The 144,179-nt window shown below is 44.1% G+C and overlaps 7 protein-coding genes, 1 long non-coding RNA gene and 2 pseudogenes across 9 annotated transcripts; 7 read left to right on the top strand and 3 right to left on the bottom strand.

Annotated features, from left to right (window-relative positions):
• Window positions 1-6,687: 6,687 nt before the first annotated feature.
• On the top strand, window positions 6,688-8,469 carry LOC130380318 (zinc finger protein RFP-like). The gene has a single exon (XM_056587489.1). The coding sequence runs from the start codon at window positions 6,688-6,690 to the stop codon at window positions 8,299-8,301; it is 1,614 nt and encodes a 537-aa protein (XP_056443464.1). The 3' UTR covers window positions 8,302-8,469.
• Window positions 8,470-9,873: 1,404 nt separating this feature from the next.
• On the top strand, window positions 9,874-24,334 carry LOC130380978 (leucine-rich repeat flightless-interacting protein 2-like). Its single transcript, XM_056588400.1, has 12 exons — window positions 9,874-10,008; window positions 11,406-11,486; window positions 14,382-14,417; window positions 14,534-14,659; window positions 15,307-15,477; window positions 16,317-16,409; window positions 17,632-17,746; window positions 22,944-22,993; window positions 23,136-23,256; window positions 23,497-23,576; window positions 23,821-23,925; window positions 24,159-24,334. The coding sequence occupies exons 1-12, from the start codon at window positions 9,874-9,876 to the stop codon at window positions 24,267-24,269; spliced, it is 1,224 nt and encodes a 407-aa protein (XP_056444375.1). The 3' UTR covers window positions 24,270-24,334.
• An 8,277-nt stretch (window positions 24,335-32,611) lies between these two features.
• On the bottom strand, window positions 32,612-34,876 carry LOC130380331 (uncharacterized). Its single transcript, XR_008895268.1, has 3 exons — window positions 34,829-34,876; window positions 34,690-34,747; window positions 32,612-34,622 (listed from the first exon to the last, which is right to left on the bottom strand). It is a non-coding gene; the product is annotated as an uncharacterized LOC130380331 (long non-coding RNA).
• Window positions 34,877-36,694: 1,818 nt separating this feature from the next.
• On the top strand, window positions 36,695-46,244 carry LOC130380309 (zinc finger protein 431-like). Of its 2 annotated transcripts, none has more exons than XM_056587481.1 (4): window positions 36,695-37,115; window positions 38,057-40,111; window positions 41,153-41,216; window positions 41,725-46,244. In XM_056587481.1, the coding sequence occupies exons 2-4, from the start codon at window positions 39,746-39,748 to the stop codon at window positions 43,977-43,979; spliced, it is 2,685 nt and encodes an 894-aa protein (XP_056443456.1). In that variant the 5' UTR covers window positions 36,695-37,115; window positions 38,057-39,745; the 3' UTR covers window positions 43,980-46,244. The 2 variants fall into 2 exon arrangements, with proteins under 2 accessions (XP_056443456.1, XP_056443455.1); XM_056587480.1 differs by having other exon boundaries at window positions 41,150-41,216.
• Window positions 46,245-53,681: 7,437 nt separating this feature from the next.
• Window positions 53,682-55,643, top strand: LOC130380317 (zinc finger protein RFP-like; annotated as a pseudogene).
• Window positions 55,644-58,533: 2,890 nt separating this feature from the next.
• LOC130380315 (probable E3 ubiquitin-protein ligase TRIML1) lies at window positions 58,534-64,393 on the top strand. The gene is made up of 2 exons (XM_056587488.1): window positions 58,534-58,863; window positions 58,964-64,393. The coding sequence occupies exon 2, from the start codon at window positions 58,966-58,968 to the stop codon at window positions 60,586-60,588; it is 1,623 nt and encodes a 540-aa protein (XP_056443463.1). The 5' UTR covers window positions 58,534-58,863; window positions 58,964-58,965; the 3' UTR covers window positions 60,589-64,393.
• Window positions 64,394-75,105: 10,712 nt separating this feature from the next.
• LOC130380314 (zinc finger protein RFP-like) lies at window positions 75,106-77,584 on the top strand. Its single transcript, XM_056587487.1, has 2 exons — window positions 75,106-75,274; window positions 75,382-77,584. Exon 2 carries the CDS (start codon window positions 75,384-75,386, stop codon window positions 77,013-77,015), a length of 1,632 nt encoding a protein of 543 aa, XP_056443462.1. The 5' UTR covers window positions 75,106-75,274; window positions 75,382-75,383; the 3' UTR covers window positions 77,016-77,584.
• Window positions 77,585-85,648: 8,064 nt separating this feature from the next.
• On the top strand, window positions 85,649-87,456 carry LOC130380316 (zinc finger protein RFP-like; annotated as a pseudogene).
• Window positions 87,457-90,753: 3,297 nt separating this feature from the next.
• Window positions 90,754-129,765, bottom strand: LOC130380327 (zinc finger protein 585A-like). The gene is made up of 12 exons (XM_056587499.1): window positions 128,743-129,765; window positions 122,331-123,051; window positions 121,662-121,945; window positions 121,115-121,178; window positions 100,676-100,947; window positions 100,432-100,495; window positions 96,187-96,470; window positions 93,534-93,600; window positions 91,732-93,268; window positions 91,459-91,629; window positions 91,309-91,358; window positions 90,754-91,215 (listed from the first exon to the last, which is right to left on the bottom strand). Exons 1-9 carry the CDS (start codon window positions 129,685-129,687, stop codon window positions 92,553-92,555), a joined length of 3,417 nt encoding a protein of 1,138 aa, XP_056443474.1. The 5' UTR covers window positions 129,688-129,765; the 3' UTR covers window positions 90,754-91,215; window positions 91,309-91,358; window positions 91,459-91,629; window positions 91,732-92,552.
• Window positions 129,766-129,831: 66 nt separating this feature from the next.
• LOC130380323 (uncharacterized) lies at window positions 129,832-138,270 on the bottom strand. The gene is made up of 9 exons (XM_056587494.1): window positions 137,358-138,270; window positions 136,630-136,745; window positions 136,282-136,345; window positions 135,393-135,676; window positions 135,103-135,166; window positions 134,215-134,498; window positions 133,923-133,986; window positions 131,338-131,615; window positions 129,832-130,349 (listed from the first exon to the last, which is right to left on the bottom strand). Exons 4-9 carry the CDS (start codon window positions 135,588-135,590, stop codon window positions 130,278-130,280), a joined length of 960 nt encoding a protein of 319 aa, XP_056443469.1. The 5' UTR covers window positions 135,591-135,676; window positions 136,282-136,345; window positions 136,630-136,745; window positions 137,358-138,270; the 3' UTR covers window positions 129,832-130,277.
• Between the last annotated feature and the right edge of the window lie 5,909 nt (window positions 138,271-144,179).

Genomic DNA, 144,179 nt, shown 5'->3' with positions numbered 1-144,179 from the left:
GAATTACAGTCCAAGCGGGTTAGGCAAGGCAAGGCAATTTTATTTTTATAGCCCGTTTTTACAAACAGTTTGTCTCAAAGGGCTTTACATAGCATGAGCATCATAACAACATCCTCTTCCCTTAAACCCTCACATCGACTGAGTAAAAACTCCCAGGAAAACCAAGGGGAAAAATTGCAGTTCGTTCAGACTGGGGATGGAGCTGTGGAGAATATGTGGAAACACAGAGAGAATGCGAGACGCCAAGGCCAAACTACAAGGTGCGAAAGGTGAGGGGGGGGGGGGGGTCTGCCTCTCTGACCCATGGGGAGAGCTGGTTCCACAGTAAAGGAGCCCAGTAACTGAAGGCTCGACTTCCCAGTCTGTTTTTAGAGATAATGGGAGTCACTAACAGACCTGCATTCTGGGAGCCAATAAAAATCTTGGATAAGTCATAATAAAGGTAATGATTCATTATTGTGCATTTAAAGATGTATATTATTACATTGCAGCATTATTTGGGGATGACAATACAAGACTTTCAAAACACGTTCCAAGTAGGCAGGACAAAGCATTATACATCCTTGAATGAGTGAAGCTTGCCTGCTGACATGTTAAAATGACTGCCACAACTGCCATGAGCAAAGAGCAAAACCATCTGTACATAGTGTAGGCTACAGTAGCCTATTCAATATTGAATGAAGTAGGTTACTGTACACTCTTTGTCACTGTATAGTAGTCAATATGATTTGCTTGTACAGCACCTTAAAAAACTCACTGTAGCCTATATTCATAGGCACACCCAGCCTCGCTTTCAATATAACACACACTCGCATTCTGTAATCACTGTCAGTAAATAATAATATGAAAACAATATAAAATATCTTCCAGCAAGAAAAAATTATCTGTTTACTGTAAATGGATAAAGGTCAACAGATGCGCAATGCAGGGCTCTCCATTTTTGAACTGAGTTCAGAGTGAGATTTTGTCGTGGGGGGGGGGGGATATATTAATATGTAACTGCATACACATTTTTTCACAGACATGGTGACTAATGTATGATAGTAGGCCTTATTGGCCCTTAACACTAATATTCAGACACAACACTGCCTCAAAAGGATATTGGTCTAAGCAACACCAGTAGAGGCATATACTTTCCCTGAACTTTTAAACGTTGCAAACGTGCAAAACATATATTATATTTACGCGGCATTCAGTCCAATGCTTAAAAATATATCTGTGCCATTCAGTAGGCCAATGCTGTGGTAAAGTGTGCAAAGTATGAGTATGAATATTTGATGGAGTATGACGGCCAACATAATAAAACAATTCAAATACTTTAATAATTAGCCTTTTTTCTTATTCTTATTGCATGCTTATTAAATGTATGCTCTGTTTAAGTTCATCTCCCTCGAAAAGTAGTTCCCTTTAGAACTACGGTGAATAACGTTAGCTCAACTGTAGGTAACGCGTTTCTATAGCAACCACACAAGGTTGCAACTGATCACTAGTTTAAACAACGTAGTTGTTACATTCGTATCAAGTCAGCTTTAATGACGATCGATCAATCATGCACTCCTTGGTTTATTTTTACAACGGACCTCATGTTTGAAATGTATGTGATAGAAAACGATACAAGAGGCATATTGATCTTCTGTGCTCAGTCAGCAGCAAGTAGAACCGACAAATCAGCGGGCAATATGCCGGATTAATGCACCCCTCCCAGCCAATCAGAATCGAGCATTCTTAAATGAATTAGAATAATCAAATATAATACACCGCCGGAAGTTGTGAAGAGCCCATACAAGTAAACTGAGCATTCCATTGCATTGAGAAGACCAGTGTAATAAGTAAGGAATAATCACAGAGAGGCCGGGCAATAAACAGTTTGATATGCCCGGCTCGTGGACGGCTTACCGGCCGAGACGAAGTCGAGGGCGGTAACCTGTGTTGATTACGCGTCCCCGGCGTAATCAACGCCTATGTCCAGTCCTCTATTCCAGCAACTTCAATGTATTTTCGTTGTCATAATAACCATTTGCCAAAAGCTTTCATTGTCAGTAAATTATATCTAATCATATGCATTTTATCATGGTCATGCACTCCTTGGTTTATTTTTACAACGGACCTCATGTTTGAAATGTATGTGATACAAAACGATACAAGCGGCGTATTGATCTACTGTGCTCAGTCAGCAGCAAGTAGAACCGACAAGTCAGCGGGCAATATGCCGGATTAATGCACCCCTCCCAGCCAATCAGAATCGAGCATTCTTAAATGAAGTAGAATAATCCATAATAATTGTGGTGGGTACAAAATGAATCCTGACGAAATCTGGTGGGGGACGCGTCCCCAGCGTCCCCGGCGTAATCAACGCCTATGTCCAGTCCTCTATTCCAGCAACTTCAATGTATTTTCGTTGTCATAATAACCATTTGCCAAAAGGTTCATTGTCAGTAAATTATATCTAATCATATGCATTTTATCATGGTCATCATATACTGTGTTATATAAAGCTGATAACATATCAATCATATTAAATCATCATGTCAATCTGTCATACAGCATACAATCAGAACACCACTTCCGTCATATCAATGTTAGTTGCGTTGAACAGCGCTCATCAACGGGTAGACAGTGCATTCGTGTGGCGACAAGCAGTGCATAATGTATAATGCAACAATGACTATATTTGCCATTCCGCCCACTTACAAAATAAACTGCAATTCCCACTGGATTAGATGCTTCATGAACCACCTCCAGAACGGATGCTTGTTGACATTGTGTCTCTGTTAGGGATATTGTTCCGAATACCCCTATGCATTTGTGTGATTTATTAGCCAGACAATAATGTGCCCTTAACACTAGGTGGGCACACATTCCATTTTTTTTACATTGACGCATACTCGCATATCGCTCTAGGTCATTCCACCATCTGTCGTTATTACCGCTTACCGAGACGGTCGCCATTTAGCCAACCGGCCGATTACGTCCGCCAGGCAGAATTAGCTTATCGAGTCCCATTATGCTTGGCACCCACATTGCCGCATGCAGCTATATTTTATCATTATTATTATTATAATTATATTTTTATTGTTATTACTTTTTCAAATTGAATTGAGGATTTCATTGTTACTTTGCATACTAAAATACACTTTGAATAACACATTAAATGCATAATGAATTGTCAATAGTAGATACGTGCAGTCACGTGGTCGTTCACCGGTAGAAGGCGGTGAATATCTGCGGTTGTGTAGACTCTACGGTAAAGGGGGGTTGGCGTGTGGTGCTCATGGGTCAGATATGACCGTCTCTCTGTCTCTCACCTCAGGGTTCCCCGGCACTGCCGAAGCAAACCACACGGCTCCACGTGGCGCTATAGTTGGTCCCACCACCGCACCGAGAGGGGAGGGAGGAGGAGAAGCTTTCTGTCTTCTGTTTCTCTGTTCTGTTCTGTTCGTTGCTTTAAGAAAAACACGAGCCAAGAAAGAACAGAGGAGGAACAACCCAAAAAACAAACCTGCTGGACCTGAGTGAAGGAGTGTGTGTGTGTGTGTGTGTGTGTGTGTGTGTGTGTGTGTGTGTGTGTGTGTGTGTGTGTGTGTGTGTGTGTGTGTGTGTGTGTGTGTGTGTGTGTGTGTGTGTGTCGTCTGCGGACACATACTTTATACATTTATGGGTTTAAGTCCAGGAGATAAGCCTCATAAAACGTCCATCGTTGCCTCAATATCAAATCATGAACCATAAAAGCACATATAACCTGGACACAAAGAGATAGGGTCGGTTTTATAAAGACTGTGGTGAAAGAAACTCGCATCAGTTGTTGGAGAATCCCTCTTCTGGGCTCTGTCTCTGGGTTCCTTCCCACTGGCTTTTTAGTGGAGAGTTTCCTTGTCCTATAGAGCGCTTAGGGCTCTCCCCCTCTTTCTACCTACCTGCCTCTCTGTCTGTCTGGCTACCCATCTATTCTGCAGATATAACAGTGTATTTGTTTCTGGAGGCTAAGATTGAGTATTCAAGTTGTGTAATGTATCAAACACAAGGTGTGTGTGTGTGTGTGTGTGTGTGTGTGTGTGTGTGTGTGTGTGTGTGTGTGTGTGTGTGTGTGTGTGTGTGTGTGTGTGTGTGTGTGTGTGTGTGTGTGTGTGTGTGTGTGTGTGCGTCAGAGATGTTCACAAGACATTCGTTGGACGACGACTCTCAAGTCTTTGAGCTCGATTCCAAGTCAAGTCTCAAGTCTTTGAGGGGCAAGTTCAAGTCAATTCTCAAGTCTTTTGCCAGAAGTCCAAGTCAAGTCTCAAGTCTCTGGCCATCTGGTCTGGTAAGGGATAATGTATAGAACACCGGTCATTATCGGGAGAATAAGGCTTATTTACAATAATGATCGCGGACGTTCTATGCATTATTCTGCTTATTATACGGCTACTTGCCAAAACAAGAAAAGTAACTTCACACTCTGTGTCTTTTTACAATTGATTTGTTACCAGCATTCGTAGTGTTGATCAGCAGAGATATAGTCAGCCAAAGACGTTGACGTTGCTTAGCAACCAAGGATGCTGGGGTTGATAAGTTACCGGACTACTTGCGGAGTAATACGACTGACGGCAAAAAATCCACTTTCCTTAACAGCGGTCATTGTATGCTTAGCAATATGCTTCCAAAAAAAATTCACTGCTGGAAGTTTTGAAGGCCCATGCAAGTGAACGGAGTGTTCCGCAGCATTGAGAAGAGCCGTTTAATAAATAACGATAGTCACATACATTATTCGATATTCTACGTGACTCAGACTATTCAACTATTCGGCGATCGTTGCCCATCCCTAATACAAATACACCAATGAACTTAGATTTAAAGCTATAATTGCATGACTTGACGAGTCTCGAAGCTCGAGTCCGAGTCAAGTCTGAAGTCTTTTGGGTGGAGTCACAAGTCAAGCCTGAAGTCGCCGTTTGTGCGACTTTAGTGCGACTCGAGTCCGAGTCTCAGACTCGAATCCCCATCTCTATTGTGTGTGTTTGTGCTTTAGTATTACGTTCTTAACTACCCCCCAGAACGGAAGTCTCCTGATGAGTGGGTCTCAATTTCCCATCAGGCAGAAATGTTGCCCGGATAGCCAGATAACAAGGACCTTAACAGCTTCATTAAGGCGTCAGCATTGTAGAGCAGTGGCGATTTCTCTAAGACTGCAAGGGAAGCTCAGCTTCCCCTAAAATTTCGAACATTAAATTGTCAAATATGTATTGTTGTGTTAACATTTCATTGACTACAAATTCGTTAAAATACGTTCATGTCGAAGACGAGTTCGATAAGAATCTTATCCAAGACTGACTCGATTTTGTTAACTTCTCATACATTCCCGTAATGTCAATGCATTAGACCGTAGAAGCCGAGCGTCCATTCACTTCAATGAGACTGCATGGAACAGTTTTTTTCATTGCCTCGAAACTCGACGGTCATTGGATAAATGCCCAGATTTGTCCCGCCCCCGGACGCTCAGCGTCTCTGGGGGTGGATGGAGCAGTGGGCTGGCCTGTGCTAGCCTGGACGCTGGGCTTCCGCGTTATGATTGGAGGATCAGTCGAAAGTCTGAATCACTTTTTGATTGACAGCTATTTTGAGATATACACAGTCACTTCACTATCTGAGTTCAGTCCCATCGCGGATTTTGCAAGTAAAGTCTCATGACAAACTGCAACACATTTCTTGGTATTTGCTTGGCGAAATTGCTTCCATTATTAATTTCTTACACTGTGAATAAAACACATTTATTGTATTTCCTTGTTTCAGTTTAACATACTTTCCGCATTTCCTTGTTCCGAGATTAATATCGTTTCGTTAGTTCGTTCATTTATACTGTTGGCTAGGTCGGAGTGAACTAGCCAGCTAGCATTTTCTTGAAAAGGAACGGAGGGCCGAATTGAGGTATAAATAAATTGACAACTATTTTGATGTAGGCCAAAAATGAGCTTCCCCTCTTTAAAAGACCAGCAGCCGCCACTGTTGTAGAGGTACTGTCTGAAAGAACCGCTCCCAAAAGTTTGTACTTCCTCAAATTCCGAACTCCGTAGCCCCCTAGCCAGGAGGGACACAGACTCCTCCACCCACTATTTTCTCATTTTCTGAGGCTCAATGCACACCTTGATAACAACTAGAACTAAATTACAGATACCAGTTGTGCGTCTCTGAATAGTGAATTTGTTGGTCTGGTTCGTCTGCCCTACCCTGAGCCACGTGATGCAGCTGTTTCATGAGGTTGAAGTCTGGGAGATAAGCCTTATATAACTACCAGCGTTAACTCAATATTAAAACACAAACCATAATAGCACATATAACCTGGACCCACAGGGAGAGTGTTGCTTTTATTTCTTATTTTTTTCTTTAAAGACTGTGTAGAAAATTACCAGCATCAGGACAAGTCAAGAGTGTGGAACTTGAACCGTTATTGAACTGTGTCCGTAGGGGCAGTGCCAGCTGCCAGGGGAGGAGCCAGGTGTTGGGGAAGGAGAGGAGAGGACATCTTGTTAAGGAAATACAACTTACGGTAATAATAAGGGAATCATTTTGGAAAAAAATGTCTAAGAAACAGAAACCACAAAAAGGTGAGTAAAAAAGCACAACTTTGAGAGAAGTCAAATCCTGTTTACAGTTATGGAATAACAAAAGTAATGGTATTGCTCAATACATATAGCTTCTTGTCTGCGTCCAGGAATGGCCTCTGAAAACACTTCCTGGTCTGCGGAGAACTTTTCATGTTCCATCTGCCTGGATGTGTTCAGCAGTCCAGTTACCACGCCATGTGGACACAACTTCTGCAGAACCTGTATTACTACGTTTTGGGATGAACAAGTCCAGCACAAATGTCCTGTTTGCAATGACCTTTTCAACGCAAGACCTGATTTACGGGTCAATATCCTCTTATCAGAGATGATTGATCGGTTTGGAACTTCTGTACGAGTAAAAGAGCAGCCTTGTGTTGGACCAGCAGAAGTTCCCTGTGACGTCTGTACTGGGACCCAGCTGAAGGCTTTGAAGTCCTGCCTAGAGTGTTTCATGTCTTTCTGTCGAACCCACCTGGAGCCACATCAGAGAGTCGCAGTCCTGAAGAAACATCGGCTGGTCGAGCCTATGGACCGTCTGGATGACAGGATGTGTAAGAAACACGACCGACTTCTGGAGCTCTTCTGCCAGACTGAACAGGTGTGTGTGTGTCAGTTCTGCACAGAGAAAGACCACTGGTCCCATCCTGTTGTACCTTTAAAGGAGGAATATGAAGTGAAGATGGCCCAGCTGGGAAAGATGGAGGCTGAAGTTCAGCAGATGATCCAGGAGAGACAAAAAAATATTCAGGAGATTAAAGACACAGCTAAACGCAACCAAGCCAATGCAGACAGAGAGATTGCCGATGGTCTGCAGGTCCTCACCGCTCTGATGCGCTCCATTGAAAAGTGCCAGGAGGACCTTAACCAAATGGTTAATGAGAGACTGAAATCCACAACGAAACAAGCTGTAGGCCACATCAGAGAGCTGGAGCAGGAGGTAGAAGCTCTGACCAATAGAAGCTCAGAGATGAAGCAGCTCTCACACACTAAAGACCACCTCCACTTCCTCCAGGCCTTCAGATCCCTGAAGAATCCTCCACCCGCCAGGGACTGGACAACGGTGGAGGTCCGTCCTCCGTCATACGTAGGGACCTTGAGGAGATCCCTGGATCAGCTGGAGGAGACACTGAACATGGAAATGAAGAAGCTGTGTGATGCTGAACTGAAGAGGGCCCAGCAGTATGAAGTAGATGTGACTCTGGATCCCGATACAGCTCATCCCAGTCTCATCCTGTCTAATGATGGGAAACAAGTACATGATGGAGGTGTAGGGAAGAAACTCCAAGACAACCCGAAGAGATTTACAAAGTATGTATATGTTCTCACGAGGCAGAACTTCTCTTCATGGATATTTTACTTTGAGGTCCAGGTCAAAGACAAGACTGCATGGCGTTTGGGAGTGGCCAGAGAGTCCATCGACAGAAAAGGTCTGATCATAGTGAGCCCTGAGAAGGGTTACTGGACACTTTACTACGACGAGGATGGGATGGTGTTTAATGGTAACACTGCTTTCCGTCTTCCTCTGAGAGCTGAGCTCCAGAAGGTGGGGGTGTTTGTTGATTATGATGAGGGTCTGGTCTCCTTCTATGATGTGGAAGCCAGGGTTCATATCTACTCTGCTACTGGCTGTAACTTTAGAGAGCCTCTCTATCCATTCCTCTGTCCATGTGATCATGAGGGTGGTACAAACTCTGCCCCCCTGATCATCTCACCTGTCCAGTAAAACAGACCTAAGAGCTTTGTTTGATAATAAAATAATCAAACAACCAAAACAACTAATGTTGTTCCCTGAATTAGAATCTCTACTATCTGAGATCTGAGTGAACTGCATTATTGTTGTAAGAAAATAACTCTGACTATTATAAAATATAACCCATTGTAAATTATTACATTACAGTATATACCTACTTCGTAGTTTTTTTCTCATGTTTTTTTTAATGGTTAACTGCTATACAATTGTTTATGGTTGCTATATGTAGAACTAGTTTCTGGGATTAATTTGCATTATAATAATCAAATCATTGCTTTACCTCTGAATCATGAATGAAGACACAATAAAATGTATGATAGGGATTTAAATACAAATGGAAAAAAAGCTAATGAGTCAATGACTTTTAATGTCCACCATATACAACATCCCAACATGTGTTCCACACTTGCACAAAGGTCACAGTGACCACATGTAAAGATGCCCCTCATGTGTGTGAGTACCGTGACTTTCTCTTGTCAGCTCTCCTCTCCTCTCCATCCTCTCCTCTTAGTTTCTCCTCTCTCCTTCCTCTCTCTTCTCTTCCTCCTCTCCCCTATCTCTGCTCTCCTCTCTAGCTCATCCAGGATTGTGTTAATTATTGTTTTGCATACACATTACACGTGTTTACAAATAACCATAGGCAATATGAGGATTTATTGGGGCAAATATTTGAAGTGCTTTACCGCTAATGTAGCCTTTTTTAAGACGGCAAACAATTATTTTGCTCCAATGATCCATGGTTCAGCTCTACCCTCAAAGGACAGTGAATATAGACTACTTTACTTTCCGCACTAAATGCTATTTTCTTCCAGGTATTTCTCACTACAATAAACGTAACTTGATTCAAACATATACGGCGATCAAAACAACGTAACACTCGGGGGGCTTGCAGCGGGGGAACTAGATGCTTTATAGGGTGGTCAGGGGGAGGCCCAGGTATCTTCAGTGGGTCCATAGACCGTGATAGAAGAGTGAGTGTGGAACCCTAACCTGTCATCTAAGGAGCATGAATTAATCCTCTGATGGCTGATTATAGAGGTAGAAGGGATAATTCACTGAGACTAGAGTTCTTCAATGTGGCAGCTAGTGTGGTCCACTAGGGTCACTACACTGTAATTATTCAACATACTCTGAATAGCCAGTGTCTCTGCCCCCACCTCATTTCTTTCTTACACAGCGTCTCACTCACACACACACACCCACACACACACACACACAAACACACACACACACACACACACACACACACACACACACACACACACACACCACACACACACGCACGCCACTGGTTAATGTGCACTGCTCAATGGTTTAGTGATCGCTTCAGGATGAAAGCATCGTGTAGTGGGGCCCTAGCTTTAGACGGGGCCCCACACTGAGGTAACTGGACAGAAGAGACAGATTCAAACTCTAAAACCTGCTTCATTCTGTGTTGCTTTTATTCATTTGTTTGTTTGTTTGGGCGTCCCCACGGTGATCGCCGTGACAACGCTGAGCATCGGCGCCAGGAACTCGCTGCCCAAGGTGGCGTCCGGCGTCGCCATGGGCCGGTTCATCAGCGCGTGCCACGCCGGCCTTCGTCTTCTCCGCCCTCATCGAGCTCACCGCCGTCGACCAGCGACCAAGCGGAGCTGGGCCCGGGGCGACAGGGAAGCACCGGAGCCCGAGCAACCAAAGGTGACAATACTACCATCATCCGTCACCATGGAGACCGGCTGTTGAGTCATTTAGCAGACGCTTTGATTGAAAAATAACTTTGTTGATTCATTTAAAAACAAAAAAAATAAGGTTTACACTGACATGTGATTACATATTCATTAGAGTGTCTGTGGATAGCTGACGTAATTCTAGGGTTTAGGTATTATTTCTTCCTCCCTCTTATCTCCTCCTTCCTTCTCCTGTTTCCTTCCTCCTCCCTCCCTCACCGCCTCCTCCCTCCCCCTACCGATCCTTTAATTTTTTCCTCACCCTTCCTTCCACCTTCAAATCCACCCTTACTCCTCCCCTTCCTCATCCTACCACTCTTGTCCCTCAACATCTCCACTCACACCCTTCATTCTCTTCTTCCTCTCCTCCTCCTCTTCCCCCTCCCCCTCCTCCTCTACCCCCTCCTCCTCCTTCATCCTCCTCCTCCACCTCCTCCCCCTCCCCCTCCATCCTCCTCCTCCTCCTCCTCCTCCTCCTCCCCCTCCTCCTCTACCCCCTCCTCCTCCTTCATCCTCCTCCTCCACCTCCTCCCCCTCCCCCTCCATCCTCCTCCTCCTCCTCCCCCTCCCCCTCCCCCTCCATCCTCCTCCTCCTCCTCCACCTCCTCCTCCTCCTCCTCCTCATCAGAAACGGGCCCCCATGGTGCTCGCCAAGTAGGCCAACAACGTGGGCTCGGCCGGAACTAATTTCATAATTAATTTATTCATATTTTTTGCCAATAATGTCTGGATAGTGTCCGTCTGTTTATTTGTGTGTGTGTGTGTGTGTGTGTGTGTGTGTGTGTGTGTGTGTGTGTGTGTGTGTGTGTGTGTGTGTGTGTGTGTGTGTGTGTGTGTGTGTGTGTGTCAACCGTAGTCTTTGGGGAACACAAATCTAGAGACAGAGGACAGACGGACGCAGTGTGCTGCTCGCCCTGCACTAGAGAGAGTATATTCTCTCACAATGTTTCAACCTCCTTTAGCTTTGTTTCATGTTCTCTCTCTCTCTCTCTCTCTCTCTCTCTCTCTCTCTCTCTCTCTCCATCTCTCTCCATCTCTCTCCATCCCTTTCCCTCCATCTCTCTCTGTCTCTCTCTGTCCCCCTCTCTCTCTCCCTCTCTCTCTCTCTCTCTCTCTCTCTCTCTCTCTCTCTCTCTCTCTCTGTCCCCCTCTCTCTCTCTCTGTCTCTCTCTCACTCTCTCTCTCTCTCTCTGTCCCCCCTCTCTCTCTCTCTCTCTCTCTCTCTCTCTCTCTCTCTCTCTCTCTCTCTCTCTCTCTCTCTGTCCCCCTCTCTCTCTCCCTCTCCCTCTCCCTCTCTCTGTCTCTCGCTCTCTCTCACCCGTGCGACCGTGCCTCTGTCACTCACGTGATGCGTGTTTCCGTCCCCAGGGGGCGCCGGCCTCGGAGCTCCACTGCAGCAGCAGTAGCTTGCCCTCTCTCAGACCCCAAAGCTCGGCTCACAACGGACGGGTGTGTCCCCCATTCCAGCTCACACCCCCAGCCCCCTTTATATATTCATCAGCCCCCTCTACAGTCCCTTCTGCCCCTTCAGCTGCGCTGCCTTTTAAAAAAGCATGCCAACACACACACACACAAACACACACATATGCACACACTCACCCTGTCACACGCACACTCACTCAATCGGTCAGTCAGTCTCAGCCTCACGGATGGAAGCACACACACACACACACACACACACACACACACACACACACACACACACACACACACACACACACACACACACACACACACACACACACACACACACACACACACACACACCTAAGTGTAGTAAATGTACTTCTCAGATATTGCCGGCTGGATCCTTCCATTTAAAAATCAATTTGCATTGACATTTATTAATGGACCAATATAACTAATTTAGACACAGAGTCTCTCAAATTGGTCTTCATATTAGACTTCATATTCAACTCATATTCAGATCTATAACTAACAACATGAGTCTCCCTCAGCCAATGAAATGAAAGGGACATTGCTTGGCGTCAGTCAGAAAGAACACGTGCAGTTATACAGTTTCACCAGTGGAGGCACTGTCCCTTCAGTGTGCCTCTAATGCTCAGTTGTTCTTCAGGTTCTATTCTAGGAGGCATCTATTCACAATTATAACTTTTAACCCTCTATCCCTGGGTCTTTTCTTTTTTTGTTCATTTGTTTTTGTCTCTCTTGCACTCCGTAGCCTTCCATGCTATTTAGCGAAGGCCCTCGTTCTCAAGGTCAAAGGGTTGGTCTCTCTCTCTCCCTCTCTCTTGTTTGTTGTCTCTCTCCCAGTGTCCTCCATCACCTCTGCATGTCTTGTCCTCCCTCGTGGTCGTGACGTTGTCGTCTATAGAGAGTAGTTGTGGAACTCATCACACTGGTATGTGAGCTGGTTGGAGGCTAAAGTCTCAGGTTGAATGATGAAGTCCGTGGAGTGTTGGACTGTATGGACCGTCGTGGTATTGATGGATATTGGCTGATTGATTGGTCGGTAAAGTACATCTTATCGTGTGTTTGCTAGCAGGCATATGAGCGGCTCCTATTGGATATCAACAGCTTGTTGCCAAGAGGTCAGCGGTTGTCATGGAGATGTGTGGAGAATGTTGTCTGGGGAACGTTCAGAAGCAACAATGTTTCACAACTCCATCGTGATCTTTTGGATTACACTATCGGCTGAATGATCATGCGACACACAATGATCAACAAAATACACATTTTGGACTTCAACGCAGAGTCCTTTTGATTATTCACAATCAGAGTACTTCAGTAATCCTGAAAGAAATTCTAGCAATTCTAGAAATGTTACTTTTGATTTCTATAATGAACTCCAATTGGTAATGTGTGTGTATATATATACTGGCTACAGTACGTATATAAACAGTAGATGCTAGTTATATTACGAGGATGTGGTTATGCCAATAGGTTGGTACAAAGAGTTTGTGAGTAAAAGACAGCCGGACATAGTTGTAGTTGGTGTATTCTGTACAACTTGGGTGTTGGGGGTTGGGGGACAATGACAGAACCCCTTTATTCAATTTATTTCCTCAACAAAAGTGATTTTAGCCCACTTTTTGTGCTTAAACAGAAACAGAGAGGCTATGTGAAGAAGATACTATGTTTGTCGCACTATGGGTGTGAAAACACGTAGGAGTGTGCTTGAACAACTGAACACCGCGTGGAAGCGCACCAGTTACAGCCTGTGAGTGCGTGTGTGTGTGTGTGTGTGTGTGTGTGTGTGTGTGTGTGTGTGTGTGTGTGTGTGTGTGTGTGTGTGTGCGTGCTGCTCCCTTCATAGTACTCCTTACCTCTGTTTCTCTGTTCTGCTTGCTCAGAATTGTACCTGCAATTAGACCTATATGTTATATGTTGTATTTTTGTGTCCTTACATTATCCAGATTGTTGTTTGAACTATTTTTATTTGAACAATGTTCAAACCCATGAAAATTCCCGGTAAAAGTCTGTTGGTCACATGTCCATGGCGTCATATGCCCTTTACCCCTAACTTCCACAGCATCTCCCTCAGTATGCCGTGCTAGTGGCTCATGCCAGCCACCAAGCTAATGCAGTGTCTTCACACATTACACCTTACTTTACTTTTTGACGCCATCCAGGATAGATGGTGTTATAATACGTCACAATTTATTTGAATAGGGAAAAATCTTTCTTCATGGTTAGAGTCTCTCTCTCTCTCTCTCTCTCTCTCTCTCTCTCTCTCTCTCTCTCTCTCTCTCTCTCTCTCTCTCTCTCTCTCTCTCTCTCTCTCTCTCTCTCTCTCTCTCTCTCTCTCTCTCTCTCTCTCTCTCTCTCTCTCTCTTTTGATTGAGCGGCCCCTAGTGGTAGAAATTACACGTGCCTTTAATAAAAATAAAGAACCTTTCTTTGCACCTCCCTTTCTTTGTTTCCTTCTCTAATTTTTTCCTTTTTCCTTCCTTCTATTTCCTTCTTTCTTCCTGGCTCTCTCTCTCGCCAGCCTTCAGACTACAGTGGCTTTCTCGGCTCCAGCTCTCGGGCCTCTTCCAGGGCCAGCTCAGCGCGTGCCAGCCCAGTGGTGAGGCCCCCTCATCGGTCACACCCTTTCACCCGCTGCCCCTGCTTTTTGGCCTTCTGCCCGCTTTTCTCTTGCTGTTTCATTTTAACCAAATAAACTAAAACTGAGAAAAAGGGTTGCAAAATGAGGCTCTCGTCTTGCTTGTTGCTACATCACACAGGCCGTTTATGCCCCCTGGTGGCCAATCATGTCGCTGCAGCTTTGCAGTCCTTAGGTCCATCCTCTAAAGTCCTCAAAGGAGTTTCAGGTTCTGAGCGACCTGAACAACACCATTACCTAATCAACAACTAATTCATGTTTTTTACTATTTGCAGGTGGAAGAGAGACCTGAGAGGGATTTTCTGGATAAAGTAAGCATTTACATAGAGACACCAACAGAAATGATGGACTTAATCAAGAGAGAGAAGATTGACATATCCACACTCCTGCCATTACAAGGTTGTGACCGGGCCTGTGTTTCTCTCAGGGCTCCAGAACAGCTTCCACCCTATCAGCAGCCACGCTGGCCTCGCTGGGCGGGCCTTCGTCCCGCAGGGGCAGCTGTGATACGTCGTTCTCTGTGGAGACGGAGGCGTCCATCAGGGACATAAAGGTACTCAAAGGCAATCAGTGTGCTTTCATTTAATATGAACCTATAATATATCTATATTCTGTTCCATTTTAAAGATGGCCCTTGTATATCTGTATAATATGTATCAATAAAGATGGCCCCTGTATATCTCTGTAATATATATATGATGGACCATGGATATCTTTATGATATATATATATATAATATATATATTATGTATATACTGTATATATATATATATATTAATAATGGCCCCTGTGTATCTGCATGATATGTATATATATATATATTAAAGATGACCCCTGTACATCTCTATCATATATAGATATAAATGACACCTGTATATCTCTATAATATACATAGATTAAGATGGCCCCTGTATACCTCTATAATATATATAAATTAAAGATAACCCCTCTGTATATCTCTATAATATATATAAATTAAAGGTGACCCCTCTGTATACCTCTATAATATATCTATTAAAAGAGGGCCCATGTATATCTGTATAATTAATATACAGATATATTAATTACCCCTCTGTATCCCTATAATATAACTATATTAACGATGGTAATCGTCTACCTGTATAATATATTTATATTAAAAGATGGCCCCTCTATATATCGCCCATTAAACACTCTGGACCCGGTTGGTTGTGGCTCCAGGACTCTCTGGCGGAGTCGGAGGAGAAGTACCGCAGAGCCATGGTGTCCAACGCCCAGCTGCACAACGAGAAGTCCTACCTCATGTACCAGGTGGACACGCTGAAGGAGGAGCTGGCCGACATGGAGGAGCGGCTGTGGGAGAAGCACCGCGAGCACGGCGACAAGACCAAGGTCAGCGGGTCGGGGGTCAGCGGGTCGGAGGTCAGCGGGCGGAGGTCACGGGCGGAGGTCACGGGCCTCCCGTCGCGTTTCTGACACCTGGGTTGACCCTGCGTAGGCAGTGTGTTCTGCTCTCTGGCATACCATGAGTGTGCAAGAAACGGCAGTAAATGATGCTTTAAAGGTGATATATCATACCACCAGGTGTGACTTCTGACATCCCAAGTGGGCGTGTCCACCTAGATGTGTGCTGGATAGATCAGTCTGCCAGCCTACCAAGTGGACTGTAGCAAACTCATCTATCCGTCATCGATCTAGGTGGACACGCCCACTTGTGATGTCACAAGAGGCCGATTTTCCAAACGGCTTGTAACGGCTAATCACACTCACACCTGGTGGGATAATATGTCACCTTTATACTCACCAAGCTACATTTAGTTACACTTATCCATATTTCTCCTTGAAACAGTGCGATATTTTTTGTGTCTATACATGATAAAGCTATGTACGATAAAAGGGATACACACGTTGTGGAGTGTGTTTCGCTGATGGCTGGTTGAGGCAGCCTCACGAGGCCCAGAGTCAGACTGATTGGACTCTGGGGCTGGGTGGGGCTGGGTGAGGCTGCACCACTGTGCTGCACCCCTGTGGTCCACCACAGGTTAAACCAGCCATCCATGTCACCACACACCCTCCCTGACATGGATGCATGGAATACCTGCTCTAAGCTTCAGCGCTGCAATGAACCGGTTTCGACAGCCTGTGTCCTGGAGCCCAGTAAGGCCACTGAGGTGGCGTGTGGGAGGGGAAGATGTGCTGCACACGTCATGTGGCGTCTGTTTCTCTTCCAGGAGTTGGACAGGGAGAGACACGCCCACGGCATCCTGCAGTTCAAGTTCAAGAACGTGGAGCAGACCCTGAGACAGAGCGAAGAACTGCTAAACGTGAGCACACACAGACACACACACACACACACACACACACACACACACGCATGCACACACACACACACACACACTCACAACACACACACACACACACACACACACACACACACACACACACACACACACACACCACACACACACACACACACACACGCATGCACGCACGCAGACACTTACACACAGACACACACACACGCAGACACACACGTACAAACTCAGAAAGACACGCACGCACGCATGCACACATACGCACACACACATTTGTGCGTCTTCGTGCATCTCTGGTTGGGGTGAGACTAAACAACTTATTCCTGCTCTTGCTATGTAACGTTTCTGCTCCAGGCTATCCCTATCTCTCATATACTCACCTACCTTTCCTCCTTTTCTGTCCTCTGTCGCTTCCCTTACTTCCTAACGTACTTCGTGCGGGACACTTCCTGTGGTCAGGAGGTGGCTCAGATGCGTCTCGCGAGAGACGGCAGTGCCAGAGAGATCACTGACCTCCAGGAAACCTTGGAGTGGAAGGAGAAAAAGATAGCGGTACGCCATCACTGTAAAGGCTAGTACTGTACTAGCTGAACCAACTGACATTGGCTAGCATGATTGCTAACCACGCCACTGAGAAAAACACTTTATTTTCTACACTATTGCTTTCTAACAAAAATCAAGCCACTAACTTTCCTAGACAAGGTACTTATTGAATCTTCTAACTTCTCTTTGCTTTTCTCTTTTTTTTCTTTCTCGTATTTCTTTATTCTTGACTAACCACCGCTCACGTCTCTGGCACCAACCCCTCACGGCCACTTCCTACTTCTCGGCCAATCGTCAGGCCCTCGAAAGGCACGTGGAGTTTTCAGACTCTGTGCGGGGAGAGCGAGACCAGCTTAGGGGGGAGGTGGTTCTACATAGAGATTTGCTCAAGGTAACGGTTGATTTGAAGGTTTATATGTATTAATGAACAGAGCATGAGACTTCAAGTCAAAGCTAAATTTGACACAGTTAATTGAAACACTGGGATAAAAATGATGTCATTAACTGTGAGAAACATGATATGTGTACAGTATATACATACAAAAGGTTATTTATATATATAGATATATACCAGTATCTATATATAGTCCACAAGTAGGTCAACTAGTCAAACATTTTTGACTTGATTTCTTTCTACTCACACGTTAAATATTTGTTCAACATGTGCTATTTTATGGTTTCCCAATAGAAACATGGAATAGAGTTGTCACCAGAGATTACCACCAATGGTGATGCAGGCCAGATGGGGACCGATGGCACGGACTCACAGGAACTCCTCGCTGGGGGTGGAGAGAGCATGCTTGGTGAGTTGGATGCTTGACTTATGAATTGACGTACTGCCTCCTCTGCTCCTCTGAGCTGGAGGTATGGTTTTATAATAACCATTGAACAACGGCACCTTAAAGGTATAGTATGTACAGCCTGCCGCTAGGGGCCCCTCAATCAAAAAAATAACAAAAAACGTAGTTTGATGACGTTGTGAAGGAGCGTGGGATCATGGGAGTTGTTGTCTTCACCACCATTGCTGGTGAAAATATCTGTCGTGACTCATGTTGTGAATTCAGTTTCAAGTACGAGTTTTATTGAAGTTACGTTTAGTCAGGTTCATTCACGTAATTTAATTTAATTTAAATGAAATAGTTGCAAGTAAAATAAGGTTTACTTACCATTTGTTGAGTCAACTACCCAAATAGTTGTAGATAATGTTATGTGGGTATTTCTGGCATCTCTAATTCTGAGACCTGAACCCGTGATTTATTCTATGAATGGTGGTGCCCCGCGACGGTGGTGCCTCTCGGTGGTGGTGCCTCGTGGCAACCGGGCAGCGGGGCTCCGGTGGGAAACAATTGCGGGCAACAATCCCTTTCTCCTCCATGTCGCGGTTCATGTACTTCAGGGAGTCAAAGCCAAAGTTCCTTTCCCCCAATTCCTTCTCAACCATGGCTGAGATAACCCCACTACGAGTCCAGTTGTGGAAATACCAGAGACGTCAAAGAACCGACGTGTTATGAACCATAACACCAACAGCAGAACGGTTATCCAAATAACAAAGAAGTGTACAACACTTGCGTTACAGAGTGTGTATTCACACACACACACACACACACACACAGAGGCAGAGCAGGGTAGCTCTGCCTTTTACATCTAACGCCATTACTAGCTACTGGGGGACCATCGGCAGTCTAGGGCAACTCATATTAACGATAGACAACCTCATAAAGTGACATTTTCATGCCATGGGAACTTTAAGGGTGGGTTTGCAACATCAGTCTTTAGAGAAGTGTGCTTGATAATGTACTTGAACCTGAACTATGTTGTACTACACTATAATTGTATTTTCTCCTCAGATCCCTTCGTGATCAATTAATAATTCTGATAAATCTTTGTGTTCAATCTTCATCCTCTTTCAACACCTGTCTTTTTCTCAGCACCTTCGCTCTGTTTTTGTTTGTCCTTCTCTCCAATTACCCCATAATTGTCCATCTTAATCTATTCTCCAACCAATCAGAATGGATGAGGCTTGTCCTCTGATCCGGTCTGACTCTGAACTGACGAAACTCTGCTTGCTCCTCTAATTTTCTCCTTCTCAAAACAATCTTGCAGGCAGCATACAAGAGCAGCAGACAGATTTCAACTCGGGCCGAGCACCAACAGGCAGTAGTGACCATCTGACGGAAAACGTAACCGATAATATCTCCCCTAAAGTACATGACGCTTCCCCGTCACCTCCCTGTTCCCTAGTCGGGGAATACACCGGAACAGACGCGAGATCAAAGATAGGGATGGAAAGCCATTCGAGCAGAAGAGTGAGCAAGGAAAAGTACCCCGTAGGACCGGACAGACGCGGTGGATATCCAATCAAAACCGAGGGAAGAGCAAAGCAGTCAATCAGAAATGAACCCGCCCCTTACCATCTGACTGAGGGAGGTAAAGAGTACACGATCCAAACGGACAGGGCCAAAGGACTGAGTACTTGCAACAGGACAGACTCAAATGTGCAGCCTCACAATGACAAATATACAAAGTTCACCTGGAATCATCTCGTCGAGAGGGCAAACAAGGAGTCACTTAGCCCCGAGAGGCTCTCTAGAAACAAAGCAGCTGAATTCTGTTTTGGAGGAACCAATTTGCATGCAGCGTCAAACTCAAACAAAATGGATCCGTATTACTACGAGCATCCAATGAAGGCCCATAAATCAGGGCTTGTTTCTCCTCTGTCTGCGGAGGCTGGCTTCCTCCAGAGCAAAGCAGTGGCGTTGAATGGGTCTTCTGGCAAACAACATTTACTAAGTGGGGAGAATGAAAAGAATCGGCTTGTAGTCACAACTGTACCCTTGACTTATAAAGCCATTTTGCATCCCTGTTTTCATTTAAAAGTAAACGGCGTGCGCAAAGATAAACAGGAAACAAGAAATGAGGTAGAAAACAATGCTGGAAATATTCAGCATGACAAAACAAGTGATTTTGATTGTTTTACATACACACAAGGCACAGAAGGTGGAGAGAAGGATGTCAATCGGGAAAAGGCCGTTCTTTGTACTTGTATCCCTGTTGAAAATCAAGAACAAAATAATGGACCAACGGTTGAAGATTATAACGCTCCCATACCTTACAGAGAGTGCTGCTCTTCTGAGGAGGAAGCAAACCTGGATCAGAAAACCACGGGGGAACCAAAGACTCAAATAGAACGAGCAGCGCCTCTCCTCATTGGACTGGAACCCTTTGGAGAATCAGGCCAGAGGAGGGGAAGGCATTGCGATTTTGGATCAACTCTTGAAATAACCTTAGAGGAAGAGTGCCCAATTGTGAAGAATGAGAGTCTTTGGGACATGGGTGGGATTTGGTCCAGACCAAGAAGTCAAACACACACAAATAGCACCGTAACTGATGATGTCGTGTTTGTGCAACATCCTGATCCAACCGGTGTAGACGGTTCCGCGCTTGGAGGGGAAAACCGTCGGGCAAAGCTGAGTGAGATACAGTTAACCACTCCATGGGATCTCCCGCATCAGCCTGACGCTTCTAAGTTGTACCACGCAGACTATAGTCCACAAACATTCAAGGGTGAAAAGAGGTCTGATGGAGGTTTATCACAACGGGAGGAGCATGCTAGCAAAGAGGGTAAAGTGGAGTTCCTTATACATGGATCTGGACCACAAGACCAAGAATTTCCTAGAAGTGGAGACTTGCACTCAGGGAATAGCAGGGATGCTCCCACAGAGGATCTGTGGCTGTCACGGGGCGCAAGCGCTGACGCACGTTCGCAATGTCCAAGGAACAGGGTTGAGGTAGGCTCTTCCAAGCCAATGGTCTTGTCCTCCTCTCCTACAGAGATGTGTTACGCTGCCGCTCTCGGGGAGGCTGTTCAGGGCATGATGAAAGGGTTCATGGATGATCGCCACATGGCTGCAAAGATCTCCAAAATCCTCCCTCAGGTACCACTCTTATTCCAGCAGTGGCTATTGACTCTAGAGGATATACAGGAGAACCACACAGAGAATTTGGAGGATATACGGGAGAACAAAGCAGAGAATGTGAAGGACATACAGCAGAACCACATGGAGGATGTAGAGGATATACAGGGGAATAACATGGAGAATTTAGAGGACATACAAGGGAACCACACGGAGAATGTAGAGGAGACCACCGTCGGTCAGGGTCCTTTGGGTGACTTGAAGGGGCCCTTGTGTGATGCAAGTCATACCCTGGATGGCTTTCAAATGGCAGCACATGCACTTCTATTAAAGGACTTACCTTATATGAGGGGAGCCCCTTCCTGTCCGTTTCAGCAGGGATCTCCAATCACCGACACCATGGAACATAGTGCTACTCGTGTGAAGAGGATTAACTCCACAGAGAACCAAGAACCTCCGGTCCCCGTTTTGCACAACAGTGAATTGTTGTCCCATGTTGCCACAGTGGAGATGAGATCCACAACGAAATACACCCGTAACTTATTTGGAGTCATCGGTGGAGTCCGGCAGAAGAGTTCGAGGGTTATGAGAAATGGCAACCAAGAGGTTGAAAGAACCCCCTTGAGTGGCGGACCCAGAGTAGAGCTAGAGCTTTTAGGAGCGGAAGACCCCGGGAATCAGAAACCCCAGGGGGAGTTAAAGACGGCGACCGATTGTGACGAGATGGTCCCCACAGACTCTTCATCAAAGACCGACGTTTGGTCCAAAGGTCAGGAAACCAAACCCAAACGGCACCGATTCCGACTGATAACGTCCAAACATGTTGGACAAAGGCCACAAAGGGCAAAGAGTGGTATAGAAATGCTCGTCTATGAATTTCAGGAAATGGTCATTCCGGAAATTCAGGAAATGGTCATTCCGGAATTGGCCATGATAAACCGTCCCCTTTGTGAGAAACACTTGAAAGAGTGTCAAAAGGCAGCTGGGATAACCGCACACCCGTCAAGGCTAAGTAACTGGCATCGCAAAGAAGATTCCATTGGATTACTGGACAGTTGTGTGGAAGCGAACTTGCTAGCTGGAACAGAGGCGACAGCAAAACACAGATCGACAGCACAGCTGGAGCTAACCATATTACAGCCGATAGTAGAGGTCTTTGTTCAAGAAGGAGAAACCTCTCTGCTGCCAGTGTGTGTTAAACAACAGCAAGGAAGGAAGGGCCTTTCTTATAACGAGAGAAGAAACAAAAAGGGCTGCAGCATATCCTAGACGTACAAATCTGTCAATATGTGTCATCGATACAATATACGATACGATACAACTTTATTAATTTATTGTTTAATTAATTGTATGGATTTGTATGTGTGTGTGTGTTTTGCTAATTTAATTTTAAAAACCTTTCATCAATCATTAGTTTGATGTCTAAGTGTTGTATCACTCTCAGTGAGACTATCATAATATGTTTGTTTTGTTTGTATCATGTGTTTATTTTGATTTTCAATAAATAAAAAAATAAGAACAAATGTGAATGTCTGTGTGCATTTGTGCAACAAATTCTTCAAATTCCTAGTTTGCTGTTTTATGTGGATATTTGTTCATTTGATATTAATTAATGTTATTAAATGCAATGAACACAAATGAAATTATGACCACTTAGAGAAGGATTAATGAGGGACGTAAATTAAGACAGCAGCTGTCTGAACCTAGCTGAAGGATTGGTCACCCAAATTGTACTTTGATTATAACATTTAACAAAGTTTATTGTAAAAACTAGTGGTCCAGCTCTCTCACATCACATGAACGTGGTAAGGTCAACCGGTCTCTCATTCTAATCAAAATCAGAACAAATCAATCTCATGATTCATGGCGTTACACTCATGCATGGCTCATAATAAACACTTATGAATGTGTTTGATGATTTCTGGTTCCTTTTAATTAATTGATTCTATCCATTTATATTGTGATCTTTAATACCAATTGCAGGATTTTCTAAATTTGCATGGTGTGTTTCATAATGTACTGTAATGCATCTACATGTAAATTGTTGAATCACACACCTGATGTCTTCTTATCATCATGCCTTCAGAGCTGCGACTGAAGAAGCTTGTTGACGAACGGGAGAGTCTACAAGATCAGGTGAGTGTTAAAATGATCTATGTTCTACGGTAATGCTTGCAGTTCTACATAAGTGTTTGTCTGTCTGTGTTGTTAGGGTGTAAATATGAAATGGTAATTGAGTATAAGTGTGTGTGTGTGTGTGTGTCCGTCTGTCTAACAGGTCAGGCGTCTGAAGTCTCAGTTGGACCAGAGGCAGAAAAACGGATCAGAGATTCCGGTTGCCGAAGGCGATGATGACCTCCTCGAGAACGGCCTAGACCCCCACATCCTGGACCTGCAGAGTGAGCCCCCATTCCCCCGAAACTTAAAAAAACAAAGTTTTCTAATAATCTTGTAATAATTTAGTAATCTAATAATTTAGTAATAGAGATTCTGTTTTGCACAGAATCTGATTAGATCCTTGAATTGACTTTTGAATCATTCACTCAACCCTATTCTCTTTTCCATGTTTCTATCCATAGCCAAATGTTTTATGCTGGAGCTGGTCGGCGTTGACGTGTGCTCTTTGCTCTTTGACACAGGGGACGCCAACCGACAAATCAGCGATCTCAAATTCAAACTGGTGAAATCAGAACAGGAAGTGACCGCTCAGGAGCAGAACGTACGAAACACCTTGTCCTACATCTTACTCATTTGTATCATTTGTCATTTGTACATAAATGAACCGCATGAGTTCTAGTCCACTAGTCTTCCTGGGGTCCACACACAACACAGCATTGGTAGTTTCTCCAAGTATTTAGCAGGCTGAAATAAAGTTCACTTTGCAAAGCATGAATCATGAAATGCATGAAACTCCAGAAAATAAAGACAATACGCTTCTGTTAACCTTTGACCTTTCCCTGCAGATCATACGGCTGGAGGGCCAGGTGTCGCGCTACAAGACGGCGTCGGAAAGTGCCGAAAAGGTGGAGGACGAACTTAAGGTGGAGAAACGCAAACTACAGCGAGAGGTAAGATGTCCTCTCGCTCTCTCTCTATACCAGGTTTACTGTCTTCTGTCTCTCTACCTATCATCCATACACTCCCCTAGGTATCTGTAGTACGTTTCACAATTGTTGTCTTTTTTGGTGTGTGGTTTAGAAGAATAAAGATACATATGGCCCTACTTACCTCTCTGTGTCTCTCTGTCTCTCCATCTGTCTGTCTGTGTCTCCGTCTGTCTGTCTTTCTGTCTCCCTCTCAGCTGAGGGCAGCCCTGGACCGTGTGGAGGAGGTGGAGGTGAGCAACAGCCACCTCTCCAAGCGCCTGGAGAAGATAAAGGCTAACCGCAACGCACTGCTCGCCCAGCACTGACTCTCTCTCTCTCCCTCTCTACCTTTCTCTCTCTCTCTACCTACCTTTCTCTCTCTCTCTCTCTTCTCTCTCTACCTACCTTTCTCTCTCTCTCTCTCTCTCTACCTACCTTTCTCTCTCTCTCTCTCTCTTCTCTCTCTACCTACCTTTCTCTCCCTCTCTCTCTCTTCTCTCTCTCTACCTACCTTTCTCTCTCTCTCTCTCTCTTCTCTCTCTCTACCTACCTTTCTCTCTCTCTCTCTTCTCTCTCTCTACCTACCTTTCTCTCTCTCTCTTCTCTCTCTCTACCTACCTTTCTCTCTCTCTCTCTTCTCTCTCTCTACCTACCTTTCTCTCTCTCTCTCTTCTCTCTACCTACCTTTCTCTCTCTCTCTCTTCTCTCTCTACCTACCTTTCTCTCCCTCTCTCTCTCTTCTCTCTCTCTACCTACCTTTCTCTCTCTCTCTCTCTCTCTTCTCTCTCTCTACCTACCTTTCTCTCTCTCGCTCAACCTCTCTCTCTCTCTCTTCCTGGAGCTCTCTGCGACCCGTCGAAGGCAAAGTGCAATACGGACGAGTTTGGAGTCTCGCCTCGCCTGCCAGGCGTATCCACGGCCCGTCACTCGTTGACCTACAGACAAGACAATCAAGGTCGCTGGACGTTTCCAGACAGACTGGTGGACTGATACACAGTGCACCATACACAGAGGGTACAAACCTGGCCTGTTTGGCTTGGGAAACCAGCACAAAGCTTTCCCAAGGAACTGCAGGTTGGGGTAAAAGCCGAATTTGATAGTCCCGGTTGAGTTGTGGATACCCAACCTCGCCAACGCTACGTTGAATGTGAAATCCATTCCCTGTGATTGGTGGAACTCTTTGCCCTGTTGGCAACCGACCTCCCCACCCCGGCAATGGTGATCCTGGATACAAACATCGGCAACAAAAAAGACCTAGGGGAACATTTATATACATATACATGTATCAATTATATACATATACATGTATCTTACACAACTGTGTGTAATATATATACCGTGTACCCTCATGGGTTTCAATGTGATGTAGCTTCACAACCCCTTCAGACCACGCCTCCCTCCCCCCAAGACTCAAGCAACATTTTGTTCATCTTTTGTTTCAAATCTCATTATTTCTGACTTGGAATTATCTAACCTGAATACGTGTATCCAATGCACTACACTTAGTTCTCCGAAAATACCGGTAAGAGTAGGAAAAACACAGGACATTATTTGTATTTTTTTTCATGTTTTATATCCTCTGGATGTGAACGCGTATCTCTGGGATTAAATAGAGGGTAGCAGTGTCATTTCTAAGGTCTTTGTTATGAGTGGCACTACCTCTTCTTGGACACTGGGATCACCATATCTTCCTACAAGCTAGAAGGAGAAGAGATTGCCTGGATTCTGCTGGATTTGGCATGGTCTTGCCTTGGTTTTCATGTAATTTCTTTATATATATATTTGGTTCCGCAGACTGGTGTTTCGTTTTATATCTTGCTTTTTATTGTTTGTAGATCTCAATGTTGGGGGTGGGGGGAAGGATTTATTTATTGTGACAACAAGGATTTACTCCTTTAAGGGAACTTAAACAGCTCAGCTCAGACTCACTCGATCGAGGTAGGCCGAACGCAGATTTTTTATTCTGGAACAATGTGTGAATGGTTAAATATAGTTAGAAAGGTTGACACGATTTGTAAACATAACTGCTTAGATGACATAATATAACAACAGCGACGTGAGGCTTCTTTACAATAGAAACAGTCCACATGGTTCTTGGGATGAATTATCACCAGCTAATAAATGGCAAAATAGGTTCTCCGTGGCAACCTTTCATTTTGAAATGCTTTGCCCAATGAATGACTGAACTATGTACCGAAGTATCTTTGCTTGTATGAACACAGAAAACTCCTACATTTTACTTCCATATTGACGCTACTGTAACCTGTCACAAGCTAGCCTGTACTTTGGAATCCCCAGAAGATTGCAGGGTTCCCTGTGCTGAGCACTTCAAATAAACTACTATCATACAAATCCACTGATGTTCTGCCTGGTAGCTCACACGGTAGCAGCCATTAGTAACTGATGTTCTTGGTGGTAGCTCACATTGTAGCAGCCTTGCCATTAGTAACTGATGTTCTGGGTGGTAGCTCACACTGTAGCAGCCATTGTTAACCGATGTTCTGGGTGGTAGCTCACATGGTAGCAGCCCGTAGTAACCAACCTTCTGCCATTACACTGGTAATCTGGGGGTCCGAGGTTGAAGTCCCTGTTCAGGTGACTCCTTATTGTCATTTAGCTTTTAATTAAGCTAGTTATGTGCTAATATATTGTTATACCTATTTGGAATGTGTGTATATGTTCACAACACACAAGTGAATTACTATGTTAGATGATTAGGCAAGAGACCTATATAGGCCCATTCTAAAGATGGATAGGGGTCAAATTGCAGTATTCAAAATTCACAATTTGAATACTATTTATTGTAGGTAATGCATTCTTCTGTTTCTTTGTACTGTTTCCAAGCGTGTCTGGTTGCACAACTGTGGCCCGCCTGATAAAATCCATATTTTTTTTACATTACAATTTACATTATTAAACTCTTATTAACACTGTATGTAACTTTGTTCCCTAGAATCTTCAATCTTGTTTAAAATCGGACCATATTGACACTACAACAGCAAGTAAATACTGCAGTGAAAAGGTAGCATTTTAAAGGGGGACCGCCTTCCATTCAGACTTAACGCCACTCCGACATTGACGTCTAATTGTCGTAGTGGCGGTGTAAGTACCATATTGGCTCGGCTACCAGATCGGCTCGGGGCAGTGTTGCCAGATTTGGATGAGCTAAATCCGCCCAATCACGTTCCAAAACCCGCCCACTTCAGCAAAAAACCGCCCAATAACGTTTTTCACAGGAAAACGTTGAATAAACATTAAATGCATGTTGTGGTTCTAGTGTTATATGCGCCAAGAGTTACTTCTAATGGCTGCAATGTTTTATGCTCCGTCCGGTTGAGGAGTAATAATAAACATCCCTGGGGATTTTACCATATCGACTCGTCCTTCTGATTACGCGGTAACGCTACGGTATTAAACAATTAAGCCCAAATGGCAAGTTCTATTTTATTATCACAGACCGTGCATGTCACAGAAAATGTGGAAAAATGCACTGCCTGTATCCCAGTGCCAGGCCCAAGAATTAACAGCAGTAACATCAACCACCTGCCTTTGCGTTAGTCCTAATAGCGTATGTGTGTGCGCGAGAAAGGTGTGTGTGTGAGTGACGTCAGCGAGTGAGTGGACGGGCGAGGAGAGTGAGCGGTAGCGTGTGCGTCTAGTGAAGAAGCGAACGAGTCCGGTAGAATAAAGTATCCATCCTGTCAATGATCGGTGGCCGCTTCATTCCGACCTATAAGCAGACACACTGCCGGTGAGGTGGGCTCTTAATTCAACGTTACAATAGCCTACCTGCAACGAGCTTTGCTGTCATCTGCTGGGGCAGGCGCGATCCACGATTTTAATTCAGGGTCGGTCTCCCATTCCTTTCTATAAAGTTTTTTATATTTCCCCCACTTCGGCATGATGCTTATTTCGCTAACAGAGTTGAGAGAGAGCGGGCTTTTGCCTCAGACTTCTGCGTCGGCGCACAACGGTTTGTTGATGTGACATCACGACGTGAAGTATATTGAAGTATAGGCCTACTGAGTTTTGTATTTGTACCGTTTTTAAACCATAAAATAACAGTTTGGTGTGCTGTTTTCACATTAGTAAAAAACCGCCAGATATTGGCAAAAGCAGCCCAAAATGTATATACCCGCCCAATGCATTTTTTCCCCGCGAGATGAAATCTAAAGTAGCCCAATTGGGCGGGAACCCGCCCAATCTGGCAACACTGGCTCGGGGTCCGTCGTCTGCTGATTACGTTACATACAATAAGGCTGAAAATGTGCCCAATCTGGCAACACGGACGGCTTATCTTAACAGCCAAGATGATTCCGAGGGATGTTTTGTTTTTAGAAGAAAACTATCCATACAAATAGGTTGGGAATGGTCTATGTTCAAAATGAAAGATCATTACAGGCTCTTTAATTTAAGCCATAAAATACCTTATTGCTGTAGATAGCGTATTGTGTGACGTAATCAGCAGACGACGGACCCCGAGCCGATCTGGTAGCCGAGCCAATATGGAACTTACAGCGGCGCTTACATTGTTTTCAATTTATTTGTTACCAGCATTCGTAGTGTTGATCAGCAGAGAAATAGGGTGTGTTCGAAACCGCATACTTGCTTACTACGCTTACTAACTATGACGTCAAATTGAGTAAGCGAGAACTTAGTAAGCGAGTTTAGGTAAGCGAGTAGTATCCGAATGTCTTCTACTTCCGGAAAGATTTTGAGTAAGCATCGCTAGCTTACTAGACGTACTAAACCGCCCCAGAATGCACTGCGTCTATTCAAAAGAACAGTGGAAGCAATGGCGCTAAACGGGGAGCCGCAGCAGCAGTGCTTTTAATAATTGTTTAATAATTGTTTTAACATATCACCGCAAATCCTTAGGTTGAAGGTGTACTGTGACGTTAAATGTGACGTTTATATATTTATTTATAATATTTATTAACGGCGCCCGGCCGGTAGGTTATTGACACGTACACCAAAGACGTTGACGTCGCCTAGCAACTGAAGACGCTGGGGTTGAAAAGTTACCGGACTACTTGAGGAGTGATGCCAAAGACGTCATTAGAGGCAAAAAGTCCTTTGTTTTCCTTGACAGCAGTCAATTATACCTAACAACGGTGAATTACTAAGGAATAATCACCGAGAGGCCGGGCAATAAACAGTTTGATATGCCCGGCTCGTGGACGGCTTACCGCCCGAGACGAAGTCGAGGGCGGTAACCTTCCGCGAGACGGGCATATCAAACTGTTTATTGCCCTGCCTTGAGGTGATTATTCCGTTTATACTACTTATGAGTAAGTGTTCCCTTCTGTTACATGGATAGAAATTTATCAATCCCCTGCAGGATAAATGTGTTAATGTTTGTCCCTATAAAACAATAATGGTAAAAAAAAATATAATACAAAACATGACGGTAACTCTAAAGTCAAACCGTCCAATCTGAAGGCTTTACTTAACCACTCCCCCTACTCACTTCCACCAATGCAACTAGTTTGTGACAGACCCAGAGGAACGCAACGCAAATTAAATGTGAACATGTATTGAGGCTTTATTAAAATCCCGGACGATTTGGAAATTTCACCCGGACGCATTTGATTCCTACCCTTCCACTGTCAAATAGCGGCGCAAGTTGTGTGGCGTCTGAGCGTGTGCATGGGTTGAATTGCGTGCGTCTCACGGAGAGCCCTGCGCAATGTGCAGCTGTCAGAAATGTGTTGTAATCACTTGTATTCCTCATAGCTCTCAGGCTGTGAGGTAATCAGCAGCCCGCGATCGCAGCTCCTCTGATGTGAATGCGTACAGAGCGCATATTCAGAGCCGGACAATGATGTCGTAGTAAAGCCCTCAGGTCTATTCTGCATGTATTAACTGTGGATAAACATCAACTGCACTGAAGTCATCATAACTTCATAAGTTCTCATTGTCAAATTATTATGAACACTATTATTGTTATTTGAAGCCATGTCAGTCTTGACCAGAGGTGGGTAGGAACGCGCTACATTTACTCCGTTACAAATACTTGAGTAACTTTTTGGATAAATTGTAATTTTAGGAGTAGTTTTATTGCAACATACTTTTACTTTTACTTGAGTAAATATTTGAAGAAAAAACTGTACTTTTACGCCGTTCCATTTGGCTACGTGACGGTCGTTACTTTGTTTTTTTGGATCTTTTCTTTTATTACATGCGAGATCTATTTCTATCACGACGTGAATATTCCTTAGCCCAAGTGAAGGAGTTCAAGTACCTCGGGGTCTTGTTCGCGAGTGGGGGTACTATGGAGCGTGAGATTGGCCGGAGAATCGGAGCAGCGGGGGCGGTATTGCGTTCGCTTTACCGCACCGTTGTTACGAAAAGACAGCTGGGTCGCAAGGCAAAGCTCTCGATCTACCGGTCGATCTTCGTTCCTATCCTCACCTATGGTCATGAGGGTTGGGTGATGGCCGAAAGGACGAGATCGCGGGTACAAGCCGCCGAGAGGCAATTGAATAACGCCTGCACACACACACAGGCACGCACGCACGCACAACGCAGAGTGGTAATCGGGGGAGTTGGGAAAATTCCCTGTGGCCCGTTAACGTTTCGGGGGGCGCCGGGTCAACGTCGCAACCAATTCGGTTGTCTAGAGGGGAGCGCCCCCTCCCGAAATGGCACAGCCCAGGTCGGCCTTGAATTGCGATTGGTCAGAAAGACGTTACAGCTGATGACAACATTGAACTCTCATGCAGGCTTGAACAGAGTGACACACACACACACACACACACACACACACACACACACACACACACACACACACACACACACACACACACACACACACACACACACACACACACACACACACACACACACACACACACACACACACACACACACAATGTTAGTTAACAGTTATACGTGTATTGGTTTTAATTAATATCATTTTGGATAAACCGAATTTATTTTAATTTTATTTAAAGGTTGATGTATTTAATTTTGCAAAGATTTAATTTGTTAATGTTTTAGTTCAAGGGTTATACATTTTTTTTTTAAAGACCTTATTTATTTTATTTAAAAGGATGTTATTTACATTATCTTTATTTGAACATTGCTGTTTTATATTTTGTTGGTGTCTATTTTGTACCGTTTGTGATGCTGTTTATTTAAAAAATAAATCGGAGAAACTCAGTACTTGTACTCTTGAGTACTTGAGTAGTCTTTTCACTGCATACTTTTTTACTCTTACTTGAGTAATTATTTTTACGAGTACTTTTACTTCTACTTGAGTAATTATAATCTTAAAGTAACAGTACTTTTACTTGAGTACATTTTTTAGCTACTCTGCCCTGTGGGTGGTGTGGTCCTCTGTGTCTGCTAGTGTCTATAATAAAGTAATATTTTTGTCGGCATTATCAAACGGAAGAACTTTTATTATGAAGAGCACAGGTCAATGAAGCACGCTAGCCAATAAGAGGACCCGCCCACCGGCGGAAACCAGGGGCCGTATATTCACAAAGCATTTTATCTTACCGCTAGGAGTGCTCCTAACTCGCGCTAAAACATTTTACGTAGGAGTTTTTTCTTAAAAGTTATTCACAAAGCCGCTGAGACCTACTCTTACTAAGGATAAATCACAAAGAGTGAACTAAGAGTGACGCGCCGTTGCTATGGATTACGTCAATTGTCGTGCACGAGTTTAGAAGCGGTCAGTTCGGTGATTGGTTGTTCAGACGAGCCCACTGAATCACCGAAAAACAAGGAAATAGCCTAGGCTAGAAATTAATTAAGTAGTTATAGTGCAGTTAGCAGAATACACGCATGATGACAATTTTGTGCAGACCACGATAATGACGTTGTAGCCTGCACGTTCAAGAGAGAGAGAAAGCAAACAATAAAAATACGTAAAATCTAAAAGAAAATAAATGTTACGAACTACCCAAGTGTTGACTGATTTGTGCCAAGGTGTTTACCTAAAATGTGTTTTCAAAGTGATCCCTAAATGCCTGTCCACTCGGTTCCACACGGCCAAATTCCTTGTAATGTTGATCGCCATCATCATCATCATCATCGTCTGGCTGTGGAATGTTCCTCCGCTTGCAAAGGTTGTGTAGAATGGCACATACAGTGATTACTGTGCTTGCCCTCTCTGGGGTGAGGCGTATTTCGCCGTGGAGGACATGAAACCGACGTTTCATATGCCCAATTCCTCTCTCCACAACATTTCGTGTATGTTTGTGTGCTCGCAAAGAGCCAATAGTGTTTTACGCATAGGACTAAGCGTAATCTGCGTAATCACTTACATGTTACACTTTAACTGTGCTCCCGGTTGTGGATTAAGGTAGGGTGTCTAGAGCCACGTCTTGCATGGATAGTCACCGTCACCCAGCAAGTGACACCCAACTGGTACATCTCAAAAAGCTGCCTCAGACCGCTCACCATTAAAATGCGCGAATCATGGGTAGCTGAAGATCCAGGCCACTTTGCAACAACATCCAGTAGGCTATGTTAAAATTTGCATCAAAAACAACCTGCGTGTTGATGGAATGCACTTTCTTTCCCACTATTGACGAACACGTCCTCGTCTTTTGATGGCGCAATTATTTTATTTTTATAAGTTATATATATTTTTTATAACTTATAATTTTTATAACATTTTATTTCGGGACTAATCGGATTATTCCTGTTAGTCGGGGATGTTATTGCATCGCGCATTAACTCCACAATAAGTTGAATACCCTAACATTTCGTCTCGCAGGCATTTTAAGATTCTTTGTGAATAGGTCTTACTGAGTTAGGAGTCCTCTTGAGGACTTTTAAGCTCTCCTAGATTTAGGTGCTACTTTTAGTCCTAAAATACTTTGTGAATTGCTCTTAGTGAAAAAAGTTAGGAGTCCTAAATTTAAGAGTGACACGCCCATTATTTTTAGGAGTTACTCCTAAATTCGCCAGTTAGGACCTACTTTTAGCCCTAAGATCCTTTGTGAATACGGCCCCAGATATTGAGTGGTAAACTCGTTTCGCTCAGTAAGAACCAAAAAACGAATAAACAAACTGAAATATTGATTTTCGTTTTTTTGACAAAACGTAGAAACGAATAAACAAACTGAAATCTTGATTTTCGTTTTCTTGTCAAAACGAAAAAACGGCTTGTTTTCTGGTTTCTGCTTGCGTCAATTATTCCCAGAAAACAGAGTAATAAAACGTACCTTGCTCCAATCACCGAACTGACCGCTTCTAAACTCGTGCACGAGAATTTACGTAATCCATAGCAACGGCGCGTCACTCTTAGGTCACTCTTTGTGATTTATCCTTAGTAAGAGTAGCCTAGGTCTCAGCGGCTTTGTGAATAACTTTTAAGAAAAAACTCCTACGTAAAATGGTTTAGCGCGAGTTAGGAGCACTCCTAGCGGTAAGATAAAATGCTTTGTGAATACGGCCCCTGATTCGTCTCCCACTCTGTTCAAATAAAAGTGTGCTACTGCTGCAAAGTCTCTTTGCTTTTGTCTTTTTCTTTTCTTTAATGTATTTGGAAATTACCTTTAGTGATGTTAACGAGATCTTATAAATGGCCTAAACACATAAAATGTGTATAATCAGTAGATAAAACACACTGATACAGTCGTTTGCAGTAAAGCACCACATCTCATACGAGTTGTGTATAAGTTGGCAGTTTACAAAGTAAAGCTGCTGCCTTTCGTTCTTTCAGCAGTGAATAAGCCAAGTTGGCAATTTAACGTCCTATAGACTCTGCGTTCTATATACGTTTGCTGTCATCAGTGTGTGGCAGGGCGAGGGGAGAAGCGGGCGTGGGGCGAGGTCACGTTAGGGACCACACCAAGCACAGCCCGTGTTCAGGAGGTTGCAGACAACGCCACCTTGGGACTTTCACCCAAAGATTTAATTTAGGACACGCAAGTAAGTTGACTCTAATGGCAGGAGACGTGGTTCACAGTTTTAACAATATATATTTTATTTAATTAATCCAATGGACTAATCACACAATAAACTGTTCTGACGGAGGCTGATGTGAATGGGGGGACTAGCGAAGGGAAGGGTCCAAATAATATAAATCACCCGGGTAAATGATAATCACACACACAAACACAAATCCCAGGGAAGCACAGCACACAGGAAGAAAAGGGACACCGCCGCCACCACAGACCTCTGTAAAGTAAAACAGACAAGAATCAAACACAATAAAACAAAACTAATACGAAACCAAAACGGGGCAAACAATCAATCCAAACAAAATATCCTTTGCTCAAAAACAGAAAAGAAAGTAAATAAACAAACTATATTCAAAGCAAAAGAAACCCAATGGCCAAGGCGGCACACTTATGAAAAATGGCTGTAACGGTTTCGGCCGTGGTAACACAACGCCAAATCTGTTGCAACGCTGTAGGCAACAGACAACAAACAGCGCTATAAACAAGGACAACAGACAAAGCTGTAAACACAACAGCGGACGGCGCTGTAATTGAAACTGCAGACGAAATATAAAGACAAAGCAGCAGGGTTCAGCCGTTCAGGTTGCTCAGTAGCCGTCCCTCATCTAAAAACAGAATGTATACAATTGGTAAAAATGTTTATTATTGAAATTACCGTATGGGCCCAATGCTGGATTAAAACACACTATACCTGTTGACTCGATTGGCGGCACACTGACGATAACAGGGGGAGGAGCCTACAGCTACATGCGGTACCTACAACCGAACCATTGTTAGCGCTAATATTTAATAATCAGATTGTGCAGACCAAGAGGACACTTACCAACGCAGGCCAACGGGAGTAGCGCACGCTAATAGTGGGGCACGGCAGCTCAAGCGCTCTGCAGCAAAGCAAATGCACCCAAGAGTCAACAACAACCTCAATAGGATCTCAGAAACAAAGCAGCAGCGTAACACCTTACCCGCCGCGAGACAACACTTCGGACCGGAAGTCATGCATGCAATTGAGCGCAGAGAGAGAGAGAGAGCACCGGGGAGACCTGCCTCCTTTATGTAGCGTTCCCCCTACCGGCTGCTATGCGCACTTCATTGAGTGTCTACTACTACAAGTGTTTAACAATGTTTCACGTGTATTAGTTTGATATTAAAATCTTTATTGAACGTATCGCATTTCAGACTCAAACGACGTCTGCTGCAGCTTTGTTCTCGTCGTCAGAAGATGATCCACCAGTCAGCACCAATGATGTCAACACCAGTCAAGCATCCTCCCTCTGGCCAAGCACAGTTTGTAAGTTTGTACAGCATATTGTCTCTAATTAAATTGTAAAACTACTGTAATCTGTTGAATTTAACATTGAAAATAAACCTCTTGTTTTACAGTCACCAGGCCTCAATACCAGTGCCAGTAGCCTTGAAGTTGGTGAAACCGACGAAAGCTATCAGCCTGAGTCAACCCTCACGCCCACATCGGCGTCGTCATCACAAGATGAATGTGTAAAGGACTGCCGTGAAAAGATTATTGGCAATTAATTCAGCCTCATGTCACTATTCAAATTCAAACATACTTGTGAGAATAGATGGCCCTTTTCTCTCGCATATTAACAGCCACGTTAACGGTAATACACTATGGGGGAGGTGGACATGTCTGCAAGGAACAACAATCTACACAACAAAGTAGTCGATTGGCCTGGCCTTAGTATCAGACTCAATGGCTCCAGTAGGAATGCAAATGTGAACTAGCTTTATGGGGTCAGAACAGTCTCATTAATAATGAATGCACAGAGAAGGATTCACGAATGTATTTTCTACCCATGACACAATTCTTTCATTTGTGAATAAAAAATACAATGTATCCTATCTCCTGCTTTGTCGACACCAAAGTTCAACATTAGAGACTTAGAAGGAGGTAACTGATAGGCAGCTAACTCATAGTGCAATTTAGACTTATAATAATTAATAAAAATGATGTATGACCGTTATTCTGACAGGGCCTATTGTTTTCATCTAAGGAAACAGTAGCTTAGTAGCTCCGCTTGTGAAATGTTGGTCGTCCAATAATATTATTTCTCGAATATACACTTGGAGCAACACTACTACTACAACAACGTGAATTTGAACCATTTATTACAAGAAATATAAACAAAGATATATGTAAACAATGAAACTTATAGTTCCTCCGGAGCGTCGTCAGCTTCTTTGTGCCCGCACTACTGGCCGTCCGGAGCTGGATATTTTAGTCGGATGGTCTGCACGACGCAAGTAGGTAAAACGACACGACAGCCTCGGCCCAATCTCTCGCCTTGCAGGACCCATTCCAGAAAGTCCCGGTAGGCTGTTAGGCGATATGGTCTAGACAAAACAATGAGCACACAGATAGAGAAAAATGTTCTTTACCGTTCAAAAATATGAGTTGGTTTCTAACGATACAAAGATTAATGAAAAGTGACATTACGATTTAAACATGTTCAATAAAAGGATAATAGAACGGGGAAAGGTTACCTCTTAAGGTTGGGGCACAGTGCACTAAATAAAACAATGAATTTGATAGGTAAACACCACACTGGATTATGTGAGGGGTGCCAGGTAGAGGAGACAGTGGAACATGTTTTAATGAACTGTAGTGGTTATGGGATGGAGAGGGAAAGTATGAAAAATCAATTGAGAGAATTGGGTATGCAGGAGTTTACTTTGGAAAATATTTTAAGATTAATGAAGAGGAATTGTATAAAAGTATTGTTCGGCTTTTTAAGAGAAACAGGGTTATATGATAGGATATAGAGTAGAAAGAATGTGTGAATGAGTGAGTATTTGGATATTTTTTGTTAACTGGATCAGAAGAGGGCGGTAATGAACCAAGTTGTGGATGCCAACCGCCGTAAAACCCCAAGAAGAAGAAGAAGAAAGGTTACCTCCCCTTTCTCTGCTTTGCCCGCCCAGAGAATTTGTCCCGACCGCCCATGAGAAAAGGAGCTACGACCGCGTGGGCTCAGCATACACATTACACACAGTTCTTTCCTGGAGAGACATCATAGCTTGCAAGCATGGCAGTTGCTCAGTGTTGGGATGTACAAATGATCACAAAAATGTATGTTTAGTTCCTTCATCCGAGCCTATTTTCTCTGGAAACGCGCCAAACATTTCACCGACTTCCTCAACTTGGTCCAATACAAAGCTGGACTTGCTGAACGTTTGGAAATGGAGTCCGGATCTGTACCAACTCTCCTCGGCTCAGCTACAAACCTCGGACAAGTAAGTCAACTACCTCTATATTATTGTGTTGCTTTGCTGTATATGGTTACCTTGTTACCCTAGCATTAGCTCTACAGCTACCAGCCCAGTTACTGTCTCTAATGTAAAGGTAGATGGCATCAGGTATGTGTGTGAATACACGCACTGTAATGCGAGTGTTGTACACTTCTGTTATTTGGATAACCGTTCTGTCTGAATGGGCACCTCTGCAAACCAGGGGGATCACACGAGAAGTTCAGCAAAGGGGGTACAGGCACTGATCTCTGCTGCTTAGATACCAAGGGAATGTCCCGAATCTTTAAGAATGTCTGCTCACCCTACTATAAATTAATACAACTGTCTTTTTCCAGCTACGTGACCGCAGTAGTTGTAGCGTTTTCACAACCCTCTACCATCACCTCGTTTTCACTTTGAGCACTCCCCTCCCTCTACCCCTTAAAGAGCGAATTAGCTCTTTTCAGGCTGCACTTGAAAATAAGAATTTGGTTTTTAATTTGCTTGCCTGGGTAAATAAAGGTTGATAATAATAATGACCACCGTTACAGCTCGCAACTTACGGTCTGAAATGTGTCCCCGGATGCAGCATAATGTTATACATCGATCTGGTACGAGTTCACAGGTAGTGAGTTGCGGGTTGGACTGCCATTCCAGGGCCCACTCATATTTTCCCCATCACACCTGATTCAAATCAATGGGTTATTAGCAGATTTCTGCAGAGCTTGATGTAATTCTATTGAGATGATGCAATGAACTTTTCAGATAAACGAAATATGCAAACAAATAAATTATATAAATTCATTTGATCATTTCATAGATCTAATTTTAAGTATTAGGCTAATATAATTCACTAAACATGCTTATCTTATGTCTTCTTACAACTTGCACCTGGAATGCATACAAAGTAAATTGAGTACTAATTTTACCTTGTTGTCTCTACACAGGCCAGCTCATCAAGTGTTTACATTCAGCAGCTTCTCTCAAGGGATGTTGCCTGCCATACAGACCACCTGGAAACACATACTGTAGCCAAACGGCTATCCTTAAAGACTCTGCGGTCCCACTTTACAATTGAAGGTATGTACTTTCCACCCTGAGTACATTTACTTGATGTAGTAGATTCTAGGCAGCATAGATTCTAGGCTGATGCTAGACTCTAACTGCGCTAAAAAGCTCTTTGGAAAAGCATCATGACCAGCGCCCTGTTAAACACGAGTCAAACTTGGGAGTTGTATTTCAAAGATGGAATCAGTCAAGAGCCCAGAAGGGTTTCAAGACCGATATCACATGAGCTGGTTTATTATTCTCAAAGATCAATGAATTCACAATTTATGAATGTTAGCTGATCAGCCTACAGGGTAGGACACGTTGTCATTTGTGCTGTGCTCCAATATCCATACTTCCATGAGTTCCCTTAAACGTAGTACACTATCCGTACTCGCATGACTTGTCTCATGTCATGTTGTGCTCGGATCATTTTGCGCTGGTTTTTCGTTCAGTGTCCTCCACCTGGCCCCCGCTTGAGCTTTGAGTATAGGGGGGATGGTGCTGGAGGAGACATCTCTCTCCAAAACTCTGAATCTTTGTCTGCAGTACACATTTTAAACCCTCGGTCTCAATGTTACATAAACATTAGGGCTGTAACAATAAACCAACTCACGATTCGGTTTGTATCAAGATTTTTGACCCACTGTTCGATACTTCCCACGATTTTTTTTAATCTTAAACAACACTTGTATAACAATAAACTTAATGTAACATTTAATAAAAAATATTTTGGAACACTGATCAGATTTGAACAGAAAGAATACTATTAATGCATCGCTACATTAATAAATAAATAACCAAAGATTGCTGTTGGAGGATGCTTGCAGGTAGGCAAAAACCCTCAACTAGTTTTGTGGTTTAGTCAAATATCCTATTATGGATTCTTATTAGGCTATGTAGCTTAAATAATGACATAATCAGGCCGTATAGAATGCAACATGTTTAATAGCCTAACTTTCAAATAGATGGGGAAAAAACATGAACGTCTGATTCGCGATAACGAGGCACTGTTACGAGTAGCGTATGTATGTGTGTGTGAGTGAGTGACGTCAGCGAGTGAGTGGACGAGTGAGGAGAGCGAACGGTAGTGTGTGTGTCTAGTGAAGAAACAAACGAGTCCGGTAGAATAAAGTACCCATCCTGTCAATAATCGGTGGCCGCTTCATTCCGACCTATAAGCAGACAACTGCCGTTCAAAGCACACAAAACAATAGAGACAGGATCACACGGGCTATTTTTTCGCATTTGTCCCACTCTGGATAAATGTCGTTCATATCGTATAGGAGGACTTCGCAGGCTGTGGAGAAATGCAATCCTCCGTCGCCACGGAGAGCTGTCATCACAGAGAGGGCTTCTCGTCGCAGACTTACGGCATTGATAAGAGGGGGCGGTGTCAGCAGACTATTATTTAGACAGATTATTAGCAAATTTCCATCTGACAATTTGACCGGAGAGTTAGAAAGGGCGTATCGTGCTTCTGCCTTCTCACACCGCGAGACAGGTTTGTGGTTTTGAGTGTCATGATTCCGGTTTCGATATGCATATCGTTACAGCCCTAATAAACATGCATTTAAAAAGTTTATTTCATGTGTACAAATACACACTTCCTCCTTTTATGCAAACAGTGTATCAATACGATTACTTGGTCTTTTTTTCCTCCCTCTGCAGAAGACTGTGATGCCTTTGGAGACCGTAGCACGCAGCGCGGCGCCACCTCAGAGAGTCTGGGTGTGGACGGCCCTGGCTCCTCCCACATGTCCAGTCACAACGGGGAGCTGCGGATCCTGAGCGTCTACGGTAAAGGGGAGGGCCCACTGGCGGTGGACGGCCATGACACCCTCTTCACCGCGTCAGAAGTGGAGGCCCTGAACTCGCTGTCTGCGGACCACAGCGCGGCCAAGAGCCTGGAGCGCGGCGAGCGGCTGGTCTGCCACGAGGAGCTGAGTGTGCAGGTTGGAAATCATCTTCTTATTCAGCATCCAAATGAGAGGCGTCCTCTGCTACAACTCCAGCACACATCCATAGAAAGCACACTCCTTTAGGATTTAATGAGTCGTAAGTGTAGCCTGGCTATTGCCAGACTCGTTGGTCTGGGGAAGCTGCTGTCATTGTCTTCAGCACAAGAGGCTTGATCAACTTGTTCAACTGACTCTGTACGCAAATGTCTGCTTGCCGTCGCTTCCCTTTCGTCATTGTGTTTAACTAGCCAATAGGGTGCCAGGGGGAGAAGCCAACTTTGTGATTGGCGCTGTTGCACCAAAATTGTACCACCTACGTAATTCGCGTTCGAAACATTACGTCATCGTTCGACACGATTGTCCGTTGCTAGGCAGGTTTCAAAAAACGTTCGCTGATGTTGCCAAAGAAGAAATAACAGTAAATAATAGAGTAAATAATACAGACAACACTTTTTTTTACTTTATATTTGTAATGTATTGAATATAGCTAGTAAATTGAGCGTTTTAAATTGTATCATAGTCTAGCTAGCTTGTGTTAATACACTCAGTTTACTAGCTAAATGCCATTTAACAATTACGTCCAATGCAAATATAAAGTTAGCAACGCTAATAAATGTCATTTGTAAAATAAGTGTTATCTGCTTGATGTTATTTCGTCTTGCGACGCTCAATGAATGAGCGCAAATGTTTGAATATTCATGAACCTTCCTACGTCATCGTTAGACGCGATCGTCCGTTGCCAGGCAACGTTCGACGCGATCGTCAGTTGCCAGGCAGGTTTGGAAATTTCGAACGCAGATTACGTAGGCGGTACAAGTTTCGCCCCCAGTACAATTTGGGTGTGACAGCTTCTCCAAAAACGTATCGGAAGCAGAAAGATATGAATTGCTCTTCTCCAGACCCTTCTACAGGGCGAATTCAAATCGCCGTCAGAACAAGTTGGGGGAACCCAGTCTATCGTAAATGGGGATTAACAACTATTCTGAGCAAATGAAAGGAAATGAAAATGTGTTTCCTTCTTTATGTGGAAAGCAGGAGACCCCAGACACCATTTCAATCAAGGTTGAAGACGATATTGGTGGAGGCATGCCCGCTGTAGGTTAGTAATACACATTGCATCCATGCAAGTAAACTGACCTACCAACTGAGAATGTAATCCATTCTAACTGTTCTGGTCCTCTTTTGAAAAGCATCATGACCGGCACCCTGCAAAAACACAAGGACTACTATACAGTTTATAGTAGAATGATTTACATCTTCTTCATGGCAGATGTCAGGAATGCTGAATCCGCTCTGATTCCCAGTATAACTACAGTATTGGTAAAGCAGGTGATCGGAAACCATAGATGACCTGGGTTGTGTCTTGATGACCTCCCCACCTCCTTAAAAGGTGGAGACGTAGCGGTGCCTATTCAGCTGAAGCCTTTGACCCTTGACCCCCCCAAGGGGAACAAGGGAAATGCATAATAAACAAAAAGACGTTAGAAAGAAAGTGTCAAAATATACTTCTTCTAATGCATCAGTGTGTGCAAGTACATGCTGTGTCCCTTTGTGCAAATAATTAATTAATACCATTACTTTCTCTGTCTTTGTTTTCCTCTCTGAAGACGACGGCAATGAATTCAGAGACTGCAGCACGCAGCGCGGCGACACCTCAGAGAGTCTGTGTGTGGACGCCCCTGGCTCCGCCCACATGGCCAGTCACAACGGGGAGCTGCGGATCCTGAGCGTCTACGGAAAAGGGGAGGGCCCACTGGCGGTGGATGGTTTGTGGATGGTTTCTCCCAACAATGCCAATATGATGGTACACATGAGGACCCGACCAAACAAGAAGCCGTACGGGTGCGGCCAATGCAAGAAGCGCTACATACGGGAAGACTTCCTGAAGATCCACATGAGGACTTGCTCTCGGAAGAAGCCCTACAGCTGTGAACAATGCACGAAGAGCTTCAGTCAGAAAGAAAAGCTGAAGAGCCACATGAGGACTCACACCGGGGAGAAACCCTACAGCTGTGACCAATGCACGAAGAGCTTCAGTGAGCTAAACGTACTGAAGAGCCACATGAGGACTCACACCGACGAGAAGCCCTACGGGTGCGACCAATGCATCAAGCGCTACAGATGGAAAGATTCCCTGAGGATCCATAAAATGACTCACTCCGGGGAGAAGCCCTACAGCTGTGACCAATGCACAAAGAGCTTCAGTCAGCAATACGAACTGAAGAACCACATGAGGACCCACACCGGTGAGAAGCCCTACAGCTGTGACCAATGCACGAAGAGCTTCAGTCAGCTAAACGTACTGAAGAACCACATGAGGACTCACACCGACGAGAAGCCCTACGGGTGCGACCAATGCACGAAGCTCTTCAGTCAGAAAGGCAAGCTGAAGAGCCACATGAGGACTCACACCGGAGAGAAGCCCTACCGGTGTGACCAATGCACGAAGCGCTTCAGTCAGAAAGGCAACCTGAAGATCCACATGAAGACTCACACCGGGGAGAAGCCCTACAGGTGTGACCAATGCACAAAGCGCTTCAGTCAAAGTGACTACCTGAAGAGCCACATGAAGACTCACACCGGGGAGAAACCCTACAGCTGTGACCAATGCACGAAGCGCTTCAGCCATAGCTCGTCCCTGAAGATCCACATGAGAACGCACTCCGGGGAGAAGCCCTACAGCTGTGACCAATGCACGAAGAGCTTCAGTCTGCAAAACGCACTGAAGCGCCACATGAAGACTCACACTGGGGAGAAACCCTACAGCTGTGACCAATGCACTAAGAGCTTCAGCCAGAGCTCGTCCCTGAACGTCCACATGAGGACTCACACCGACGAGAAGCCCTACGGGTGCGACCAATGCACGAAGCGCTACAGAGGGAAAGATTCCCTGAGGATCCACAAAATGACTCACTCCGGGGAGAAGCCCTACAGCTGTGACCAATGCACGAAGAGCTTCAGTCAGCAAAAGGTACTGAAGAGCCACATGAAGACTCACACCGGGGAGAAACCCTACAGCTGTGACCAATGCATGAAGAGCTTCAGCCGGCAAAACGACCTGAAGAACCACATGAGGACTCACACCGGCGAGAAGCCCTACAGCTGTGACCAATGCACGAAGAGCTTCAGTCAAAGTAACGAACTGAAGGGCCACATGAGGACTCACACCGGTGAGAAGCCCTACGGGTGTGACCAATGCACGAAGCGCTTCAGTGAAAGTGGAAACCTGAAGAGCCACATGAGGACTCACACCGGCGAGAAGCCCTACAGGTGTGACCAATGCACGAAGCGCTTCAGCCATAGCGTGTCCCTCAACGTCCACATGAGGACTCACACCGACGAGAAGCCCTACGGGTGTGACCAATGCACGAAGCGCTTCAGTTCGAAAGGCATGCTGAAGATCCACATTAGGACTCACACCGGCGAGAAGCCCTACAGGTGTGACCAATGCACGAAGCGCTTCAGCCAGAGCTCGTCCCTGAACGTCCACATGAGGACTCACACCGACGAGAAGCCCTACGGGTGTGACCAATGCACGAAGCGCTTCAGTTCGAAAGGCATGCTGAAGATCCACATTAGGACTCACACCGGCGAGAAGCCCTACAGGTGTGACCAATGCACGAAGCGCTTCAGCCAGAGCTCGTCCCTGAACGTCCACATGAGGACTCACACCGACGAGAAGCCCTACGGGTGTGACCAATGCACGAAGCGCTTCAGTTCGAAAGGCATGCTGAAGATCCACATTAGGACTCACACCGGCGAGAAGCCCTACAGTTGCGACCAATGCACAAAGCGCTTCGCTCGGCATGACACCCTGAACGTCCACATGAAGACTCACAGCGGCGAGAAGTTTAATTTCTAACGCAAGGTTAGTTTTATTTCTAACGTTATGGGAATCAGGCCCTTTGTCCAAAATTCCGAACTACCACGTCAAAGGGATTCTTTGACGCCTGTATCCAGGTGCTGTTTTTTTTCATCATGATTAAACGCTTTCCAACTTTGATTCGCCATGTTTTTATTTTTGAGAAATGATGTCTGTGATGAAGAATGACTTAGTTCTCGGACACTTCTGACTGCAAAACATTTGATTTATTTTTAGAGCTTAATCATGGGAAGAAACAGGCAGCAAATTGACCAAGCATTTGTTCAGTAAGTTGCAAATGCAAACTATCTTAATGCCTTTTAATTAGAGGGGACGGGAGGTATCTCTAGGTCCAAGGAGAATGTATATAAATTACTTTAAATTGATTAATTATATAAACAGGGTTCATGTAATTTGTATACAATTGTATATTGAAGTTACGTTTTGATATTTCCACAACTATGTCATTACCTCTACCTTTGTTATTAGAAAAAGCCTGCAAAGTTCACCTGTGAAATAGACTGCAATTAAACCCCACATTATACATGATTGTGTTCATTTCACTAACCTTTTGTCATGTCCTTAATGCCAACTACCTCTTGTTTTGACTTTCTAATTGTTGTCTTTCTACTGCCATTATTTTCTAATTCATATCTTGTACCACAATAGGCAATCGTGGTTGAAGAGGATCCACTTAAAAAAGGTCCCTGGTTAAATGTCTAGATCTCGATGCTTGAGTCAGTTCATGCAGGTCCTCCTAGAGTGCAGCATTATTCTAATGGGACAGAGGAAGATTCCTAGCATTGGTCACCCTTCACTCCTTGTTTGCCGTGGCGGCTGGTGATCTGGGGCCGTTTTCACAAAGGATTTTAGGGCTAAAAGTAGGTCCTAACTGGCGAATTTAGGAGTAACTCCTAAAAATAATGGGTGTGTCACTCTTAAATTTAGGACTCCTAACTTTTTTCACTAAGAGCAATTCACAAAGTATTTTAGGCCTAAAAGTAGCACCTAAGTCTAGGAGAGCTTAAAAGTCCTCAAGAGGACTCCTAACTCAGTAAGACCTATTCACAAAGAATCGTAAATGCCTGCGAGACGAAATTTTAGGGTATTAAACTTGTTGTGGAGTTGATCGCAATGCAATAACGTCCCCGACTAACAGGAATAATCCGATTAGTCCCGAAATAAAATGTTTAGCCATACTACGTTATTTAGCAACAGGTGCAATGCAACTTTGCAATGCCGACGACTTAAAAATATCGCAACCATCAGTCAGCCGTGCCATAAACTTTCCTTTGGACATTCAACAATTACACAGGATCAAAGCCAACTTCATGGCAATTGCAGGTATGCCCAGTGTGGTCGGTGCTATTGACGGGACGCACATAAAAATAATTGCGCCATCAAAAGACGAGGACGTGTTCGTCAATAGGAAGAAAGTGCATTCCATCAACACGCAGGTTGTTTTTGATGCAAATTTTAACATAGCCTATTGGATGTTGCTGCAAAGTGGCCTGGATCTTCAGCTACCCTTGATTCGTGCATTTTAATGGAGAGCGTTCTGAGGCAGCTTTTTGAGATCTACCAGTTGGGTGTCACTTGCTGGGAGACAGTGACTATCCATGCAAGACGTGGCTCTAGACACCCTACCTCAATCCACAACCGGGAGCACAGTTTAAGTATAACATGTAAGTGATTACGCATATTACGCTTCGTCCTACGTGTAAAACACATCGTATTGGCTCTTTGACGCCTTTTATTTGTTGAATCCATATTTATTATTGTTTACTGATTTCTTCCATATATGCTAGAGCACACAAAAATACATGAAATGTTGTGGAGAGAGGAATTGGGCAGGTGAAACGTCGGTTCATGTCCTCCACGGCGAAATACGCCTCACCCCAGAGAGAGGGCAAGCACAGTCATTAATGTATGTGCCATTCTACTCAACCTCTGCAAGCGGAGGAACATTCCACACCCAGACGATGATGATGGCGATCACCATGACAATGAATTTGGCCGGCATTTAGGGATCACTTTGAAAACACATTTTAGGTAAACACCTTGGCACAAATCAGTCAACACTTGTGTAGTTCATAACATTTATTTTCTTTTGAATTTTACGTATTTTTATTGTTTGCTTTCTTTCTCTCTTGAACGTGCAGGCTACAACGTCATTATCGTGGTCTGCACAAAATAGTCATGCGTGTATTCTGCTAACTGCACTATAACTATTTAATAGGAATTCATTTCTAGCCTAGGCTATTTCCTTGTTTTTCGGTGATTCAGTGGGCTCGTCTGAACAACCAATCAGAGCAAGGTACGTTTTATTACTGTTTTCTGGGAATAATTGACGCAAGCAGAAACCAAAAACCAGCCGTTTTTTCGTTTTGTCCAAAAAAACAAATCAAAATTTCAGTTCGTTTATTCGTTTTTTGGTTCTTCTTACCAAAACGAGTTTACCACTCAATATCTGGTTTCCGCCGGTGGGCGGGTCCTCTTGTTGGCTAGCGTGCTTCATTGCCCTGTGCTCTTCATAATAAAAGTTCTTCCGTTTGATAATGTCGACAAAAATATTACTGTATTATAGACACTAGCAGACACAGAGGACCACACCACCCACAGTCAAGACTGACACGGCTTCAAATAACAATAATAGTTTTCATAATCATTTGAAAATGAGAACTTATGAAGTTATGATGACTTCAGTGCAGTTGATGTTTAGCCACAGTTAATACATGCAGAGCAGACCTGAAATCGCTGGCTGCTGAATTCCTCACAGCCTGAGAGCTATGAGGAATACAAGTGATCACAACACATTTCTGACAGCTGAAAATTGCGCATTTGTTGACCTTTATCCATTTAAAGTAAACAAATTATTTCTTGTTGAAAGATATTTTATATTCTTTTCATATTATTTACTGATGGTGTTTACAGAATGCGAGTGCGTGTTATATTGAAAGCGAGGCTGAGTGTGCCTATGAATATAGGCTACAGTGAGTTTTTTAAGGTGCTGTACAAGCAAATCATATTGTCTACTCTGTACAGTGACAGGGAGTGTAAAGTAACCTACTTCATTCAATATCGAATAGGCTACTGTAGCCTACACTATGTACAAATGGTTTTGCTCATGGCAGTTGTGACAGTCATTTTAACGTGTTGGCAGGCAAGCTTCACTCATTCCAGGATGCATTATGCGTTGTCCTGCCTACTTGGAACATGTTTTGGAATGGATCTATAGTAGCGTATAGAAATTTGCTCATAACAGGCCAGCTGGAATACAAAGCAAACTCTTTGTATTGCAGCTGTTTTTTTTGTGATGTTTTATGATGTTTCAATGTTGCGTTGGTAATGTGTTAGACAGCTTAGATGTTATGTTTTGTTAACCTGATTCCTATCCCACTCTGTTTAAGTAAAAGTGTGCTACTGCTGCCAAATGTCTTTGCTTTTGTTTTTTTCTTTTCTTTAATGTGTTTGGAAATGACTTTTAATGATGTTAACTAGATCTCATAACTGGCCTAAACACATAAAAAATGTGATATACCCTATACCGTTTGACTATAAGACCTCTATAAGAATCTCTATTCATGTAGTCAGTCAATGATCAAACTAGTAGCATGAATAGGAATTACAGTCCAAGCGGGTTAGGCAAGGCAAGGCAATTTTATTTTTATAGCCCGTTTTTACAAACAGTTTGTCTCAAAGGGCTTTACATAGCATGAGCATCATAACAACATCCTCTTCCCTTAAACCCTCACATCGACTGAGTAAAAACTCCCAGGAAAACCAAGGGGAAAAATTGCAGTTCGTTCAGACTGGGGATGGAGCTGTGGAGAATATGTGGAAACACAGAGAGAATGCGAGACGCCAAGGCCAAACTACAAGGTGCGAAAGGTGAGGGGGGGGGGGGGGGTCTGCCTCTCTGACCCATGGGGAGAGCTGGTTCCACAGTAAAGGAGCCCAGTAACTGAAGGCTCGACTTCCCAGTCTGTTTTTAGAGATAATGGGAGTCACTAACAGACCTGCATTCTGGGAGCCAATAAAAATCTTGGATAAGTCATAATAAAGGTAATGATTCATTATTGTGCATTTAAAGATGTATATTATTACATTGCAGCATTATTTGGGGATGACAATACAAGACTTTCAAAACACGTTCCAAGTAGGCAGGACAAAGCATTATACATCCTTGAATGAGTGAAGCTTGCCTGCTGACATGTTAAAATGACTGCCACAACTGCCATGAGCAAAGAGCAAAACCATCTGTACATAGTGTAGGCTACAGTAGCCTATTCAATATTGAATGAAGTAGGTTACTGTACACTCTTTGTCACTGTATAGTAGTCAATATGATTTGCTTGTACAGCACCTTAAAAAACTCACTGTAGCCTATATTCATAGGCACACCCAGCCTCGCTTTCAATATAACACACACTCGCATTCTGTAATCACTGTCAGTAAATAATAATATGAAAACAATATAAAATATCTTCCAGCAAGAAAAAATTATCTGTTTACTGTAAATGGATAAAGGTCAACAGATGCGCAATGCAGGGCTCTCCATTTTTGAACTGAGTTCAGAGTGAGATTTTGTCGGGGGGGGGGGGGGGGGGATATATTAATATGTAACTGCATACACATTTTTTCACAGACATGGTGACTAATGTATGATAGTAGGCCTTATTGGCCCTTAACACTAATATTCAGACACAACACTGCCTCAAAAGGATATTGGTCTAAGCAACACCAGTAGAGGCATATACTTTCCCTGAACTTTTAAACGTTGCAAACGTGCAAAACATATATTATATTTACGCGGCATTCAGTCCAATGCTTAAAAATATATCTGTGCCATTCAGTAGGCCAATGCTGTGGTAAAGTGTGCAAAGTATGAGTATGAATATTTGATGGAGTATGACGGCCAACATAATAAAACAATTCAAATACTTTAATAATTAGCCTTTTTTCTTATTCTTATTGCATGCTTATTAAATGTATGCTCTGTTTAAGTTCATCTCCCTCGAAAAGTAGTTCCCTTTAGAACTACGGTGAATAACGTTAGCTCAACTGTAGGTAACGCGTTTCTATAGCAACCACACAAGGTTGCAACTGATCACTAGTTTAAACAACGTAGTTGTTACATTCGTATCAAGTCAGCTTTAATGACGATCGATCAATCATGCACTCCTTGGTTTATTTTTACAACGGACCTCATGTTTGAAATGTATGTGATAGAAAACGATACAAGAGGCGTATTGATCTTCTGTGCTCAGTCAGCAGCAAGTAGAACCGACAAATCAGCGGGCAATATGCCGGATTAATGCACCCCTCCCAGCCAATCAGAATCGAGCATTCTTAAATGAATTAGAATAATCAAATATAATACACCGCCGGAAGTTGTGAAGAGCCCATACAAGTAAACTGAGCATTCCATTGCATTGAGAAGACCAGTGTAATAAGTAAGGAATAATCACAGAGAGGCCGGGCAATAAACAGTTTGATATGCCCGGCTCGTGGACGGCTTACCGGCCGAGACGAAGTCGAGGGCGGTAACCTGTGTTGATTACGCGTCCCCGGCGTAATCAACGCCTATGTCCAGTCCTCTATTCCAGCAACTTCAATGTATTTTCGTTGTCATAATAACCATTTGCCAAAAGCTTTCATTGTCAGTAAATTATATCTAATCATATGCATTTTATCATGGTCATGCACTCCTTGGTTTATTTTTACAACGGACCTCATGTTTGAAATGTATGTGATACAAAACGATACAAGCGGCGTATTGATCTACTGTGCTCAGTCAGCAGCAAGTAGAACCGACAAGTCAGCGGGCAATATGCCGGATTAATGCACCCCTCCCAGCCAATCAGAATCGAGCATTCTTAAATGAAGTAGAATAATCCATAATAATTGTGGTGGGTACAAAATGAATCTTGACGAAATCTGGTGGGGACGCGTCCCCGGCGTAATCAACGCCTATGTCCAGTCCTCTATTCCAGCAACTTCAATGTATTTTCGTTGTCATAATAACCATTTGCCAAAAGGTTTCATTGTCAGTAAATTATATCTAATCATATGCATTTTATCATGGTCATCATATACTGTGTTATATAAAGCTGATAACATATCAATCATATTAAATCATCATGTCAATCTGTCATACAGCATACAATCAGAACACCACTTCCGTCATATCAATGTTAGTTGCGTTGAACAGCGCTCATCAACGGGTAGACAGTGCATTCGTGTGGCGACAAGCAGTGCATAATGTATAATGCAACAATGACTATATTTGCCATTCCGCCCACTTACAAAATAAACTGCAATTCCCACTGGATTAGATGCTTCATGAACCACCTCCAGAACGGATGCTTGTTGACATTGTGTCTCTGTTAGGGATATTGTTCCGAATACCCCTATGCATTTGTGTGATTTATTAGCCAGACAATAATGTGCCCTTAACACTAGGTGGGCACACATTCCATTTTTTTTACATTGACGCATACTCGCATATCGCTCTAGGTCATTCCACCATCTGTCGTTATTACCGCTTACCGAGACGGTCGCCATTTAGCCACCCGGCCGATTACGTCCGCCAGGCAGAATTAGCTTATCGAGTCCCATTATGCTTGGCACCCACATTGCCGCATGCAGCTATATTTTATCATTATTATTATTATAATTATATTTTTATTGTTATTACTTTTTCAAATTGAATTGAGGATTTCATTGTTACTTTGCATACTAAAATACACTTTGAATAACACATTAAATGCATAATGAATTGTCAATTGCATAATGCAATAACTTATTGAATTGCAAATTGCATTGTCACTTGAATTTTGCGTCATATATGCTTCCATAGGTGCCTTTTAGATACGTGCAGTCACGTGGTCGTTCACCGGTAGAAGGCGGTGAATATCTGCGGTTGTGTAGACTCTACGGTAAAGGGGGGTTGGCGTGTGGTGCTCATGGGTCAGATATGACCGTCTCTCTGTCTCTCACCTCAGGGTTCCCCGGCACTGCCGAAGCAAACCACACGGCTCCACGTGGCGCTATAGTTGGTCCCGTCACCGCACCGAGAGGGGAGGGAGGAGGAGAAGCTTTCTGTCTTCTGTTTCTCTGTTCTGTTGTGTTCGTTGCTTTAAGAAAAACACGAGCCAAGAAAGAACAGAGGAGGAACAACCCAAAAAACAAACCTGCTGGACCTGAGTGAAGGAGTGTGTGTGTGTGTGTGTGTGTGTGTGTGTGTGTGTGTGTGTGTGTGTGTGTGTGTGTGTGTGTGTGTGTGTGTGTGTGTGTGTGTGTGTGTGTGTGTGTGTGTGTGTGTCGTCTGCGGACACATACTTTATACATTTATGGGTTTAAGTCCAGGAGATAAGCCTCATAAAACGTCCATCGTTGCCTCAATATCAAATCATGAACCATAAAAGCACATATAACCTGGACACAAAGAGATAGGGTCGGTTTTATAAAGACTGTGGTGAAAGAAACTCGCATCAGTTGTTGGAGAATCCCTCTTCTGGGCTCTGTCTCTGGGTTCCTTCCCACTGGCTTTTTAGTGGAGAGTTTCCTTGTCCTATAGAGCGCTTGGGGCTCTCCCCCTCTTTCTACCTACCTGCCTCTCTGTCTGTCTGGAGTGGCTACCCATCTATTCTGCAGATATAACAGTGTATTTGTTTCTGGAGGCTAAGATTGAGTATTCAAGTTGTGTAATGTATCAAACACAAGGTGTGTGTGTGTGTGTGTGTGTGTGTGTGTGTGTGTGTGTGTGTGTGTGTGTGTGTGTGTGTGTGTGTGTGTGTGTGTGTGTGTGTGTGTGTGTGTGTGTGTGTGTGTGTGTGTGTGTGTGTGTGCGTCAGAGATGTTCACAAGACATTCGTTGGACGACGACTCTCAAGTCTTTGAGCTCGATTCCAAGTCAAGTCTCAAGTCTTTGAGGGGCAAGTTCAAGTCAATTCTCAAGTCTTTTGCCAGAAGTCCAAGTCAAGTCTCAAGTCTCTGGCCATCTGGTCTGGTAAGGGATAATGTATAGAACACCGGTCATTATCGGGAGAATAAGGCTTATTTACAATAATGATCGCGGACGTTCTATGCATTATTCTGCTTATTATACGGCTACTTGCCAAAACAAGAAAAGTAACTTCACACTCTGTGTCTTTTTACAATTGATTTGTTACCAGCATTCGTAGTGTTGATCAGCAGAGATATAGTCAGCCAAAGACGTTGACGTTGCTTAGCAACCAAGGATGCTGGGGTTGATAAGTTACCGGACTACTTGCGGAGTAATACGACTGACGGCAAAAAATCCACTTTCCTTAACAGCGGTCATTGTATGCTTAGCAATATGCTTCCAAAAAAAATTCACTGCTGGAAGTTTTGAAGGCCCATGCAAGTGAACGGAGCGTTCCGCAGCATTGAGAAGAGCCGTGTAATAAATAACGATAGTCACATACATTATTCGATATTCTACGTGACTCAGACTATTGAACTATTCGGCGATCGTTGCCCATCCCTAATACAAATACACCAATGAACTTAGATTTAAAGCTATAATTGCATGACTTGACGAGTCTCGAAGCTCGAGTCCGAGTCAAGTCTGAAGTCTTTTGGGTGGAGTCACAAGTCAAGCCTGAAGTCGCCGTTTGTGCGACTTTAGTGCGACTCGAGTCCGAGTCTCAGACTCGAATCCCCATCTCTATTGTGTGTGTTTGTGCTTTAGTATTACGTTCTTAACTACCCCCCAGAACGGAAGTCTCCTGATGAGTGGGTCTCAATTTCCCATCAGGCAGAAATGTTGCCCGGATAGCCAGATAACAAGGACCTTAACAGCTTCATTAAGGCGTCAGCATTGTAGAGGTACTGTCTGAAAGAACCGCTCCCAAAAGTTAGTACTTCCTCAAATTCCGAACTCCGTAGCCCCCTAGCCAGGAGGGACACAGACTCCTCCACCCACTATTTTCTCATTTTCTGAGGCTCAATGCACACCTTGATAACAACTAGAACTAAATTACAGATACCAGTTGTGCGTCTCTGAATAGTGAATTTGTTGGTCTGGTTCGTCTGCCCTACCCTGAGCCACGTGATGCAGCTGTTTCATGAGGTTGAAGTCTGGGAGATAAGCCTTATATAACTACCAGCGTTAACTCAATATTAAAACACAAACCATAATAGCACATATAACCTGGACCCACAGGGAGAGTGTTGCTTTTATTTTTTATTTTTTTATTTAAAGACTGTGTAGAAAATTACCAGCATCAGGACAAGTCAAGTAAACAGTTTTTACATATCTCTTACTCCCAGTCTGGTTGTGCACCGGCCATTGGTCTGTGTTTTGTCATATATTCTGTTTTCAATTATTTAAAAAAAAACACATCAACGCATTTGAATTACAGCGCATGAATGCCCCCAAAGCCAGAGTGTGGAACTTGAACCGTTATTGAACTGTGTCCGTGGGGGCAGTGCCAGCTGCCAGGGGAGGAGCCAGGTGTTGGGGAAGGAGAGGAGAGGACATCTTGTAAAGGAAATACAACTTACGGTAATAATAAGGGAATCATTTTGGAAAAAAATGTCTAAGAAACAGAAACCACAAAAAGGTGAGTAAAAAAGCACAACTTTGAGAGTAGTCAAATCCTGTTTACAGTTATGGAATAACAAAAGTAATGGTATTGCTCAATACATATAGCTTCTTGTCTGCGTCTAGGAATGGCCTCTGAAAACACTTCCTGGTCTGAGGAGAACTTTTCATGTTCCATCTGCCTGGATGTGTTCAGCAGTCCAGTTACCACGCCATGTGGACACAACTTCTGCAGAACCTGTATTACTACGTTTTGGGATGAACAAGTCCAGCACAAATAACCTGTTTGCAATGACCTTTTCAACGCAAGACCTGATTTACGGGTCAATATCCTCTTATCAGAGATGATTGATCGGTTTGGAACTTCTGTACGAGTAAAAGAGCAGCCTTGTGTTGGACCAGCAGAAGTTCCCTGTGACGTCTGTACTGGGACCCAGCTGAAGGCTTTGAAGTCCTGCCTAGAGTGTTTCATGTCTTTCTGTCAAACCCACCTGGAGCCACATCAGAGAGTTGCAGTCCTGAAGAAACATCGGCTGGTCGAGCCTATGGACCGTCTGGAAGACAGGATGTGTAAGAAACACGACCGACTTCTGGAGCTCTTCTGCCAGACTGAACAGGTGTGTGTGTGTCAGTTCTGCACAGAGAAAGACCACTGGTCCCATCCTGTTGTACCTTTAAAGGAGGAATATGAAGTGAAGATGGCCCAGCTGGGAAAGATGGAGGCTGAAGTTCAGCAGATGATCCAGGAGAGACAAAGAAATATTCAGGAGATTAAAGACACAGCTAAACGCAACCAAGCCAATGCAGACAGAGAGATTGCCGATGGTCTGCAGGTCCTCACCGCTCTGATGCGCTCCATTGAAAAGTGCCAGGAGGACCTTAACCAAATGGTTAATGAGAGACTGAAATCCACAACGAAACAAGCTGTAGGCCACATCAGAGAGCTGGAGCAGGAGGTAGAAGCTCTGACCAATAGAAGCTCAGAGATGAAGCAGCTCTCACACACTAAAGATCACCTCCACTTCCTCCAGGCCTTCAGATCCCTGAAGAATCCTCCACCCGCCAGGGACTGGACAACGGTGGAGGTCCGTCCTCCGTCATACGTAGGGACCTTGAGGAGATCCCTGGATCAGCTGGAGGAGACACTGAACATGGAAATGAAGAAGCTGTGTGATGCTGAACTGAAGAGGGCCCAGCAGTATGAAGTAGATGTGACTCTGGATCCCGATACAGCTCATCCCAGTCTCATCCTGTCTAATGATGGGAAACAAGTACATGATGGAGGTGTAGGGAAGAAACTCCAAGACAACCCGAAGAGATTTACAAAGTATGTATATGTTCTCACGAGGCAGAACTTCTCTTCATGGATATTTTACTTTGAGGTCCAGGTCAAAGACAAGACTGCATGGCGTTTGGGAGTGGCCAGAGAGTCCATCGACAGAAAAGGTCTGATCATAGTGAGCCCTGAGAAGGGTTACTGGACACTTTACTACGACGAGGATGGGATGGTGTTTAATGGTAACACTGCTTTCCGTCTCCCTCTGAGAGCTGAGCTCCAGAAGGTGGGGGTGTTTGTTGATTATGATGAGGGTCTGGTCTCCTTCTATGATGTGGAAGCCAGGGTTCATATCTACTCTGCTACTGGCTGTAACTTTAGAGAGCCTCTCTATCCATTCCTCTGTCCATGTGATCATGAGGGTGGTACAAACTCTGCCCCCCTGATCATCTCACCTGTCCAGTAAAACAGACCTAAGAGCTTTGTTTGATAATAAAATAATCAAACAACCAAAACAACTAATGTTGTTCCCTGAATTAGAATCTCTACTATCTGAGATCTGAGTGAACTGCATTATTGTTGTAAGAAAATAACTCTGACTATTATAAAATATAACCCATTGTAAATTATTACATTACAGTATATACCTACTTCGTAGTTTTTTTCTCATGTTTTTTTTAATGGTTAACTGCTATACAATTGTTTATGGTAGCAATTATGTATAACTAGTTTCTGGGATTAATTTGCATCATAATAATCAAATCATTGCTTTACCTCTGAATCATGAATGAAGACACAATAAAATGTATGATACGGATTTAAATACAAATGGAAAAAAAGCTAATGAGTCAATGACTTTTAATATCCACCATATACAACATCCCAACATGTGTTCCACACTTACACAAAGTTCACAGTGACTACATGTAAAGATGCCCCTCATGTGTGTGAGTACCGTGACTTTCTCTTGTCAGCTCTCCTCTCCATCCTCTCCTCTTAGTTTCTCCTCTCTCCTTCCTCTCTCTTCTCTTCCTCCTCTCCCCTATCTCTGCTCTCCTCTCTAGCTCATCCAGGATTGTGTTAATTATTGTTTTGCATACACATTACACGTGTTTACAAATAACCATAGGCAATATGAGGATTTATTGGGGCAAATATTGTGTATTGTGTGTATTGGGGCAAAGTGCTTTACCGCTAATGTAGCCTTTTTTAAGACGGCAAACAATTATTTTGCTCCAATGATCCATGGTTCAGCTCTACCCTCAAAGGACAGTGAATATAGACTACTTTACTTTCCGCACTAAATGCTATTTTCTTCCAGGTATTTCTCACTACAATAAACGTAACTTGATTCAAACATATACGGCGATCAAAACAACGTAACACTCGGGGGGCTTGCAGCGGGGGAACTAGATGCTTTATAGGGTGGTCAGGGGGAGGCCCAGGTATCTTCAGTGGGTCCATAGACCGTGATAGAAGTGAGTGTGGAACCCTAACCTGTCATCTAAGGAGCATGAATTAATCCTCTGATGGCTGATTATAGAGGTAGAAGGGATAATTCACTGAGACTAGAGTTCTTCAATGTGGCAGCTAGTGTGGTCCACTAGGGTCACTACACTGTAATTATTCAACATACTCTGAATAGCCAGTGTCTCTGCCCCCACCTCATTTCTTTCTTACACAGCGTCTCACTCACACACACACCCACACACACACACACACACACACACACACACACACACACACACACACACACACACACACACACACACACACACACACACACACACACACACACACACACACACGCACGCCACTGGTTAATGTGCACTGCTCAATGGTTTAGTGATCGCTTCAGGATGAAAGCATCGTGTAGTGGGGCCCTAGCTTTAGACGGGGCCCCACACTGAGGTAACTGGACAGAAGAGACAGATTCAAACTCTAAAACCTGCTTCATTCTGTGTTGCTTTTATTCATTTGTTTGTTTGTTTGGGCGTCCCCACGGTGATCGCCGTGACAACGCTGAGCATCGGCGCCAGGAACTCGCTGCCCAAGGTGGCGTCCGGCGTCGCCATGGGCCGGTTCATCAGCGCGTGCCACGCCGGCCTTCGTCTTCTCCGCCCTCATCGAGCTCACCGCCGTCGACCAGCGACCAAGCGGAGCTGGGCCCGGGGCGACAGGGAAGCACCGGAGCCCGAGCAACCAAAGGTGACAATACTACCATCATCCGTCACCATGGAGACCGGCTGTTGAGTCATTTAGCAGACGCTTTGATTGAAAAATAACTTTGTTGATTCATTTAAAAACAAAAAAAATAAGGTTTACACTGACATGTGATTACATATTCATTAGAGTGTCTGTGGATAGCTGACGTAATTCTAGGGTTTAGGTATTATTTCTTCCTCCCTCTTATCTCCTCCTTCCTTCTCCTGTTTCCTTCCTCCTCCCTCCCTCACCGCCTCCTCCCTCCCCCTACCGATCCTTTAATTTTTTCCTCACCCTTCCTTCCACCTTCAAATCCACCCTTACTCCTCCCCTTCCTCATCCTACCACTCTTGTCCCTCAACATCTCCACTCACACCCTTCATTCTCTTCTTCCTCTCCTCCTCCTCTTCCCCCTCCCCCTCCTCCTCTACCCCCCTCCTCCTCCTTCATCCTCCTCCTCCACCTCCTCCCCCTCCCCCTCCATCCTCCTCCTCCTCCTCCTCCTCCTCCTCCCCCTCCTCCTCTACCCCCTCCTCCTCCTTCATCCTCCTCCTCCACCTCCTCCCCCTCCCCCTCCATCCTCCTCCTCCTCCTCCTCCTCTTCCCCCTCCCCCTCCTCCTCTACCCCCCTCCTCCTCCTTCATCCTCCTCCTCCACCTCCTCCCCCTCCCCCTCCATCCTCCTCCTCCTCCTCCTCCTCCTCCCCCTCCTCCTCTACCCCCTCCTCCTCCTTCATCCTCCTCCTCCACCTCCTCCCCCTCCCCCTCCATCCTCCTCCTCCTCCTCCCCCTCCCCCTCCCCCTCCATCCTCCTCCTCCTCCTCCACCTCCTCCTCCTCCTCCTCCTCATCAGAAACGGGCCCCCATGGTGCTCGCCAAGTAGGCCAACAACGTGGGCTCGGCCGGAACTAATTTCATAATTAATTTATTCATATTTTTTGCCAATAATGTCTGGATAGTGTCCGTCTGTTTATTTGTGTGTGTGTGTGTGTGTGTGTGTGTGTGTGTGTGTGTGTGTGTGTGTGTGTGTGTGTGTGTGTGTGTGTGTGTGTGTGTGTGTGTGTGTGTGTCAACCGTAGTCTTTGGGGAACACAAATCTAGAGACAGAGGACAGACGGACGCAGTGTGCTGCTCGCCCTGCACTAGAGAGAGTATATTCTCTCACAATGTTTCAACCTCCTTTAGCTTTGTTTCATGTTTGTGTGTGTGTGTGTGTGTGTCTGTGTCTGTCTGTGTATGCGTGTGAGAGACCCACTTTTACCAGCAGGGGGTGCACTAGTTCTTCAAATGGGGCAAACTTTCCAAAAGAAAATGGAAATCCCCCACTGAACAGGTTAGGCCAGGCTGTATCACGCTCTTCTGCTCGTGGTTGCACTGTGCGCGTGCCCATCGGGGAGGGTTCCTACAGCAGCGTAGCGTCAATAAGCAGCCCTTTGCTTTCTGTCCGTTTCTGTTGAAAGTTGGATTGGGGTTGGATAGAAAGTGTTCTGGGAAGCCCCGGAAACCTGGATAGTTCTACACCGATCAATCCCAATGACTCAAATCACAACACAATCCCAACGTTCATCGTCTTGCACTCTTAACTATAGAGAGAAGAGAACACTCATCAACGCATTTGAGGAGACCACAGTGCATGAATGCAGAGCACCCATGTGCCATGGGGGCGGAGCCAGTTCTTAGGGGAGGAGCCAGGTGTCAGGGTCGGAGAGGAGAGGACGTCATGTTGAGGAAACGAAACCAAAGCCAGCCGACGTGGAATCAGTTCTCTCGTTCAGGCGAAAAGAAAAGGTATTTTGGAAAATTAGTCTGCCAGACAGAAGCCATAGCAAGGTGAGTAAAACAGCACAACTTTGAGAGAAGTTAAAACTATTTTCCCGTCATGAAATTAAAAAAAGAAATGGAATTGATAAATCTTGTCGTCTGTGTCTAGGAATGGCCTCTGCTAACACTGCCTGGTCTGAGGATAACTTTTCATGTTCCATCTGTCGGGATGTGTTCAACCATACAGTTACCACACCATGTGGACACAATTTCTGCAGAACCTGTATTACTAAATTCTGGGATGAACAAGTCAAGTACAAATGTCCTGTTTGCGACAAGCTTTTCGACACAAGACCTGATCTACAGGTCAATACTCTCTTATCAGAGAGGGTTAATCGCTTTGGAACGTCCGTACGAGTAAAAGAGCAGCCTTGTGTTGAACCAACAGAAGTTCTCTGTGACTTCTGTACTGGGACCCAGCTGAAGGCCGTGAAGTCCTGCCTAGTGTGTTTTATCTCTTACTGCCAAACCCACCTGGAGCCACATCAGAGAGTCGCAGGCCTGAAGAAACATCGGCTGGTTGAGCCTATGGACCGTCTGGAAGAAAGGATGTGTAAGAAACACGACCGACTTCTGGAGCTCTTCTGCCAGAATGACCAGGTGTGTGTGTGTCAGTTCTGCACAGAGGGTGACCACAGGTCCCATCCTGTTGTACCTCTAAAGGAGGAATATGAAGTGAAGGCAGCCCAGCTGGGGAAGATAGAAGCTGAAGTTCTGCTGATGATCGAGGAGAGACAAACAATTATTCAGGAGATTAAAGACACAGTTAAACGCAGCAAAGCAGATGCAGACAGAGAGATTGCCGATAGTGTGCAGGTCCTCACAGGTCTGATGCGCTGCCTTGAAAAGTGCCAGGATGATCTCAACCAAATGGTTAAAGAGAGACTGAAATCCACAGAAAAAAAAGCAGAAGAATTCATCAAAGAGCTGGAGCAGGAAATAGAAGATTTGACCAATAGAAGCTCAGAGGTGAAGCTGCTCTCCGGCAATAAAGACCACCTCTACTTCCTCCAGACCTTCAGATCCCTGAAGAAACATGCGCCCACCAGGGACTGGACGACGGTGGAGGTCCGTCCTCCGTCATACGTAGGGACCTTGAGGAGATCCTTGGATCAGCTGGAGGAGACACTGAACATGGAGATGAAGAAGCTGCGTGATGCTGAACTGAAGAAGGTCCAGCAGTATGAAGTAGATGTGACTCTGGATCCTGATACAGACCATCCCAGTCTCATCCTGTCTGAGGATGGGAAACAAGTATATCACGGAGGTGTATGGAAGGAACTCCCAGACAATCCTAAGAGATTTTCAAAGAAGTTTTATGTTCTCACGAGGCAGAGCTTCACCTCTGGGAGATATTACTTTGAGGTCCAGGTTAGAGACAAGACTATATGGCGTTTAGGCGTTGCCAGAGAGTCCATCGACAGAAAAGGTCAGATCAGAGTGACCCCTGCGACGGGTTACTGGATTATTACTTTCAACGACGATGTGTTGGGATTTAATGAGGTCCCTGTTGTCCGTCTCCCTCTGAGAGGTAAGCTCCAAAAGGTGGGGGTGTTTGTTGATTATGATGAGGGTCTGGTCTCCTTCTATGATGTAGATGCCAGGGTTCATATCTACTCTGCTACTCGCTGCACCTTTACTGAGCCTCTCTATCCAATCCTCAATCCATGTACACGTTGTGATGGTAGAAACTCTGCCCCCCTGATCATCTCACCTGTCAATCAAACAGACTAGGACCTTTGTTTGATTATTAATTAATAAATACTTCAATAATCAATGACTAATGTTGTTACCTGAATTAGAATATGTACCATTTGAGATCTTAGAGAACTGTATTTATATCATAATGTACGCTGTCATTCGACAAGGATAATTTTATTAAGAGACTTACACAAAGCAAGCATAATAAACTCATAAATTATTAAATAACTGTGGTTCAATATCTGTTTTCTCCTGGATGTCTTTGATATGTTTAGTGATGCAAAATTGTTAAACGTTGCAGTCAAGTAAAATGTTGAAAGTGTGAAATGTTCATTTTGATCAAATAATCGATTTATTTTTAACAAAACAATTTAAGAAGTTAATTTTGGTAGTTAAGCGAATAATGTATGACAACACAATCAAAAGTTTGTACACTTCAGATAAAAATGTCAGAAAAGTACAATGGGGACTTTTTCTGTGAAATGGGTACATTCTCAGTACACTATGCATTAATTAATTAAGTATGTATTCAGTAGAATTGCTACACTCTCAGTGCAATATGTAGAACATGTATGGGCTCTCTACAATATGTATTCAGTGGAATAGGTATATTTTCTGTACATGCTGATGGCTAGTTCAAGCAGTCTCACCTGGCCCCTTAGACTGATTTGACTCGGGCTTGGTGAGGCTGCTGGACGCCTGTTTTGCATTGAGCAATCAATGGCTTTGCGCGCGCGCGTGTGCATGTGAGGGTGCGTGTGTGTGTGCATGTGAGGGTGCGTGTGTGTGTGCGTGAGGGGGCATGTGTGTGCGTGTGTGTGCGTGCGCGTGCGTGTGTGTGTGTGTGTGACCCACTTTAAACACCGTACACTAGTACGGTAGTTCTTCAAACGATGCAAACTTTCCAAAAGAGAATCCCCGAAAATGCCGGCGGTGGGAGGCGTACTCCCATTCACTACCTCGACTGGTTTATTTCACTCTATATAGCATTGAATTGAAGATGTTTTTATTTCCAACAAGTAAAGAAAAAGAAAAAAAAAGCAATAATAAACAATAAAAGGATGAAACAAGTGCACAGTTACAATAAAGTAATATTTACAAAGAAATCTTTTGAATTGTATATGTTAAAAAATGTTGTTCAGATGCTATTTTAAGGGCGCATGCATAATGTTGCTTGTGCACCTCGCGCATACACTTTGCTTCTCCCATCTACCTAGCCACACATAAAACTATTTGGGAAAGAACAGCTGATACAGCGGTAATAAGTTGTAGCCTACTTTTAAAATCAATGCAACTGCAAACACCGTACGGCAAACACATATTTTCTTGACACAGACATCGTGTACAAGCCCATAACTTTTAGGATTGATGAGTATTTGATGGTGAGAAAACATTGTTCCACCGCGAGTGAGTGTTAAAAAGAATGAATGAATGCGGGCGCGTGTGCGTGCGTGCGTCCATCTGTTTAAATACACGCAAACTAAACACGTAACGCATAATACAGTCCATGGCAATGTATATTAACGGGGGGACGCATGCATATTAGGAACACAAGTCGATAACGATAATGCATACAATACTGGTAAGAAACGATGTTTGTTAATGTATTGCGTATATCATTAAAGAACCCGTTGCCGCATAGGCTATCATGTGTGTTAAGTTATCTTTGCCAAACTTTATTTGAGGACTCAGTATTTCTGAAGGACTCAGTATTTCATTCCATGTATGAATTAGGCCATGTTATTTGGCCATAAACTGAGCCATTTGATGTTTGAAATTCATGTGGTCATGCATCTGTCTCTTCAGAGACTGCAAACGCGCTGTCAAAATATCAACTCGTCAGATTCAAATGCGCTCATGGCTCTTAAAGGGGATGGGAGATGGCACTCGTATAGGCTATTGCACGTTATGCCTAAACCACACCTACGGGTAATAAGGCTACTTGAGACCAACCCTTTTTAGATTTGCGCCAGGCGCCGGTAAAATAGCAACATCGCCATAGAATCGCCCACAAAGCTACTTGCGCTTGGCGCTTCTCACTTGCGTTTCAGACCGTTAAAATAGGGCCCAGAGTGGGAGACATCTTCTGCTGTCACTCTCCAAGGGGCTGGACGTTGGCCGAGTGATGACGTCACACGCTTTGGACAAGCCACCGACCGCATGGTTTAGGGCAGGGATGGGCAACTTTCATGATAAAGAGGGCCACATTTTCATCATAACCATCGGAGGGCCACATGACTGCACACTTCAACTAAACGTGAGCTGAGAGAAGCTACACAATTTTGAATTTGGTAGACACGATTTCCTGTATTCTGGTGCATTTTGGGGATGGCCACTACCTAAAAAATCATCCAGAATCATAACCTACGTACGGTATGTTAATTGAACCAACATACATTAATTTCATGTTTTCCATGCTCAAACAGCCACATGAATGGTCAGTATTTTTATCAGTGCAAAGGGCTCACATACATCATCAATCAATGAAGTCAAAAAACTGAAAAACAGTGGCCCAACATCAAGTGCAACAACTCAATGAACTCAAACCCAACAAGCAGTTGTAGTAGTTGTAGTGGCGACTTAAGTGGATATCTTTAATGACTGATATTGCTTCTAAGCAAACTAGACGCATGGGTTTGCCTTCGAATTCTATGAATTCTTCTCATCTTTCTTGACCGAGTTTTCTGTAACTCGATCAACTATTATTATTCTTTTTCTTTTTTTTTTTCTTTTTTTTATTATGTGCGCGCCTGACTGAGTGAGGATGCGGGCCGCAAGTTGCCCATCCCTAAACTTTAGGGAATCACTCCTGGTGTACACAATCCATTTAAAAAGAAGTAAGAATGTGAAACACTTTGCAGGAAGAGCTACCTGTACCGAATGAGATGAGATGAGAAAAGGAAAACATAGAATTGTTGACAGATTTTTGTGCTATACAAAACCTCAATCGTTTTAATAACAAGACTCGTTGTATGTGGCAATTCTGTCAGGTTCCTAAACCACCTCTCACCTACAATTATAGAAGATAATGTTAGCCAAATTATAACTCACAATATGACAATTAGCAGGTGTTTGTATCCAGAGCGTCCAGGTCTGGGCTGCTCAGGGAGGACATTTGGGATCTTTTTGACGAGGAGGTCTAAACAAACCAACCAACCGGATCCCCTGAGCCCCTCAACAGTCCTGGTTCATTGTGGGGCTGCAGGGCTGCCGGCTCCCCTGTGAACGCCCCTTCAGTTCAGCTTCAATAAGAGGAGGACAGGTGTGTCGCATCAGCGTCTAATCAACAGGGGACGGGTCACCCTATCAGCCAATCAGAGGTGATGCCTGAACCTGCAGGTGACCGGGTCACCCTATCAGCCAATCAGAGGTGATGCCTGAACCAGCAGGTGACCAGGTCACCCTATCAGCCAATCAGAGGTGATGCCTGAACCAGCAGGTGACCGGGTCACCCAATCAGCCAATCAGAGGTGATGCCTGAACCAGCAGGTGTTTCACCTAGAGAGGGAGTCAGCGAATAGAAATAATGGAAACTGATCTATAAATGGTGTAGAAAAGATGTTGAATTATCGATTAAAAGTCCTGAATTTATGAATTCAGATCCTTCCGTGAACTACGAGCCGTTCTGTGGTTTTCTGAGGGCGCGGCACCAACTGCCAAGCTCTACCGGTCGAGCAACCAGGGACTAGAGATTCAAATCACCCAAAGGATTCCTGGAATGGTTGAGTCACCGTTTATTAAAATGAAAAACAAACTCAAATATAAGAAGCATGTGCAGCGCAGCACACCGCCAGCAGACATGGCCTTTCTTGCGAGCTCAAAGCGAAGAAAATAAAAAGTGAAGGGAGATTTGGGAGGAGCGGCACCCAAAGGAAATCCACTCCTTGCTAACCATCTAACCCTCATTTGTGTTAAATATTGTGTCGTCTGAAGCGTTATAACGTCCACTAAGGGCTTAGGATTTAGAGGGCTTAAATACTAGCTTAGCTACTAGCCTTAAAGGTCATGTCAACGATGAGAGAGAGAGAGAGAGAGAGAGAGAGAGAATCTTGTGTATCTTTAACTTATCTGTTAATACGAGATACTGCACATATCGCACATTTGACTTTTTTAAGTACTTCTATTGTGTATCATTTGATATGTAAAGATATTTTGTATTTAACGGTTCATACTTATTATTATTATAATATATACCTTACCTTCTTATTTTATTACGCTGTTTATTTTATTGTTCACCAGCTTTGGCAATGCAAATTTATATTCCTCATGCCAATAAAGCTTTTTTTAATTGGAGAGAGAGAGAGAGAGAGAGAGAGAGAGAGAGAGAGAGAGAGAGAGAGAGAGAGAGAGAGAGAGAGAGAGAGAGAGAGAGAGAGAGAGAGAGAGAGAGAGAGAGAGAGAGAGACTGACTGACTGACTGACTGACTGACTGACTGACTGACTGACTGACTGACTGACTGACTGACTGACTGACTGACTGACTGACTGACTGACTGACTGACTGACTGACTGACTGACTGACTGACTGACTTTGGTTTCATGCTGAGTTGTTGGTATGGTGACCCCTGTTTGTGTGTGTGCGTGTCCTGTGTTTGTGTGTATAACAGGGAAATAAAGAACCGTATATGATGACATCATAGCCGCCAAACACAAAGTGTTCCCTTGTTTTTTGTTGCTTGTTTGATGAAAGGTGATGTAGTGGGTTACATGGTAGTGTTGTGGATTGATCCTGGTCCAAATCTCAATTTAAATGCCTGATATTTTAAAAAGGTATGTAAATATGCCCTCAAATGACCCTCTAATAAACCCATGCTACTGCAAGCTTTAACTGATAGTGGCAGTTTCGGGTTTTCAGGTAACGTCAATCAAATGTTCTGGTTCCAACCCAGAGACGGTGAAAACCTGATCTGCAATCAAGCCCCGCCCCTCAATGGAAGAGGAAGAGGCCAGAATGCATTTTTTTTATTCTGGTAGTGTAACGCCCAATCTGGCAACACTGCTGAACGTCCTCAAGCTCTAGCCTAGCGTCAACGTAAATCAATGAGACCAACTGAAAATTAAGCCGGTGTGGGTGTCAGATTGACTCGACTGCCAGATCGACTCGGGGTCCTAGATGCGCACTTCCTGTAAACGCTGTCTTTTAAATGTGCATGCGCGTTTCATTCATTCCCATGTTATTCCCAAGTATTAACGATCTCCTTTTGTTTTCTAATCTATGAATAGAAAATCTATTATAAAAATTATTAATGCATATACTTGGGTTATATATAAAAGAAGAATCGGTTAACTCCACTCACTGAACGGGGTGATCCACTTTAATTCCAGCGCTCCCAACAAGGAGTAAAAACAGCGACCCACATGCAGACACTTCCGTTCTCCTCCTTCAGAATAAGAGTCCCTAACAGGAACTGGGTTACATATGCATTCATCAGTGCTTTTAGACGTGTTTCCAATGGCTTTGTTGTGCGAAAGAACGAGCTGCGTTCAATGAAATCAAAACTAAAACGGATTGAGCCTTCTTTTTATGTCCATGATTGAGCCCCGTTTATAAACAACCCTTCCGGGTTTGTCCGTTGGCTTGTGTCGATACGTCAAGTGTCGATACGTCGATACGATCTGGCAGCCGAGTCAATCTGACACCCACACCGGCGACTTAGTCTGCGAGTGGACGATCTAAATCGAAAACTAAATCGGAAACTAGATTTCTTCTTCGAAGGTTGTGCTCACACAGAACCTCCTCACCGTCATAACGGAGCACTTCGGGGCACCAGATTGCTTTAGAGCGGTACTGATCGCGTCGTGTGTCTTTCCAGTGTCAAAAAGTTCACGAATAAAATCTCCATAAGGTTCAAGTGCGGCCATAACTAAGGCTAAATATTATTAGACAGTCTATTGCTGGTTTAGGTGGTTGGTTCTTTTTACTTTGCTGCGTTCTGCCTTCTGGTGTAGCCTATAACTATAAATGTATCTATTTTTGTTTTTGTGTTTCTGTTTCGGGTTTAAAAAATCAACATACAAAAAACACAAACACAAATAAAATGCTGTTTATTTGTTTATTCCTTTTGCCCTTTTTCAGTTTAAAAACCAAATCAGAAAAACCAAAAAACGATGTTAATTGTTTTTTTCTGATTTTGTTTTAAATCGGAATATTCAAAGAACGAACCATACACCGATTTTTGCAGCACCTTTCTTTCATTTGTTCAACACCCTTGGTTAGAAAAACATTTATTTTTGATATTCAAAGAAATGCAAGTGATAGCCTTACGGCTATTGTGTAACATCTTCTTGAGGGTTCTCTGGATTTCCTCGTGACACTTGTACCCGCACAAGTTCGGATGTGGGTGGTGACTGTACAGGGGCAGGCAGGCCGAGCCGTAATGCGGTCATCAAGCCTCAAGCCTCATGACAATGCTGTTTGCCAACGCTTGTAACTAAGAAAAAATACAAAGCAATCTTTTGACAAACATGTTTACAAGTGTATAACAAATACAAAGGTATAACATGGCTAAAGCTATAATGGACGTTCACGTATCATAACAGTTCTGTTACCGACGAGTATGTGCTAGCAGCTCTCATGCAGGGTACTGCATTATATGGCCAGCCGGACACATGACATGATATTATAAGCTATGCACTAGGGTTGCCGCGGTATACGGTATTACCGGTGTTACACACCGGCAACACCGAGTTATTTTTTATTTATTTTTTTCGTAATAAAACACATTCAGTTAAAATGAATAATATAATTATAATTAAGAAAATTTAAATGTGTAGAATAGGCCACAGTTCTACTCTGGCAGGAGAATTGTCACGCCGAGAATTCCTTACAAGACCGGTAACCATAGCAACGCCGGTAAACAAACCCCGCGAAGCCCAATCCCTAAGTGAGCTCCCCGCGCTACGGCCATCCGGAGGCACACAGAGCTTTTGGCCGTGATATTATGATATATAAAATTATATTATACTATAATGTATAGAACATTATAAGACGCCGAGAATTGGCGCGCTGTCAACCGCTGTCACCGAGTGTGAGAGGAGAGTTGACGGAGAAGATGGTGGTTGACCTATAGTTTCTGTGTTGACGCAAGCCTATTACTCGGTTTACCTATGCACTCTTACCCTGCGTTCACACCAAAAGATGCAAAAAGTTGACGCGCGTCGTGATCCCATTCAAAGTGAATGTAGAGACGCGTTGCTGCTTTGCTGCCGCAGCATTTGCTACCGAGAAAACGGGCAGCAAAACTTGATTTGCGGCGCGTCAAAATCTGATTTGCGGCGCGGCATGCCCGTGCCCGCTGCCGGGCACGGGCGAAGGGCGCGTTCACGTATTTTGCGGCGCGTCAAATGCTGCTCGAGTTGAAATATTTCAACTTTTGACGCGCGTCAAAAGTTTGACGCGCCGCAAAACTTGATTTGACGCGCCGCAAAACTCAGGCGTCAACGCGTTCGGGCAGCAAATGCATCTTTTGGTGTGAACGCAGGGTTAGAGGAATCTGAGGCATTCGAATAGCGGTCTAGTGACTTAAATAAACAAGAACCTGGATTTGGGGATTTTGCCTGTATCTGGGACCGCTATTTTATGGACCACTGGTCCAATCCTGTTGTACCTTTAAGGGAGGAATATGAAGTGAAGATGGCCCAGCTGGGAAAGATGGAGGCTGAAGTTCAGCAGATGATCCAGGAGAGACAAAGAAATATTCAGGAGATTAAAGACACAGCAAAACGCAACCAAGCAAATGCAGACAGAGAGATTGCCGATGGTGTGCAGGTCCTCACCGCTCTGATGCGCTGCATTGAAAAGTGCCAGGATGATCTCAACCAAATGGTTAAAGAGAGACTGAAATCCACAGAAAAAAAAGCAGAAGAATTCATCAAAGAGCTGGAGCAGGAAATAGAAGATTTGACCAATAGAAGCTCAGAGGTGAAGCTGCTCTTTCGGCAATAAAGACCACCTCTACTTCCTCCAGACCTTCAGATCCCTGAAGAAACATGCGCCCACCAGAGACTGGACAACGGTGGAGGTCCGTCCTCCTTCATACGTAGGGACCTTGAGGAGATCCCTGGATCAGCTGGAGGAGACACTGAACATGGAGATGAAGAAGCTGCGTGATGCTGAACTGAAGAAGGTCCAGCAGTATGAAGTAGATGTGACTCTGGATCCTGATACAGACCATCCCAGTCTCATCCTGTCTGAGGATGGGAAACAAGTATATCACGGAGGTGTATGGAAGGAACTCCCAGACAATCCTAAGAGATTTACAAAGAAGTTTTATGTTCTCACGAGGCAGAGCTTCACCTCTGGGAGATATTACTTTGAGGTCCAGGTTAGAGACAAGACTATATGGCGTTTAGGCGTTGCCAGAGAGTCCATCGACAGAAAAGGTCAGATCAGAGTGACCCCTGCGACGGGTTACTGGATTATTACTTTCAACGACGATGTGTTGGGATTTAATGAGGTCCCTGTTGTCCGTCTCCCTCTGAGAGGTAAGCTCCAGAAGGTGGGGGTGTTTGTTGATTATGATGAGGGTCTGGTCTCCTTCTATGCTGTAGATGCCAGGGTTCATATCTACTCTGCTACTCGCTGCACCTTTACTGAGCCTCTCTATCCAATCCTCAATCCATGTACACGTTGTGATGGTAGAAACTCTGCCCCCCTGATCATCTCACCTGTCAAACAGACTAGGACCTTTGTTTGATAATAAATTAATAAATACTTCAATAATCAATAACTAATGTTGTTACCTGAATTAGAATATGTACCATTTGAGATCTTAGAGAACTGTATTTATATTATAATGTACACTGACATTCGACAAGGATAATTTTATTAAGAGACTTACACAAAGCAAGAATAATAAACCCATTATAAATTATTAAATAACTCAGTGGTTCAATATCTGTTTTCTCCTGGAATTTTTTGACATGTTTAGTGATGCAAAATGGTTAAACGTTGCAGTCAAGTAAAATGTTAAAAATGTGAAATGTTCATTTTGATCAAATAATAGATTTATTTTAAACAAAACAATTTAGGAAGTTAATTTTAGTATTTCAGCGAATAATGTATGACATCATAATCAAATGTTTGTACACTTTTCAGGTAAAAATCTCAGAAAAGTATGATGGGGACTTTTTCTGTGAAATCGGTCTCAGTACACTATGCATTAATTAATTAATTAGGTAGGTATTCAGTAGAATAGCTACACTCTCAGTGCAATATTATGTAGAACATGTATGGGCTCTCTACAATATGTATTCAGTGAAATAGGTATATTTTCTGTACAATATGCTGATGGGTAGTTCAAGCAGCCTCACCTGCTCCCTTAGACTGATTTGACTCGGGCTTGGTGAGGCTGGACGCCTGTTTTGCATTGAGTAATCAATGGCTTTGTGTGTGTGTGTGTGTGTGTGTGTGTGTGTGTGTGTGTGTGTGTGTGTGTGTGTGTGTGTGTGTGTGTGTGTGTGTGTGTGTGTGTGTGTGTGTGTGTGTGTGTGTGTGTGTGACCCACTTTAACCACCGTACACTAGTACGGTAGTTCTTCAAACAATGCAAACTTTCCAAAAGAGAATCCCCGTAAATGCCGGCGGTGGGAGGCGTACTCCCTTTCACTACCTCGACTGGTTTATTTCACTCTATATAGCATTGAATTGAAGATGTTTTTATTTCGAACAAGTAAAGAAAAAGAAAAAAAAGCAATAATAAACAATTAAATAAAATGATGAAACAAGTGCACAGTTACAATAAAGTAATATTTACACAAGAATCTTTTGAATTGCATATACTGTATATATAAAAAATGTATCTACATTTATATATATGACTTCAAGCTTGAGGGTTGATGATAACAGCCTTCTAAACCTCTTGGGAGGTAGAGTAGGCCTCTACTGATCCATCGCTATGGGGCTGATAACCTCTGATAACGTCCATTCAATCGAGTGATAACGTTTTATCCGCACCCCGCTATCCAACCATCCTCTCTCTCTCCTCTCCCTCTCCCTCTCCCTCTCCCTCTCCCTCTCCCTCCCCCTCTACCTCACTCACTATCTCACTCTCTCTCTCTAGCATGAAGGTTCACAATGAATGCAACATGTATATTGCGTCGGCTTGGTGGCTGGTGTGTCGAGGATAGCCGCAGCAGACAAAGGGCCCTATCTTGCATCCAGCGCAATTTATTTTCTACACTGACGCATGTGTCGTTGCTAGCTTGCAGCTGGCGCAGAGTGTTCTTTTCCCTCCACCGCCACGTGTCGGTAAATTACGGAATGATCTTGTGCCCCAAGGGGCGGTTCGGCGAAAGGAGGAGGCGTGTTCTGGTGCAAATGTTCCCTGGTGCTATTTTGCAGTTTCAGAAAAGAATTCCGCCACAAACCAGGTAATACCTGGTTTAAAGTCAGTGGCGCGTTGTTCAGATGCTTTTTTAAGGGCGCATGCATAATGTTGCTTGTGCACCTCGCGCACACACTTTGCTTCCCTCATCTACCTAGCCACACATTCTTCGTAAATTATTTGGGAAAGAACAGCTGATACAGCGGTAATAAGTTCTACTTTTAAATCAATGCATCTGCAAACACCGTACAGCAAACACATCTTTTCTTCGCACAGACATCATGTGCAAGCCCATAACTTTTAGGATGGATGAGTATTTGATCGTGAGAAAACATTGTTCTACCGCGATTGAGTGTTAAAAATAATTAATGAATGCGGGCGTGCGTGTGTGCGCGTCCATCTGTTTAAATACACGCAAGCTAAAGACGTAACGCATAATACAGTCCATGGCAATGTATATTAACGGGGGACACATGCATATTAAGAACACAAGTCGATAACGATAATTCATACAATACTGGTAAGAAACAATGTTTGTTAATGTATTGCGTGTATCATTAAATAGAACCACAGTTACCGCATATCATATGTGTGATAAGTTATCTTTTCCAAAATTTATTTGAGAACTCAGTATTTCTGAAGTTGTGTAAGAAAACGCTATTCCATGTGTGAATTAGGCCATATTATTTGGGCATAAACTGAGCCATTTGATATTTGAAATTCATGTGGTCATGCATCTGTCTCATCAGAGACTGCAAACGCGCTGTCAAAATATCAACTCGTCAGATTCAAATGCGCTCATGGCTCTTAAAGGGGATGGGAGCTGGCACTCTCATTGGTTTATTGCACGTTACGCCTAAACCACACCTACGGGTAATAAGGATACTTGAGATCAACCCATTTTAGATTTGCGCCGGGCGCAAGAGTAATTTGCGCCGGTAAAATAGCAACATCGCCATAGAATCGCCCACAAAGCTACTTGCGCTTGGCGCTTCTCACTTGCGTTTCAGACCGTTAAAATAGGGCCCAGAGGGGGAGACGTCTTCTGCTGTCACTCTCCAAGGGGCTGAACGTTGGCCGAGTGATGACTTCACACGCTTTGGACAAGCCACCGACCGCATGGTTTAGGGCAGGGCTATTCAACCTCCTTAACAAGTGGGCCGAAAAGGAAAACCACTGGGGGTTCATGGGCCACACAGAGTAAAACTACGTGAATGAATTGCTACAAATAAATCGTACTCAAAGTAGTGTTAACTATATAGTACTATTACATGGAAAAAACTTGTCAGACGCATTCCTTTCTTCTTCACTTTTAATCGTATCATTATAAAAGATTTTGTTCTCACATATTTTGGACACGTATTTAGAATTCAACAATGTTGTTTGAATCATCACAAAACAGAACTACTGTACATATGAGACATTTTGAGCCAGTGAGTCAGTGAGAAAGATTGCGCTGCCTTGTTTGCCTAGTTTGGCTCATCCTGAGACACTCATGCAGCTTCTCATAGGTCATGGAGCAACGTGCCCTTGTTCTGATGGCATTCATATGAGAAAAGCTAGACTCACACATATCGGTTGAGCCAAACATTGTCAGAATAAGTGATGCCAGTTCCTGATTGTGGGGTACTGATACTGGCTAGTATCACTGGCTACAAACAGAAACCTGATTTGCATGCAATGTTTCTCCTTTATTTTATTTATTCTTTGCATGCAACTTCTTGCGTGCCAGAAAAAAATTAAGAAGGGCCGCATTTGGCCAATGGGCCGCTAGTTGAATAGGCCTGGTTTAGGGAATCACTCCCGGTGTACATAATCCATTTAAAAAGAAGTAAGTATGTGAAACACTTTGCAGGAAGACCTACCTGTACCGAATGAGATGAGATGAGAAAAGGAAAACATTTTTGTGCCATACAAAACCTCAATCGTTTTAATAACAAGACTCGTTGTGTGTGGGAATTCTGTCAGGTTCCTAAACCACCTCTCACCTACAATAATAGAAGATAATGTTAGCCAAATTATAACTCACAATATGACCATTAGTAGGTGTTTGTACCCAGAGCGTCCAGTGAGATGATGGCCCAGGTCTGGGCTGCTCAGGGAGGACATTGGGGATCCTTTGGACGAGGAGTCTAAACAAACCAACCAACCGGGTCCCCTGAGCCCCTCAACAGTCCTGGTTCATTGTGGGACTGCAGGGCTGCCGGCTCCCCTGTGAACGCCCCTTCAGTTCAGCTTCAATAAGAGGAGGACAGGCGTGTCACATCAGAGCCTAATCAGCAGGGGACCGGGTCACCCTATCAGCCAATCAGAGGTAATGCCTGAACCAGAATGTGAGCGGGTCACCCTATCAGCCCATCAGAGGTGATGCCTGCAACAGCAGGTGCTTCACCTGAGGAGGGAGTCAGTGAATAGAAATAATGGAAACCGACGTATAAATGCTTTAGACAAGATGTCTGCTTGAATTATCGATTAAATGTCCTGAATTAATTCATGAATTCAGTTCCTTCCTGCACTACGGGCCGTTCTGAGTTTCTTTGAGGGCGCCATACCAACTGACAAGCTCTACCGGTCGGGCCACCCGGGACTAGAGATTCAAATCACCCAAAGGATTCCTGGAATGGTTGAGTCACCGTTTATCAAAACAAACAAAAAAACAAACTCAAAAATATAAGTACCTGTGCAGCGCAGCACATCGCCAGCAGACATGGACTTTCCAGCGAGCTCAAAGCAAAGAAAAAAAAATGTTTGGGAGAATTTTGGGGGAGCGGCACCTAAAGGAAACCCACAAAGACTCACTGATGAGCGACCTCCTTGCTAACCATCGAACACACAACAACTCACTGATGAGCGACCTCCTTGCTAACCATCGAACCCTCATTTGTGTTAAATGTTGTGTCATCTAAAGCGTTATAACGTCCACTAAGGTCTTTTATTATCGGTCGGTTAAGGGTTCCTTCCCTGTGGGCCTTTAGGGGTGTTTCCTTGTCTTATAGAGAGCTAAGGGTTTAGAGGGCTTAAATAATAGCCTAGCTATTAGCCTTAAAGGTCCTGTCAATGATTTATCTGGTTAGATTCATCTCTCGCTCTCTCTGTCTGTCGGTCTCTGTCTGTCTCTCGCTCTATTTTTTGCTTTCACTCCATAGCGCTATATACTCTTCCGTTTACAACGCATGAAGTTCAACTCATATAAGAGAGAGAGAGAGAGAGAGAGAGAGAGAGAGAGAGAGAGAGAGAGAGAGAGAGAGAGAGAGAGAGAGGGAGAGAGGGAGAGAGTCAGACTGACTGACTGACCACTTCAATGCATAACATCTTAAAAACGTATGTAAATAAGCCCTTAATTTGGCCCTCTATCAAATACATGTGTTAACCGTAAACGGCAGTGCTAGGTTATCAGGTTACGTCGATCAAATGTTCTGGCTCCGCCCCAGAGATGGTGAAAACCTGATCTGCAATCAAGCCCCGCCCCTCAATGCAAAACTAAATTTTTTACATTCTGAGGGGTTTGTGACCCTCCCCAACACCATGTTTGGTTTCGTTTAAAACTTGACTACGAGTTATTTTATAACAGCAACCCTACTGTCCAAAATATTGTTGTCATTCTCTCCTTTTTTATCTGCAGTCTTATTGGTATAGAAAGAAATAAAGATGTGGAGTATTTCACATCATTTAAAACAAAACTGATTGCTGCAGTGAAAGAGTAACAAATAGCAGGTCCAATTATATGAGTTTAAATGGCTGTCCAGACAACACAGGAAGAAAGGTCTTTAATTGTCTAGTTCTGTAATAACTCTGTAGCTTGTTCAGCTGAACCGTCACCATAAGGTGAGTGTTCGTTGATTGAGCCAGGAGGGAAAGCAGGCTCCACGCAATCAGTTGGCTTAAAGGAATGGAAGGAATTCCATGGACTCAAATGAAGTAAGACTGCAATGGATTAATGTAACATCAATTTGCTCAATCTCCCCTTGATAACCCTAAATAACAACTAGAACTAAAATACAGATACTCATTTTCCATCACAGGGAGAGGGTTGTTTTTATGGGATACTGCAGAGAAACTACCAGCCTCAAGAAGTGAAGTCAATTGTTTTCTATAGCTCTGTGTTTTGTCCTATATTGTGTTTTTAAACATATTTGAAAACACATCAACATATTTGAAGAACAACGCATGAATGTCAGTGAGCTGTGCGTCAGTGGGGGCGCGGCCAGGTGTTAGGGGAGGAGCCAGGTGTTAGGGGAGGAGAGGAGAGGACATGTTGATCAGGAAACATTCTTAACATTCACAGAAACCAGATCCATTCGACGTGGAAGCAGTTCTCTCTTTCAGGAGGAAAAATAAAACACATTTTGTGTTATAGTCACACTGCAAATATAGTCACACTGAAACAACAACAAGGTGAGTAAAACAGCACAACGTTAAGAAAAGTTAAAACTTCTCTTCCTGTGATAGAATAAAAATATGATGGTATTGCTCGTTACATAAACCTTGTTGTCTGTCTCTAGGAATGGCCTCTGCAAACACTTTTTCATGTTCCATCTGTCTGGATGTATTCAGGAGTCCAGTTTCCACACCATGTGGACACAACTTCTGCAGAACATGTATTACACAGTTCTGGGATAAACTAGTCCAGTACAAATGTCCTCTTTGCAACATGCTTTTCAACACAAGACCTGATTTACGGATCAATACCCTCTTATCAGAGCTGGCCACTCAGTTTCGAACATCGGTACGAGTAAAAGAGCAGCTTTGTGTTAAACCAGGAGAAGTTCCCTGTGACGTCTGTACTGGGACCAAGCTGAAGGCAGTGAAGTCCTGCCTAGTGTGTTCTATCTCTTACTGCCAAACCCACCTGGAGCCACATCAGAGAGTAGCAGGCCTGAAGAAACATCGGCTGGTCGAGCCTACAGACCGTCTGGAAGACATGATGTGTAAGAAACACGACCGACTTCTGGAGCTCTTCTGCCAGACTGAACAGGTGTTTTTGTGTCAGTTCTGCACAGAGACAGACCACAGGTCCCATCCTGTTGTACCTCTAAATAAGGAATATGTAGTGAAGAAGGCCCAGCTGGGGAAGATAGAGGCTGAAGTTCAGCAGATGATCCAGAAGAGACAAAAAAACATTCAGGAGATTAAAGACACATTAAAATGCAGCAAAGCAGATGCAGACAGAGAGATAACTGATGGTGTGCAGGTCCTCACTGCTCTGATGCGCTGCATTGAAAAGTGCCAGGATGATCTCAAACAAATGGTTAAAGAGAGACTGAAATCCACAACGAAACAAGCTGAAGACCTCATCAAAGAGCTGGAGCAGGAAATAGAAGATCTGACCAATAGAAGCTCAGAGGTGAAGCAGCTCTCACACACTAAAGACCACCTCCACTTCCTCCAGGCCTTCAGATCCCTGAAGAATCCTCCACCCACCAGGGACTGGACGACGGTGGAGGTCCATCCTCCGTCATACGTAGGGACCTTGAGGAGATCCCTGGATCAGCTGGAGGGGAAACTGAACATTGAGATGAAGAAGCTGCGAGTTGCTGAACTGAAGAGGGTCCAGCAGTATGAAGTACATGTGACTCTGGATCCTGATACAGCACCATCCCAGCTCATCCTGTCTGATGATGGGAAACAAGTACATGATGGAGGTGTTGGATCTCTTTGGGTTGTCAGGGAACTCCCAGACAACCCAAAGAGATTTACAGAGTGTGTATGTGTTCTCATGAGGCAGAGCTTCTCCTTAGGGAGATTTTACTTTGAGGTCCAGGTTAAAGACAAGACTCAATGGCATGTTGGTGTTGCCAGAGAGTCCATCAAAAGAAAAGGCATTATATATCTGACCCCTGGGAGAGGTTGCTGGAGTATTAAATTCAGCAAGGATGGGTTGTCATTTAATGATAACCCTGCCATCCGTCTCCCTCTGAGAGCTGAGCTCCAGAAGGTGGGGGTGTTTGTTGATTATGATGAGGGTCTGGTCTCCTTCTATGATGTGGAAGCCAGGGTTCATATCTACTCTGCTACTGGCTGCACCTTCAGTGAGCCTCTTTATCCACTCCTCTGTCCATGTTTACATGAAGAAGGTACAAACTCTGCCCCCCTGATCATCTCACCTGTCAATCAAACAGACAGGGCCTTTGTTTGACAATAAAATAATCAAACAACCAAAACAATTGATGTTGTTACCTGAATTACAATCTCTACAATGTGAGATCTGAGATCTGAAGGACCAATACATTAAGCCACTAACACTGTGTACTATAAACAATATTACCCATTATAACTTCTAAGAATACACTACAATGTTCAATGTCTTTTTATCTGAATTGTTTTTATACTTTTAATGATAATAATAATAATATATAATATTACATAAGGATACATAATGTGAAATGTTAAGTCGATTTTTTTAACCAAATACACTCCTTTATCATTTTTGAATCATGTTTGACAACACAATACAATGTTTGTAAACTTTTGAGATTTGAATAAAAATGTACTTAAAGTAGATTTTCTGTCAAATATTGTGGGTTTTCTGCTGATGTGTGGTTGAGGCATCCTCACCTGGCCGAGTCAGACTGATTGGACTCTGGGGCTGAGTGAGGCGGCACACTTGTTGTCCATTGAGTAATCAATGTTTCAACCACCAGGGGGTGCCCTAGTTCTGTAAACGATGCAAACCATTCAAAATAAAATCCCTGAAAAAGCCGCTGGCCAGAGGCGTAGCTCCCATTCACTCTGTCGACTGGTTTATTTCAGTCTTTATAACATAAATACAGATACATATATTTATGTTATAAATAAAGGTGTATATATATATTTAGATGTATATATATTCAAATTCAAAACATATGTCGAAAAACGTAAAAAAAAAATATATATGTAGACTTCAAACATAAGGATGGATGATAATGGCCTTCGAAACCTTCTGGGAGGTAGAGTAGGCCTCTACTGACCCATAGCTATGGGGCTGATAACCTCTGATAACGTCCATTAAATTTAGTGAAAAAGTACACCACTGTCCTTCCATCCATCCTCTCTCTCTCTCTCTCTCTCTCTCTCTCTCTCTCTCTCTCTCTCTCTCTCTCTCTCTCTCTCTCTCTCTCTCTCGCTCTCTCTCTCTCTCTCTCTCTCTCTCTCTCTCTCTCTCTCTCTCTCTCTCTCTCTCTCCCTACCTTTCTCTCTCTCTCTACCTTTCTCTCTCTCTCTCTCTTCTCACTCTCTACCTACCTCTCTCTCTCTCTCTCAACCTCTCCCTCTCTCTTCCTGACACCCCCTGTGGGGGGAGCTCTCTGCGACCTGTCGAAGGCAAATTGCAATACGGACGAGTTTGGACTCGCCAATCACCATGGACTCGCCTGCCACTGATACACAGTGCACCATACACAGAGGGTAAACCTGGCCTGGGCCCCGTTTCCCGATAACGATGGATCTTCGCTCGTACGATCATTCTCCCGATGGATCTTGCGATCCATCGATAATTTCTTTGGAGCGTTTCCCGAAACTCCTCTTAACGTGAACGCGCATTCGCTGCACTCACGACGTCGTAGGATTGTAACTGTCTACTGACACGGTGCTGAAATGGGCTCCGTAGGAGGGGGAGACGCAGGAATGTCGCAGGAAAATTGTGTTAAAAAGGGTTAAAATATATCCCCATCAAGGACAACAGCAGAGCCTACGAAAAAAATAGAGTGCAATTATATGAATGCTAAAGACATTAAAACACAATTGATGATAATTAAATAATTAAATTAAAAGATAATTTGATTGGCTATAAAAGCCCCTCCGGAAATAGGGTAAGGTATGTATTGATGAGGAATACAACGAAGCCCACCGTCTGGCCCGGTGCATCGTTGAGCGCACGATCGGGAGGTGGAAGTTGCGCTTTAGATGCCTTCACAGGTCAGGCGGAGGGCTCCAGTTTTCGCCGGCCAAGTCATGCGCCGTGATATGTGTGACGGCTATGTTGCACAACATTGCAAGGCTGGGGTGGCATTGCTTGAACCGGAGGACGCTGAGGACGATGACGACGAGGAAGATCGGTGTGAGGACGGCCTCCCTCATCTACGCGGCTGGTTTTCATGCGCGTCGAAGAGTGATTGAGACTTTTTTTTAACCCCCTCCACCCTCCCACATGTCACTAAACATTCCCGTCAACGTGACCAATCCCCACCATATCCCAGCCTTTTGCCTGCTCCTTTGCTTGTTTTTTATAATTTATTTTATTTCTTTATTTTTTATTTTTTTTAATTGTTTTAATTTATTTATTTTTTTACATTATTTTATGCTACGTTTTATGAGTAGCCTATGTCAGTCTGCACAAATCCCCCCACTTTCTCTCACACATTTTGAGTGCCCTGCCTGCGCAAACATTTTCTGGACTGTCCCGTTTTATTTTGGCCATTTTAACATCTTTATTAATAAATTAATTAATAATCTTTATTAATTACCAAACTAAGAACATAAAGGCGCAATGCGTTTTAATAAAACGCATCCAATAGACGGAATGTCCGATGGTGTCGCCACTGAGGCTATAGCTGACGATGCTCTTAGCGTCCTACGAGTACCTACGAGCACCCCTGGAGTACTCGTTAGCTACGAGCGTTTTCAAGACGTTCGTTCCCCACGATGCTTTCGGGAAACGCGGTGAAAACTCTACGATGCCCTTTCGACGCACTTCACGATCCACTTAGGCTAACGACGCTTTCGGGAAACGGGGCCCTGTTTGGTTTGGGAAACCAGCACAAAGCTTTCCCAAGGAACTGCAGGTTGGGGTAAAAGCCGAATTTGATAGTCCCGGTTGAGTTGTGGATACCGAACCTCGCCAACGCTACGTTGAATGTGAAATCCATTCCCGGTGATTGGTGGAACTCTTTGCCCTGTTGGCAACCAACCTCCCCACCCCGGCAATGGTGATCCTGGATACAAACATCGGCAACAAAAAAGACCTAGGGGAACATTTGTCGTTGCAATACATATACATGTATCTTACACAACTGTGTGTAATATATATACCGTTTACCCTCATGGGTGTCAATGTGATGTAGCTTCACAACCCCTTCAGACCACGCCTCCCTCCCCCCAAGACTCAAGCAACATTTTGTTCATCTTTTGTTTCAAATCTCATTATTTCTGACTTTGAATTATCTAACCTGAATACGTGTATCCAATGCACTACACTTAGTTCTCCGAAAATACCGGTAAGAGTAGGAAAAACACAGGACATTATTCGTATTTTTTGTGCATGTTTTTTATCCTCTGGATGTGAACGCGTATCTCTGGGATTAATTAGAGGGTAGCAGTGTCATTTCTAAGGTCTTTGTTATGAGTGGCACTACCTCTTCTTGGACACTAGGGATCACCATATCTTCCTACAAGCTAGAAGGAGAAGAGATTTCCTGGATTCTGCTGGATTTGGCATGGTCTTGCCTTGGTTTTCATGTAATTTCTTTATATATATATTTGGTTCCGCAGACTGGAGTTTCGTTTTATATCTTGCTTTTTATTGTTTGTAGATCTCAATGTTGGGGGTGGGGGGAGGGATTTATTTATTGTGACAACAAGGATTTACTCCTTTATGGGAACTTAAACAGCTCAGCTCAGACTCACTCGATCGTTGGGCCGAACGCAGATTTTTTATTCTGGAAAAATGTGTGAATGGTTAAATATAGTTAAAAAGGTTGACACGATTTGTAAACATAACTGCTTAGATGACATAATATAACCACAGCGACGTGAGGCTTCTTTACAATAGAAACAGTCAACATGGTTCTTGGGAGGAATTATCACCAGCTAATAAATGGCGAAATAGGTTCTCCGTGGCAACCTTTCAATTTGAAATGCTTTGCCCAATGAATGACAACTATGTACCGAAGTATCTCTGCTTGTATGAACACAAAAAACTCCTACATTTTACTTCCATATTGACGCTATTGTAACCTGTCACAAGCTAGCCTGTACTTTGGAATCCCCGGAAGATTGCAGGGTTCCCTGTGCTGAGCACTTCAAATAAACTACTATCATACAAATCCACTGATGTTCTTGGTGGTAGCTCACACTGTAGCAGCCATGCCATTAGTAACTGAAGTTCTTGGTGGTAGCTCACACTGTAGCAGCCATTGTTAACGATGTTCTGGGTGGTAGCTCACATGGTAGCAGCCCGTAGTAACCAACCTTCTGCCATTACATTGGTAATCTGGGGGTCCGAGGTTCAAGTCCCTGTTCAGGTGACTCTTTATTGTCATTTAGCTTTTAATTAAGCTAGTTATGTGCTAATATATTGTTATACCTATTTGGAATGTGTGTATATGTTCATAACACACAAGTAAATGACTATGTTGGATGATTAGGCAAGACACCTATATAGGCCCATTCTAAAGATGGATAGGGGTCAAATTGCAGCATTCAAAATGCACAATTTGGATACTATTTATTGTAGGTAATGCATTCTTCAGTTTCTTTGTACTGTTTCCAAGAGTGTCTGGTTGCACAACTGTGGCCCGCCTGATAAAATCCATATTTTTTTTACATTACAATTTACATTATTAAACTCTTATTAACACTGTATGTAACTTTGTTCCCTAGAATCTTCAATCTTGTTTAAAATCGGACCATATTGACACTACAACAGCAAGTGAATACTGCAGTGAAAAGGTAGCATTTTAAAGGGGGACCGCCTTCCATTCAGACTTAACGCCACTCATTGACGTCTAATTGTCGTAGTGGCGGCGCTTACATTGTTTTCAATTTATTTGTTACCAGCATTCGTAGTGTTGATCAGCAGAGAAATAGTCCACCAAAGACGTTGACGTCGCCTAGCAACCGAAGACTCTGGGGTTGAAAAGTTACCGGACTGCTTGAGGAGTGATACCAAAGACGTCATTAGAGGCAAAAAGTCCTTTGTTTTCCTTGACAGCAGTCAATTATAATTAACAACGGTGAATTATCAAATATAATACACCGCCGGAAGTTGTGAAGAGCCCATACAAGTAAACTGAGCATTCCATGCATTGAGAAGACCAGTGTAATAATCCATAATAATTGTGGTGGGTACAAAATGAATCTTGACGAAATCTGGTGGGGACGCGTCCCCAGCGTCCGCGGCGTAATCAACACCTATGTCCAGTCCTCTATTCCAGCAACTTCAATGTATTTTCGTTGTCATAATAACCATTTGCCAAAAGCTTTCATTGTCAGTAAATTATATCTAATCATATGCATTTTATCATGGTCATCATATACTGTGTTATATAAAGCTGATAACATATCAATCATATTAAATCATCATGTCAATCTGTCATACAGCATACAATCAGAACACCACTTCCGTCATATCAATGTTAGTTGCGTTGAACAGCGCTCATCAACGGGTAGACAGTGCATTCGTGTGGCGACAAGCAGTGCATAATGTATAATGCAACAATGACTATATTTGCCATTCCGCCCACTTACAAAATAAACTGCAATTCCCACTGGATGAAATGCTTCATGAACCACCTCCAGAACGGATGCTTGTTGACATTGTGTCTCTGTTAGGGATATTGTTCCGAATACCCCTATGCATTTGTGTGATTTATTAGCCAGACAATAATGTGCCCTTAACACTAGGTGGGGACACATTCCATTTTTTTTACATTGACGCATACTCGCATATCGCTCTAGGTCATTCCACCATCTGTCGTTATTACCGATTACCGAGACGGTCGCCATTTAGCCACCCGGCCGATTACGTCCGCCAGGCAGAATTAGCTTATCGAGTCCCATTATGCTTGACACCCACATTGCCGCATGCAGCTATATTTTATCATTATTATTATTATAATTATATTTTTATTGTTATTACTTTTTCAAATTGAATTGAGGATTTCATTGTTACTTTGCATACTAAAATACACTTTGAATAACACATTAAATGCATAATGAATTGTCAATTGCATAATGCAATAACTTATTGAATTGCAAATTGCATTGTCACTTGAATTTTGCGTCATATATGCTTCCATAGGTGCCTTTTAGATACGTGCAGTCACGTGGTCGTTCACCGGTAGAAGGCGGTGAATATCTGCGGTTGTGTAGACTCTACGGTAAAGGGGGGTTGGCGTGTGGTGCTCATGGGTCAGATTGCCGTCTCTCTGTCTCTCACCTCAGGGTTCCCCGGCACTGCCGAAGCAAACCACACGGCTCCACGTGGCGCTATAGTTGGTCCCACCACCGCACCGAGAGGGGAGGGAGGAGGAGAAGCTTTCTGTCTTCCGTTTCTCTGTTCTGTTCTGTTCGTTGCTTTAAGAAAAACACGAGCCAAGAAAGAACAGAGGAGGAACAACCCAAAAAACAAACCTGAGTGAAGGAGTGTGTGTGTGTGTGTGTGTGTGTGTGTGTGTGTGTGTGTGTGTGTGTGTGTGTGTGTGTGTGTGTGTGTGTGTGTGTGTGTGTGTGTGTCGTCTGCGGACACGTACTCATACACATTTATACATTTATGGGTTTAGGTCCAGGAGATAAGCCTCATAAAACGTCCATTGTTGCCTCAATATCAAATCATGAACCATAAAAGCACATATAACCTGGACACAAAGAGATAGGGTCGGTTTTATAAAGACTGTGGTGAAAGAAACTCGCATCAGTTGTTGGAGAATACCTCTTCTGGGCTCTGTCTCTGGGTTCCTTCCCACTGGCTTTTTAGTGGAGGGTTTCCTTGTCCTATAGAGGGCTTAGGGCTCTCCCCCTCTTTCTACCTACCTGCCTCTCTGTCTGTCTGGCTACCCATCTATTCTGCAGACATAACAGTGTATTTGTTTCTGGAGGCTAAGATTGAGTATTCAAGTTGTGTAATGTATCAAACACAAGGTGTGTGTGCGTGTGTGTGTGTGTGTGTGTGTGTGTGTGTGTGTGTGTGTGTGTGTGTGTGTGTGTGTGTGTGTGTGTCTGTGTGCGTCAGAGATGTTCACAAGACATTCGTTGGACGACGACTCTCAAGTCTTTGAGCTCGATTCCAAGTCAAGTCTCAAGTCTTTGAGGGGCAAGTTCAAGTCAATTCTCAAGTCTTTTGCCAGAAGTCCAAGTCAAGTCTCAAGTCTCTGGCCATCTGGTCTGGTAAGGGATAATGTATAGAACACCGGTCATTATCGGGAGAATAAGGCTTATTTACAATAATGATCGCGGACGTTCTATGCATTATTCTGCTTATTATACGGCTACTTGCCAAAACAAGAAAAGTAACTTCACACTCTGTGTCTTTTTACAATTGATTTGTTACCAGCATTCGTAGTGTTGATCAGCAGAGATATAGTCAGCCAAAGACGTTGACGTTGCTTAGCAACCAAGGATGCTGGGGTTGATAAGTTACCGGACTACTTGCGGAGTAATACGACTGACGGCAAAAAATCCACTTTCCTTAACAGCGGTCATTGTATGCTTAGCAATATGCTTCCAAAAAAAATTCACTGCTGGAAGTTTTGAAGGCCCATGCAAGTGAACGGAGCGTTCCGCAGCATTAAGAAGAGCCGTGTAATAAATAACGATAGTCACATACATTATTCGATATTCTACGTGACTCAGACTATTCAACTATTCGGCGATCGTTGCCCATCCCTAATACAAATACACCAATGAACTTAGATTTAAAGCTATAATTGCATGACTTGACGAGTCTCGAAGCTCGAGTCCGAGTCAAGTCTGAAGTCTTTTGGGTGGAGTCACAAGTCAAGCCTGAAGTCGCCGTTTGTGCGACTTTAGTGCGACTCGAGTCCGAGTCTCAGACTCGAATCCCCATCTCTATTGTGTGTGTTTGTGCTTTAGTATTACGTTCTTAACTACCCCCCAGAACGGAAGTCTCCTGATGAGTGGGTCTCAATTTCCCATCAGGCAGAAATGTTGCCCGGATAGCCAGATAACAAGGACCTTAACAGCTTCATTAAGGCGTCAGCATTGTAGAGGTACTGTCTGAAAGAACCGCTCCCAAAAGTTTGTACTTCCTCAAATTCCGAACTCCGTAGCCCCCTAGCCAGGAGGGACACAGACTCCTCCACCCACTATTTTCTCATTTTCTGAGGCTCAATGCACACCTTGATAACAACTAGAACTAAATTACAGATACCAGTTGTGCGTCTCTGAATAGTGAATTTGTTGGTCTGGTTCGTCTGCCCTACCCTGAGCCACGTGATGCAGCTGTTTCATGAGGTTGAAGTCTGGGAGATAAGCCTTATATAACTACCAGCGTTAACTCAATATTAAAACACAAACCATAATAGCACATATAACCTGGACCCACAGGGAGAGTGTTGCTTTTATTTTTTTATTTTTTTATTTAAAGACTGTGTAGAAAATTACCAGCATCAGGACAAGTCAAGTAAACAGTTTTTACATATCTCTTACTCCCAGTCTGGTTGTGCACCGGCCATTGGTCTGTGTTTTGTCATATATTCTGTTTTCAATTATTTAAAAAAAAACACATCAACGCATTTGAATTACAGCGCATGAATGCCCCCAAAGCCAGAGTGTGGAACTTGAACCGTTATTGAACTGTGTCCGTGGGGGCAGTGCCAGCTGCCAGGGGAGGAGCCAGGTGTTGGGGAAGGAGAGGAGAGGACATCTTGTAAAGGAAATACAACTTACGGTAATAATAAGGGAATCATTTTGGAAAAAAATGTCTAAGAAACAGAAACCACAAAAAGGTGAGTAAAAAAGCACAACTTTGAGAGTAGTCAAATCCTGTTTACAGTTATGGAATAACAAAAGTAATGGTATTGCTCAATACATATAGCTTCTTGTCTGCGTCTAGGAATGGCCTCTGAAAACACTTCCTGGTCTGAGGAGAACTTTTCATGTTCCATCTGCCTGGATGTGTTCAGCAGTCCAGTTACCACGCCATGTGGACACAACTTCTGCAGAACCTGTATTACTACGTTTTGGGATGAACAAGTCCAGCACAAATAACCTGTTTGCAATGACCTTTTCAACGCAAGACCTGATTTACGGGTCAATATCCTCTTATCAGAGATGATTGATCGGTTTGGAACTTCTGTACGAGTAAAAGAGCAGCCTTGTGTTGGACCAGCAGAAGTTCCCTGTGACGTCTGTACTGGGACCCAGCTGAAGGCTTTGAAGTCCTGCCTAGAGTGTTTCATGTCTTTCTGTCAAACCCACCTGGAGCCACATCAGAGAGTTGCAGTCCTGAAGAAACATCGGCTGGTCGAGCCTATGGACCGTCTGGAAGACAGGATGTGTAAGAAACACGACCGACTTCTGGAGCTCTTCTGCCAGACTGAACAGGTGTGTGTGTGTCAGTTCTGCACAGAGAAAGACCACTGGTCCCATCCTGTTGTACCTTTAAAGGAGGAATATGAAGTGAAGATGGCCCAGCTGGGAAAGATGGAGGCTGAAGTTCAGCAGATGATCCAGGAGAGACAAAGAAATATTCAGGAGATTAAAGACACAGCTAAACGCAACAAAGCCAATGCAGACAGAGAGATTGCCGATGGTCTGCAGGTCCTCACCGCTCTGATGCGCTCCATTGAAAAGTGCCAGGAGGACCTTAACCAAATGGTTAATGAGAGACTGAAATCCACAACGAAACAAGCTGTAGGCCACATCAGAGAGCTGGAGCAGGAGGTAGAAGCTCTGACCAATAGAAGCTCAGAGATGAAGCAGCTCTCACACACTAAAGACCACCTCCACTTCCTCCAGGCCTTCAGATCCCTGAAGAATCCTCCACCCGCCAGGGACTGGACAACGGTGGAGGTCCGTCCTCCGTCATACGTAGGGACCTTGAGGAGATCCCTGGATCAGCTGGAGGAGACACTGAACATGGAAATGAAGAAGCTGTGTGATGCTGAACTGAAGAGGGCCCAGCAGTATGAAGTAGATGTGACTCTGGATCCCGATACAGCTCATCCCAGTCTCATCCTGTCTAATGATGGGAAACAAGTACATGATGGAGGTGTAGGGAAGAAACTCCAAGACAACCCGAAGAGATTTACAAAGTATGTATATGTTCTCACGAGGCAGAACTTCTCTTCATGGATATTTTACTTTGAGGTCCAGGTCAAAGACAAGACTGCATGGCGTTTGGGAGTGGCCAGAGAGTCCATCGACAGAAAAGGTCTGATCATAGTGAGCCCTGAGAAGGGTTACTGGACACTTTACTACGACGAGGATGGGATGGTGTTTAATGGTAACACTGCTTTCCGTCTCCCTCTGAGAGCTGAGCTCCAGAAGGTGGGGGTGTTTGTTGATTATGATGAGGGTCTGGTCTCCTTCTATGATGTGGAAGCCAGGGTTCATATCTACTCTGCTACTGGCTGTAACTTTAGAGAGCCTCTCTATCCATTCCTCTGTCCATGTGATCATGAGGGTGGTACAAACTCTGCCCCCCTGATCATCTCACCTGTCCAGTAAAACAGACCTAAGAGCTTTGTTTGATAATAAAATAATCAAACAACCAAAACAACTAATGTTGTTCCCTGAATTAGAATCTCTACTATCTGAGATCTGAGTGAACTGCATTATTGTTGTAAGAAAATAACTCTGACTATTATAAAATATAACCCATTGTAAATTATTACATTACAGTATATACCTACTTCGTAGTTTTTTTCTCATGTTTTTTTTAATGGTTAACTGCTATACAATTGTTTATGGTAGCAATTATGTATAACTAGTTTCTGGGATTAATTTGCATCATAATAATCAAATCATTGCTTTACCTCTGAATCATGAATGAAGACACAATAAAATGTATGATACGGATTTAAATACAAATGGAAAAAAAGCTAATGAGTCAATGACTTTTAATATCCACCATATACAACATCCCAACATGTGTTCCACTTCCACACTTACACAAAGTTCACAGTGACTACATGTAAAGATGCCCCTCATGTGTGTGAGTACCGTGACTTTCTCTTGTCAGCTCTCCTCTCCATCCTCTCCTCTTAGTTTCTCCTCTCTCCTTCCTCTCTCTTCTCTTCCTCCTCTCCCCTATCTCTGCTCTCCTCTCTAGCTCATCCAGGATTGTGTTAATTATTGTTTTGCATACACATTACACGTGTTTACAAATAACCATAGGCAATATGAGGATTTATTGGGGCAAATATTGTGTATTGTGTGTATTGGGGCAAAGTGCTTTACCGCTAATGTAGCCTTTTTTAAGACGGCAAACAATTATTTTGCTCCAATGATCCATGGTTCAGCTCTACCCTCAAAGGACAGTGAATATAGACTACTTTACTTTCCGCACTAAATGCTATTTTCTTCCAGGTATTTCTCACTACAATAAACGTAACTTGATTCAAACATATACGGCGATCAAAACAACGTAACACTCGGGGGGCTTGCAGCGGGGGAACTAGATGCTTTATAGGGTGGTCAGGGGGAGGCCCAGGTATCTTCAGTGGGTCCATAGACCGTGATAGAAGTGAGTGTGGAACCCTAACCTGTCATCTAAGGAGCATGAATTAATCCTCTGATGGCTGATTATAGAGGTAGAAGGGATAATTCACTGAGACTAGAGTTCTTCAATGTGGCAGCTAGTGTGGTCCACTAGGGTCACTACACTGTAATTATTCAACATACTCTGAATAGCCAGTGTCTCTGCCCCCACCTCATTTCTTTCTTACACAGCGTCTCACTCACACACACACACCCACACACACACACACACGCCACTGGTTAAATGTGCCCTGCTCAATGGTTTAGTGATCGCTTCAGGATGAAAGCATCGTGTAGTGGGGCCCTAGCTTTAGACGGGGCGCCACACTGAGGTAACTGGACAGAAGAGACAGATTCAAACTCTAAAACCTGCTTCATTCTGTGTTGCTTTTATTCATTTGTTTGTTTGTTTGGGCGTCCCCACGGTGATCGCCGTGACAACGCTGAGCATCGGCGCCAGGAACTCGCTGCCCAAGGTGGCGTCCGGCGTCGCCATGGGCCGGTTCATCAGCGCGTGCCACGCCGGCCTTCGTCTTCTCGGCGCTCCTCGAGCTCGCCACCGTCGACCAGTGACCAAGCGGAGCTGGGACCGGGGCGACAGGGAAGCACCGGAGCCCGAGCAACCGAAGGTGACAATACTACCATCATCCGTCACCATGGAGACCGGCTGTTGAGTCATTTAGCAGACGCTTTGATCGAAAAATAACTTTGTTGATTCAGTTAAAAACAAAAAAAATAAGGTTTACACTGACATGTGATTACATATTCATTAGAGTGTCTGTGGATAGCTGACGTAATTCTAGGGTTTAGGTATTATTTCTTCCTCCCTCTTATCTCCTCCTTCCTTCTCCTGTTTCCTTCCTCCTCCCTCCCTCACCGCCTCCTCCCTCCCCCTACCGATCCTTTAATTTTTTCCTCACCCTTCCTTCCACCTTCAAATCCACCCTTACTCCTCCCCTTCCTCATCCTACCACTCTTGTCCCTCAACATCTCCACTCACACCCTTCATCCTCTTCTTCCTCTCCTCCTCCTCTTCCTCCTCCTCTCCCTCCTCCTCTCCCTCCTCCTCTACCTCCTCCTTCTCCTCATCTACCTCCTCCTCCACCTCCTCCTCCTCCCCCTCCCCCTCCTCCTCTACCCCCTCCTCCTCCTTCATCCTCCTCCTCCTCCTCCTCCCCCTCCCCCTCCATCCTCCTCCTCCTCCTCCTCCTCAGAAACGGGCCCCCATGGTGCTCGCCAAGAAGCCCAACAACGTGTGCTCGGCCGGAACTAATTTTATAATTAATTTATTCATATTTTTTGCCAATAATGTCTGGATAGTGTCCTTGTGTTTCTTTGTGTCCTTGTGTTTCTGTGTGTGTGTGTGTGTGTGTGTGTGACACACACACACACACACACACACACACACACACACACGTATGTTATACTTAAAAGGAACAAGTAGGTTACAAATTAATGAAGTCTTTTGGCATGTAGCATATAAAATATATATTCAACGGTCCCAAACTGCATTTGTCACAGACCTTGAGACTAAGGGTTAGGGTTAAAGCTTCACGTTCGTGTAAGCATGGGTAGCACTAGGCTACTGACTTTAGTGGCTTAACCTTACTACATCTGTTCTGAAATTTAACACGATTCAAGATGTTCATTTTAGCGCAACTGGACTATTACATTTTCTTGATTTTGCTTGTAATTCCGATTCACGTACCCGTGGTCAGAGAGCGATTGAGAAAGCAGAGTAGCAACAGTCCATTTAGCATTTAGTTTCCAGGCAACTTCTTCTGATGAGGCAGGAGCTGACCACACAACCATGCTACTTTTAAGACTAAGCCGAACACAAAGTATCACATAAATTAAAGAATAACAAATGAAAGTATTTTTTTAGACAAGAATATGTGTGTGTGTGTGTGTGTGTGTGTGTCCAACTTGAAAAGCAACAAAGTGAAGGAACAGGGATGAATATTGTATATAAGTGTTGACAAGAGAGGAATACGGTCAGGAAAGGAGACAATTAAAAAAGCAATACAAGTAAAATGGACCACTGGTTATAAAACCCTGCAGCAAATGCAGATTCCACTGCCTAACATCTGCACACTGCAAAGGAGTAGGCGCCAGGTAAAGCTGGACCCAGTGTTTGAGATGCCAGATATATCAGGCTGAGGTTTGTGGAACCAAAAACAAGTGGGAACAAGGACTAAGAACAACAAAGCAAACATACAGTAAGTGAACAAGAACAGCAAAGTAGAGCCAGGGGGTATCAATAAATAAAACAATGTTAGTCATGTGTGGAACAAGAACAACAAATGTGTCAACAGGTGTGCGTGTACGTCTAACTTGTAAAACAAGAACAAAGTGAAGGAACAGGGAGGAATATTATAAGTTATTAATAAACAAAGAAAATACTCCACAAACATCAGGCTGAGGTTAAGGATAGCAAAGTGCATCAGGTCGAAAGGAAGGACAACAATCGCAGCAGTCGCCGCCGCCACCACCACCACCATCACCACCAACAGCCGTCGCCAGCACAAGCCGCCACCACTAGCAGCAGAAGGCGACACCACCATCCTTCGCCACCACCAGCCAGCTCAAGCAGCCATCGCCTCAAGCAGCAGCGACCTGCAGCAGCAGTGTTATCCGGCACCAGCCAGCTCAAGCAGCCATCGCCTCAAGCAGCAGCGACCTGCTGCAGCAGCCATCAGCATCCACCATCAGCAGCATCCACCTTCAGCAGCATCCACCTTCAGCAGCATCCACCATCAGCAGCATCCACCATCAGCAGCATCCACCATCATCCGCATACACATAACCGCTATGTCAGTGACACAATTAGGCCTAGGCATTTTTTATTCATACTATAGCTGTGAGAATTGTTCAGAAAAATCACCTCCATAGTCGCCCTGGAGTCACCGGCCGACAGTCTCCTGCAAGAATCAGGGAAACCTATTATAGGACATTCTGTCCAGAAATTAAACATTTAGAAGAGTACGTGACACTTTGCTTTGATAGTTATATACCTCAGAGTGGAGATTGATTGTCGGCAGCTCCTCCAAACTAATGTTTGTACCTTCAACCAAAATGACAATTAATTTACACTCAAATCATTTCACAACAATTTGATTAGCAAGACAATTATTGAAGTCCATTGCCAATACATGAATACATACTCATTACAGAGGCCTTGGAAGTCGAGGCAGTGGGGTCAGAGGACGCCCCCCCTTCCACTCCTACCATCATCGGCCGACCTTCGTTATAGGCGAGAGCCAGCTCCTCCGAAGTGGTGAAGGGCGGGGGAGCGGTCCTCCTCCCAGTCGTATTAAATTTGTTTTTTTTGTTTGCTGCAGGTAATCAACATGTGACTAAAGGTTGGAGCCTAGGCCATTGCAAATCATACAGGCTAGATTCACCTGAAATTATTCAAAGGGATGCTTACAACTTACCACATTGAATATTATTTTAATATTTATTTTTGACTTGGCCCCATGTTCGTAGGAGCGTGCTGGCACCACATCTATGGGGGTAAAAGGCATGATGATGATACATGATATTTTTAGACAATATGCAGAATCTTTTCACTTACGAATGAACACGGACGGCTATTTTTTGCCAGCACGCTACCCTAGCCATATTATGGGCAACCGTGTTCCCCTTGGCTGTGATTTGGACCTTGAATTCCTCGTAGGAATTCATAATAATACACCACACACGCACGATTCACATTGCATAAGGGGGAGTCAAATGACGTGATAAACACACCTTTTCTGTGAACGCGCATTGAACCTAAAGCGGAAAACCTGGTTAGACTAATTTAATCTAGAGTGAGTGTCGTGGAACCATTTAACTCTGACTGCGAGTTGCGTCTCTGTCGAACCAGGTTTTCCCCAAGAAAAGCTGGGTATGTTCAGTGAGGTTAGTGCTATACTCCCCTCACATGTTTCCTTTGTATTTACCAACGATGTGAACGTTTCCTAATATTTTACTGTTAGAAGAGTCAGAGAAATAAGTTCTTTATCACACAGACATAAATTACTAAAATGAAAACCGAGCAAAACAAAGCGAATCAAAAGCAGAAAAGTGTTTAATCCTGATGAAAAGAAAAACTAAAAGCAGAAATTTCGACACATACCGGACAGAGGTCTCAATCAAAGCGCCCCGTTCCCCTATGTGAAAGCCCCCCATTGCCCGTGTGCTTGAGCATGTGCACACTCAAATTGCTTGGGTCTCTGTAGCTGGCGTTGCAATGCACTAACAGGCAGGGCTTCTAACCGGAGTGAGTCCTCATGTGGATCTTCAGGGTGCCTTTGTGACTGAAGCGCATCGTGCATTGGTCACACTTGTAGGGCTTCTCCCCAGAGTGAGTACTCATGTGGATATTCAGGTTGTTTGTCCGACTGAAGCGCTTTGTGCATTGGTCACACTTGTAGGGCTTCTCGCCGGAGTGAGTTCTCATGTGGCTATTCAGGTAGTCTTTCTGACAGAAAGACTTCGTGCATTGGTCACACTTGTAGGGCTTCACCCCGGAGTGAATCATCATGTGGCGCTTCAGCCGGCCTTTCAGACTGAACCGCTTCGTGCATTGGTCACACTTGTAGGGCTTCTCGCCGGAGTGAGTCCTCATTTGGACGATCATATTGGCATTGTTGGGAATAACCTTGCCACACAAGACATCGGCCCGGCCCTTGCGGAAGCCCTGATGCCCAGTCAGCTCCTCAAGGTGGACAAGCCTCACGCTGCAGATCAGGCTCTTGGCCACGCTGTGGTCAGCGGACAGCGAGCTCAAGGCCTCCAGTTCTGACACGGCAAAGAGGGTGTCATGGCCGTCCACCGCCAGTGGGCCCTCCCCTTCTCCGTTAATGCTCAGGATGCGCAGCTCCCCGCTGTGACTTGACATGTGGGAGGAGCCAGGGGCGTCAACACGCACACTCTCCGAGGTGGCGCTGCGCTGCGTGCTGCAGTCTCTGATGTCATTGTCTTCTTCTGAGAGGAAAACAGAGAAAGAGAGAAAGTAATGATTTGAATTAATCATTTTCACAAAGGTATACAGTATGTACTTTGTACACACTTGTGTATAGGAAGAATTATATTTTGACATTCTTTCTAACTTCTATTTGTTGATTATGCATTTTCCTTGTCGCCCTTTTGATGGTCAAGGGTTAAAGGCTCCTACTGAGAAGGCAGATTAGAGTACATTCTCAGTTGATCAAGGTTGTTTTCTTGCATAGATGCAATGTGTATTACTAACCTACGGCGGGCATGCCTCCACCAATATCCTCTTCAACCTTGATTGAAATGGTGTCTGGGGTCTCCGGCTTTCCACATAACGAAGGAAACACACACAAAAGACATTCTTTCATTTGCACAGAATAGTTGTTAATCCCCAATTACGATAGACTGGGTTCCCCCAACCTGCTCTGACGGCGATTTGAATTCGCCCTTCATAAGGGTCTGGAGAAGAGCAATTCATATCTTTCTGATTCTGATACGTTTTTGGAGAAGCTGAGACCGTTTTTTGAGACCAAAATTGTACCGGGGGCGAAACTTGTACTGCCTACGTAAGCTGCGTTTGAAATTTCCAAACCTGCCTGGCAACGGACGAACGATGACGTAGGAAGGTTCATGAATATTCACAAACATTCGCGCTCATTCATTGAGCGTCGCAAGACGAAATAACATTAAAGGGACTCTTACCTTTGTTGCATTTTTACACTTTTTTTGGATAAGGTTAAATTGGTATTAATAAGGTAATAACACTCTAATATGCAAGACAGACCCACCAGGAGTAAAAACAAACAATTATTTTACTCTCATAATATTTAGTGAAAACTTCAACCAATAAAATTCTTCGGACCGAATGACCTTATTGGCCGACAGACCTGTCTGTTTGCTGCATGGATATATAAGGTTTTCCGTCTGCTTCTTGTGGCACATTCGGGCCCGCGTCATCAAGGCGCGTCCTCAACTAGAGGGTTTGTTTTGATTCCACGGCAGACGGTAGCGAGTAGCGTAGCGACTGACGATGGCAGACCAAAGTGGTCCACGGCGTACTGAAACTGCACCATTCAGTCCGATTAGGGGACTCATCTCGGACTCAGACTCACAGAGTTACCCTCCTCTGGAGCCTCAGGAAGACCTCCAGACTGTTGGCCACCAACTGCACCATTCAGTCCGACAAGGGGACCCGATTCGGCCTCAGAAGCCAAGTGGTCCCGCTCCCCTGGATGATTCTCAGGACCTCCAGACCGTTGGCAACCAACCGCACCACTCAGTCTGATTAGGGGACCCGTTTCGGACTCAGACGCGACGTTGTCCCGCTACTCTGGAGCTACCGGAAGACCTCCAGACCGTTGGCACCCAACCGCACCACTCAGTCCGATTACGGGACCCATTTCGGACTCAGACGCGACGTTGTCCCGCTACTCTGGAGCTACAGGAAGACCTCCAGAACGTTGGCACCCAACCGCACCACTCAGTCCGATTACGGGACCCATTTCGGACAACAGACGCAACGTTGTCCCGCTACTCTGGAGCTACAGGAAGACCTCCAGAACGTTGGCACCCAACCACACCACTCAGTCCGATTAGGGGACCCATTTCGGACTCAGACGCTACGTTGTCCCGCTACTCTGTTTGTAATGCTCATACACCTTTCTTATACTCAGTGGGACCACTGTCCTTCAACATGGGGCCTCAAAACGGTATCGCACGAAGCCCATAAAATTACAGTGAGCCACCTGCTAAATTTCTTGTTTACTAGACCCCTGGTAGATATTATGACCCCTGGGAGTCTAAACATAACCCATGGGAGTCTAAACATAACCCATGGGAGTCTAGAACTTTTGTACTGTAGCGACCCTGGGACAGTTAAATAGTTTGTGTGTTATGTGTTACATTATATTTCGTTGTCCGCTATGCCAGTTGTTCTATGTGTATGTATTGTAATGTTCTTCTTGTCAATCAGCGTGGGGGCGAATCATTAGGTCAGCTGGGGGAGGGCCTTGGAAGAACAGGAGGGTGGGGGCCTGCACGCGAGTGAGACCGTGTTGGGGGTTGCCGGGGTAACCGGGGTTTGTTTTGTGTCGGTTTTCTGCCGTTGGTTACAATGTTACGGGTTTCAGTGACCTGGTTTTGGTTCATTAAAACTACCTTCAACTACTAATGACTCGACATCATTATGTCACCGGCGAGGTTGTTACAGTACTCGCGGGATGATTTGAATGTGCTGTAATTCTCAAATGCAACAACGGTCAGAGTCCCTTTAAGCAGATAACACTTATTTTACAAATGACATTTATTAGCGTTGCTAACTTTATAATTGTATTGTATTTAATTGTTTAATGGCATTTAGCTAGTAAACTGAGTGTATTAACACAAGCTAGCTAGACTATGATACACTTTAAAACACTCAGTTTACTAGCTAAATTCAATACAATACAAATATAAAGTAAAAAAAAAATGTTGTCTGTATTATGTTATTTCTTGTTTGGCAACATGAGCGCGAAGCATCGGACAATCGTGTCGAACGATGACGTAATGTTTCGAACGCGAATTACGTAGGTGGTACAATTTTCACCCCCGGTACAATTTTGGTGCGACAGCGCCAATCAACTAGTTGGCTACTCCCCCTGGCACCCTATTGGCTGGTTCAACACAATGACGACAGGGAAGCGACAGCAAGCAGCCATTTGCATACAGAATCAGTTGAACTAGGCCCGTTGATCAAGCCTCTTGTGCTGAAGAAAATGACAGCAGCTTCCCTATACCAACAACCTGGAAATAGCCAGGCTACACGTACGACTCATTAAATCATAGAGGTGTGAGCTTTCTAAGGTTGTGTGCTGGAGTTTTAACAGAGGAAGCCTCTCTTTTGGATGCTGAATAAGAAGATGATTTCCAACCTGCACACTCAGATCCTCACGGTAGACCAGCCGCTCGCCGCGCTCCAGGCTCTTGGCCGCGCTGTGGTCCGCAGACAGCGAGTTCAGGGCCTCCACTTCTGACGCGGTGAAGAGGGTGTCATGGCCGTCCACCGCCAGTGGGCCCTCCCCTTTACCGTAGACGCTCAGGATCTTCAGCTCCCCGCTGTGATTGGACATGTGGGAGGAGCCAGGGGCGTCCACACCCTGACTCTCCGAGGTGGAGCCGCGCTGCGTGCTGCGGTCTCCAAAGGCATCACAGTCTTCTGCAGAGGGAGGAAAAAAAGACCAAGTAATTGTTTTGATGCACTGTTTACATAAAAGGAGGAAGTGTGTATTTGTACACATGAAATAAACTATTTAAATGTATGTTTATTAGGGCTGTAACGATATGCATATCGAAACCGGAATCATGACACTCAAAACCACAAACCTGTCTCGCGGTGTGAGAAGGCAGAAGCACGATACGCCCTTTCTAACTCTCCGGTCAAATTGTCAGATGGAAATTTGATAATAACCTGTCTAAATAATAGTCTGCTGACACCGCTCCTCTTAACGATGCCGTAAATCTGCGATGAGATGCCCTCTCTGCGATGACCGCTCTCCGTGGCTACGGAGGATTGCATTTCTCCACAGCCTGCGAAGTCCTCATATGCGATATGAACGACATTTATCCAGAGTGGGACAAATGCGAAAAAATAGCCTGTGTGATCCTGTCTCTATTGTTTTGTGTGCTTTGAACGGCAGTCGTCTGCTTATAGGTCGGAATGAAGACTGCGGTCAAGTGAGCCGCCATTCGTTCATCCGCGGTTAAGCCAGCCGTCACACAAAATCTTCGTGCGCCTTTACTCTAAACATCCTTTGGTTGGTATCTCGCATCGTTTTCAAAATAAAAGCCTTCACCTACGTGCGTAGATATATAGAACACTAGCTGTCTTACGGCGGCGTCTAGAATGTCCGCACTTGCGGACATCTCGCCAGTCAGCTGCTCACCCATAACATTGTGTTGGTAGTGGTACATGTACTTTTTAAATAACCATAACTTGCTACATTTTCAAACGGTTTACCAACGGTTTGGTTTCTTACAAACATTATTAACGTGGTTATAATATTGTACCTATTTTAGAACATTTAAACTTTTTAAAAAATCGAACATAATTATTCATCAGTATCAAGTATACAGTGCCGTAACTACAGCTCTGATGTTTATAACAAAACAAACTGTTTGAAAATGTAGCAAGGTGGTTATGGTTATTTAAAAAGTGCATGTACCGCCAGGGCCGTTGCACCAAATCCTGGGCCCCTATACTATAGCTACTGATGGGCCCCCCTGCGCTAAGTTGTTGAGGGGGGGGGGGGGGGGGGGGGGGGGGTACGGAGCGATTGTTGACGGGGGGGGGGGGGGTATGGAGCGATTGTTGACGGGGGGGGGGGTATGGAGCGATTGTTGACGGGGGGGGGGGGTGGGAAGGGGAAAGACGTGGCCGATAGGGAAAAAAAATATTTTTCTTTTTTTTTTTTGGTCATGGGCCCCCCCTCTGCCTTGGGCCCCCCCACAACTGTCCCCTTTGTCCCCGCAGTCCGTCGGCCCTGTGTACCACTACCAAGTCAACACAGTGTTATGGGTGAGCAGCTGACGGTGGCAAGTTGGCCGCCAGTGCGGACCTTCGAATCCATTGACCAGCAGAATATGCATGCGTACGTTTTTCAAATGACATTTTCTCTAAATCTATAAAGTAAAATCAAATGGTTCCTTGTGTACAAGTAGTCGGTACACCAGTTAGTATGGTCATATCAGTCAGTGCCTGAACTTATGTGAAATTCTATCTATAGCTCACTTCAAAGTGCTGACATAATGCAATTTGCAAAGGCGAGAATGTGCAATGTGTACGTTTTTCAAATGAACATTTCTCTAAATCTATACTGTAAAATCACATAGTTCCTTGTGTACAAGTAGTCAGCACACTGGTTAATATGGTCATATCAACCAGTGCCTGAACTTATGTGAAACTGTCTATAGCTCCCTTCAAAGTGCTGACATAATGCAATTTGCAAAGACAAGAATATGCATGTGTACGTTTTTCAAATGAAAATTTCTCAAAATCTATACAGTAAAATCACATAGTTCCTTGTGTACAAGTAGTCAGCACAGCGTTTAATATAGTCATATCAGTCAGTGCCTGAACTTATGTGAAATTCTGTCTATAGCTCACTTCAAAGTGCTGACATAATGCAATTTTGCAAAGGCGAGAATATGCATGTGTGGGCTTTAATTTCTCGCCTTTGCAAATTGCATTATGTCAGCACTTTGAAGGGAGCTATAGATATAATTTCAGATAAGTTCAGGCACTGGTTGATATGAACATATTAACCGGTGTGCTGACTACTTGTACACAAGGAACCATTTGATTTTACTGTATAGATTTAGAGCAAATGTCATTTGAAAAACTTTCACATGCATATTCTCGCCTTTGCAATATTGCATTATGTCAGCACTTTGAAGTGAGCTATAGACCGAATTTCACATAAGTTCAGGCACTGACTGATATGACCATATTAACCGCTCTGCTGACTACTTGTACACAAGGAACTATGTGATTTTACTGTATAGATTTTGAGAAATGTTCATTTGAAAAACGTACACATTGCACATTCTCGCCTTTGCAAATTGCATTATGTCAGCACTTTGAAGTGAGCTATAGATAGAATTTCACATAAGTTCAGGCACTGACTGATATGACCATATTAACCGCTGTGCTGACTACTTGTACACAAGGAACTATGTGATTTTACTGTATAGATTTTGAGAAATGTTCATTTGAAAAACGTACACATGCATATTCTCGACTTTGCAAATTGCATTATGTCAGCACTTTGAAGTGAGCTATAGACAGAATTCCACATAAGTTCAGGCACTGACTGATATTACCATATTAACCGCTGTGCTGACTACTTGTACACAAGGAACTATGTTATTTTACTGTATAGATTTTGAGAAATTTTCATTTGAAAAACGTACACATGCATATTCTCGCCTTTGCAAAATTGCATTATGTCAGCACTTTGAAGTGAGCTATAGACCGAATTTCACATGAGTTCAGGCACTGACTGATATGACCATACTAACTGGTGTACCGACTACTTGTACACAAGGAACCATTTGATTTTACTGTATAGATTTAGAGAAAATGTCATTTGAAAAACGTACGCATGCATATTCTGCTGGTCAATGGATTCGAAGGTCCGCACTGGCGGCCAACTTGCCACCGTCAGCTGCTCACCCATAACACTGTGTTGACTTGGTAGTGGTACACAGGGCCGACGGACTGCGGGGACAAAGGGGACAGTTGTGGGGGGGCCCAAAGCAGAGGGGGGGCCCATGACCAAAAATAAAAATAATAATATTTTTTTACCCTATCGGCCACGTCTTTCCCCTTCCCACCCCCCCCCCCCCCCCCCCCCCCCCCCCGTCAACAATCGCTCCATACCCCCCCCCCCCCCCCCCCCGTCAACAATAGCTTTAAGCTACATAGCCTAATAAGAATCCATAATAGGATATTTGACTAAACCACCAAACTAGTTGAGGGTTTTTGCCTACCTGCAAGCATCCTCCAACTGCAATCTTTGGTTATTTATTTATTAATGTAGCGATACATTAATAGTATTCTTTCTGTTCAAATCTGATCAGTGTTCCAAAATATTTTTTATCAAATGTTAAATTAAGTTTATTGTTACATAAGTGTTGTTTAAATAAAAGGCTTTTTAGATTAAAAAAAATCGTGGGAAGTATCGAATAGTGGGTCAAAAATCTTGATACAAACCAAATCGTGAGTTGGTTTATTGTTACAGCCCTAACGTTCATGTAACATTGAGGCCGAGGGTTTAAAATGTGTACTGCAGACAAAGATTCAGAGTTTTGGAGAGGGATGTCTCCTCCAGCACCCTCCCCCCTAGACTCAAAGCTCAAGCGGAGGCCAGGTGGAGGACACTGAACGAACACCAGCGCAAAATGATCTGAGCACAACATGCGAGAGAAACACAATTATTCTATTTTGACAATAGCAAGCGACAACGTGTCCTTCCCTGTAAGCTGATCAGTTAACATAACAGGGCGCTGGTCATGATGCTTTTCCAAAGAGGACCAGGCTTTTCAGCGCAGTTAGAATCGAGTACATTCTCAGTGGATCCAGGATGTTTGCTTGCATGGATGCAATGTGTATTACTAACCTACAGCGGGCATGCCTCCACCAATATCCTCTTCAACCTTGATTGAAATGGTGTCCAGGGTCTGCTGCTTTCCACATGAAGAAGGAAACACACACAAGACATTATTTAATTTGCACAGAATAGTTTTTAATCCCCACTTACAACTCATTAAATCATAAAGGTGTATGCTTTATAAGGGTGTGTGCTGGAGTTGTAACAGAGGAAGCCTCTCTTTTGGATGCTGAATAAGAAGATTATTTCCAACCTGCACACGCAGCTCCTCGTGGCAGACCAGCCGCTCGCCGCGCTCCAGGCTCTTGGCCGCGCTGTGGTCCGCAGACAGCGAGTTCAGGGCCTCCATTTCCGACACGGTGAAGAGGGTTTCATGGCCGTCCACCGCCAGTGGGCCCTCCCCTTTACCGTAGACGCTCAGGATCCGCAGCTCCCCGCTGTGACTGGACATGTGGGAGGAGCCAGGGGCGTCCACACCCAGACTCTCCGAGGTGGCGCCGCGCTGCGTGCTACGGTCTCCAAAGGCTTCGCAGACACAGAGGGTTTAAAATGTATAATGCAGACAAAGATTCACAGTTTTGGAGAGGGATGTCGCCTCCAGCACCCTCCCCCCTAGACTCAAAGCTCAAGCGGCAACGGTAAGCTGATCAGCTAACATTTATACATTTTGAATTCATTGATGTTTGAGAATAATAAACAGCTCATGTGGCATCTGTCCTGAAAACCTTCTGGGCTCTTGACTGATTCCATCTTTGAAATGCAACTCCCAAGTTTGACTCGTGTTTAACAGGGCGCTGGTCATGATGCTTTTCCAAAGAGCTTTTTAGCGCAGTTAGAGTCTAGCATCAGCCTAGAATCTATGCTGCCTAGAATCTACTACATCAAGTAAATGTACTCAGGGTGGAAAGTACATGCCTTCACTTGTAAAGTGGGACCGCAAAGTCGTTAAGGATAGCCGTGTGTTTCCTATGTGTTTCCAGGTGGTCTGTATGGCAGGCAACATCCCTTGAGAGAAGCTGCTGAATGTAAGCACTTGATGAGCTGGCCTGTGTAGAGACAACAAGGTCCAATTAGTACTCAATTTACTTTGTATGCATTCCAGGTGCAAGTTGTAAGAAGACATAAGATAAGCATGTTTAGTGAATTATATTAGCCTAATACTTAAAATTAGATCTATGAAATTATCAGATGAATTTATATAATGTATTTGTTTGCATATTTCGTTTGTCTGAAAAGTTCATCTCATCATCTCAATAGAATTACATCAAGCTCTGCAGAAATCTGCTAATAACCCATTGATTTGAATCAAGTGGGATGGGGAAAATATGAGTGGGCCCTGGAATGGCAGTCCAACCCGCAACTCACTACCTGTGAACTCGTACCAGATCGATGTATAACATTATGCTGCATCCGGGGACACATTTTAGACCGTAAGTTACGAGCTGTAACGGCGGTCATTATTATTATCAACCTTTATTTACCCAGGCAAGCAAATTAAAAACAAAATTCTTGCTTTCAAGTGCAGCCTGAAAAGAGCTAATTCGCTCTTTAAGGGGTGGAGGAGGGGAGTGCTCAAAGTGAAAACAAGGTGATGGTAGAGGGTTGTGAAAACGCTACAACTACTGCGGTCACGTAGCTGGAAAAAGACAGTTGTATTCATTTGTAGAAGGGTGAGCAGACATTCTTAAAGATTCGGGACATTCCCTTGGTATCTAAGCAGCAGAGATCAGTGCCTGTACCCCCTTTGCCCATTCTCGTGTGATCCCCCTGGTTTGCAGAGGTGCACGCTCAGTCAGAACGGTTATCCAAATAACAAAGAAGTGTACAACACTCATTACAGTGTGTGTATTCACACACATACCTGATGCCATCTACCTTTACATTAGAGACAGTAACTGGGCTGGTAGCTGTAGAGCTAATGCTAGGGTAACAAGGTAACCATATACAGTAAAGCAACACAATGATATAGCGGCAGTTGACTTACTTGTCCGAGGTTTGTAGCTGAGCCGAGGAGAGTTGGTAGTGATCCGGACTCCTTTTCCAGACGTTCAGCAAGTCCAGCTTTGTATTGGACAAAGTTGAGGAAGTCGGTGAAATGTTTGGCGCGTTTCCAGAGAAAATAGTCTCGGATGAAGGAACTAAACATAGACTTTTGTGATAATTTGTACATCCCAACACTGAGCAACTGCCATGCTTGCAAGCTATGATGTCTCTCGAGGAAAGAACTGTGTGTATGCTGAGCCCACGCGGTCGTAGCTCCTTTTCTCATGGGCGGTCGGGACAAATTCTCTGGGCGGGCAAAGCAGGGAAAGGGGAGGTAACCTTTCTTCTTCTTCTTGGTGTTTTACGGCGGTTGGCATCCACAACTTGGTTCATTACCGCCCTCTTCTGATCCAGTTAATGAATCAAAACAAAAAATATCCAAACACTCACTCATTCACACATTCTTTCTACTCTATATCCTATCATATAACCCTGTTTCTCTCAAAAAGCCAAACAATACTTTTATACAATTCCTCTTCATTAATCTTAAAGTATTTTCCAAAGTAAACTCCTGCATACCCAATTCTCTCAATTGATTTTTCATACTTTACCTCTCCGTCCCATAACCACTACAGTTCATTAAAACATGTTCCACTGTCTCCTCTACCTGGCACCCCTTACATAATCCAGTGTGGTGTTGAGCAAGGTACGTTTTATTACTCTGTTTTCTGGGAATAATTGACGCAAGCAGAAACCAGAAAACCAGCCGTTTTTTCGTTTTGACAAGAAAACGAAAATCAAGATTTCAGTTCGTTTATTCGTTTCTACGTTTTGTCAAAAAAACGAAAATCAATATTTCAGTTCGTTTATTCGTTTTTTGGTTCTTACTGAGCGAAACGAATTTACCACTCAATATCTGGTTTCCGCCGGTGGGCGGGTCCTCTTATTGGCTAGCGTGCTTCATTGCCCTGTGCTCTTCATAATAAAAGTTCTTCCGTTTGATAATGTCGACAAAAATATTACTTTATTATAGACACTAGCAGACACAGAGGACCACACCACCCACAGTCAAGACTGACACGGCTTCAAATAACAATAATAGTGTTCATAATCATTTGACAATGAGAACTTATGAAGTTATGATGACTTCAGTGCAGTTGATGTTTATCCACAGTTAATACATGCAGAATAGACCTGAGGGCTTTACTACGACATCATTGTCCGGCTCTGAATATGCGCTCTGTACGCGTTCACATCAATGGAGCTGCGATCGCGGGCTGCTGATTTCCTCTCAGCCTGAGAGCTATGAGGAATACAAGTGATTACAACACATTTCTGACAGCTGCACATTGCGCAGGGCTCTCCGTGAGACGCACGCAATTCAACCCATGCACACGCTCACACGCCACACAACTTGCGCCGCTATTTGACAGTGGAAGGGTAGGAATCAAATGCGTCCGGGTGAAATTTCAAATCGTCCGGGATTTTAATAAAGCCTCAATACATGTTCACATTTAATTTGCGTTGCGTTCCTCTGGGTCTGTCACAAACTTGTTGGGCTACGCCCTCCCCTACTCAGTTCTGTTCGCTTTGCATTGGTGGAAGTGAGTAGGGGGAGTGGTTAGGTAAAGCCTTCAGATTGGACGGTTTGACTTTAGAGTTACCGTCATGTTTTGTATTATATTTTTTTACCATTATTGTTTTATAGGGACAAACATTAACACATTTCTCCTGCAGGGGATTGATAAAGTTCTATCTATGTAACAGAAGGGAACACTCACTCATACTCCATCAAATATTCATACTCATACTTTGCACACTTTACCACAGCATTGGCCTACTGAATGCCACAGATATATTTTTAAATAAATATAATATATGTTTTGCACGTTTGCAACGTTTAAAAGTTCAGGGAAAGTATATGCCTCTACTGGTGTTGCTTAGACCAATATCCTTTTGAGGCAGTGTTGTTTCTGAATATTAGTGTTAAGGGCCAATAATGCCTACTATCATACATTAGTCACCATGTCTGTGAACAAATTTGTATGCAGTTACATATATCCCCCCCCCCCCACCCCCCCGACAAAATCTCACTCTGAACTCAGTTCAAAAATGGAGAGCCCTGCATTGCGCATCTGTTGACCTTTATCCATTTATAGTAAACAGATAATTTTTTGCTTGATAATTAGATATTTTATATTGTTTTCATATTATTATTTACTGACAGTGATTACAGAATGCGAGTGTGTGTTATATTGAAAGCGAGGCTGGGTCTGCCTATGAATATAGGCTACAGTGAGTTTTTTAAGGTGCTGTACAAGCAAATCATATGAAATGGATCTATAGTAGCCTATAGAAATTTGCCAGCTGTAATACAAAGCAAACTCCTTAAAATGCACATTCATGGAAGTCTTGTATTGTCATCCCCAAATAATGCTGCAATGTAATAATATACATCTTTAAATGCACAATAATGAATCATTACCTTTATTATGACTTATCCAAGATTTTTATTGGCTCCCAGAATGCAGGTCTGTTAGTGACTCCCATTATCTCTAAAAACAGACTGGGAAGTAGAGCATTCAGTTACTGGGCTCCTTTACTGTGGAACCAGCTCTCCCCATGGGTCAGAGAGGCAGACCCCCCCCCCCCCCCCTCACCTTTCGCACCTTGTAGTTTGGCCTTGGCGTCTCGCAGTCTCTCTGCGTTTCCATATATTCTCCACAGCTCCACCCCCAGTCTGAACCAACTGCAATTTTTCCCCTTGGTTTTCCTGGGAGTTTTTACTCAGTCGTTGTGAGGGTTTAAGGGAAGAGGATGTTGTTATGATGCTCATGCTATGTAAAGCCCTTTGAGACAAACTGTTTGTAAAAACGGGCTATAAAAATAAAATTGCCTTGCCTTGCCTAACCCGCTTGGACTGTAATTCATATTCATGCTACTAGTTTGATCATTGACTGACTACATGAATAGAGATTATTATAGAGGTTTTATAGTCAAACGGTATAGGGTATATACCAATTTTTATGTGTTTAGGCCAGTTATGAGATCTAGTTAACATCATTAAAAGTCATTTCCAAACACATTAAAGAAAAGAAAAAAACAAAAGCCAAGAGATTTTGCAGCAGTAGCACACTTTTACTTAAACAGAGTGGGATAGGAATCAGGTTAACAAAACATCTAAGAACATCTAAGCTGTCTAACACATTACCAACGCAACATTGAAACATCATAAAACATCACAAAAAAAACAGCTGGAATACAAAGAGTTTGCTTTGTATTCCAGCTGGCCTGTATAGATCCATTCCAAAACATGTTCCAAGTAGGCTATAGGACAGGGGTACTCAAGTAGAAATGATGAGGGGCCACAATTTTTTTTTTCAGTGACTCAAGGGGCCGGTCGGTATACGTGTGACTGAGGCCGATATATGCTCTGTTTTAGACGTAACGCGTAAGCACGTAAGATACATAACCCCCCCTTGCGCTGTAAAATATCCCCCCTTACGTGCTTAAGTGCGTCGGCCAAAATTCCTGACTATGCGACTGAAACACTACGGCCCTACGCAGCTCGCAAAGACTGTGATTGGCCAGCTAACCACATCCTTTCAGGAGTCTCACATTTCCGGTTTTACAGCATAATAGTGCCATTTTTAAAAGGCTTTGACAGAAGCGAATGAAGAATTTTGAAGAAGGAGAAGAAGAAAACACAAGAACGAATTATGATAATTATAAATATAAACAAGCCAGCGATTTCCACTTCCACGCCCACAGATTCGTTCGTTGCTCCCCCTACTGTTCTGGCGGAGAATCCCCTTACAACACGCGCAATCCTTAAGGAACCTTAAAGGAACCGTAAATCAAAACTTGTCTAAAACAAGTCCCTTGTGTAAATTACGTGCTTACGTCTCTGCGTCTAAAACGACCCTAAATCGGCCTTGACTGCTGCTGAGATGGACTGTCTGCCTCGAGTTTGGGAGGGCTGGAGCGGTCTGTGGGCTGGAGTGCTATCTGTTTATCGTTGCAACCCCCAGCCTCGTATTGAGATCGCGGCGCGCGGTTTCAAAATAAGAGCGCCCAGCATGTTTTTTTTTTTTTTTGTTTTTTTTAAATAATTAAAAAAACTTTTCAAAACAGCTCGAGGGCCATTAATAGACACCCCGCGGGCCACAAAAGGCCCGCGGGCCGCTACTTGAGTATGACTGCTATAGGACAACGCATAATGCATCCTGGAATGAGTGAAGCTTGCCTGCTGACACGTTAAAATGACTGTCACAACTGCCATGAGCAAAACCATTTGTACATAGTGTAGGCTACAGTAGCATATTCGATATTGAATGAAGTAGGTTACTTTACACGCCCTGTCACTGTACAGAGTAGACAATATGATTTGCTTGTACAGCACCTTAAAAAACTCACTGTAGCCTATATTCATAGGCACACTCAGCCTCACTTTCAATATAACACGCACTCGCATTCTGTAAACACCATCAGTAAATAATAATATGAAAACAATATAAAATATCTTTCAACAAGAAAAAAATATTTGCTTACTTTAAATGGATAAAGGTCAACAAATGCGCAATTTTCAGCTGTCAGAAATGTGTTGTGATCACTTGTATTCGGAATTCCTCATAGCTCTCAGGCTGTGAGGAAATCAGCAGCCAGCGCTCGCAGGTCTGCTCTGCATGTATTAACTGTGGCTAAACATCAACTGCACTGAAGTCATCATAACCTCATAAGTTCTCATTTTCAATTGATTATGAATTGTTATTTGAAGCCGTGTCAGTCTTGACTGTGGGTGGTGTGGTCCTCTGTGTCTGCTAGTGTCTATAATACAGTAATATTTTTGTCGACATTCTCAAACGGAAGAACTTTTATTATGAAGAGCACAGGGCAATGAAGCACGCTAGCCAATAAGAGGACCCGCCCACCGGCGGAAACCAGATATTGAGTGGTAAACTCGTTTTGGTAAGAAGAACCAAAAAACGAATAAACGAACTGAAATTTGGATTTTCGTTTTTTTGGACAAAACGAAAAGGGAAAAAAACGGCTGGTTTTTGGTTTCTGCTTGTGTCAATTATTCCCAGAAAACAGAGTAATAAAACGTACCTTGCTCGGTAACCTTTCCCCGTTCTATTATCCTTTTATTGAACATGTTTAAATGGTCACTTTTCATTAATCTTTGTATCGTTAGAAACCAACTTATATTTTTGAACGGTAAAGAACATTTTTCGCTATCTGTGTGCTCATTGTTTTGTAGACCATATCGCCTAACAGCCTACCGGGACTTTCTGGAATGGGTCCTGCAAGGCGAGAGATTGGGCCGAGGCTGTCGTGTCGTTCTACCTACTTGCGTCGTGCAGACCATCCGACTAAAATATCCAGCTCCAGACGGCCAGTAGTGCGGGCACAAAGAAGCTGACGACCCTCAGGAGGAACTATAAGTTTCATGGTTTATACATATTTTTGTTTATATTTCTTGTAATAAATGGTTCAAATTCACGTTGTTGTAGTAGTGTTGCTCCAAGTGTATATTCGAGAAATAATATTATTGGACGACCAACATTTCACAAGCGGAGCTACTAAGCTACTGTTTCCTTAGATGAAAACAATAGGCCCTGTCAGAATAACGGTCATTTTTATTAATTATTATAAGTCTAAATTGCACTATGAGTTAGCTGCCTATCAGTTACCTCCTTCTAAGTCTCTAATGTTGAACTTTGGTGTCGACAAAGCAGGAGATAGGATACATTGTATTTTTTATTCACAAATGAAAGAATTGTGTCATGGGTAGAAAATACATTTGTGAATCCTTCTCTGTGCATTCATTATTAATGAGACTGTTCTGACCCCATAAAGCTAGTTCACATTTGCATTCCTACTGGAGCCATTGAGTCTGATACTAAGGCCAGGCCAATCGACTACTTTGTTGTGTAGATTGTTTTTCCTTGCAGACATGTCCACCTCCCCCATAGTGTATTACCGTTAACTTGGCTGTTAATATGCGAGAGAAAAGGGCCATCTATTCTCACAAGTATGTTTGAATTTGAATAGTGACATGAGGCTGAATTAATTGCCAATAATCTTTTCACGGCAGTCCTTTGCCGTGTCCAACATCTGAACATCTAACCCGTCCAACACAATAACAACGCAACATTAGAACATCATAAGAACTGTTACGTATTTTAAGAATCTAAGCTACCCACACATAGACTCAATGAAGACCAAACATATTAGCCGTAAATACCATACATAGCCACAAGGGGAGCCTTACTGAAGGCTGCAATAGATACTTTATCCACAGAGGGCAGCACCACAGACCAAGCGAGGAAACCGAGGATTACGTCCCACCGGTTTTCTCCAAGTCTTCCGGTCCTCCGAGTCCATAAGAAAGCCTCCACATCTTGAAGACAGGTAGAACTCTCAAGGCTAAGCTAGGATATCGGTGGGTTAGTGTCTTGGATTAGCTAGGAGAACACTCTCGCACGTGCTAAGGCACATCTTCAATCTCTCTTAACTTCAGAGCATCAGTTTACCATACCGAAAATACTTTATACAAATAAAGTATCTCTTTAAAGCTATTCCTTTGGATTCGACCCCTCTTTCCTTGAAGAACATGATAATTGGTTGACCCCGACGTTCGTGGAAAGTCCGGACCGAGACTGGCGACCGCGAGGCCGTTCGGAAAGCAGTACAAGCTACTTACAGGCGCCACAACAAAGGTAAACAGAACCTGTTGTCAATGACTAAACTCTGTATAGTTAGATTAGTAACATTAGGTGAATAGCTTGTACTGCATCCGTCAGGCTGCGGGGACGTGTAATCTCGGACTGGTTTAAATTCATACAGCCGGTTACAAACGGCCTAGAATAAACTAACAGATTGAAATTAAATAACGAGCTCACGAAGTATAAGGGCTAGGAGTGTGTTTTATATGGGTTTGTAGATAGACTATATGCAATCCTGATTAGATCTAAATGTCCGTACCAACGTGGGAGACGTATTACCTGTGGTTATGTGTTATTTATTTGGTGTAGCGCCGAAGTTAAACCGGGGCACCATAAGGTATATTTATTACCGACCATAAACTTCTGAACTCTTACGGCGGGGTGAGGAAAGGTCAGGTCTTTAACGTTAACCTAGCTTAGTTGCATATTAAACCGGAAGCTTGGCCGTAGTTAGCCAAGGAATTCAAATCGAATTGATTCCTCACAGCCCGGTTCATGTAACATCTAAATGTGCAATTTTGGTTAGTATAGAACGCAGCCGTAGAGGTGGACTTACGCAGGAATAACCCATCTGCTATCAAGCGCCTCGCTAACCCGCCGTGGGGACAAACTTGCAGGAATCTCTTACTTCTTATAGAGATCCAATACATGCTTTTGACTAGAGCTACCTGGGTCAAAACTAGTTTGTCTCTACAGCCCTTTGGATGTTACACGTGGTGTACGATTTAAGCGGACCACGCGTCTTGGAAAACGTGCGGTTCCTTTGTTCATACCATCAGTCGTTATAGTCGAACTCCTTTTTTGAAATAGACGCCATTTCTCTAAAGCAACGGGGGGCTCAACTTAAGTGTTACATCCTATCTCTCTCTCCCCCTCTCCCCCCCCCCCCCCCTCCCCCCTCCCCTCTCTCTCCCTCTCCCCCCCCCTCCCCTCTCTCTCCCTCTCCCCCCCCCCTCTCTCTCTCTCTCTCTCTCTCTCTCTCTCTCTCTCTCTCTCTCTCTCTCTCTCTCTCTCTCTCTCTCTCTCTCTCTCTCTCTCTCTCTCTCTCTCTCTCTTGCAAGTCGGTAGGAGATGAATGGTCAGTCTTTGTTAAGACTGCATAACCTCTGACCTAGGCAAAAGCAGATCTCTATCTCTCGGTGCCGGTGCTATCTTGTGGCCTGGTTGCGCAGTCCGGTAGGACTGGAACAACTCGAATAGTTGTTGTACTTTTTCTCCCATACCCTAGAAAACCCCTTTGATAACCCCAAACCCTTCTGTCCCTGTCTCTAAAGATCCGGTCGTCAGACCACCCTCCCCTCCCCATCCTTTTATCCCAATATCCCATATCCTATCGTAAACTCACCCCCCTCTCCCCATCCCTTTGTCTCAATATCCCATATCCTATCGTAAACTCACCCCCCCCTCCCCACCCTTCTGTCCTTGTCCCCACATCCTATTGTATACCCCCTTCACACCCCTTTCATCTCTCTCCGCAGGTCCTGGAGTAAAAGCCCCCCACCCCTTTTTATTTTTTTTCACTTCTCCACCTTATCTCCACCCTCTCCGCAGGTCCTGTTGCAGATCCCTGTCCCCATCCCATTGAATACTGTTTATTGACGGGTACACTCACAGCACGACGTGCGAATAGTGTGTGCTTGGTCATTCAAGTGTTGGATATAGTAATAGGTTATCACAGCCTTTTGTCGTTCAGATAGAAATCAAGAAAAGTTTCTTTATCGATAAATAAGTTGTGAATTCCGAAAAACCCAAACACTCTTAGTACTTCGCAGCCCCTGTGCCGCGACCCCCACCCCCACCTAACCTCCCCCTCTCTCTCTCTCTCTCACTCACTGTCTCTCTCGCTCTCTCTCCCCCGCTCCCTCTTCCTCTTCCCCTCTCTCTCTCTCTCTCTCACTCACTCACTCACTCACTCACTCACTCACTCACTCACTCACTCACTCACTCACTCACTCACTCACTCACTCACTCACTCACTCACTCACTTTGATACTCACTCACTCACTCACTCTCTCTCCACTTTGTTTGTACAGACATATTGCTTTTGGGCAACCAGGAAGGTTGTTCCACAGATTCAATACGGAATATTGAAGAGCAATTAACGTTGTACAATCTTGTAACTCCCAACTCCTCGCTCTTTCTCTCTGTCTGCCTGCCTGTCTAAAGGTAGGCCCTCCCTCACCCTTTAAATTCCTTCCCCATCCTTTAGTCCCTATCTCCCACCCCCCCCCACAGAATAGCTTTGTCTTTAATGCCCCACTGGCGTCGTTTTGAGTACTTGTAGTTAACGATTGTTCATGGTTATGGGTGCGAGGTAAGGTCCTCCACTATCGGTCTCTGTGAAGATCGAGCCCAAAAGAACATTAACGAAAGTTCCAATCTCCTCCTCCACTGTCTTAATGAACCCCATCCCCCACCACCAATCTTCCTCCCTCTAAACCCTCATCATAAAGACCACCCCCTAGCCTCTCCCACGACACATCTCTCTCTGTGTCGCTATTTTTAACGATAACTTTTATTTGTAGTTCCCCTTATCATCCAAGGAACATATAGGACTATCTATGTATATATACATGTACACACAGCGCGGAGAAAGTGTACTGAGAGCGCAAAATGCGGTTAAGTGGTAGCCTTATGCCATAAGGTACCACAGTGTTCAGCCGGACAGATAGAACTCAGAAGTTTCTGTAGTCGGCTGATACGTATGTAGTATGCACCGCAGCCATATTTGTAGTTCTTGGTAGTGCCGCCTACTCGTTAACACGAGATTATTCCCAATTACATCTCAACATCTCCAAATGTACCACAAGTATATAACTATTATTAGTCCCAACTAGACGTCCCCCCAACTTTCCAAGTAGCCGATCTCTTGCATTTGTAATAAATTTGTTCTCTTTTCTCGTCAGGCCTTGGCAACCCGAGCAGTAATGGATGCCCGACATTCATCATTTTAATCGTTAACATTACTACAAATATTCTCTTTTCTAATCAGGAAGGCAACGATCAGTTGCCCATCATCATCATTTTACTTCTGTGCATAAAATATTAATTCTCTTTTCTCTTTAGGAGGTGGCAACACAAGCATTATAGTTGCGAAACACTCATCTTTTTACTTCTCTGCATTGATCTTAATTCTTTCTCTCTCCAGGAAATGGCAGTATAAGAACGAATGCCAAACACTGACAGTAATTATTTTTTCAGGTTGCTGAGCACTTCTGTCTATTATACATGCGTTTTGTATAGCAAGACAGGTAGAGAACCAGGCTGGTTCAAATAGACACGGGGTTCAACTGCTAGAATAATATGTTGAATTAATAAATGGTGCACATGGTTTTAAACGGTGCCCAAGGAGGGAGTTAGCTCAACTGCGGTAGACACAATTACAATACGTTTTTTGCGAATATTAAATGTACATGGCTTAAATTCTGCTATAATCAGCTACTACATACGAATAAACACTGCGTGAAATGTTCAAAGGTCAACTATTGCTTCCGTTGGAGCGATTGCAATAGATATAATATCGTACCACAATATGAATGCATTATCTTGTATTCGACAATTAGGAAAGCCGGATTCCAGAAACTAGAAGCCTACAAAAGGGCACCAACCCAGAGGTCTTGCATCAACCAGATCCCTGTACGGCAGTTACACAGTGATCTTAAAATAGCTAGACTCCACATCATGAACGGTTAGCCTTTAAAGTTGTCCATAGCGTGCATACCGCTCGTCCACAGAAATCCGGGGTTATCCAGGCCTGGGGATTCTTATTAGAAGAGTTCTGGGATAACCTCCAATAGAGGAGTCCCCCCCAATAGAGGATCCTGAGGACAAGCGGTAGAAATGCATAGTTCAACAGACCTGACGAGGTCCAAAATACCAAAATAAGAAATGGTTAGGATTGGTTAATTTTAATGCGCATGGCTGAAGCAATGCGCAAGGAGGGATGTAGTGTGAATATTAAATCAAGGATTGAAAGTTGTGTAGCAAGACAGATCACAGACCAGAAGCCGTCCGATCCAGAGAATCCTTCACCAACGTCGGTGACACCTGGCGAGTGGATCTGGGTGAAAAAACACCATCGAAAGACCTAGAAGACCGGTGGAAGGGGCCATACAAGGTATTCTTGGCCAAACCCTTTTCTGTTTCTGTAGAGGACCGACGTGGGGCCCAGTGGCACCACCTGAGCCGGTGCCGCAAAGCAGATACTCCTGGCAGATCGTGGACTGAGACCCTGACCGACCTAGCTGCACTCCAAGCCAAGGACAAACACTCCTCATCCCAAGACGATGGGCCACAGCGTGCCCTTGGGAAAGTACCTGGTAGGATTCCTTCTGGTAGTCCTGTTCCAAGAAGGAGCGGGAGACAACATCGCCAGGTACCCACCGCCTAAACCACCAACAACAACAGGTCAGGTCTCGTTAAGGTACTGTCGAGGGATAGAAAGTATCTTTGAGCTGAATTTTTGTGATATGCTGCCCTGTGGGACCAGGAAGGACCGGGTCTACCAGGCAGAAAAGTACATGTGCGTAAGCACCAGACGAGACGGTAGCTACATGAGAGATTATTCCTGCGAGGCGTGGTTTCAGACATCGTGGCTTACCCATCCTGGGTACAAGGAGGGCTATTATCCCCTGAGGTCCAACTACAAGGAAATCCAAAAGGGAATCTCCCTTACCAGAAGATTATATGGCTATAAAGAAGTCTGGAGCAATAATGGTCTAGCAGTCAAGGGAGAGTCAATATTCATAAAGTTAAGGGCAGATTTACTCATTCCCGAAAACAGATCTCATAAGACAGACAAAGGCCTGGTTTTTCTAACGTTAAGGGCGGATACTTATGGGGAGGACCTAAAGGTAGTTATCCATCTATCAGGAGTTGCATGCGGTCCCAATAAATTTCCATCTAGAGGGACGTATGATTCCTTAGGAGCGCCTCATCTCTCACCACCCCCGGTAGTGCACCCAAATGGAGGGACGCACGAAGAATATTGGGAGGTAAAGACGGGTGAGCTTGATCAGAACATGTGGTTAAAATGGATGAACTACACGGCCCGAGCCCAGGGTAAGACCAACTGCATTATCTGTGCCGCCGGCCGCCCCTCCTTGACCACAGCCCCCGCTAGAATCACCCCGCATAATTCACCGCAAGGTTTTGTTTGTCTATTGGAATTATTCGTGGACGGCCACATCCCAGGGTGCACAATTGCAATAAAATCCAGACTAAATAACATGTATCCTCAGACCCCGATTAGATCTTTACCCCCAAGATTTGAAGTTAATTTAACTCCGGACTATCATTGTATCACAGGAAGGGGAACAGGGAGAAAGGTGGGATCATTTCCTCTTGACTCTTGTAACACCACTAGAGAGATAAAATTGTTGTCCAATATGACCCGTGCCCGTAGTGATATATGGTGGTTCTGTGGAGGTCTGATCCTCAGGGGAGTTCTCCCCTTTGAATTCTCAGGAACATGCGCAATCATACAGTTAATAATGCCCATCTACATTTTACCCGATAGCAAGACGGTGATGGATCTCACATTATCCAGCAACGGTGGTCTCCCGGACTTGACCCGTCGGAAACGAGAGTATGCACCAGTCCCGGGTAGTTTTGATAAAAACATATACATAGACGCAATAGGAGTACCACGAGGGGTCCCCAACGAACATAAAGCCCGGAATCAGGTAGCGGCAGGATTTGAATCAGTTCTATTTTGGTGGTCTACTATTAATAAAAATGTTGACTGGATAAATTACATATACTATAATCAACAACGGTTTGTTAATTTTACAGAAGAGGCAGTCAAAGGACTGTCCGAACAATTGGATGCCACCTCCCGGATGACCTATCAGAATAGGCTAGCTTTAGATATGTTATTAGCAGAACGAGGAGGGGTGTGCGGGATGATAGGGACAACATGTTGTACATTTATCCCCAATAACACAGCACCAGATGGGTCCGTGGCCAGGGCATTGGCTGGACTGCAATCCCTCAAGTTGGAGTTGGCCGAGAACTCCGGTATTGGTGACCCAATAGCTGGATGGATGGAGAACCTGTTTGGTAAGTGGAGAGGTATGATCCAGTCAGTACTCATCGCGGGAATAATGGCAGTAGCCGTGTTAATTGTTGTCGGCTGCTGTTGTATTCCCTGCGCACGAGGGCTACTGAATCGGCTGATCACCACAGCATTGGGCGCCACAAAAGTGCCAGGTGATATTCATGCTTACGTAGGAATCAGATATAATCCGTTGAACTTGAATGAGATACCACCTGAGGAGCCTGAACCTATCCAATTACAATATATAGAATAAAATGCCACCATTTGTAGCACCTGTATCTAAGATAATCAATATCCTGGATTTACTTGAATAATTAATTATTGAACCACCAAGACGAGTTGTGCTTGTTATTATATAGTATTGTTTGGTTGTGAGTACAACTCGTTATTTCTGAATCGCTGCATCAATAATGGTACAGTTGATCTTCTTTGAGGCGATTGTTTTACAGGCCACCTGTTACTGACACGACAACGACGGAGAACCTGTTTGAAGGCTCCCATGATGTAGGAGTAACCTCTCTGAGTTGAGCCCTTGACAAGGAGGGACGAGTCTTGGGTTCATGAATTACAGGCCAGACGGCGACAGAAAAAACAATGACTGCAATAATAACAAGCCCAAAACCACCCACATGAACCGGCGCACCAAAACACGAAGATCACCTGAACCCCCCAAATCTATGCCCAAACCACCCACATGAACCGGCGCACCAATACACGAAGATCACCTGAACCCCCCAAATCCATGATAGCTTGTCAATTATTTTGAAATTTTAAAATTGTATTATGTCTACCAATTTTTACTTTACTTTTACACATGATGAAAATTGTATGGCCTTGTAGCACATAACCAAAAGTATTAGCTCAGGATTTCTATGAATAGTTTTGTTTGTGTGATATTTGGCCATGTGATTGTATGATAACAAGATTTATGTTCATTGTTGTATTGTTAAATAATGACCTGTATTTCCAATGAGACCCACAAGGTGGATGCCATTTCAGTATTATGAGCCCGTTGTGGTTTTTCCCCTCTATTCAAGAGTTTTCCACAACGGTAGATGGTGTTGATCCTAATTTGACTGTTTTCGGTGTGGTAAATGGTGTTTATGATTTAAAATATTATTGTATGGTCATCTGAGATGACCAAGGAGGGACTGTTACGTATTTTAAGAATCTAAGCTACCCACACATAGACTCAATGAAGACCAAACATATTAGCCGTAAATACCATACATAGCCACAAGGGGAGCCTTACTGAAGGCTGCAATAGATACTTTATCCACAGAGGGCAGCACCACAGACCAAGCGAGGAAACCGAGGATTACGTCCCACCGGTTTTCTCCAAGTCTTCCGGTCCTCCGAGTCCATAAGAAAGCCTCCACATCTTGAAGACAGGTAGAACTCTCAAGGCTAAGCTAGGATATCGGTGGGTTAGTGTCTTGGATTAGCTAGGAGAACACTCTCGCACGTGCTAAGGCACATCTTCAATCTCTCTTAACTTCAGAGCATCAGTTTACCATACCGAAAATACTTTATACAAATAAAGTATCTCTTTAAAGCTATTCCTTTGGATTCGACCCCTCTTTCCTTGAAGAACATGATAGAACGTCAAAAAAAAAAACTCGACCAACATGCAGGAAGCTAGCCTAGTGTTCTTTATGGAAGGGACTTCAAGCTGTCCAGTGCTGCAGAGAGTCCAGCTACCTCTGTATACATGGGCAGGTCTTCCCTGCACTTGAGGCAGTGATCGGACGTTTTCTTCCATTCATCTACGCAGAATTTACACCCCGCAGGGTCCCGCAGCAGGAAGAGAACATCGGCTGAGTCATTGTAGCTAAAAAAAACAACCTGTATGTACATTTTAAATATTGATATTGATTTGAGATTCGAACTTCAGAAAAATGAACTGGCACTTTAGAAAAAAGACTGTTCCATTATGAAATTCAGGTACTGGGATCATAAAAATGAATAATTATTAGTAGAATTTAGAGCTCTCACATTACATTGGACACAGAAATGAGAGTCAGAATTTTGAGAAGCAGCTTCTGCCAAGGCAACACATGTTGATGTCTATTTTGGCATCATTTATATTTTGCTTTAATAAAATATATGCATGTGGAGCCAGAGACGTCTTTTACAGGGTTACAGTACTTATACTTAATTTCAGAGCCTGAACTTTAAAGGCTCTGTACTTATGCAAGAAGAAGTTGAATCGGTATTTCTATTTTTAACCAAGTATTTCTTAAAAGGTCATACTAATACATTATGTAGACTCATTATATGCAAAGTGAGATATTCCAAGCCTTTGTTATAAATTTGAAGATTATTGCTTACAATTTATGAAAACCCTAAATTCAAAATCTCAGAGAAGTAGAATATTGTGAAAAGGTTCGATATTGTAGGCTCAAAGTGTCACATTCTAATCAGCTAATTAATCCAAAACACCAGAAAAGAGTTCCTTAGCCTGCTTCAGTAGGATTCACAATCATGGGGAAGACTTCTGACCTGACAGTTGTGCAGAAAACCATCATTGACACCCTCCACAAGGAGGGAAAGCCTCAGAAGTTAATTGCAAAAGAAGTTGGATGTTCGCCAAGTGCTGTATCAAAGCACATTAATAGAAAGTTAAGTGGAAGGGCAAAGTGTGGAAGAAAAAGGTGCACAAGGAGCAGGGATGACCGCAGCCTGGAGAGGATTGTGCGCAAAAGGCCTTTCAAAAGTGTTGGAGAGCTTCACAAGGACTGGACTGAGGCTGGGGTGAGTGCATCAAATCTGTGAAATGGGCTTTAAATGTCATATTCCTCTTGTCAAGCCGCTCCTGAACAAAAAACAACATCAGAAGCGTCTTACCTGTGCTAAAGAAAAAAATAACTGATCTGTTGCTCAATGGTCCAAAGTCCTCTTTTCAGAAACCAAGGTCCCAGAGTCTGGAGAAAGATTGGAGGCACAGAATGCAAGATGCTTGAAGTCCAGTGTGAAGTTACCACAGTCTGTTGGTTTGGGGAGCCATATCATCTGCTTTTAGTGCACTTCATGCTTTCTTCAGCGGACCATCTTTAAGGGGATGCCGACTTCATTTTCCAGCAGGAATTGGCACCTGCCCACACTGCCAAAACTACAAAAACCTGGTTCAATGACCATGGGATTACTGTCCTTGATTGGCCAGCAAACTCGCCTGACCTGAACCCCATAGAGAATCTATGGGGCATTGCCAAGAGAAAGATGAAATACTTGAGACCAAACAATGGCTAAGAGCTGAAGGCCGCTATTGAAGCACCCTGGTCTTCCATAACACCTCAGCAGTGCCACAGGCTGATGGCATCCATGCCACATTAGTAATTCATGCAAAAGGGGCCCAAACCAAGTAGTGAGTACATATGCATGATTATACTTTTCATAGGGCCAACATTTCCTTATTTAAAATCCTTTTTTTATTGATTTCATGTAATATTCTAATAGTGAGTACATATGCATGATTATACTTTTCATAGGGCCAACATTTCCTTATTTAAAATCCTTTTTTTATTGATTTCATGTAATATTCTAATAGTCTGAGTGATTTTTTTACCTAGTGGGCATCCCAGAAATGCACCACAATACAGGATATCAAAATTGTCTACCCCCGTTCATTACTGCACCCATCCCACACATTTGATCACCAGCCGCCACGGCAAACAAGGAGTGAAGGGTGACCAATGCTAGGAATCTTCCGACTCTGTCCCATTAGAATAAAGCTGCATTCTAGAGAGAGGACCGGCATGAACTGACTCAAGCATCACTGAGATCTAGACATTTAACCAGGGACCTTTTTAAGTGGATCCTCTTCAACCATGATTGCCTATTGTGGTACAAGATATGAAATAGAAAATAATGCCAGTAGAAAGACAGCAATTAGAAAGTCAAAACAAGAGGTAGTTGGCATTAAGGACATGACAAAAGGTGAGTGAAATTAACACAATCATGTATAATGTGTGGGGTTTAATTGCAGTCTATTTCACAGGTGAACTTTGCAGGCTTTTTCTAATAAAGGTAGAGGTAATGACATACTTGTGGAAATATCGAACGTAACTTCAATATACAATTGTTTACAAATGAAATAAACCCTGTTTATATAATTAATCAATTTAAAGCAATTTATATACATTCTCCTTGGACCTAGAGATACCTCCCGTCCCCTCTAATTAAAAGGCATTAAGATAGTTTGCATTTGCAACTGACTGAACGAATGCTTGGTAAATTTGCTGCCTGTTTCTTCCCATGATTAAGCTCTAAAAATAAATCAAATGTATTGCAGTCAGAAGTGTCCTAGAACTAAGTCATTCTTCATCACACAGACATCATTTCTCAAAAATAAAAACATGGCGAATCAAAGTTGGAAAGCATTTAATCATGATGAAAAAAAAAGCAGCACCTGGATACAGGCGTCAAAGCATCCCTTTAAAGGGGTAGTTCCGAATTTTGGACAAAGGGCCTGATTCTCATAATGTTAGAAATAGAACTAGCCTCGCATTAGAAATTAAACTTCTCGCCGGTGTGAGTCTTCATGTGGACGTTCAGGTTGTCATGCCGAGAGAAGCGCTTCGTGCATTGGTCGCAACTGTAGGGCTTTTCCCCCGTGTGAGTCTTCATGTGGCTCCTCAGGGACGAGCACTGGCTGAAGCGATTTGTGCATTGGTCGCAACTGTAGGGCTTCTCCCCGGTGTGAGTCCTCATGTGGCTCTTCAGTTCGTTACTTTGACTATAGCTCTTCGTGCATTGGTCGCAACTGTAGGGCTTTTCCCCCGTGTGAGTCTTCATGTGGCTCCTCAGGGACGAGCACTGGCTGAAGCGCTTTGTGCATTGGTCACACCTGTAGGGCTTCTCCCCGGTGTGAGTCCTCATGTGGTTCTTCAGGTGTTCACTTCGACTGAAGCTCTTCGTGCATTGGTCACACCTGTAGGGCTTCTCACCGGTGTGAGTCCTCATGTGGCTCCTCAGGGACGAGCACTGGCTGAAGCGCTTCGTGCATTGGTCACAGCTGTAGGGCTTCTCGCCGGTATGAGTCCTCATGTGGCTCTTCAGGTCGTTACTTTGACTGAAGCTCTTCGTGCATTGGTCACAGCTGTAGGTCTTCTCGCCGGTGTGAGTCATTGTGTGGATTCTCAGGTAATCTTTCCGTCCGTAGCGCTTGTTGCATTGGTCGCACCCGTACGGCTTCTTGTTTGGTCGGGTCCTCATGTGTACCATCATATTGGCATTGTTGGGAGAAACCTTCCACCAACCATCCACCGCCAGTGGGCCCTCCCCTTTTCCGTAGACGCTCAGGATCCGCAGCTCCCCGTTGTGACTGGCCATGTGGGAGGAGCCAGGGGTGTCCACATGCAGACTCTCTGAGGTGTCGCCGCGCTGCGTGCTGCAGTCTCTGATGTCATTGCCGTTGTCTTCAGAGAGGAAAACAAAGACAGAGAAAGTAATGGTATTAATTAATTATTTGCACAAAGGGATACAGCATGTACTTGCACACACTGATGTATTAGAAGAAGTATATTTTGACACTTTCTAACGTATTTTTGTTTATTATGCATTTCCCTTGTTCCCCTTGGGGGGGGTCAAGGGTCAAAGGCTCCAGCTGAGAAGGCACCGCTACGTCTCCGACCTTTTAAGGATGTGGGGCGGTCATAAAGACACAACCCAGGTCATCTGTGGTTTCCGATCACCTGCTTTACCAATACTGTAGTTATACTGGGAATTAGAGCGGATTCAGCATTCCTGACATCTGCCATGAAGAAGATGTAAATCATTCTACTATAAACTGTATAGTACTCCTTGTGTTTTTGCAGGGTGCCGGTCATGATGCTTTTCAAACGAGGACCAGCGCAGTTAGAATCGAGTACATTCTCAGTTGGTAGGTCAGTTGGCTTGCATGGATGCAATGTGTATTACTAACCTACAGCGGGCATGCCTCCACCAATATCCTCTTCAACCTTGATTGAAATGGTGTCTGGGGTCTGCTGCTTTCCACATAAAGAAGGAAACACTTTTTCATTTCCTTTCATTTGCACAGAATAGTTGTTAATCCCCACCTACGATAGACTGGGTTCCCCCAACCTGTTCTGACGGCGATTTGAATTCGCCCTTCATAAGGGTCTGGAGAAGAGCATTTCTTATCTTTCTGCTTCCGATACGTTTTTGGAGAAGCCGTCGCACCCAAATTGGCCTCTCCCCCTGGCGCCCTATTGGCTGGTTTAACACAATGACGACAGGTAAGCGACGGCAAGCAGCCATTTGCGTACAGAGTCAGTTGAACAAGTTGATCAAGCCTCTTGTGCTGAAGAAAATGACAGCAGCTTCCCTAGACCAACGAGTCTGGAAATAGCCAGGCTACACGTACGACTCATTAAATCATAGAGGTGTGTGCTTTCTATGGATGTGTGCTGGAGTTGTAACAGAGGAAGCCTCTCTTTTGGATGGTGAATAAGAAGATGATTTCCAACCTGCACACTCAGCTCCTCGCGGCAGACCAGCCGCTCGCCGCGCTCCAGGCTCTTGGCCGCGCTGTGGTCCGCAGACAGCGAATTCAGGGACTCCACTTCTGACGCGGAGAAGAGTGTGTCATAGCCGTCCGTCGCCAAAGGGCCCTCCCCTTTTCCGTAGACGCTCAGAATCTTCAGTTCCTCGTTGTGACTTGACATGTGGGAGGAGCCAGGGGCGTCCACACCCAGACTCTCTGAGGTGGCGTTGCGCTGAGTGCTACGGTCTCCAAAGGCATCGCAGTCTTCTGCAGACGGAGAAAAAAAGGAAAAGGTACATTTACATTTAGATATTGCATAAAGGGAGGCATTGTGTATTTGTAAACGTGAAAGAAACTCTTTAAATGTATGCAACATTGACACAGAGGGTTTAAAATGTGTACTGCTGACAAAGATTAACAGTTTTGGAGAGGGACGTCCCCTCCAGCACCCTCCTCCCTAGACTCAAAGCTCAAGTGGTTGGCCAGGTTAAGGACACTCAACGAACACTAGCGCAAAGTGATCTGAGCACAATATGACAAGCACAATAATTATATTTTGACACTAAAAAGCAACAATGTGTCCTTCCCTCTATGCTGATCAGCTAACATTCATACTTTATGAATTCAGTGATGTTTGAGAATGATAAACCACCGTTGCACTGCAGACACACGCACGGCTTCTCCCCAGAGTGAGTCCTCAGGTGGATCTTCAGGGCGGAGCCATTACTGAAGCGCTTCGTGCATAGGTCAAAATTGTAGGGCTTCTCCCCAGAGTGAGTCCTCAGGTGGATCTTCAGCTGGCTTGTCTGACTGAAGCACTTCATGCATTGGTCACACCTGTAGGGCTTCTCCCCGGAGTGAAGCCTCATGTGGATCTTCAGGGTGCATTTCCGACTGAAGTACTTCGTGCATTGGTCACACTTGTAGGGCTTCTCCTCGGAGTGAATCGTCATGTGGATCTTCAGGTTGCCTTTCCGACTGAAGCACTTCATGCATTGGTCACACTTGTAGGGCTTCTCACCGGAGTGAGTTCTCAGGTGGAGCTTCAGGTCGCATTTGTCTCGAAAGCGCTTTGTGCATTGGTCACACCTGTAGGGCTTCTCCCCAGAGTGAGTCTTTACGTGTTTATTCAGGGTGCCTTTCAGACTGAAGCACTTCATGCATTGGTCACACCTGTAGGGCTTCTCCCCAGAGTGAGTCGACATATGGAACTTCAGGGTGAGGCCATGACTGAAGCACTTCGGGCATTGGTCACACCTGTAGGGCTTCTTGTGGGTGTGAATCAACATGTGGCGCTTCAGGGTGCCTCTCTGACTGAAGCACTTCGTGCATTGGTCACACTTGTAGGGCTTCTCCCCAGAGTGAGTCCTCATGTGGACGATCATATTGGCATTGTTGGGAATAACCTTTCCACACAAGACATCGGGCCGGCCCTTGCGGCCGCCCCGATGCCCAGTCTGCTCCTCAAGACGGACGAGCCTCACGCTGCAGTTCAGGCTCTTGGCCACGCTGTGGTCAGCGGACAGCGAGCTCAAGGCCTCCAGTTCTGACGCGGCAAAAAGGGTGTTATGGACGTCCACCACCAGTGGGCCCTCCCCTTGTCCGTAAACGCTCAGGATGCGCAGCTCCCCGCTGTGACTTGACATGTGGGAGGAGCCAGGGGCGTCCACACGCAGACTCTCCGAGGTGGCGCCACGCTGCGTGCTGCAGTCTCTGATGTCATTGTCTTCTTCAGAGAGGAAAACAGAGAAAGAGAGAAAGTGATGTTTTTAATTAATCGTTTTCACAAAAGGTATACAGTTTGTACTTTGTGCACACTTGTGTATTGGAAGAATTATATTTTGACATTCTTTCTAACTTCTATTTGTTGATTATGCATTTTCCTTGTCGCCCTTTGGATGGTTAAGGGTTAAAGGCTCCTGCTGAGAAGGCAGATTCGAGTACATTCTCAGTTTATAAAGGTTGTTTTCTTGCATAGATAGATGCAATGTGTATTACTAACCTACGGCGGGCATGCCTCCACCAATATCCTCTTCGACCTTGATTGAAATGGTGTCTGGGGTCTGCTGCTTTCCACATAAAAAAGGAAACACACACACACAAGACATATTCTTTCATTTTCACAGAATAGTTGTTAATCCCCACTAACGACAGATTAGGCATTTTTACCCTGCCAGTTGATAAAATCCCCCTTCGTCTCGGAGCTGGCTTTCTTGGTTAACAGGAGAAGGCGGAGCTACACACTGGAGGACTTTTTACAATGAATTGCAAAAAAATATATAAATAATTTTTTTGATTCAAGCCCCCGCATGCAAGAATGAATTCACATCTGAGTGTAGGCTAAAACGCGATTAACTATTTATAAGTGCAATAATCCCAACATATTCTTTATTTTGCTAACCACTTTGCTGACGAAGCATTGTAAGGAACGTTTTTCTGGTACTTTCTCTTAGATCAACCATCTTTCGTCTTCTTTAAATGCGACTGCATCACCTTCTCTCCTATGATTGTCAGCAGCTTGCGGATTACACCTTCTCTCCAGTTACAACTATTCATGTTGATATCGCTGCATCGTCTCTTTTGTAGAGACAATGCAGCAACACCTCTACCCAAGCCTCGCCCCTAGAACCGCAAAGCTGTCTTATCGCATTTACATCAAAATGAAACAGCCAATATGTGTAGGGTCAGAGAGGTTTAATAGGGGTGCGAAATAAAGCCTGTAAATTATCTCGGTCAGTGTAAACGCGCGGATCACACAGGAAAAAAAAAAAAAAAAAAAGACGGGCATATTTGGCGGTGTAAAAACGTTTCCTGAATAATAAAGGTGTGGGCTTTCAATGGGTTTGTTTTAGAGTCGTAACAGAGGAAGCCTCTCTTTTGGATGCTGAATAAGAAGATGATTTCCAACCTGCACACTCAGCTCCTCGCGGCAGACCAGCCGCTCGCCGCGCTCCAGGCTCTTGGCCGCACTGTGGTCCGCAGACAGCGAGTTCAGGGCCTCCACTTCTGACGCGGTGAAGAGGGTGTCATGGCCGTCCGTCGCCAAAGGGCCCTCCCCTTTACCGTAGACGCTCAGAATCTTCAGCTCCCCGCTGGGACTGGACATGAGGGAGGAGCCAGGGCCGTCCATACCCAGACTCTCTGAGGTGGCGCCGCGCTGCGTGCTACGGTCTCTAAAAGGCGTCGCAGTCTTCCTCAGAGGGAGAAAAAAAAGGAAAAAGTATATTTACATTTAGATATTGCATAAAGGGAGGCATTGTGTATTTGTACACGTGAAAGAAACTCTTTAAATGTATGCAACATTGACACAGAGGGTTTAAAATGTGTATTGCTGAAAAAGATTCACAGTTTTTGAGAGGGACGTCTCCTCCAGCCCCCTCCTCCCTAGACTCAAAGCTCAAGTGGTTGGCCAGGTTAAGGACACTCAACGAAGACCAGCGCAAAGTGATCTGATCACAACATGACATGCAAGGCAAGCACAATAATTATATTTTGGACACTAAAAGGCAACAACGTGTCATTCCCTCTAAGCTGTTCTGCCAACATTCATACATTATGAATTCATTGATGTTTGAGAATGATAAACCAACTCATGTGGCATCTGTCTTGAAACCCTTCTGGGCTCTTGACTGATTCCATCTTTGAAATGCAACTCCCAAGTTTGACTCGTGTTTTAGCAGGGCTCTGGCCCTGATGCTTTTTCAAAGAGGACCAGGCTTTTTAGCGCAGGAAGAATCTAGCATCAGCCTAGAATCTATGCTGCCTAGAATCTACCAAATCACAGAAAAAAAAAATACTCAGAGTAATGTACACACCTTCACTTTTAAAATGGGGCTGCATAGACTTTAAGGATAGCTTTGTGCCTACAAATATGTGTTTCCAGGTTTTCTGTCTGGCAGGCAAAATCCCTTGAGAGAAGCTGCTGAATGTAAGCACTTGATGAGCTGGCCTGCGTAGAGACAACAAAGAAAAATCAGTAATCAATTTTTTACCTTGTATGTATTCCAGGTGCAAGTTGTAAGATGATATTAGAGAAGCATGTTTAGTGAATTACATTAGCCTAATACTTAAAATGAGTTCTATGAAATGATATTACATCCTTGATTTGTTTACATATTTTATAGTTCATCTCATCAACTCAATACCATGACATCAAGCTCTGCAGAAATCAGCTAATAACCCTTTGATTTTAATCAGGTGTGAAGGGGAAAACATGCCTATAATAGTGCGTTCCAGGTACACTTTTTTGCCCGTAAATAACCAGCTATAACTGGGAGTGCAAGAGGGTAGAAGGGGGCGAAAACACGGGTTCCCAGGAACGCACCATATGTATTTAGGATGAGTTTAACAGGTCAATCTCCTCATCAGTAAAACGCTAGAACTACTGCGGTCCAGTGGCCGGTAGAATACAGTTGTATTCGTTTGTTGAATGGTGAGCAGACATTGTAAAACATTGCATTCCCTTGGTATCCAAGCAGTAGAGATCAGTGCCTGTAGCCCCTTTGTTGAATTGTGCCCATTCTCGTATGATGCCCCATGCTTGCTGAGGTGCACACTCGAGTTACAGTGCGTGTATTTATAGTTATGAAAGGGCGGCAATGTATTAGTCCGCTGTCCTTTCTTTAATAGGTCCATGGTATTTACACACATAACTGATGCCATCTACCGTTACATTAGCGACACTAACTTGGCTGTTAGCTGTAGCGCTAATGCTAAAGCAACATTATAATGCTAACAAGGTAACCATATACACTACAACAACACAATGATATTGCGTTAGTTAACTTACCTTTTAGAGGTTTTGTACATCCAAACACTGAGCAATTGCGACGATTCGCTCGTTTGCAAGCCACGGTGTCTCTCAAGGAAAGAACTATGTGAACACGTTCTTAACTCGTTTTCTCATGGGCGGTCGGGACAAATAATGTGGGCGGGCAAAATAAGAGGAAGGGGAGGTAACCTTTCCAGGTAATTTCCTTTTTTTTTTATTAAACATGGTTAAAAATAATACAAACAGAATAAATGCAAGAAAAAATCCTAAGCAATGAATAATGAAGGTCAAATGATACCGTTTTTTATAATTATGATGATGATGATGATGTTCAGCTCGTTTGTTAAAAGAAATCAAAGCTTTTGGACCAAACAATAACACAATATTTGAACAGATTAACCGAAACCATCAAACAAGAAAAGAAAAACAGAAATTCCCTGCAGCAGCTCATAAAAATTCATTATTTTTTTCTGAAGATTCTTTTTAGTTTTGATATGGTGGTACATTTTAAGCCTTTTGCATTGGTTCAAAGTTTCCCTCTGGCTTAGGAACTTTCCACACACACACACACACACACACACACACACACACACACACACACACCAAATAATTAGTAAACAGAAAAAGAAGAGACCCGACACAAACCCAACCCCTGTACATGACCATACGACATAAGGAATGATAAATCATGGTAGGTTTGTTATCCTACCAAGAGTATTAAAGAAACACTTGACACTATACTGTGTCTTGTGTTTCAACTCATTGTAGTAATTTGGAGCTGATTGGACATTTCAGCAAATGAATCAAATAGGCTACCTCCCTCAACAGCATTCGTGTATTGTGCAACATAACTACATGCAGAGAGAAGTGACAGATAGTTAACTAGCAGAGAGCCGTAAAAGCACTTTCTACCCATTTCAGTGGAGGAATTGGACTCCTCACGCAATTTTATACTTAAAAGGAACAAGTAAATTACATATTAATTAAGTCATTTGGCATGTAGCATATAAAAAAAAAATGACACAACGGTCCCAAACACCATTTGAAATTGACCTCGAGACTCCGGTAAAACACTATAGGACATTGATCAGGATATGCCTCAATATCAGAATAAAAACCATGGGTCAAATAGCAATGGCTAGTGGAAAGGGTGAAAATGAAAGCAGTGTAAGCTTGTCCAGGCCCTGCAAGTCAGGATGTAGGCAATGAATCAGAATACATTTTTAGCTAGTGGGCATCCCAGAAACCTATTCTATATTTTCTTGGGGAGGACCCCCGTCCATTACTGCACCCCACCCACGAATTGGATCACCAGCCGCCGCTGCAAACAGGGAGTGAAGGGGGACCAATGCTAGGAATCTTCTGACTTTGTCCCGTTAGAATAATGCTGCCTTCTAGAGGGAGGACCGGCCTAAACTGAGCATCACTGAGATCTAGACATTTAACCAGGGACCTTTTAAAATGGATAATCTTCAACCATTATTGCCTATTATGATACAATCCATCCAAGGTAGTTAGCATTAAGCGCACGGAATGGAAAGGTCAGTGGAATGAACACAATCATGTATAATGTGCGGTTCAATCGCAGTCTACTTCACAAGTGAACTTTGCAGGCTTTTTGTAATAACAAAGATAACGGTAATGACAATGTTGTTGCAATGTCAAGCTCAACTTTAAAATAGAAATTATATGAACCCTGTTTGAATAATTTGACAATATCAATGAATTTCTATGCATTCTCCATGGACCTAGAGATACCTCCCGTCCTCTCTAATTGAAAGGCGTTAAGATAGTTTGCATTTGCAACTGTGGGCACCAAGTTTGATATTCAAGCCAATCCAGACTTCTTTGTTGTGTAGATTCCTTTAACTGTCTTGCAGCCATGTCCACTTCACCCATATTGTGAATTGCAATTTAACTTGGTCTCTCCTCTGACCAATCCTAAACTCCACGAAGGCCCCTCCCCCTGACCTTTGTATTAACCCACAATGTGAATGTTTCCTAAAAGAATCACATACACCCATCGTCTCATTGAGTGTATGCTTGGTAACTTCGCTGCCTGTATCTTCCCCTGATCAAGCTCTACATTAAATCAAATATTTTGCTGTCAGAAGTGTCCTAGAAATAAGTTATTCAACACGGACATCAATTAATAAAAACAGAAAGTGAATCGAAGGTACGAAGCGTTTAATCGTGATGAAAAGAAAAACTAAAAGCAGTAATTTCAACCAATACAGGACAGAGGTCTCAATCAAAGCGTCCCGTTACCCCGTGCCAAAGTGTGCTTGAGCATGTGCACACGCAAACTCCTTGGGCCGCTGTAGCTGGCGTTGCACTGCAGACACACGTAGGGCTTCTCCCCAGAGTGAGTCCTCAGGTGGCTCTTCAGGTGGCCTTTCTGACTGAAGCACTTCTTGCATTGGTCACACTTGTAGGGCTTCTCCCCGGAGTGAGTCATCATGTGGATCTTCAGGGGGTCTTTCAGACTGAAGCACTTCGTGCATTGGTCACACCTGTAGGGCTTCTCGCCGGTGTGAGTCGACATGTGGAACTTCAGGGTGCGGCCATGACTGAAGCGCATTGTGCATTGGTCACACTTGTAGGGCTTCTCCCCCGAGTGACTCCTCATGTGTTTATTCAGGGTGCCTTTCTCACTGAAGCACTTCGTGCATTGGTCACACTTGTAGGGCTTCTCCCCGGAGTGAGTCATCATGTGGATCTTCAGGTGGTCTTTCCGATTGAAGCACTTTGTGCATTGGTCACACTTGTAGGGCTTCTCACCGGAGTGAGTCCTCATGTGGATCTTCAGGTTGCTTGTCTGACTGAAGCGCTTCGTGCATTGGTCACACTTGTAGGGCTTCTCCCCGGAGTGAGTCCTCATGTGGATCTTCAGGGTGCTTGTCCGACTGAAGCACTTTGTGCATTGGTCACACTTGTAGGGCTTTTCCCCGGAGTGAGTCCTCATGTGGACAATCATATTGGCATTGTTGGGAATAACCTTTCCACACAAGACACCGGGCCGGCCCTTGCGGCCGCCCTGATGCCCAGTCAGCTCCTCAAGGCAGACGAGCTGCACGCTGCAGTTCAGGCTCTTGGTCACGCTGTGGTCAGCGGACAGCGAGCTCAAGGCCTCCAGTTCTGACGCGGCAAAGAGGGTGTCATGGCCGTCCACCGCCAGTGGGCCCTCCCCTTGTCCGTAGACGCTCAGGATGCGCAGCTCCCCGCTGTGACTTGACATGTGGGAGGAGCCAGGGGCGTCCACACGCAGACTCTCCGAGGTGGCACCACGCTGCGTGCTGCAGTCTCTGATGTCATTGACGTCTTCTTCAGAGAGGTAACAAAGAGAGAAAGTAATGGTATTAATTAATTATTTGCACAAAGGGATACAGCATGTACTTTTACACACTGGTGTATTGGAAGAAGCATATTTTTACATTCTTTCTTTCTAACGTCTTTTTGTTTATTATGCATTTCCCTTGTTCCCCTTGGGGGGGGGTCAAGGGTCAAAGGCGTCAGCTGAGAAGGCACCACTACGTCTCCGCCTTTTAAGGATGTGGGGAGGTCATAAAGACACAACCCAGGTCATCTGTGGTTTCCGATCACCTGCTTTACCAATACTGTAGTTATACTGGGAATCAGAGCGGATTCAGCATTCCTGACACCTGTCATGAAGAAGATGTAAATCATTCTACTATAAACTGTATAGTAGTCCTTGTGTTTTAGCAGGGTGACGGTCATGATGCTTTTCAAAAGAGGACCAGCGCAGTTAGAATCGAGTACATTCTCAGTTGGTAGGTCAGTTTGCTTGCATGGATGCAATGTGTATTACTAACCTACAGCGGGCATGCCTCCACCAATATCCTCTTCAACCTTGATTGAAATGGTGTCTGGGGTCCCCGGCTTTCCACATAAAGAAGGAAACACATTTTCATTTCCTTTCATTTGCACAGAATAGTTGTTAATCCCCAATTACGATAGACTGGATTCCCCCAACCTGCTCTGACGGCGATTTGAATTCGCCCTTCATAAGGGTCTGGAGAAGAGCAATTCTTATCTTTCTGCTTCCGATACGTTTTTGGAGAAGCTGAGACCGTTTTTTGAGACCAAAATTGTACCGGGGGCGAAACTTGTACCGCCTACGTAATCTGCGTTCGAAATTTCCAAACCTGCCTGGCAACGGACGAACGATGACGTAGGAAGCTTCATGAATATTCACAAACATTCGGGCTCATTCATTGAGCGTCGCAAGACGAAATAACATTAAGCAGATAACACTTATTTTACAAATGACATTTATTAGCGTTGCTAACTTTATAATTGCATTGTATTTAATTGTTTAATGGCATTAAGCTAGTAAACTGAGTGTCTTAACACAAGCTAGCAAGACTATGATACACTTTAAAACACTCAGTTTACTAGCTAAATTCAATACAATACAAATATATATTAAAAAAAAAGTGTTGTCTGTATTATGTTATTTCTTCTTTGGCAACATGAGTGCGAATGTTTTTTGAAACCTGCCAAGCAACGGACAATCGTGTCGAACGATGACATAATGTTTCGAACCGAATTACGTAGGTGGTACAATTTTCACCCCCGGTACAATTTTGGTGCGATAGCTCCAATCACCAAGTTGGCTTGGATGACGACAGGGAAGCGACGGCAAGCAGCCATTTGCGCATAAAGTCAGTTGAACTAGGCCCGTTGATCAAGCCTCTTGTGCTGAAGAAAATGACAGCAGCTTCCCTAGACCAACGAGTCTGGAAATAGCCAGGCTACACGTACGACTCATTAAATCCTAGAGGTGTGTGCTTTATAAGGGTGTGTGCTGGAGTTGTAACAGAGGAAGCCTCTCATTTGGATGCTGAATAAGAAGATGATTTCCAACCTGCACACTCAGCTCCTCGTGGCAGACCAGCCGCTCGCCGCGCTCCAGGCTCTTGGCCACGCTGTGGTCCGCAGACAGCGAATTCAGGGCCTCCACTTCTGACGCGGTGAAGAGGGTGTCATGGCCGTCCGTCGCCAGTGGGCCCTCCCCTTTACCGTAGACGCTCAGGCTCTTCAGCTCCCCGCTGTGACTGGACATGTGGGAGGAGCCAGGGGCGTCCACACCCAGACTCTCCGTGGAGCCATGCTGCGTGCTACGGTCTCCAAAGGCTTTGCAGTCTTCAGCAGAGGGAGGAAAAAAATAAAAAAGTCATTGTTTTGATACACTGTTTGCATAAAAGGAGGAAGTGTGTATTTGTACACATGAAATAAACTATTTAAATGTATTGTGGCATCCCGCCACGGAGACCTCAGCCTGGACGGGCCCGGGGTACCGTAAAGGACTGGATATACCACCCCCACCCACCAGCCGGCGACGGGGAGCAGCCCTTCTGGATCCCCAATCAGGGTGATTGGGGGACACCTGGCCGAAAGCTGAGGAGCCATTTTAAAAGGAGGCACAGCACAGCACAGCACGGGTCGGGAGCAGGAAGGAAGGGCTCGTGGCAGCGAGAGAGCCTAGAGGCCCACGGAGGCCCTAGAGACAGCGTCTCCTTCATTGTTTGATTGTTTCAGTTGACTGTTAAATAAAAGCCTGAAATGGCTAAAACCCCAAGGCCAAGCGAGTTTTGTCAGTGGAACCCGGCCCAACCGAGCGCCGGGATACCACAGTATGTTTATTAGGGCTGTAACGATATGCATATCGAAACGGGAATCACGACACTCAAAGCCACAAACCTTTAACGCGGTGTGAGAAGGCAGAAGCGCGATACGCCCTTTCTAACTCTCCGGTCAAATTGTCAGATGGAAATTTGCTAATAACCTGTCTAAATAATAGTCTGCCGACACCGCCCCCTCTTATCGATGCCGTAAGTCTGCGACGAGATGCCCTCTCTGATGACAGCTCTCCGTGGCTACGGAGGATTGCATTTCTCCACAGCCTGCGAAGTCCTCATATGCAATATCAACGACATTTATCCAGAGTGGGACAAATGCAAAAAAATAGCCTGTGTGATCCCCGTCTCTAGTGTTTTGTGTGCTTTGAACGGCAGTTGGTCTGCTTATAGGTCGGAATGAAGCGGCCACCGATTATTGACAGGATGGGTACTTTATTCTACCGGACACGTTTGTTTCTTCACTAGACACACACACACGCTACCGCTCGCTCTCCTCGCTCGCTGACGTCACTCACACACACATACGCAGACTGCCATTCACGCAGACACACACACACACCTCATTATTGCGAATCAGACGTTCATGTTTTTTCCCAATCTATTTGAAAGTTAGCCTATTAAACATGTTGCATTCTATACGGCCTGATTATGTAATTAATTCAGCTACATAGCCTAATAAGAATCCATGATAGGATCTTTGTCGAAACCATAAAACAAAAAAAAAGTTGAGGGTTTTTGCCTACCTGCAAGCATCCTCCAACTGCAATCTTTGGTTATTTATTTATTAATTTAGCGATACACTAATAGTATTCTTTCTGTTCAAATCTGATCAGCATTCCAAATATTTTTTTATTCAATGTTACATTAAGTTTATTGTTATATTAGTGTCGTTTAAATAAAATGCTTTTTAGATTAAAAAAAATTGTTGGATGTATCGAACCGTGGGTCAAAAATCTTGATACAAACCGAATCGGGTGTTGGTTTATTGTTGGAGCCCTAATGTTTATGCAACATTGAGACAGAGGGTTTAAAATGTGTACTGCAGACAAAGATTCAGAGTTTTGGAGAGGGATGTCTCCTCCAGCACCCTCCCCCCTAGACTCAAAGCTCAAAGTGTGGATCGATTTACACATTTCGTACTCAACACTCTTAGCTACGTAGCTGAAGAGTGCTGCCGTTGTTGAGTACGAAATGTGTAAATCGATCCACACTTTGAGGGCGGATCCAGGCTAAGCCAAAGTCTGCGCATTTTCCACATAGCCTGCATTAATGGAGTCATTTTGTAGTTTGTATAGATTTTCATAGTTGCTAGGCGTAAAGAGTTCACCGTTCAAAGCGGGATGTTTATTGCGGGGGAGGAGCCGCGGCCGCAGTCGTGATCGTAATTTCCGGTTAGTGCACCACGGAGCATTCGATTTGGAACAACACTGACCTCTGAAAAATAACGCACTTAGTGAGTGTGGATAGTGTACTACGTTTAAGGGTACTCATGGAAGGATGGTTACTGGAACACAGCACAAGTGACAACGTGTCCTTCCCTGTAAGCTAATCAGTTAGCATTCATAAATTGTGAATTCATTGATCTTTGAGAATAATAAACCAGCTCATGTGGCATCCGTCTTGAAACCCTTCTGGGCCCTTGACTGATTCCATCTTTGAAATACAACTCCCAAATTTGACTCGTGTTTAACAGGGCGCTCGTCATGATGCTTTTCAAAAGAGGACCAGGCTTTTCAGCGCAGTTAGAATCCAGTACATTCTCAGTTGATCCAGGTTGTTTGCTTGCATGTATGCAATGTGTATTACTAACCTACAGCAGGCATGCCTCCACCAATATCCTCTTCAACCTTGATTGAAATGGTGTCTGGGGTCTGCTGCTTTCCACATAAAGAAGGAAACACACAGAAGACATATTCTTTCATTTTCACAGAATAGATGTCGATCCCCACTACCGACAGATTAGTTGGGCATAAGACGGGCATAATTGGCAGTGTAAAAACATCTACTGAATCATAAAGGTGTGGGCTTTCTATGGGTCTGTTTTAGAGTTGTAACAGAGGAAGCCTCTCTTTTGGATGGTGAATAAGAAGATGATTTCCAACCTGCACACTCAGCTCCTCGTGGCAGACCAGACGCTCGCCGCGCTCCAGGCTCTTGGCCACGCTGTGGTCTGCAGACAGCGAGTTCAGGGCCTCCACTTCTGACGCGGTGAAGAGGGTGTCATGGCCGTCCGTCGCCAGTGGGCCCTCCCCTTTTCCGTAGACGCTCAGAATCTTCAGTTCCTCGCTGTGACTGGACATGAGGGAGGAGCCAGGTGCGTCCACACCCAGACTGTCTGAGGTGGTGTTCTGATGAGTGCTACGGTCTCCAAAGGCATCGCAGTCTTCTGCAGAGGGAGAAAACAAGGAAAAATCTATTGTTTTGATACATTATTTGCATAAAGGGAGGCATTGTGTATCTGTACAAGTTAAAGAAACTCTTTAAATGTACGCAACATTGACACAGAGGGTTTAAAATGTGTACTGCTGACAAAGATTCACAGTTTTGGAGAGGGACGTCTCCTCCAGCACCCTCCTCCCTAGACTCAAAGCTGAAATGGTTGGCCAGGTTAAGGACACTCAACGAACACCAGCGCAAAGTGATCTGATCACAATATGACATGCGAGACAAGCGCAATAATTCTATTTCAACACAAAAAAGCAACAACGTGTCCTTCCCTCTAAGCTGATCAGCTAACATTCATACATTATGAATTCAGTGATGTTTGAGAATGATAAACCAGCTCATGTGGCATCTGTCTTGAAACCCTTCTGGGCTCTTGACTGATTCCATCTTTGAAATGCAACTCCGAAGTTTGACTCGTGTTTTAGCAGGGCGCTGGTCATGATGCTTTTCCAAAGAGGACCAGGCTTTTTAGCGCAGGTAGAATCAAGTACATTCTCAGTTGATAAATGTTGTTTTCTTGAATAGATGCAATGTGTATTACTAACCTACAGCGGGCAAGCCTCCACCAATATCCTCTTCAACCTTGATTGAAATGGTGTCTGTGGTCTGCTGCTTTCCACATAAAGAAGGAAACACGCACAAGACATATTCTTTCATTTTCACAGAATAGATGTCGATCCCCACTAAAGACAGATTAGTTGGGCATAACACGGGCATAATTGGCAGTAAAAACATCTACTGAATCATAAAGGTGTGGGCTTTCTATGGGTTTGTTTTAGAGTTGTAACAGAGGAAGCCTCTCTTTTGGAGGGTTAATGAGAAGATGATTTCCAACCTGCACACTCAGCTCCTCGCGGCAGACGAGCCGCTCGCCGCGCTCCAGGCTCTTGGCCACGCTGTGGTCCGCAGACAGCGAGTTCAGGGCCTCCACTTCAGACCTGGTGAAGAGGGTGTCATGGTCGTCCACCGCCAGTGGGTCCTCCCCTTTTCCGTAGACGCTCAGAATCTTCAGCTCCTTGCAGTGACTGGACATCTGGGAGGAGCCAGGTGTGTCCACACCCAGACTCTCTGAGGTGGCGTTGTGATGATTGCTACGGTCTCCAAAGGCATCACAGTCTTCTGCAGAGGGAGAAAAAAAAGGTAAAAAAGTAATTGTTTTGATACATTATTTGCATAAAGGGAGGCATTGTGTATTTTTACACGTGAAAGAAACTTTTTAAATGTATGCAACATTGACACAGAGGGTTCAAAATGTGAGCTGCTGACAAAGATTCAAAGTTTTGGGGAAGGACGTCTCCTCCAGCACCCTCCTCCCTAGACTCAAAGCTCAAGTGGTTGGCCAGGTTAAGGACACTCAACGAACACCAGCGCAAAGTGATCTGAGCATAACATGACATGCGAAGCAAGCACAATTTCTATTTGGACACTAAAAGGCAACAACGTGTCCTTCCCTCTAAGCTGATCAGCTAACATTCATGCATTATGAATTTATTGATGTTTGAGAATGATAAACCAGCTTATGGGGAATCTGTCTTGAAACCCTTCTGGGCTCTTGACTGATTCCATCTTTGAAATGTAACTCCCAAGTTTGACTCGTGTTTTAGCAGGGCGCTGGTCCTGATGCTTTTCCAAAGAGGAACAGGCTTTTTAGCGCAGGTAGAATCAAGTACATTCTCAGTTGATCAAGGTTGTTTTCTTGCATAGATGCAATGTGTATGACTAACCTCCAGCGGGCAAGCCTCAACCAATATCCTCTTCAAGCTTGATTGAAATGGTGTCTGGGGTCTGCTGCTTTCCACATAAAGAAGAAAACAAACACAAGACATATTCTGTCATTTTCACAGAATAGTTTTCAATCCCCACTACTACCGACAGATTAGGCGTTTTTACACTGCCAAGCTGGTTCGGTCGCGGCTTGGCACGCCCTGCAATTTCAATGTCTTGCCTGCCTATTTTTTTTTTGGATTCAAGACCCTCGCATGCAAGAATGAGTTCACATCTGAATGTAGGCTAAAAAGCGATTAACTATTTACAAGTGCAAAAATGCCAAAATATTTCTTTATTCTGCTAACCACCAGTTCCTCGCTGTGACTGGACATGTGGGAGGAGGAGCCAGGGGCGACAACACCCAGGCTCTCTGATGTGGCGCCACGCTGAGTGCTACGGTCTCCAAAGGCATCGCAGTCTTCTGCAGAGAGAAAAAAAGGAAAAATGAATTGTTTTTATACATTATTTGCATAAAGGGAGGCATTGTGTATTTGTACACAGGAAATAAACTATTTGAATGTACGCAACATTGACACAGGGGGTTTAAAATGTGTACTGCAGACACAGATTCACAGTTTTGGAGAGGGCCGTCTCCTCCAGCACCCTCCTCCCAAGACTCAAAGCTCAAGTCGTTGGCCAGGTTAAGGACACTCAACGAACACCAGCGCAAAATGATCTGATCACAACATGACATGCGAAGCGCAATTCTATTTCGACACTAAAAAGCAACAACGTGTCCTTCCCTCTAAGCTGATCACTAACATTCATGCATTATGAATTCATTGATGTTTGAGAATGATAAACCAGCTCATGTGGCATCTGTCTTGAAACCATTCTGGGCTCTTAACTGATTCCATCTTTTAAATGCAACTCCCAAGTTTGACTCGTGTTTTAGCAGGGCGCTGGTCATGATGCTTTTCCAAAGAGGACCAGGCTTTTTAGCGCAGTTAGAATCTAGCATCAGCCTAGAATTTATGCTGCCTAGAATCTACCAAATCAAAGAAAAAAAATACTCAATGAGTAATGTACAAACCTTCACTTTTAAAATGGGGCTGCATAGACTTTAAGGACAGCTTTGTGCCTACAAATATGCGTTTCCAGGTTTTCTGTCTGGCAGGCAACATCCCTTGAGAGAAGCTGCTGAATGTAAGCACTTGATGAGCTGGCCTGCGTAGAGAGAACAAAGAAAAATCAGTACTCAATTTTTTACTTTGTATGTATTCCAGGTGCAAGTTGTAAGAAGATACAAGAGAAGCATGTTTAGTGAATTACATTAGCCTAATACTTAAAATGAGATCTATGAAATGATATTACATCCTTGATTTGTTTACATATTTTATAGTTAATCTCAACAACCCAATACCATGACATCAAGCTCCGCCGAAATCGGCTAATAACCCTTTGATTTGAATCAGAATAATAGTGCGTTTCAGGTACACTTTTTTGCCCGTTAATAACCAGTTATATCTGGGAGTACAAGAGGGTAGAAGGGGGCGAAAACACGGGTTACCTGGAACGCACCATATGTATTTAGGATGAGTTTAACAGGTCAATCTCCTCATCAGTAAAACGTTAGAACTACTGTGGTCCAGTGGCCGGTAGAATACAGTTGTATTCGTTTGTTGTTAGTATGAGCAGACATTGTTAAACATTGCATTCCCTTGGTATCCAAGCAGTAGAGATAAGTGCCTGCAGCCCCTTTGTTGAATTGTGCCCATTCTCGTGTGATGCCCCTGGCTTGCTGAGATGCACACTCGACTTACAGTGTGTGTATTTATAGGAATGAATGGGCGGCTACGTATTAGTCCACTGTCCTTTCTCTATAATAGGTCCATGGTATTTATTTACACACATAACTGATACTATCTACCGTAACATTAGCGACAGTAACTTGGCTGTTAGCTGTAGCGCTAATGCTAAAGCAGCATTATAATGCTAGCAAGGTAACCATATACAGTAAAGCAACACAATGATATGGCGTTAGTTAACTTACTTTTTCGAGGTTTGTAGCTGAGCCGAGATAGAGTTGGTACTGCTCCAGACTTGATTTTCAGACGTTGAGCAAGTCCAGCTCTGTATTGACCCAAGTGAGGAAGCAGTCGTCAGTGAAATGTTTGGCGCTTGCCTTGTTCTAGCAACGGGACGGCCATATGTTCCTGACCTCATCTGACTCCCGCGCTGCGTTTGTATCCAGTGGGCGTGGCCTATGACGTATTGGCTCCGGCATCCTCATCCGTCTAAAGATGCTGCCAGAGCCATAATAGAGAGAGAAGAGTTGCGACACTCTCTGGGGATGGTTCATGTAAGCCTGTATAGTTTAAAAACAGGCCGCGCTGCCGTGTTCAACAATGGGACTGCCAGCAGCGATTGCAATATTGAATGGTAAATATAAATTAAAAAACACAAGTACTTTTCTGACCATTGTTGCATATTTGTAAACGTCAGTTTTACATTTGGAGTGGTAGGGTGACAACTGCAAGCTACTCAGATACGTTAAGTTTGAGGGAAAGCTTCACGTTCGTGTTAGCATGGGTAGCACTAGGCTACTGGCTTTAGTGGCTTAACCTTCCTACATGTGTGGACCCCAAAGACGATTCAAGATGTTCATTTTAGCGCAACTCGACTATTATCTATAAATATTTTTAAATATTTATTTATTATTATTTATTTTCCACAATGTCTTGTTTTTTAAACGATTTATGATGACTATATGCTCTGTAAGGTGACCTTGGGTGTCTTGAAGGCGCCTCTAAATTAAATGTATTATTACATTTTCTTGATTTTGCTTGTAATTCCGATTCATGTACCCGTGGTCAGAGAGCGATTGAGAAAGCAGAGTAGCAACAGCCCATTTAGCATTTAGTTTCCATGCAACTTCTTCTGATGAGGCAGGAGCTGACCACACAACCATGCTACTTTTAAGACTAAGCCGAACACCAAGTATCACATATATTAAAGAATAACAAATGAAAGTATTTTTGTATTAAACAATGGGTCCGACAAAAAGAATATGTGTGTGTGTGTCCAACTTCAAAAAAACAACAAAGTGAAGGAACAGGGATGATTATTGTATACATAAGCGTTGACAAGAGAGAAATACGGTGAGGAAAGGAGACAATTAAAAAAGCATACAAGTAAATGGACCACTGGTTATAAAACCCTGCAGCAAATGCAGATTCCACTGCCTAAGATCTGCACGCTGCAAAGGAGTAGGCGCCAGGTAAAGCTGGGCCCAGTGTTTGAGATGCCAGATATATCAGGCTGAGGTTTGTGGAACCAAAAACAAGTGGGAACAAGGACTAAGAACAACAAAGCAACATACAGTAAGGTGAACAAGAGCAGCAAAGTAGAGCAGGGGTATCAATAATAAAACAATGTTAGTCATGTGTGCAACAAGAAAACAAGATGTGTATACAGGTGTGCGTGTATGTCTAACTTGTTAAACAAGACACAGTGAAGGACAGGGAGGAATATTATAAGTTATTATTAAAAAAAAAAGAAAATACTCCACAACATCAGCTGAGGTTAAGGATAGTAAAGTGCATCAGGTCGAAAGGAAGGACAACAATCGCAGCAGCAGTCGCCGCCGCCGCCACCAGCACCACCAGCCGTCGCCAGCACAAGCCGCCACCACTAGCAGCAAAGGCGACAGGCCACCATCCTTCCCACCACCATCCAGCTCAAGCAGCCATCGCCTCAAGCAGCAGCGACCTGCAGCAGCAGTGTTATCCGGCACCAGCCAGCTCAAGCAGCCATCGCCTCAAGCCAACAGCAGCAGCAGCAGCCACCATCAGCAGCATCCACCTTCAGCAGCATCCACCATCAGCCGCATACACATAACCGCTATGTCAGTGACACATTAGGCCTAGGCATTTTTATTCACACAATTCATACTATAGCTGTGAGAATTGTTCAGAAAAATCACCTCCATAGTCCCACCTGGGAGTCACAGGCGACAGTCTCCTGCAAGGAATCAGGGAACCTATTATAGGACATTCTGTTCCATAATTAGAACATTGAGAAGAGTAGCGTGACACTTTGCTTTGATAGTTATATACCGGCAGATTGAGATTGAGTGTCGATCAGCTCCTCCAAACTATGTTTGTACCTTCAAACTAAAATTGACAATTAATTTACACTCAAATCATTTCACAACAATTTGAGTAGCAAGACAATTATTGATGTCCATTGCCAATACATGAATACATACTCATTACAAAGGCCTTGAAGTCGAGCAGTGGGGTCAGAGGACACCCCCCCCCCTTCCACTCCTACCATCATCGGCCGACCTTCGTTATAGGCGAGAGGCGCTTCAGACAGAAAGGCCACCTGAAATTCCACATGATGATTCACTCCGGCGAGAAGCCGGAGTGAAGTGGTGAAGGGCGGTGGAGCGGTCCTCCTCCCAGTCGTATTAAATTAGTTTTTTTTATTTGCTGCAGGTAATCAACATGTGACTAAAGGTTGGAGCCTAGGCCATTGCAAAATCATAGGGCTAGATTCACCTGAAATTATTCAAAATGGATGCTTACAACTTACCACATTGAATATGATTTTAATATTTATTTTTGACTTGCCCCCTGTTCGTAGGAGCGTGCTGGCACCATATCTATGGGGGTAAAAGGCCTGATGATACATGATATTTTTAGACAATATTCAGAATCTGTTCACTTACGAATGAACACGGACGGCTATTTTTTGCCAGCACGCTACCCTAGCCATATTATGGGCAACCGTGTTCCCCTTGGCTGCGATTTGGGACCTTGTGAATTCCTTGTAGGAATTCATAATAATACACCACACACGCCACGATTCACTTTAGCATAAGGGGGAGTCAAATGACGTGACAAACAACACCTTTTCTGTGAACGCGCATTGAACCTAAAGCGGAAAACCTGGTTCGACTAATTGAATCTAAAGTGAGTGTCGTGGAACCATTTAACTGACTGCGAGTTACGTCTCTGTCGAACCAGGTTTTCCCAAGAAAAGCTGGGTATGTTCAGTGAGGTTCGTGGTATACTCCACTCACATGTTCCTTTGTATTTACCAACGATGTGAACGTTTCCTAATATTTTACTGTTAGAAGAGTCAGAGAAATAAGTTCTTTATCACACAGACATAAATTACTAAAATGAAAAGAAAGCAAAACAAAGCGAATCAAAAGCAGGAAAGTGTTTAAAGAAAAACTAAAAGCAGTAATTTCGACACATACCGGACAGAGGTCTCAATCAAAGCGCCCCGTTACCCTGTGTGAAAGCACCCCATTGGGCCCGTTTGCTTGAGCATGTGCACACTCAAATTGCTTGGGTCGCTGCAGCTGGCGTTGCAATGGCACTAACAGGCAGGGCTTCTAACCGGGAGTGAGTCCTCATGTGGATCTTCAGGGTGCCTTTGTGACTGAAGCGCATCGTGCATTGGTCACACCTGTAGGGCTTCTCGCCGGAGTGAGTCCTCAGGTGGATATTTAGGACATCTCTCCGACTGCAGCGCTTACTGCATTGGTCACACCTGTAGGGCTTCTCCCCGGAGTGACTCCTCATGTGTTTAATTCAGGGTGCCTTTCTCACTGAAGCACTTCGTGCATTGGTCACACTTGTAGGGCTTCTTCCCCGGAGTGAGTCCTCATGTGGTTCTTCGGATGTAATTCTGACTGAAGCGCATCATGCAGTGATCACACGTGTAGGGCTTCTCGCCGGAGTGATTCATCATGTGGATTTCAGGTGGCCTTTCTGTCTGAAGCGCATCTTGCATTGGTCACACCTGTAGGGCTTCTCCCCAGAGTGAGTCCTCATGTGTCTATTCAGGTGGCCTTTCAGACTGAAGCACTTCATGCATTGGTCACACCTGTAGGGCTTCTCCCCAGAGTGAGTTCTCATGTGCGTGAGTTCAGAGTGAGTTCTTCAGGGCGTAGCTATCACTGAAGCGCTTTGTGCATTGGTCACACTTGTAGGGCTTCTCGTCGTTATGGGTCCTCAGCATATTGGCCTTGTTGGGAATAACCTTTCCACACAAGACACACCGGGCCGGCCCTTGCGGCCGCCCTGATGCCAGTCAGCGTCCTCAAGGGCGGACGAGGCCTCAACGCTGCAGTTCAGGCTCTTGGCCCACGCTGTGGTCAGCGGACAGCGAGCTACAAGGCCTATCCGTTCTGACGCGGCAAAAAGGGTGTTATGGACGTCCACCGCCATGGGCCCTCCCCTTGTCCGTAAACGCCAGGATGCGCAGCTCCCCGCTGTGACTTGACATGTGGGAGGGAGCCAGGGGCGTCCACAGCAGACTCTCCGAGGTGGCGCCGCGCTGCGTGCTGCAGTCTCTGTTTCCATTGACGTCTTCTTCCAGAGAGGAAAACAGAGAAAGAAGAGAAAGTAATGTTTTAATTAGATCATTTCACAAAAGGTATACAGTATGTCAGTGTTTCCCATACATAGACCATTGTGTGGCGCGGCGCCACAGAATCAACATTTAGCGCCACGAATTGATTCTGTCATTTTTTTTTATTATTATTATTATTTTTTTTTTTTGCGCTTTGGAAATCTAAAAATCGTTCCGTCCATTCATCTCTGCATAGCACTCGTTCTCCCTGTCATTCACACACACACACACGTAGCGAGAGCCACGATACGCTAACACATGAACCCACCGATGTTACCCGTCGCTTAGCAACCGGACACGCTGGGGTTGAAGAAGTTACCGGACTACGTTAACTACTACTGAGTGATATATCAAAGACGTGAATCAGGCAATAAATGCAATTTTCTTGACAGCGGTAATGTTCGGGTGTGCATTAAAAGTACAGACCGGAGTGGACCAATTGCGAACTACTGCAGCTGCTCCAAGTTAAAACCCCAAACTAAATCGGAAGTATTATAGCGGACTACAACACCTATTCTATTCCGAATAGAATTGTATTCCGAACCGATTGAGGCGTATATATATGATACTTTTCTATTCCGATTGAGCTGTTCGTCCACAGCTAGGCGAATCAGATGTGTCCGCCATGGAAACCGCGGAGTGTACATGAACACTCACCCGAAACAGGACGGTCGCCGTGCTGCGCCGGTGCCACCCGTGCTCGCCTGCCACCGGCCCCCCCCCCCCCCCCCCCCCAGCGCACCACACATTGGTCCTTGGGCTGTGGGAAACACTTTTTGTGGGGGGTTATGTACTTTGTCAAACACTTGTGTATTGGAAGAATTAATATTTGGAACATTCTTCTAACTTCTATAGGTTGATAATGCATTTTCCTTGTTGCCCTTTGGATGGTCAAGGGTTGAATGCTCCTGCTGGAGAATGCAAGAATTGCGGTACATTCTCAGTTAAAGGTTGGTTTGGGTCTTGCATGGAATGCAAGTATGTATTACTAACCTACGCGGGCATGCCTCCACCATATCCTCTTCAATCTTGATTGAAATGGTTTCTGGTGTCTGCTGCTTTCCACATAAAGAAGGAAACACACAAAATACACACAAGACAAGCCCTTCTGGGCTCTTGACTGATTCCATCTTTGAAATACAACGCCAAAGTTTGACTCATGTTATCATGATGCTTTGCCAAAGAGTACCAGGCTTTTCAGCGCAGTTAGAATCGAGTACATTCATCAGTTGATCATTGTTGTTTGCTTGCATGGATGCAATGTGGTATTACTAACCTATCAGCGTGCATTGCCTCCACCAATAATCCTCTGCACCTTGATGACAATGGTGTCTGGGGGTCTGCTGCTTTCACATAGGGAGAAGGTAAACACACACACAAGACCATTATGTCATTGCACAGAATAGTTGTCAATCCCCACAAAGGACACATTATGCATTTTTACTCTGCCAAGCCGGTTCGTTCGCCGCTTTGCACGCCCTGC

This window comes from Gadus chalcogrammus, chromosome 4, assembly GCF_026213295.1.
Source record: "Gadus chalcogrammus isolate NIFS_2021 chromosome 4, NIFS_Gcha_1.0, whole genome shotgun sequence".
In the NCBI taxonomy this organism is placed as follows: Eukaryota; Metazoa; Chordata; class Actinopteri; order Gadiformes; family Gadidae; genus Gadus; species Gadus chalcogrammus.
This window is presented reverse-complemented; position numbering and strand designations above follow the sequence as displayed.

Bases quoted from the DNA above. Each gene is read 5' to 3' on its own strand.
- LOC130380315 (XM_056587488.1), top strand. From the start codon at position 58,966: ATGGCCTCTGCTAACACTGCCTGGTCTGAGGATAACTTTTCATGTTCC.
- LOC130380978 (XM_056588400.1), top strand. From the start codon at position 9,874: ATGGGCCGGTTCATCAGCGCGTGCCACGCCGGCCTTCGTCTTCTCCGC. The intron at 16,410-17,631 runs GTGAGCACACAC...GTTTCCCAATAG, and splicing joins AGAGCGAAGAACTGCTAAAC to AAACATGGAATAGAGTTGTC. The intron at 17,747-22,943 runs GTGAGTTGGATG...TCATGCCTTCAG, and splicing joins GGGTGGAGAGAGCATGCTTG to AGCTGCGACTGAAGAAGCTT.
- LOC130380318 (XM_056587489.1), top strand. From the start codon at position 6,688: ATGGCCTCTGAAAACACTTCCTGGTCTGCGGAGAACTTTTCATGTTCC.
- LOC130380309 (XM_056587480.1), top strand. From the start codon at position 39,746: ATGTGTACAAATACACACTTCCTCCTTTTATGCAAACAGTGTATCAAT. The intron at 40,112-41,149 runs GTTGGAAATCAT...TTATGTGGAAAG, and splicing joins ACGAGGAGCTGAGTGTGCAG to CAGGAGACCCCAGACACCAT. The intron at 41,217-41,724 runs GTTAGTAATACA...TCCTCTCTGAAG, and splicing joins TGGAGGCATGCCCGCTGTAG to ACGACGGCAATGAATTCAGA.
- LOC130380323 (XM_056587494.1), bottom strand. From the start codon at position 135,590: ATGTCCAGTCACTGCAAGGAGCTGAAGATTCTGAGCGTCTACGGAAAA. The intron at 135,167-135,392 runs GTTGGAAATCAT...TGTGGAAAGCAG, and splicing joins GCGAGGAGCTGAGTGTGCAG to CAGACCACAGACACCATTTC. The intron at 130,350-131,337 runs GTTGGAAATCAT...TTATGTGGAAAG, and splicing joins ACGAGGAGCTGAGTGTGCAG to CCGGGGACCCCAGACACCAT.
- LOC130380314 (XM_056587487.1), top strand. From the start codon at position 75,384: ATGGCCTCTGCAAACACTTTTTCATGTTCCATCTGTCTGGATGTATTC.
- LOC130380327 (XM_056587499.1), bottom strand. From the start codon at position 129,687: ATGTCAAGTCACAGCGGGGAGCTGCGCATCCTGAGCGTCTACGGACAA. The intron at 121,946-122,330 runs GTGGTTTATCAT...CTCCGTCTGCAG, and splicing joins CGTGTGTCTGCAGTGCAACG to AAGACTGCGATGCCTTTGGA. The intron at 121,179-121,661 runs GTTGGAAATCAT...TGTGGAAAGCAG, and splicing joins GCGAGGAGCTGAGTGTGCAG to CAGACCCCAGACACCATTTC.